General features: G+C 39.0%; 6 protein-coding genes and 1 long non-coding RNA gene across 16 annotated transcripts; 2 read left to right on the top strand and 5 right to left on the bottom strand.

The window, feature by feature from the left end:
• Nucleotides 1–13,664: 13,664 nt before the first annotated feature.
• LOC143861830 (Nucleic acid-binding, OB-fold-like protein) lies at nt 13,665–20,798 on the bottom strand. The gene is made up of 6 exons (XM_077372767.1): nt 20,344–20,798; nt 20,153–20,227; nt 19,768–19,856; nt 19,421–19,505; nt 15,948–16,029; nt 13,665–14,075 (listed from the first exon to the last, which is right to left on the bottom strand). Exons 1-6 carry the CDS (start codon nt 20,530–20,532, stop codon nt 13,984–13,986), a joined length of 612 nt encoding a protein of 203 aa, XP_077228882.1. The 5' UTR covers nt 20,533–20,798; the 3' UTR covers nt 13,665–13,983.
• A 514-nt stretch (nt 20,799–21,312) lies between these two features.
• Nucleotides 21,313–27,198, bottom strand: LOC143862477 (uncharacterized). Its single transcript, XR_013240324.1, has 3 exons — nt 27,167–27,198; nt 22,101–22,205; nt 21,313–21,884 (listed from the first exon to the last, which is right to left on the bottom strand). It is a non-coding gene; the product is annotated as an uncharacterized LOC143862477 (long non-coding RNA).
• A 1,682-nt stretch (nt 27,199–28,880) lies between these two features.
• On the bottom strand, nt 28,881–44,201 carry LOC143860558 (pfkB-like carbohydrate kinase family protein). Of its 4 annotated transcripts, none has more exons than XM_077371251.1 (12): nt 43,956–44,201; nt 43,749–43,838; nt 41,003–41,080; nt 40,783–40,857; nt 40,389–40,441; nt 36,597–36,708; nt 35,298–35,384; nt 34,418–34,544; nt 34,192–34,292; nt 33,433–33,571; nt 31,061–31,113; nt 28,881–29,237 (listed from the first exon to the last, which is right to left on the bottom strand). In XM_077371251.1, the coding sequence occupies exons 1-12, from the start codon at nt 44,022–44,024 to the stop codon at nt 29,154–29,156; spliced, it is 1,068 nt and encodes a 355-aa protein (XP_077227366.1). In that variant the 5' UTR covers nt 44,025–44,201; the 3' UTR covers nt 28,881–29,153. The 4 variants fall into 4 exon arrangements, with proteins under 4 accessions (XP_077227366.1, XP_077227364.1, XP_077227365.1 ...); XM_077371249.1 differs by having other exon boundaries at nt 36,558–36,708; nt 43,956–44,195; XM_077371250.1 differs by having other exon boundaries at nt 35,274–35,384; nt 43,956–44,193.
• A 2,277-nt stretch (nt 44,202–46,478) lies between these two features.
• On the top strand, nt 46,479–48,540 carry LOC143860284 (uncharacterized). Its single transcript, XM_077370855.1, has 2 exons — nt 46,479–47,025; nt 47,896–48,540. Exons 1-2 carry the CDS (start codon nt 46,596–46,598, stop codon nt 48,165–48,167), a joined length of 702 nt encoding a protein of 233 aa, XP_077226970.1. The 5' UTR covers nt 46,479–46,595; the 3' UTR covers nt 48,168–48,540.
• Nucleotides 48,541–48,748: 208 nt separating this feature from the next.
• On the bottom strand, nt 48,749–85,368 carry LOC143860283 (putative triglyceride lipase). Of its 6 annotated transcripts, none has more exons than XM_077370851.1 (18): nt 84,914–85,354; nt 84,768–84,826; nt 83,826–83,907; nt 78,476–78,543; nt 72,254–72,323; nt 69,053–69,134; nt 66,132–66,196; nt 63,384–64,385; nt 63,143–63,205; nt 62,953–62,999; nt 61,292–61,337; nt 61,035–61,114; nt 58,748–58,861; nt 55,876–55,957; nt 53,695–53,820; nt 51,664–51,744; nt 49,922–50,047; nt 48,749–49,082 (listed from the first exon to the last, which is right to left on the bottom strand). In XM_077370851.1, exons 1-18 carry the CDS (start codon nt 85,229–85,231, stop codon nt 49,011–49,013), a joined length of 2,583 nt encoding a protein of 860 aa, XP_077226966.1. In that variant the 5' UTR covers nt 85,232–85,354; the 3' UTR covers nt 48,749–49,010. The 6 variants fall into 6 exon arrangements, 4 of the variants coding, with proteins under 4 accessions (XP_077226966.1, XP_077226969.1, XP_077226967.1 ...); XM_077370854.1 differs by having other exon boundaries at nt 84,768–84,822; nt 84,914–85,041; XM_077370852.1 differs by lacking the exon at nt 51,664–51,744 and having other exon boundaries at nt 84,914–85,360.
• Nucleotides 85,369–86,490: 1,122 nt separating this feature from the next.
• Nucleotides 86,491–95,264, bottom strand: LOC143860476 (receptor-like serine/threonine-protein kinase ALE2). 2 transcript variants are annotated; one of them, XM_077371144.1, is made up of 11 exons: nt 94,793–95,264; nt 91,614–91,697; nt 90,482–90,562; nt 90,291–90,404; nt 90,112–90,219; nt 89,554–89,925; nt 89,209–89,469; nt 88,491–88,880; nt 88,177–88,417; nt 87,368–88,059; nt 86,491–87,085 (listed from the first exon to the last, which is right to left on the bottom strand). In XM_077371144.1, exons 1-10 carry the CDS (start codon nt 94,848–94,850, stop codon nt 87,369–87,371), a joined length of 2,400 nt encoding a protein of 799 aa, XP_077227259.1. In that variant the 5' UTR covers nt 94,851–95,264; the 3' UTR covers nt 86,491–87,085; nt 87,368. The 2 variants fall into 2 exon arrangements, with proteins under 2 accessions (XP_077227259.1, XP_077227258.1); XM_077371143.1 differs by having other exon boundaries at nt 86,491–88,059.
• A 6,400-nt stretch (nt 95,265–101,664) lies between these two features.
• LOC143862081 (protein ELC-like) lies at nt 101,665–103,406 on the top strand. Its single transcript, XM_077373077.1, has one exon. It carries the CDS (start codon nt 101,780–101,782, stop codon nt 102,971–102,973), a length of 1,194 nt encoding a protein of 397 aa, XP_077229192.1. The 5' UTR covers nt 101,665–101,779; the 3' UTR covers nt 102,974–103,406.
• The last annotated feature ends 7,523 nt before the right edge of the window (nt 103,407–110,929 follow it).

Raw genomic sequence — 110,929 nt, 5'->3', positions numbered from 1 at the left:
ACTCTCAAACTACGCTTCTAAAAGAGACACTCATACTTCAGATTTTTTAAGGTTTTTTATATTTTCAAATGTTTTTGATATTTTTAAAGTTTTTAAATGTTTTTGAGTTTCAAATTTCTAATGTTTTTGGATTTTAAAGCTTTTCCAATGCTCTAAACCTTTAAATGTTTTCAATCTTCCAGGGAACACACAAGAACAACCACAAACTAGGGCAAAGCCCTAAATCCAAAGGGGAAACCCCGAACAAGAAACTAACGCCTCAAAGAGACGATCCACAACAAGAAACTGGCGTCTCAAAGAGACAAACCACAACAAGAAAGATAGTGCCCCAAGAACAGAGAAAATAATCTAAGATCCTAAGCAGGGAAGGCTCTATATGACTGAGTTAGTCTCTAATGGAAAAACTCCTAACTAATAACACTAGAGAGGAGGAACAAATGAGTCAGAGACTCTCTAATAACACTACCGAGTCAAAGACTCACTCTAAAAGAGGAGGCCACTCTAACATGAGGCTAGGTAAGCCTCCTAAAGGGGAAACTCTCTACATGAGACAAGGCTTGTCTCCGAGACACAAATGACGTAAAAAAGGAATAAAAGACCCTGTGCATATTTGGCAAAGGTAAAACACCCAGCCGGGCCGGACAGCTACCTAGCCCTAGGGTGCAACAAATGTGCAACCAGATACCCATATAGGATAGAGGTATGAAGCCAAGCCGAGTAGGGTGTTCTCCCAAAACCAAACGACGCACAAAGAGGAGGGTTAGCAAGAGAATGAGACTGGGCAAGTCTCCTATATACAAAGGAGGGGTATGCAACTTGGACTGAGCAAGTCCCCTAAGGATGGGCTTGGGCTAGCGCCTTCATCGCCCTCGCAATGAGAGGGGATTCTAGTATCTAAAGAAATTTAACAGAAATCTATAAGACTGTGTTAGTCTATCAAAGAGAGAAGAAAAGGCTACTAGATGATCACAAATTCCATTCTATTCTTATAAAAATAAATCAAGTGCTAAGCAAAGAAGAATTTTCAATAGCAAAAATACACAATCTATAGCAATCGTAAAATGATAAACAACATTAGTTAGTCCAGACCAGCCGCTGGATAGCCTAATAAAGCAAAAAAAAAAAAAACAATATCAAACACTTCTATGCCCAACCACAAACACCACCCCAATATGGGGATGAAATCAGATGATGCTAAAGTAATCATCTGATATCATAATACACATGATAATATTTCTACAAACCGCCTTAAAATCAAACAGTACTCATGTCGATAACATCGAATAGAGTAGTCATCTGATTTCCTTCTTCAATTAAACCATTTATTCAAATAAAAAAATAAGTATGATAAGCTTCAAGATAACCTCACCTGAACAGTCCATTCATTATTGTCTTCAGAACCTAACTCAATGCTTAAGATAAGAAGAGTATTAGAAATATCAAAAGATTATGATAATTCCAATTAGTAAAAATTTCAGTGCATACAGGGGACATCAACTTGTGCAGATTCAAGTGCAAAAAAAATGGTGAGCCACAAAGCACAAAGATGGGCTCCAAGTAACCTTATCATTGCCCTTTTTTTTTTTATAAGGGGAATGATAAATTTGACCCCCCACTGTTTCATGGACAGCCCCTATCGCGATGAAGCACTCCCCTTATACATTCGAACCATGCCTCTTTCCTGGCTCGCCCTATCTGCCATTTCTCGGCAGATTTCGCCGAAACTTTACGGGGACCTCGGTGGGACCCCAAGCTGCCTCACGGTTTAATTTATGATCTCAACTCACTGATTTGACGAGGTTAAGCACAAAACATGGAGGTGCAGGGCACGGTCAAAATAGGGTGTCTACAGAACCCCACCGTGCCCGTCTTCAGGATGTGTGCGCACCTGAAGAGGCATAAGGACGGCGGCTGGATCTACATTAGCCAGAGGCCTGAAATGAGGATGATCACTGGGATACCTTCTTCCATTCACACATGGAAGAACAGGTTCTTCTATGTAAAGGACACCGTGCCGGGCTCGCACTGGCCGTTCTCATTACAATGGAGAACGCCGGACACTCGCCGCCTTAGTAAGAAACCAGCCCTCGAGGACTATGACCATATGACCTTCGCTCTGATCAAAGAAGAGCTCAAGCGAGGTCAAATACACTGCTCAGAGTTCGAAGAGGAGGCCGAGCTGGTCGCACTCGGGGTCAGTCGTGCGACGCCGGCACGTACGTAGATTTTTTAGGACAACATTTTGTTTTTCTGAAGTGTTCTTCAATTTTCATAGTTCTGACTGCACTCCGTTCTCTTTTGCAGAAATGGTGAAGCAGATGTCCCTTTTGGACAGAATCAAGCAGACCTCTGGCGCGTCCCCAGCGCAGGAGCAGCCCCAAACAAAGGGCAAGAAGAGGAAGGTGCCGGAGTCGACTCTGCCGATGGTCGCACTGGCTAAGCCTCTGAAAAGCAGCCGGGCGACGCATAAGCTTGCCCTATCGAGCCGGGCAGATACCCCGGGTCAGAGCTCCAAGTCCGGAGCGACGACAGGGCCAAAACACGGCGGGGCAGTACTGGGTATTCCGGCCGCCGCATCGGTTGGAGGCGACAACGTCTTCCGCCCGAACTGGGCCGTGCAGAAAACGGACACTGGTCTGGGGGATACCCGGGTGGCCACAGAGTTGATGTACAAGGGCGTCCTCCCACGCGACCGGTTAGAAGTCGAAAAAGAGGTGCCGGAGACCTGCGAAGCGGCAATCAGCTCCGCCCTCTATCAACTCCAGGTCTACTCAAGGGATATGGCTAAGAAGCGATATCTCTTCTCTGAGACGATCACAAGGATCGAGTCTGAAAAGGCCCAGCTCCAGAAGGAGAACGGCGAGCTCACTGAAGCCGTCCAGATCAAAGAAGCCGAACTCAACAGCTTACAGGACGAACTGCAGAGGGTCAAAAACCAGGCCGTGCAGGATCTCCTAAGTTCGGCAGAGAGGGCCGGAAGGAAGGAGAAGGCGGCCGTGGAGAAGGCCGTGAAGGAAACCGAGGAGAGGAAGGAGGCTCAGCACTTCGACTTAGGCCTCCAGGCTTACAGGGCGGGTTTCCTTCTCTGCTCCGAGCAGGTGAAGAGGCTTCACCCCGGCATCTCCTTGGACGGGCTAACCGTTCCGTATGCACCTCCGGAGGAGGAGGGAGATGAGGAGGAAGACGAACCGGACTCCTCCCGGCCTATTGAGGTAGATGCGGAGGTGACTGTGGCCGCCGTCTCCTCTGCGGAGGGCGGCGAGCTTGCAGCCCTCACTCCCACAGAGGTCGTCACCGAGGGGGTGGCCGACGAGGAGGCCTGAGTAGCAGCCTTCTTTCTTTTTGGTGATATGTTTTTTTTTTTGCACAGTTTGTAATGCCCATTCTTTGTAAGCCAGCTCGGCGAAGAGAGCAATTTTGTAATATGAATACTGAATACAAATACACTTCTGTTCAACTGTCTGTACGGCATTCTTATTTTTTGTACGCATTATTTCCGCGCTGCGTCGTTGACCGAGCTGGGAACGAAGTATGCAAACACTTAGATCTCCAAGCCACTAGGATGAGCCGGAGTGCACCACTACTGCTCGTCCTAAGTCTGCGAGAACCGAGCTGGAAGCTTGGTACTCAAACACTTAGAAAATATTTGAAGGTGGTTTCCACTGCGGGCGTCCTCGGCTGGAACTGATCTCCAAGCCACTAGGATGAGCCGGAGTGCACCACTACTGCTCGTCCTAAGTCTGCGAGAACCGAGCTGGAAGCTTGGTACTCAAACACTTAGAAAATATTTGAAGGTGGTTTCCACTGCGGGCGTCCTGGCTGGAACTGATCTCCAAGCCACTAGGATGAGCCGGAGTGCACCACTACTGCTCGTCCTAAGTCTGCGAGAACCGAGCTGGAAGCTTGGTACGCAAACACTTAGAATCTTTGAAGATGGTTTCCACTGCGGGCGTCCTCGGCTGGAACTGATCTCCAAGCCACTAGGATGAGCCGGAGTGCACCACTACTGCTCGTCCTAAGTCTGCGAGAACCGAGCTGGAAGCTTGGTACTCAAACACTTAGAAAATATTTGAAGGTGGTTTCCACTGCGGGCGTCCTGGCTGGAACTGATCTCCAAGCCACTAGGATGAGCCGGAGTGCACCACTACTGCTCGTCCTAAGTCTGCGAGAACCGAGCTGGAAGCTTGGTACTCAAACACTTAGAAAATATTTGAAGGTGGTTTCCACTGCGGGCGTCCTGGCTGGAACTGATCTCCAAGCCACTAGGATGAGCCGGAGTACACCACTACTGCTCGTCCTAAGTCTGCGAGAACCGAGCTGGAAGCTTGGTACTCAAACACTTAGAAAATATTTGAAGGTGGTTTCCACTGCGGGCGTCCTGGCTGGAACTGATCTCCAAGCCACTAGGATGAGCCGGAGTGCACCACTACTGCTCGTCCTAAGTCTGCGAGAACCGAGCTGGAAGCTTGGTACTCAAACACTTAGAAAATATTTGAAGGTGGTTTCCACTGCGGGCGTCCTCGGCTGGAACTGATCTCCAAGCCACTAGGATGAGCCGGAGTGCACCACTACTGCTCGTCCTAAGTCTGCGAGAACCGAGCTGGAAGCTTGGTACTCAAACACTTAGAAAATATTTGAAGGTGGTTTCCACTGCGGGCGTCCTGGCTGGAACTGATCTCCAAGCCACTAGGATGAACCGGAGTGCACCACTACTATATGCTGATGTTTATATAAGTGACTCAAAGAGGGACACTTGTTCGGGAAACTTATTTTATTCATTCCAGAACTTGGATGATTACAGCAGTTCTTTACAAGCCTATGAAGGCAAACAAAATTACTGATAGTAGATCCGAAGATTTCTAGAATTCCAGGCGTGTGGTAGCATCTGTTCGTCAAGGGACTCTAACCGATAGCTTCCTGGGCGGATGACTTCTTTGATTCGGTACGGTCCTTCCCAGGTCGGAGAGAGCTTGCCCACGCTTCTTGGCTGGGAAACGGAGGCCTTCCTCAGGACTAGGTGGCCGGCACGGAATTCTCTTGGTCGGATCTTGACGTCATGATATCTGGATACTTTCTGCTTATAGGCCGCCGACCTGATCTGAGATTCCTCACGGACTTCTTCAAGCAAGTCAAGGTTGGCACGGAGTCCGTCCCCGTTGAGCTGCTCACTGAAATGGACGATCCTTGGGGAGGGGACGCTGATGTCAACCGGGATCACTGCTTCTGTTCCGAAGGAGAGATTGAAGGGTGACTCGCCTGTGGCCGTACGTGGAGTAGTCCGATACGCCCAGAGCACATGATACAGTTCGTCTGCCCAACGCCCGGCCTTGCCATCCAGTCTCTTCTTTATCCCCTGCAAGAGGGTCCTGTTCGTCACCTCTGTTTGCCCATTCGTCTGAGGATGTGCCACAGATGTGAATCTCTGCTCTATGTGCAGGTCAGAACAAAACTTTCGGAAGTTCCTCGAGTCGAACTGCTTGCCATTGTCCGTTATGAGGACCCGGGGGATTCCGAACCTGCACACCACTGATTTCCAGAAGAAGTTCTGTACATTCTGCTCTGTGATCTTGGCCAGAGGCTCTGCTTCTACCCATTTGGTGAAATAATCAATGGTGACAACGACGAACTCACGGCCTCCTGAGGCCGGCGGAAAGGGGCCCAGAATATCCATTCCCCATACTGCGAAGGGAAGAGGACTGATGATCGGGGCCATCGGAACGAGTGGCTGGTGGACGGTCGGAGAGAACTTCTGGCACTTCTCACACTTTTTCACAAGGCTCAGCGCGTCCTTCCTCAATGTAGGCCAGTACAGACCTCTCAGGAGGATTTTAATGGCGAGGGCCTTGCCCCCGAGGTGCTCTCCGCAGATTCCTTCATGGGTTTCCTGCAGGGCTAACAAGGCATCACTGGGGCGAAGACACTTTAGATACGGGAGGGTATACGACCTCTTGTATAGAGTCCCGCCATCCAGTGAAAACCTCGCTGCCCGCTGCGTGACCTTGCGGGCCTCCTTTCTCTCTCCCGGGAGCTCCCCGCTGCGCAGATACCTGATTATCTCATCCATCCAGCACGGCTCATCGTCAATCTGCATCACCACGACGGACTGGGCATCGATACTGGACCTCTTCAGAAACTCCATATGAATTTCTCTGAGGGCGGTGTAACCTGATGCTGCAAGCTTTGATAGCACATCTGCCTTTACATTCTCTGATCGGGGGATTCTGACGACCTCAAAGCTCTTGAAATGAACGGCCAGACTGCGAACCCTTCCCAAGTACTTGATCATTCGCTCTTCACGGGCTTCATATACTCCCTGGATCTGACAGACGACCAGCTGTGAATCGCAGTACGCCCTTAACCTCTGAGCACGGGTCTGCACAGCGAGATTCATCCCGGCTATGAGCGCTTCATATTCTGCTTCATTGTTGGACGCACGGAAGCCAAACCTCAGGGCATAGTTCAGGACGAAGTCCTCTGGTCCAGTGAGAACTAGTCCTGCACCACACCCTGTCTTGTTCGATGACCCGTCCACATAAACTTCCCAGAGCGGCTCTTTGTCAAAAACTAGGTGCGCGATGACGGACTCAGTCCCGGGGGGCGGTGATGCTCTGGAAACGACTCGTGGCTCCGGTGCAGCCAGCTCTGCTTCTGGAGACGGAACTGCTACCAGCCCGGGGTCTGGGTCCGGAACTGTGCACTCGGCTATGAAGTCAGCGAGAATCTGAGCTTTGATCGCCGGCCTGGGTAGATACTTGATATCAAACTCACTGAGCTCCACGGCCCACTTGACAAGTCGGCCCGAAGTGTCTGGTCGGTGGAGGATCTGTCTGAGAGGCTGCCCTGTCAAGACCTTGATCGTGTGCGCCTGGAAGTACGGCCTTAGCTTCCGGGCCGCCATAATGAGGGCGCACACGAGCTTCTCTACTCGCTGATATCTGGTCTCTGCATCGTGGAGGACCTTGCTGACATAGTAGATCGGCTTTTGCTGGTTAGACTCTTCTTTGATCAGTTCTGCTGCAACTGCCAAGGGTCCCGCTGAGAGGTACAGAATCAGCTCTTCTCCTGGCTCCGGCGTGGACAACAAGGGGGCGGAGGATAAGTACTGCTTCAGCTCCTCGAACGCTGCTTGACATTCCGGAGTCCAAGGCGCGGTTTTTATACCTTTGATCGCATTGAAGAACGGGAGGCATCTCTCGGCGGATTTAGAAATAAACCGCCCCAGAGCTGCCACCAGCCCGGTCAGCCGCTGTACTTCTCTGATAGTGTTGGGAGGAGTCAGCTCCATTACTGCCTTGATCTTCTCCGGATTCGCCTCTATTCCTCTCTGGCTTACCATGAAGCCCAGGAATTTGCCTGCTCCGACGCCAAACGTACATTTGGTCGGATTAAGCTTCATGTTGTGTTCCCTCAAGACTTGGAAGGCCTCTTCGAGGTCGGAGACGTGGTTGGAAGCACTTCTGCTCTTCACTAGCATATCATCAACGTAGACCTCCATGTTCCGACCGATCTGATTTCTGAACAGCTTGTTGACGAGACGCTGGTAAGTGGCTCCTGCATTCTTCAGTCCGAAAGGCATCACCCGATAGCAATAAGTCCCCTGGTCGGTAACGAATGATGTCTTCGGGATGTCTGACTCGTACATTCTGATTTGATTGTATCCTGAGAAAGCATCCATGAAACTGAGCAGCTCGTGACCTGCTGTAGCGTCAATGAGCTGGTCTATTTTTGGGAGTGGGTAGCTGTCCTTTGGGCAGGCCTTATTCAGGTCTGTGAAGTCTATACAGGTCCTCCACTTCCCGTTGGACTTTTTCACCATCACCACATTCGCGAGCCAGTCCGGATACTGGATCTCACGGATGAAATCGGCCTTCAAAAGCCTCTCCACCTCTTCTCTGATGGCTCTCCGCCTTTCTGGTGCAAAGTGTCTCCGCTTCTGCTTCACGGGCTTGCAGGTCTAATCGACACCGAGCTCGTGGGTGCTAATCGACGGGTCAATGCCGGGCATGTCTGAAGGAGTCCAGGCAAAGACATCTGCATTGGCTCTGAGGAACTGAGCGAGATCCTGCTGCGCGGCCTCTGGCAGGGCAGAGCCGATCTGGACAACCCTCTGCTCGTCACCGTTGTTCAATTGAATAGAGATGAGGTCCTCTGCGGGCTCGTTGACCGTGACTTGCGCTTCGTCTCTCAGATCGTACAGCTCGATTGGAAGAGACTCAGACGCATTCTTCCCTTTCAGCGCTGCCGCATAGCATTGTCTTGATTGAGGCTGATCCCCTCTGACTTCACCTACGCCTCCTGGCGTAATGAACTTCATCTTCTGATGATAAGCGGAGGGAATAGCTCGGAGGAGGTTCTGGCCAGGGCATCCTAGAATGGCATTATAGGCTGACTTGGCCTTAACCACCAGGAAGGTCACCATGGCAAAGGACTGGCGGGGCGGCTCCCCGATAAGAACTGGAAGCTCAATCTGCCCTTCGACCTTGACAACTTCTCCTGAGAACCCGAACAGATCTGAGTTGGCCGGCTTCAGACGGTCAGCTCCGATCATCATCTGTTCGAAGGCGTGATAGTAGAGGATGTCGGCGGAGCTCCCGTTGTCGACCATGATCTTCTTCATTTCCCAGTTCGCCACTAGCATTGTGACGACCAGGGCATCATCGTGCGGGAGGATCAGACCGTCAAGATCTGCCTCCGAAAAGGATATCTCATTTTCTGGCTCGGCCTTCTTGCTGCAGGCATGGACGGCGTTGACCTGCCGGGCATAGGTCCTGCGGGCCGATGAAGAGGTCCCTCCCGCGGTCGGCCCTCCTGAAATAGTACCAATAACACCATGAGGTTGAGGTTGAGGTTGAGGTACCTGAGGAGGGAGAACGGCCGGGGCAGGAGCCTGGATGCGGTCGCCCAGGGATTGGGCGTCTCGAGGGCTTCTGTCTCTGGGCCTCGGGTTGTCCTGGCGCTCCCTTCTGTTGTCATTATTTTTTAAGTACCTCCCAAGGTACCCTCTGCTTATCAGCTGCTCGATCTCCTCCTTGAGATGAATGCAGGCATTGGTGTCGTGGCCGTGGCTCTTATGGAACCGGCAATACCTGGACATATCCTGCGTGCCCGCCTCTGGTGTCTGCTTCTTCGGCCATCGGATGAAGTCTTCTTTCCGAATGGCTGCCAAAATTTGAGCCCTGGATGCGGTGAGCGGCGTGTAGCGCTCCCTCGTCGGGGGGCTCCTCTCCTTTCGAGGCCGGGGGGAGCTCCTTTCCTTCCGGGACGGGCTGCTCTCCTTCCTCTGGGGTCTGTCGTCCCTACGCTGCTTGGCGGGGTTCTTCTCCTCTGGTCTTCTCTTGCTGACGGAATCCAGGGCAGCGAGAGTTTCCTCGACGGAAATGTACTCTTCCGCCCCGGTCATCAGATCTGCCAAGGACTGCGGATTGCGTCGAGCGACTGCTCTTCTGAAGTCAGTGGACCGGGCTCCGGCCAGAAGAGCATTCGTTGCCGCGGAGGGATCCAGGTTGGGTACCTGCAGGGCCTCCCTGTTGAACCGGCCAACGAACGCTTTTAAGGCCTCACCGTCTTCCTGCCTTAGGGCCATCAGTGAAGCCGTTGTCTTTCGAGGTCTTCTGCTGCTCATGAAATGCCGGGCCAGGTCGTCCCCGAAGTCGTCGAAATTGTCCACAGACTTGGGCTTCAGCCGTGAGTACCAGTCTCTCGCGGCTCCAGTTAATGTGGTGGGGAGTGCCCTGCAAAGGAACCCGTCCGACGCCCCGTGGAGAAGCATCGTGGTCCTGAAGGTCTGCAGATGATCCACGGGATCGGTGGTCCCATCGTACTGCGGGATCTGCGGCATCTTGAAGCCCAAGGGGACTGCCGCACCGAGTACCCTGTCTGTGAAAGGGGGATTGCTACTGAAGATCCTTGAAGCAGGGCGGCCATGATCTCTAGCCAGCTCTTCGATTCTATTATCGATCTTCTGGATCCTCAGTAACATCGGATCATCCCTCTGTTCGGCCAGACGGGCAGGTCTACTCCTTACGGCTGATGGGCTCCTTGCGGATCCGGATTGGCTGAGGGGACTCCTTCGCCGGTGCCGCGATCCCTCTCCGTGCATGGGGTCTCTCTTGCTGCCACGTTTCTGTACGGAGGGAGATCGTGACCGGTGATGCTGACGAGGCTCAGGGCGCACGTTCCTGTCCCGCGAGCGGTGGTCTCTTCTTGTGGAGTGACGAGTTTGGTCCCGGGGTGGAGATGCGCGTTCTCTGCGGGAGCTTTCTCCCCTCTGAACGGGTCGAGAAACCTCGACTGGGTGTTGCTGGAGTGCGGGGGCCGCATTCCTGAACTGCGCAACTACAGCAGTCATTTCTTGAAAAAGGGCCCGCATCTCCCTTGGGGTCGGGGTAGGGTCTGAACGGTCCGAGTGGGGCGAAGTCCGCTCCACTGCCGCCCCGACCTCCACTTGCGAGGCTAGCCGCTCACTTCGTCCTTCACGGGGGGCCGTAGCCCGAGTAGCCCGAGAAGTCGGAGGTGCTCGCTTGCCGGTCTGTCCTACCATTTTTATCTGAGTGAGATTTCGAACAGCTTTTTGTTGCGTAGTCCCACTGATGGCGCCAAATCTGTTAGGCCTAAAATCGGTAACAGGTTATGGTAGGGCTGGGTGGTCCGAGCTAACAAGCCACGACTGAGGGGCTGGTTGAGTCCTGCGCTGCACAAGAGTACAGACAAGAAAGAAGAGGGTCAGAGGACCAACCCGGAGTGATACTCCGGACGGGCGCTTCGACACTCAAGTCAGTATGAGCAGGAGTGCAGAGCAATGTCAGAGCAAAAGCTTAGAGTTTTGGTTCTCAGATTTTCAGGACCCTCACCTTAGTACAAGTGAAGGCTATTTATAGTGATTCTGAGCCACCTGTCTAGGACAGGTGGTAATTCTGAGCCACCTGTCCAAGACAGGTGGTGGGCTCTGTATGGACCAGGTCTCATACCTAAGAAGGGCAGGTGGAGGTCCCTGATTGGTCCAGGTGCCACACCTAGTGGAGACAGGTGTTGGCCTTCCAACGGTCCTTGTGAGGGCCACGTGCCAGCAGCTAATTGGATGCTGAGTTCGGACCCCTCAGTGCTGAGTCCGGATTCCCTCAGGGCTGAGTCCGGATTCCCTCAGTGCTGAGTCCGGACCCCATCATTAACCATAGAAAATAATAGTTCAAGGGAAATGGTACAAGAAGTTGCTCTGCTGATTTTGATAGGCAGCACCAACCCGGGCACCCCCAAATCAACTATCTAAATACTATTTATTTAGATTTCATATCTTGTGTGGCCGTATTGTCCAGTATTTTTCAAAAAGTACTATACCGCCCATCCTGTAAGATGATCCAAACCGTCTATTTGTTGGACCAGAACGTAAGTAGGTTGTCCCCAAAAACCCATTTAGGGTTCCCTCACGAAAAGTTAAACCGTTAAATTTTCAGTCCTTTATTAGCTTGGCCGTTGATTTTTCAGTCCTTCTATTAAACACATGGAGATGAAGACATGACAAGGTGGGCCACCTCATGTTTTTCCTACAAGACCTCCTGTAGGGCCCAAGAACATGTATCACGGGCATGACTATTTATGATGGTAGCTTACTATATTTTAACATCAATCACTCTCACTTGAGAATTTAATATGATGGGTGGCCGTGAAAACACGTGAAGTCTAAAAAAGTGGGTACGGTTTTTGATGATCCAAGCCGTTCATCTGTTTGGGCACAACGTAAATAGGTTGTGCCCCAAAAATCATTTCCATAGGATGATCCTAACCCTCCGATCTGAACTGATCTGGATCATCAAAAATTTTAGACTTCACGTGTTTTCACGGCCACCCATCATATAAATTCTCCACTTTCTAGATAACCTCTGGTTTTGCACACAAAAGCGAAGAAGATTAAAAATCTAGAAACAATAGATGGAAATTGGCTTCTTTTGACATGTGCACCTCCTTTCATCTGTCATCTCCAGCTTTTGAAAATTAAGCCAAGACAATAAATGAAAAGGAGGACTGATATCCTCACAAACATTTTCTCTAGTGGGGTTTTTTTCCCAAAAAAAAGAAAAAGAGTATCCAAATTCGGCCTATTATCATTGGTCCAACCTTGATCCCTTGATTTTAGTAGGATTTAATGCTTTGTCAATTTGGCATGTGAGCAGGACCATGTTAGGTGCCTTGTAATGGCCCACCAGAGGTCCATATTAAACACACATGTCCCGTGTGGGACCTGATGATGGAACTTTAGGATTGAACACTAACGGCACTACGATTCATCTTGTCTCACCACTAAACAACTTGCTGCTATGTGGTAAGCCATAATTTTACAAATGATTGAACGGCTCGGATCATTTTGGGCATGTTTGGCTACCATGATTTTTTCTTTTCTTTTCTTCATGATAAACTAGTTTCTCCGAGTGGTGGAAATGATATCCGCACTATGGAGTTTAATAACATTTACATTTACTTAACTATTTGTTAAAAATTATTACAATTTCAGAAAAGCTATCTGCGAGTAAAAAAAAAAGTGTGTAATTCAAAACAAGTGAGTCCGGATATAACTTTTTCTTACTGTAAAACAAAACTACGAAAATACAACCATTAAAAAAAAACTATGGAAATAAAATTTAATAGAAAAGTAAAATAACAAGCCCTGAAGCAGAATCTGAGTACTGCCGTAGTATGCAAAATGAAAACTAATAGATAGCTAATAATAGATCTAGTCCCAATATCTGCAATGCGGCATTGCCACATGTGTTTTCTTGTAGGGGGGGCATTGATTTGATAAAGCCACCATATAGGTGGACGAGATTCCATGCCAAATAGAGATCCAATTCGCAAGATCAGGGCTTAATAATAATCACTGGTTAAGCTTTCTCAACACCTTACTGTAACGATTTTATAATCCTGGATTCAAAGATCCTAGATTTTTACAAGCTAAACCCTGGATTTTACAACCCTTAAAATGTACAATCCAGGTTTTAGGTTATAAAATCCAAGTTCTACCTTGTAAAATCCAGGATTATAAGATCCACGAATCCAAACAGCCCCTAGAAGATGTCTTCTCCATTATGTTGATTAAGGCCGTACATCACTTAATCATGGTGGAAACAGAGCAACAGACCAGACTTGGGGTACCCCAACCAATGACATATACATTCTGGTGGGGAGTGATCCTCGTCCTTGAGAACTTTGATTGCCATTTTAGGGCACGTTCGTTTGAGATTGTGACAACCGATTGTGAGCCCCAAACCTATTGTTGGATTCAAAATTACATTTAAATTTGAGTCCGATAATTGGTTTAGCACTCACAATCGGTTGTCACAATCTTAAACGAACAGGGCCTTAGCATTTTCTTAATTCTACAATTTATTAACATTTTCTCAATAAACAATATTAGGATTGGCAGTTATTAGCATTTGGGTAGCAGAGTTCGTATTGAAACAAGGGAGAGCGGATAATCAATTGCCGTTTTATTCCCTGTTCGTTTTAGTTTTTGACAAACGATTATGAGTCCTAAAACCAATTATTCGACTCAAAATTAAGCGAGATTTTGAGTCCAATAATTGGTTTTTGGACTAACAATCGGTTGCCAAAATCTAAAACGAAGCATTTATACTCAAATTATTACAATTCATTGAAAAATATTTACCCGAGAATTGAGAAAAATAGTACTAAGCATTTATACTCGGATATAGAACACAAAAAACGAAGTCACTATTTGCTAGGCTTGCATATTCAGGTGATAAAACATTAGCATCTCTCAAGAATATAGATTAACCTTGATTTTTGAAATGCCTGAGTAACTTGAGTTTCCACAACCTCTTGCAGTCCATCCTTCTCTCTTTTTTACTCTTTGAGAGAACAGGGACTCGTTCATTAACCACATGACTATATGTACTAGGGAGAAAGAGGCATGAAAGAAGTATTATCATGTGTGAAAAAATGGTAGCTCTGCATCCCAGAAAACACCATATATCAACCTGCTACCTTAGCAACCTTTCTTTGCTCAACTTGGCCTGTCAATGGGCACTGCATCTCAGTCCAGCTGATGGGAACCATGGTTGCACCTACAACACCATAAAATTAGCTTAACATAGAAATGCTTGCACAGAATGGTTAAACATAAAATCAGCATCCCACATCTGCAATGTCAATATTATCTCTAGCTTGCATACCCCACAGCAAAGAGTTATGTTTGAGATTTGGATTTCACAGCAAAAGGGTGTGCCATTTGGTGGGAAGCGAAGTGGAGCAACAAAATTTAGAGATATAATTGTAGAGTATGGTACCTATGCCAAAGTTAAAGCGGAGAGGATCAAGAGCTTCATCATGAAGTGGACAACAAGGAATTTTAGGGTATAACAATGTAAAACTTGAATCACGACTTCGACAGGCATTTGAAATGGAAACATGTTAGTTTCGAATGGACATTACAGTGAAAATCGTATACGCCTGGCCCCCGTTAGAGGGGAAGATTAGCAAAGCAAGAAAGGCCAAGTACAGGAGAAAGAGAAAGGGGGAGCAGCATCATATTCTCTTCGCTAGAACTTCCGATCGGATAAGCATTCCGAACGGGCTCCACGTTCATTTCGTTGGCAGAAATGATCCAATTCATTCGGGACGGAAACATATGCAAATGATGGACATTTAAGAAGAAACTTCATGAATTAGTCCCGTCAGAAGCATGTGTCTTACGGGTGATTGCGTGCATCTATAGGGATTAGTCCCGTCCTAAAATGGGTGGTGACACCCTATGTCATCAAAAAAAAAAAAAAAAAATCTCAGGAGGTTATAGAATAAGCACAAATACTTGCTCGAAAACCACCACGTAAGTAAAAAAACCAGACATAATGGTTTAACAATGTCTAACAAATAATTACAGAACACATTTCAAATGTCACTAATTTAATATTATATAGAATACATACTCCACATTTCAGATTCAATTCATATAAATATAATTACATGATACATTGGTATAATATACCACTAATAATTCCTTACGGTTTTGGTTTCGGCAGGTGTTTCAATGGGAATGAAAACAGAAACATTTTGATCATTTCATCTCAGTTTCGGTTGAAATTTAAACCATATAGTTAAGTTTCCTATTCAACTAATCATATATGAATTCCTTCAAATCCACTCCTTTATGTGTTTTCTTGGTGCAAATTAATATATTTAGACAGTTTTGGTAACTCTTAGCCATGGATGTCTTTCTGTACATCATAATGTAAATTTTTGTTTCCTCTGTGTCTCAATTAAAGTGGACTATATAAAATGAGTGCCCTCAAATCTGATAGTCCCTTATCTATTGTCATCAGTTGCCATTTTATTACTCAATCAAACGTATCTTGCCCATACGGGCCATCCTTATGTAGTACAGGAGTGGTCCATCTACATTTGTCCACTTTGGAGTACTGTGCATCATCAATATTTCAGTCAGAAACCGTTAACCTGAGCCCCCCCAGCAAATATTGCAATGGAAGGACTTGTATGGTTATAAATGGATGTAATTGGAGTAAATAAGCAAAAAATTAAACAAAGAAGTTGATATTAAATTTCTTAAGCAGCAAACAATTGGAATTGGACAGAATGATAAAAATCTACAGTGAATACCAAGAGTTGATTGAGGGTTAACGATGCCAATAAGGATATGAAAGTAACAAAGAATATAAGCACAATTACACTTGCAGGTAAAATACCAATACTATGATAAAACAAGTACAACTAGCACAAATATAGAAATTATTTTGGCATCCAAAGAACAAAACATATAACAGAGTGTTTAGAGAAACTCAAGACAAGCATTATCTGACTGAAAACAAGTCTTATCAACTAGTATTATAGAATTCTCATAAGGAATAAATGTTCTAGAATGTTTGGAACGGAGTAAAAGAACTTTTGGTCAAAATTCCAAAGTAACAAAGAGAACATCTTACCTGCTATACTTTCAGCAGAGACAACACCCAACTCATTCTTCGCCGTGGAAAGGAAATATGCCCGCGCATCTCCAAGAGAGAGCTTTGTGGTAGAGTTAAATTTAACAATGTTTGTTCTACTAAATTGGTGATGGGAATAATCACTTATCCATAGCAATTTCAAGTTCAAATCAATGTAAATAAGTCAACAGAACTCTACACAAGAATGACAGCCATGTTCTAGCAAAAACAAAGAATAAAATCTACTACCAATCAGATCACTTAAAAATCATAAAGAGTTACTTAAACGCATTAGGCAAATAGGCACACACAAGGCCCCCATGCCTCCCCTGTGGCAATGTTGCCTTGATATTCCAGGTAAAAAATTTCAATTAAAATTTAAAAATCATAATGAATTACTTAAAGGCATTAGGAGAATATGCTCACACAAGTGCCTCGCCTGTGGTGCAATGTAGAGCCATGATATTCCAAGTAAAAATTTTCAATTACATTTATTTTATATCAACACGTTTCAACCATGTGCAATGAAATGAAATGAAATGGGCTACAAGTTGCTAGCTTAGAGAGAATTGATGTTGAAGAAATTCCCATTCATCTATCTTTACTCATGTATATACAAAATGTGAAAACAATAGCAACAAAAATAACGATACTAGCAAAGATAAAAAGAAATAATGAAGACAAGAATAATAAGAGGAATGCTAGACTGAAGGGAGCCCTTGCAAAAATGAGATGAAAGGGTTCCCCCATTGGCTGCATGTCACTCTAAAATGTAAAAGTCAACGAATGTTAATGCATTGGAGTGAAGTGCAGCCAATGGGGCAGTTTGTATTTTATAACTACGTAAAACCTCCAAAAGACATCCTAGAACTTAGCTGTGACCATGGTTTGAAATTTCAGTTTCGGAATGCGTTTCGGACCTCACCGAAAACGAAATTTCAGCAGAAATTTCGAAATTTCGGCCAAAATCCAACGAAATCAATTAAAGTGGCTGAAATTACCAAAATTTCGGTAATTTCGGCCGAAATTTTGGGATATTATTAAATAATGGATAAAATGCAGATTTTTTTGGGATATTCCTTAAATTTCGGACCGAAATCTCAGGAAAACCGAAATTTACCGTTTTGACTTTACCCAATTTTGATTTTGGTCGAAATTTCAAAACCATGGCTGTGACTGACTGACAGTTTGTATTTTATAACTACGTAAAACCTCCAAAAGAAACCACCTGAGTCTCATTGGTTTTCAGCCTAATGGCCTCCCTCATACAACCCGAAACCTTCTAGCTTCTCATCAGGGTTTTAAATTTCGGCTGAAACTGAAACCGAAATATTTCGGCCGAAATTTTGAATTTCCACCAAGACCGTAAAGAAATTCACAATGAATCGTTGTTTTACAGATTTCGCCGAAATTCCGAAAATTTTCGTTTTCACGCTTATTTACAAGATTTCCACTGAAATTTTAATGATGTCCACGGAAATTTAAAGATTTCCACCGAAATTATCGAATTTTTCAACGAAATTTTAGACATTTCCACCGAAATTTTTAACTAGAATTTACATGATTTCGGCCGAAACCAAAATTTAAAACCTTGCTTCTCATGCAAAACCCAGTCCATCTTTAACTGCAGACCCAACCCTTCCTAACAGCCACGATCACCAACATGCTAACAGCCGCAAGCCTCACCTACAGTCCCTTTAAACCTCAAACCAGCTGCATTATAAGCAGCCACCCTCATCCCCTTATTTTTCGTCGACCGAAACCATTCTCAGCCTTGTGCAAACCGCCACCATATAGATTCTTAGCCAGCCCTCTTTTCTTGAAGTTAGCTGCAGGTTATCTTAAATAACTTCCACCCTAAAGCGCTCTAAAACTCTCACATCTTAACTAAAAATATATGTAATTCTCGATTTCCTTTTCTTGTTTCTTAAACCAATTAACAGCCACGATCACCAACATGCTAGCAGCCGCAAGCCTCACCTACAGTCCCTTTAAACCTCGAACCAGCCGCATTATAAGCAGCCACCCTCATCCCCTTATTTTTCGTCGACCAAAACCTTTCTCAGCATTGTGAAAACCACCACCATATAGATTTCTTAGCTAGCCCTCTTTTCTTGAAGTTAGCCGCAGGTTATCTTAAATAACTTCCACCCTAAAGCACTCTAAAACTCTCACATCTTAACCAAAAATCCATGTAATTCTTGATTTTTCTTTTCTTGTTCTTAAACCAATTAACAATTTCTTAAACCAACCTCAATATAAAAGGCAATAATATAGTGGAAGTTAACCATTGAAAAATAATTTACTATTAATAATTACTTAGGCTCAACCTATATTGTGGTGATAATCAACTAATCATTAAAACATGGGACTAATATATTGAGGTAGGTAACTCATATTCAATGATGTCACACATGCATATAAATTTTTTATTCTTATTAGTGAAAATTTTCTAAAGGATTCATTAGCCGACCCCGACTAGTTTGGGACAAAGGCTTAGTTGAGTTGAGTTGAGTTGAGTTATTTGTGAAATCTGGCACTGACACAGCGCCATTTAGAAGGGCTATTAAAAAACTTTAACTCATGTGAGTGCATCCACATAGAAAATGCATTCTATTGGTTCCGAGTAGTGCCCACCAATGAGGCTACTAAAATGTATGAAAGGGACATTAACTTTCAGTATTTGATCAGAGGACGAGATAAAAAAAAAGGAATTTAAGTAACTAGCTAACCAATGCTGCATAAATGAGAATTATAGGAATCTAGTATGAAGTTAGCTAGGTTCCAAAATTCAAATGACAAGTAGGGTAAGGATAGCAACTCTATATGAAGACCTAGGAAGATTGCTTCCCAATCTAAAAGTTACCAAGTCAAATTCTGAATTCCAGTGTCCTAGCTTTGCATTATCTTTCGGATGCCATGAGTAAGTGGGGAACCTACTTTATCGTGTGTGAAACTCACACTTGGAGAAAGAAGTCATCCATCCCATTAGAGACTCTGTGAGTGTTCAAACTTTACTCAGTAGAAGAATGTTCATCTCACTTTATACCCACTTATCTGATAGGCTGTGTTAAATGTTGAACTACTGAAGATGTGATGTATGCATAAATCCTTATAGGGAGAGTTTTTAATCACTGCATTTGCCTATTTGTTTGGAAATGTCTTCTTAATCATAATCATCATATAGTAGCTTGTGAATTTTCTAGCATTCACTTGTAATTATGTGATTCACTTGTAAGATCCTTAGAACTCTGGGCACTCTAGGCTGTAATATATCAGAATAATCAAATCTACCAAACATACGTATTAAAATGAAATTGCAAAAGTACCCATCAAAATACTTCTCAAATCTCAGAAAATAAATTAAGAACTGCCACATCAGTGAGGATTTAATACTGAAAAGAATAACACGACTGCCTACAACACGCTATATTTTCATGGTAACAGAGAGAAATGAAGATGATAGAGGATACAACTACAGCTCTAACGATGTCCCCAGGGTGAAATGACAAATGCATGTCCACTTTATCAATTTCCGTAGCTCGAACATCTTGTTGCCTGTTAAGAATGAGAGACACATGATCAACAACTCATCTTAAACAACAATGTATGTGTTTCCCGTCATCTTTTTGAGCCAGAATAAAACATGCTAGAAACAATGCCACCTATTAGAATCAATGCTTATGTTATTCAGATACGCTTCAACGTAGGTTTCTAACTAGAAAATTACAATGTATCTGGTTAATACAAAACATTCTACACAAATGAATTTTACTTGAGATAAAAAATAATATGATTATTGATATGAAAAATTGCCTACCTAATGATACCAGTAAACTTTTCTCTGACAGATGTGGGTCCCACGCACATTATATCAGCTGAAGCTGATCTAACCGTCACTTTTGTTACCTACAAAAAAGATTAAAATCCCTCCTTCTCTTTCAGTCACTCACACATAGAGGAACCGTTTGGATACAGGGATTTTATAATCCAGGACTGTAAAATACTGGAATTTACAAGCTAGAACTTGAAATTTATAAGCTAAAACCTAAGATTTTATAAGCTAAAACCTGTATGGTACATTTTAAGAATTGTAAAAATCCAGGTTTTAGCTTACAAAATCCATGATTTTACAATCCTGGATTATGAAATTCATGTATCCAAACGTTTCGTTTAAAGGAAAAGAAAGATAAGGGGAAACTTACTCTGGCGATGACAACGGATCCGGGTTCGGGGACAGGGCCGTGGGACTTGTGGCCGATCACTTCCACCGTTGGTCTCTGTGGGCAGGGAAGAAGAGAAATGAGGGAGTAAAAGAAGGAAAACAAAGAACCCTAACCCTAACCCTAGCCCTAGCCCTAGGTTGAAATGGATGAGAAGAGAGATATGTGCTTACCGGATCGGGGGAATTGGGGGGAGGAGGGATGGTATTGCGGCGTCCGGAGAGAGAAGCGTAGATGGTTTGGTTGTGAGGAGAGAGGTAGGCACCTCTGCCGGGTATTATTTGAGAGGCTTTTCCCAACACTTCACCTGGGGTCACGATACCTGACCCCTCGCTTTGCTCGACAATCGACATACCTCCCATTTCCTTTCTTCCTTCTCTCGTTTTTACTTCCACTTCTCTGCCCGTCCAACTTTTGTTGTATTCACTTCGTCTACTCAGTACTCACGCACTTTCCTTGCACCCCTTCATTTTTTTTTATAATGGAACTCCTCTCTTTGAGCGATATGTTTTTAGGGGTGCAACTCGGGTTGGGCGGCCAACCGAACCCGACCCTCGGGCTGCCCCTTCAAGGCTTCAACCCCAACCTGAACCAATCTCAACCCGGGTTGGGAAAAGTTAAACCGAACCCGACCCTGACCCAAACTCAACCCAACCTCACTGTTTTTCTCAGGTTGAACCCAACACGAGTTGCACCATAGTTAGCAAAACTCCATTTTAAACTCCGTTCTTTTTTGTTTTCCTTTTTGCCAACTTTCCAATTTTACCCCCACCATATTTTGTAATTGACAAAATTCTAAACTCATTTTCTTGTGTTCATGTTTTTTTTGTTGGCTACGTTTTTTTTACCAGTACCATATTAAACTCGAATTTTTGCCGTCACGTTTTTTTGGCGAATCACGTTTTGCTAACTATGGTTGCAACCCTAATTTGTAAGGGAGCAACTTCAGCCGAGTTGACCCCGACGGATTCAACCTAATTAGATTAAATTGTCATTTCCACGGATTGGGTTGGGTTAGGGATGGATACAGCCAACTCAATTTAATTTTAGGTTGAATTAGGTCTGAGGCCTTGGAAACCTTACCCACCCACCCCCCCCCCCCCCCCCCCCCCCCCCCCCCCCCCCCGCTTTTTGTTTTTTGCAATTTTGAAAATCTTAGGGTTATAGTTTTTTTTTTTTTCTATTTTTACCCTAGGCCAACCTGACCCGAATAGAAAAATTGGGTTAGGCCCGTGTTAGGGTTCAGAGATTTAGAGATGGGTTAAGTTTGGGTTTAGAAAGTTAAAGGTGGGTTGGCTACAGTTAATCATCCTTGACCCAAGGCTAGATTTGATGTAATGTTAGGGTTGGGCTCAACCCAATCTAACTTGCCCACCTGTTTGGTTGCATGGCATAGACTCGCGTAGTGTTTGCTTGCTTGACAACTTTGTAGAGTTGTGGTAAGGGGTTTCATTACCAATATAGAGACAGAAGAGAGAGACAGAGAGAAAAAGCATCATTTCCAACAGTTCCAAACAAAATTCCACATTTTTTGTGTTGTGGATTATGCTGATGTGGCACCCAAATGCAAAGCGAAATCCCTAAGCCATCCCGGCTGTTGTGCAACCAACACAAACGCTTCAGGTAAGCACAACTACAATAGGGCAGCAACCGCAACAGCATAGAGATCGGAGCCCCTGATTAACCATCTATTTGATAGGCTTTAGCTTTGAATCTACAATCATTAAAAAAATATATAGACAACTGATTAAGGAACCGAGGGTGTGACCAAACTCGGTACCTGTAAATCAAACTTTGCTATGTGCAAAAAAATTACATTTTGGGAATTTTCCCGTTTAAGTCAAACTGAGGGGAGCAGTTGTGGCATAATTAGATGCTAGGACTGGATTATTGGTGGCAGTTTTAATAGGAAATCCAAAACAAGGCCTACCATGCGGATGGTTCAGATCCATCAGAGGGACCCACTGCTCCTCATTGACGCGCCCTATTGAATCATAAGGCTGTTGGCCCACTTATGTGTCATTGATTGGGTGATCTGTGGATTCAAACAGCAACCAAACGTCATTGCGAACACCTTGATCAGATGACCCATCAAGCTTCATGTTCTACATAACTAATGGTCTTGATTATACATGTCCCCATGTGGGACCCAAAATTTGATCATTAGCATTGTAAAGACAAAAAGCAGGTGTGTAGCCTGGACTGTTGCTGTTGCAGGAACAGCAATTTCAGTATAGATCCTTAGATGATCAAGACAGAATGGTGATTTAAAAAATGGGGCCCATCTGATCATAGCTTCTTTTCTTTTTTTTTAAGATGATGATTCAAATGGGCCTGATAAGATAGGGATTGACAAGAAGATCCCACATTGGCCTTTTCTAGTAATGGATTCCTATGGATCACTTCATTTGGGCTACTCTTTGGTAGACAAGAACCTCTAAAAAATATAAAAGCAGCAATACCAATTCATTCTAACTGATGATACAGAGAAGAAGAATATCATTTCTAGGAGGAATGCTAAACTGGAGTACCAATGGAAAAACCCAGCCACAAGGATGCCCCATTGGATTCACATCACCCAACCACATTTTTTTTTTAATAGCACCCAACCACATTTATAACAGCACTGAAAAATGCAAATTGAAGGAGTTATAAATGTGACTGGGTGACGCGGCTCTAATGGGGCACCCCTGCGCATTGTTTGCAATCGCACCCTTCAGTTTAGTATTCCTCAATTTTTAGACATACAACAGATTAAAAAAAATTGTGTATATTCTAAACTAGCTACTAAACAAATTTTGTGTGTTTACAGTAGGGCGCACCAAATTGACAGTCTCGATCAACCGTGAACAATCAATGGGCACGTGCACGTGCATTGAAGGTGTGTTGTCACTTGTACACAAGGTTCCAATTTATGGTATAGTTTACAGATGTACACTATCATTTCTTGTGTGTAAATGATAAGCAGAAATCTGAGAATATAAACCTGAACCAAACAATTATACAGTCAAGATCAATGAGCATGTGCATCTTATGTGAATAGAGATTTATGTTTATAGACAAAGTTCCAGTTTACCGACTATAGAATGATTAATTTCTCGAGTACAAACTGTACTAGAAATATGATACTATCTCCAACTTTCTTATTGATGCGCCTTAAGACTGATTGTTTTAAAGGTAACCTAACTACTGATTTTATTTTTATTTTTTTTGAAAAATAACAACCAATTTTATTTCGAATCAAGAGATTTACAGGGGGGACAAGCAGTCCCCATCATTCATCCCAGGGACTATTACATCGTCCCAAATTGCAGGGGGAAGGTACAATAAAATTAGCGCGGTAAGTGCAGTGTATTATGAATGACAATCCTCGTATCCTCTAACTTAACCCCCTTCCTTCACCAGTGAATCAGCCTCCGAGTTCGCTGATCTACGCATACGTTGTAGTCTGGGGTTAAGCATCTGTGCTAGATACCTAATCGCATCAAGCGTTTGATGGAATTTCCACGGTCCACAGCACCGACTTGAAGTCCATGCTATTGTATTAACCGAGTCACCTTTGATGATTAATGGCCCAAGATTTTTTTTTTCTTTCATACCATTGTAAACCAAATAAAAGTGCTCTCGCCTCAGCTTCATTGGCATCACATACACCAGCTGAACCTGCATTAGTCATGATAGTTCTTCCATCTGTGTCTCTAATAATTTGCCAAAACCCGCTCTACCCAAGTTGCCAAAGGAGCTGCCGTCAAAATTAAGTTTGAACTATCTGGGGCCGGTAATTGAGAAAACCATCCACCTCACTACTGATTTGGACCATCTAGTTGCCCAAAAGCACAGCATTCCCATGGTCTCATTCCTGTCTAACAGCTCCAATCAATAGGAATTTCTCTACTGTGATCTCTATATTTTTTGAAAATATCATTAGCAAAGAGAGTTCAAATCAACCAATTGAGAAAACAGTTAGGAAAATCCGATTGGTGCAATTTCCTTTTTGGACATCTAGATCAATAGACATGTGTAAGGACACTAGGACAGTGGGTTAGGGATATTAATACACTAATTTTCAATCTATAACTTATGTTTACACATGAGATCATACCTCAACCTCAATTTGGGGTTCTTTGGACGGAATCTCTCTGCTGTCCAACTTCCTAAATGGGAACCCTGAGACCCTTCAAGATAGGAAATATAAGAGAGCCTCCTAACTGGAAACTGATCTCCATTGCCTGATCGGAGATTCAGACCTTTGTAAGGTTGTATTTGCATCCAGATCAAGCAATCAAGAACCGCGTTTAAGCAAGATAGAGCTTTACTTAACCTACCTCTCATTGCTGACAGCCATGACTCTCTTCCACAACCATAAGGCCCCTAACCCAACCCAACCCCCCTCTCACACTCTCAATCAATACTACCCTTCGAAGTATCTCAGCATTGCTTCAACACTCTTGCAACAACACCCATATGCCAGCTATCCATGTAAGAAACTATAAAAAGGCCAATTGGATTCATTTCCTTGTCCTTTCAACCCTAGAGCCATTTAGTTAAAACAGCCAACCAACTAAATAAGTTCTCTATCTTCGGCTGGAAGGCCCAAAAGCGACAGACCCTGCATGTGAGATCGACTGCAACCAAAGCTTAAAAACTCACCATATTTCGAGTCAACCCACCCTTACTAAGCCAATCAAACTCTTGTACAACTAACCAAATTTGATCAAAAAAAATTTGTTGGGTAAATCACTAGCCTGTCCAAGTCAACCCACTTTTGGCTTAGGCAAGTCCTTGTCTGAGTTGAGGTTTTAAAATATTGCCGGGAACACTGCCATGCTTCCAGTTTTAGCCAAGTTGGATGAGTATCCTAACATAGATGTAGAGTAGATAAATTCATAAAAGAAAACAAGATAGAAAACAAGAAAAAGTAGGATAAAATATGGATGTGTCAAAGAGACATGCTAAAACAAGCATTAGAAATTGATTGTTAGAGGACATCATCCTCCTTGTTAGTTTTGAACCTTCAATTCATACGGTTGGCCCACTCGTCAATCCATCTTGCAAGTTGGCTCCCTCCCACCCTTGATTTTTTGTGCCATCTCCCACCACCTCTCTTCTCCCCATTCCCCATTATCCAACCTGAAACATAGAGAATAGCTAGGCCCGTCGCCACTTTTAGTCATGTACTTCATCCTTTCTGTCTAAGGCCCAAACCCCAATATTCACTCATTTTTTCAAAGATAACAGTTTATTAATGAACCACAAAAATTACAGCAGTACAAAAGGGACGAGGTGTGCCTCTCAAAAGTATACAGCAAATCAAACCATCCCTATCTTTACAGATCACCCTCTCTATCTCAGTGCGAAACTCGACTATCTCCGATTCTTCCTTCTCCACTTCATCCTTTGCTAGTTTGTCCGCTTGTCATCGGCAGATCTAACGTGCACCAGAGTTTCGGCCAAGTTGTCCGAGCTAAATCTCTGATTTCAGATATAATATCTAGCTTCCATGGATCATTTACTTTATTTGAAGTCCATGCCTAAACGTTTGTCGTGTCTCCCTTCGATGATTAGGGGTCCTTGCTTGTCCTTCATATACAATTTTAGCCCCCAAAGTAAATCTCTAGCTTTAGCTTCATTAGCATCACACGTGCTTGCTGGTCCTTGAAATGTCATCAACAATCTCCCATTTGAGCCTCGTTGAATACAAATATACCTACTCTTTAGAGCTACCATCAAAATTTAAGTTCAGCCAACCTGGAGGTGGAGGATTCCATCTTGGTGCAGCTTTTCTCTTACCTCTTTGTTCACTCACAATTATTTTCCAATTTCTTAAAATATCTCCCATAGGGTAGCTTGCAGCCAGCTTGTCTCCTCCCCAAGAAATAAGATCCATTTTGAATTATAACGATGTTTTTTCCCAACTCCACTCTTTCAATTTGAAGATTCTGTTATTTCTTGGAAGGCAATTATATACCAAATTAGAGCATAAGGTACCAATTTCCACAACATTTGACCCACTTCCCACTTCTCACCAAAAGGTCTGCCTTTCCAAAGTGTGGTAGAAGTGCAAACGAAACAGCTGACAAGTTAGCTAAGGTAGGAGTTGGACGGATAGAAAGTATTATGGGCAGATGGTACCCAATGATGTAAATTTGTAATTTCCTTCACATTTACTAAGTAAAATTATCCTTTTTAACAAAGAAAGAGAATCCTATATCCTTATAGGACAATTTTTTATGAATAGTAATACGTTGGTTTTTTTACGAGATTCAATTACAAGACATTATAAATGTGGACTACTATCAATTCTACTTATTCCCACTCTGAATCCCAATCCTGATACATAAATTCCCCACACAGCCTCGATAGATCAAGCTTAATTTGGATGGCAGCAACAAATTGCATAATAATTACAAAGTGGATTATCAGGTTGCTGGTTTTGGGGGAGTTTTCACTGATCCTAACGGCATGGTGGTTTTGGCATATGCAAGTCCTTGCAGTGATTGCAATAAAGCCATGAAAGGGGTCCTTGTGGCCTGAAATAGGAATTTTTTTTTTTTTTTTTGAGAGAAAAGGCTTGGAACAGGATTAATCTGATCTCCAGATTAAATCCCTCCGAAGTTTGGATCGAAGGTGACTCCCCAACATAATTAGGTGGCTCTCCTTGGAGATTTTGGTTCTTATTAAGCAAGTTGAAGGGTATCATAGCTTATTTACAGTGCCCCTTCTCTCATATTCATCGTGAAGGGAATGGCTGTGGCGATTCCCTTGCTAATGTCAGCACTTGTTGTACATATCTGTAAAGAAGAATTCAATGCATACATACATGCATATCTTATAGAATTCAATGCCCTAGTTTCTCAGCGCTTCAGGTATACCAAAAGGAGCACATGCATTTAAGCCCTAATTCCAAACATTGAAAGAGATAAAAGAAGAATCAATGTCAAACGAAAAAAGAAACATATGTCCGAACCTAATCGTAGCAATTTTGAAAAACCCTACCGGAGAAGGAAGCGATTTGAGAATCAGTTGATATCGGAGTCGTCGAAATCGTCGTCGAAGGAATTGAAGAAATCGGAGTGGGCGGGTTTGTTGTCGAAAATGGTGGCGTCTGTCAATAACTCGAGAGGAACGGCGTCGTCAATGTCCATGCCCACGGTCACGCTGCCATTGTCGTCAACGTAATCCTGGTAGAGATAGGTGGGAGAAGGCCTCATGGTTTATGGCCTTTGCTCAACTCTCACAAGAAAATTTAGGGGAAGAGTAGGGAGGTGAAGGCTGAAGAAAGACTGGGAACTAACAAGAGAAAAAGAGAGAGAGGAAGAGGGAGCTTATCAAAAGGGCCCTGCACCAATACTAGATGGATGTTTCTACTTTCTAGAGAGTATTTTATATGGTGTAAGAGCCCTTACAGTCCCTTATTTTGTCTACAATTACTGTACGGACCACAATATGATGATCTAAACCGTCCGTGTGATGGGGATAGGTTGGGGCTAGGATCATCCTATGGAAATGATTTTATTTAAGTTGTGTTATGTCACATGGACTAGTTGGGATCATCCAATAGTGAGGTCCCTACTGTACTTTTTGAATAATTATAACGGCTTACACCATATAAAATCTCGTAAGTTGCTATGTTATTCGGATTTTTTTTTTTACAATGAAAATCAATCTCCGTCTCCGACGAAAGGAGAGAAGGGTTGAAGTACACGCCCTTATTTATCATCGCATTTTTTGCCAAATCGAAAATTTTCCTTGTTTTTCCCAAAGAAGATTCCTTGTTTTTCCCAAAGAAGATTACAAAGGAACTGTATTAAGTGTATAAATATAAGATGGACACTAAAACAAGGGAGATGATATCCCCCCCCCTCCCCCCGCGGAGGGTGAAAATATCATCGCCCAAAAACAATTGTATCAATACATTGGAAAATAATTTTCTATGTTAACCAAGAGATTTAAGAAAGTCATAGTGCACCCATATGAGTCGGGTCGGGTTTCGGGTTTTTTTTTTTTTTTTTTAACCCGGCCCTACCCAAGATTTATCATCGCCCAAAAACAAGGGAAGTGATAAATCGACTCCCAATGTGTCTTTCTCTCTCCTCTAGGTTAGAGAGAGTAAGAGGAGAGAGATAGACACATGGGGAGTCGATTTATCCATATGGGAAGTGGATTTATCACTATCCAAAAACAATTATATCAATACATTGGAAAATAATTTTCTATGTTATCCAAGAGATTTAAAAAAATGTCATAGTACACCCATATGAGTCGAGTCGGGTTTCGAGTATTTTTTTATTTTTTATTTTTAAACCCAGCCCTACCCAAGATTTAATCGGGTTTTCCAATTTAAAACCCGACCCTACCCAAGACCCATGATTTCTACACCCGACCCATGTTATTTTCGGGTCGGATCAATGCGGGTCGGGTAAAACCCGACCCAAGTTGCGCCCCTAGTCCAAACCATCTTACGCAGTGCTCTCTCATCTTGGTTCTAGTTGGCACGCCCTTACTAGCCATTTTGAGAAAAAAATTTCTATGAAAAATTTTATTTACAGTACTCGGTAAACCCATTTCCCATGTCATGTTTTTTCAAAGTGGAAATTTTCCTTGTTTTTCAAGGAAAACAGCAAATCTCAAACCTACTAGGCCCTGGGATTTATTTTCTATCAAAATATTATTTTCCTTAATTTTTTGAAGTTTTTTGACATTTGGAGAATTTGGTAATTATGATCATGTTGCAAAAGCTCTCTTTACACGCAAAGGTCATACATATTCTTCTTTCTACATAAACTTTCATCAAAGATAGATTATCTTCCTTGTTATTGATTGGAAAAAAGGACTTCCATACTTACAGGAAAAGGTTTACAAATGGCGTCACCTCTTCCAGCCAAGGTTTCATGGCAAGTGCACTATCCAGTGCCTTTGGTGGTAACTGAAAGGAGTGTACAATGGCTTCATAATTCAATGCAACGTGGTTGAAATTGGAGTTCTAATGCAAGAATGGAGCCAAGCGTGGATCAGTTCGCTGCGGTAGACCCATCCGGGCACCTAAAGCCCTACATCCAGCACCTGCCTGCAACCAATTCCAAATGGGTTATTAGCAATTTCATTTTTGCATTCTTTTTACATTATTCTTTTAAAAAAACAATTGATAGCCAATATGGTTTCGAACTTGTGATGTCGTGATTATGATGTATAGCACCTCTTGATCGAGCTAACTTAAGACAATAGTCACAAAGATTTGTTTTGGGAATTTATCAGGAAGGGTATATCATGGGATATTGTAATTTGTTTTTATTAGTTTAGGGTTTATATCGGATAAACTGGAAAAATAAAAATATAATATTTAAGAAAAACATTAAGACACAAAATAATATCATAAATTTATCGTGATATTTTTACTCTTACAAAAATAAAATATGAAGATTTTTTTTCCTGCATGGTAGGAGATTTCATTAAGAGAAAGACCGAGATGGTCAAATACAGAAAAAGAAATAGAAAAAGGCCAAACAACAATGAAGAAAACAAAAAAGAAGAAAATTGAGGCAGCAAAAAGTCCAAAAGCTCCAAATCTTTCCAACTCCACCCCTTTCCTAGCAAGCCCATCGGCCACCCCATTAGCGGAACGACGCACATGCTTGAAAACAATTAATGAGGACCCCGCCCAATTTTGGATCTCGTCAAAGAATCTAACAAATCTCCAAGGATAAGGATGCAGGCAATTGAGCCACCAAATCACATTCAAGGAGTCCTCTTCAACCACCACTTTATCAAAGCTATTTTTACCAATCAACTTTAAGCTCTGATATACTGCCCTAACCTCCGCTTCATTAGCATCCGCTACACTAATGGGACCTGCGAATGCCTAAATCACCTCCCTACTATCATTTCTTAGAACACCCCCCACTCCTGCTGGACCAGGGTTCCCCCAACTAGATCAATCAAAATTAAATTTCTGAAATCCCAGATCTGGGGCTCCCAAACATGAACAATCTTCTGTTGCACCTTCATACTACAACACACACCCTGCCAACCATACCACAAGTCGTAGGCCGACACAATTTGAAGCTAGGAAGTGTTTTTATCCAAGAAATAATCAGTGCAACCACTTTGCAATATAGGAAATGAGATCCCTTCGAAAAACCTTTGAATATTCTAGCATTACGCTCTTTCCATAAAACCCATATGGTAGCTAAGAAAGATACATCCCATAGAATCTTCCCTTTTTTTCTTCCAAGGAACCAAAGACCAGCTAAGAAATATAATATGAAGATATTTTATGATTTTTCAGAATCTCAAGAAATATACGGGATTTTGTTGTTTTATCGAAAATCACAAAATACCACGATATTTTTTAAAATATCAAAGATAATAGTGACAATGCTAAAGACATTCATGTGTTACTGTTATATGCAAACTGGAGATGACTTAGTGATCCAGGTATATAGGCACATCCATACAGTTAGGTACATTCTTCAAAGATTTGTTATTTTGAAATTAGTTTATAGATGAAGAAAGTAGAGAAGAATGTAGATAGTTATTAAAATAAATTAATAGTATTTAGTTAGTATATAGAAGCTCCTAAAAAGGGGAAAGTAAAGCAAGCTTTTACCCTAATAGCCATCTCAAGTGTTTAAAAAAAGCAGTTTCTCTTAAACAGTGAAGTTACTCTGTTACACTGATTTTTACTGGCTAATTTGCAAGCAAATAATTTAATAATTTAAACTGGGACTAAGTCTAAGATAACTCTGACACAGCTGGATTAGCAGGTTTACATGAACATCTTGTCAAATTTAACAATTTTTCCTACTTGGTTTTCTTCTCTAAATTTACCACTTTTCGATGCAGGCACATTTATTCAGGTTTTGGGACCATGCATGAAAAAAGATCTCTTACCACTTGAGCTGCAAACGGTAACATTTTCTCTGGTGACATGCCTGCACAAATAGCTGACAAAAAAATAGAAAAGAAATAAGCATCTAGTATTATCATTACAAGATAATGACATCAATATGAAAGAATGTATCTTGTTGGTTCCTTTGCTGTTGAAGACAAATCTGGGATTTAAAGTACAAGACCTTAATCATAAATGGAAGGATGTGGTAGATGGAGGAACAAGGAGGAATAGGCATGTGCTAGTTGCTCATTTGGAAGATTTGCTGATCAGATCTATCAAACTGAACTTTGATGAGAGTTTGGTTAGCTATGTAGGTTTGAAAGGTTTGAGGGCGTTACAGAGATGACAGTGGAAAGGTTAAGTTAAGCATTCCTGAACCCATGAGGATTCTAGGCTCCAAGGACACCAAAGCTTGCATTTTATTGGAAGGGTTAAGACTCATTTGCAAAAGGTTGAACGGGAAGTTAATGGCAGAAGGGATTTCAACAAACATAATTGCTTGGAAATTAAGTAGTAATTTGGGTTATGGGGATGAGTGTTTATCATTGTTGGGATTTTAAACTTACAGGGTTAATAGATGTGTCGTTCAAGCACATTTAGTGAGGTATGTGATGTAGATGATTCATTTCTAAAGGATACAGTAGAGAGAATGATGAATTGGGGAATCTGTCCCTCTTGACTGTGTATTTTGATATGCTCATATTAGCAAAATCATTGATTATCAATCAGGATGACCAGCTAATGGATACAGACATGTCTCTCTCTCTCTCTCTCTCTCTCTCTCTCTCTCTCTCTCTATATATATATATATATATATATATATATATATATATGAGGAATAAGATTGTACGCTCGACCGTACCTAAAGTTAGGTACGGTAGAGTGCCAAATCACATGGGTCCCCCATTTTTGGTGGGCATCTAAACCATTCATTTGCAAGGCCCCATCATAGATAGGGTGCATACCAAAAATCAGCTCCATAGGATCATCCTAACCCATCCATTTGTGGAGGCCAAAATGGACAGACAGTGTTTGTCCACAAATCTGCCCATTTTGGCCTCCAGTTTTGGAGGGGTTAGGATGATTCAATGGTGCTGATTTTTGGAATGCACCCTATCTATGATGGGGCCTTGCAAATGAATGGTTTAGATGCCCACCAAAAATGGGGGACCCATGTGATTTGGCACTCTACCGTACCTAACTTTAGGTACGGTCGAGCGTACAATCCTTTTCCTCTCTCTATATATATATATATATAATACTAGTAAAAAACCCCGTGCGATGCACGGGCCGACAAAGAATTGTACAGACCACATCATAGGTTGATCCAAACCGTACATGTGATGGAACACAAAATCAATACGTTGTGCCCATAAAATCATTTTCATAGGCTGATCCTAGCTCTCCAATCTATAGAGGTTTCCATAATCTGTTGTTCCTCTTCAGGTGCCCAGAATTCGTAAATATGTAATATCCTCAAAAAATTCATAAGTAGTTTTTTTCGTTATTGTCATAGATCGATACCTCATCTTTGTAGTTTTTCCGTAATTGTCATATCCAGGTATCCGTTTCGGTACTTTTTCCGTAATTTTGCGACTTTCAAGCACTCTTTCTGTAATTTTCCTCCAAAAGTTTAGTACGTACTGATTATTATTGCCTTTGTCCACTTTTTTTATTCAAAAAGCACAAAGGAGGGGGGTAGGATTGAAATTATGTGGCTTTAATGGGTGCCTTTGTTACAAAGCATAAAGGAGGAGGTAGGATTGAAAATATGTGGGTTGAATGGGTGCCTTTGTTACAAAGCATAAAGGAGGGGGTAGGATTGAAAATATGTGGGTTGAATGGGTGCCTTTGTTAAAAAAAGTCAAAAAAGTGATGTGTAATTCTATTAGAATTTTGGGAGAAATTCAAATAATTCTTCTCTTTTCTCTTCTGCTATATAGTATATAGATATATACAGACGACACACACACACACACACAGAGATAGAGACTTTATATGGTGTGCGCGTGTAAAGTCCAATATTTTTTTCAAAAAGTATTGTGGGGCCCACTTCATAGGAGGATCCAAACCATTCATTGTGAAGGAGAGAACAGCTACCTCAGATGAATTAAATGAGTAAGACAAAAACTACTAAAAAGTGAGCCTGTGTGGCTGTTCTCCCCTGCAAAACTGAGCTGTGAAATGGCTTTCCAGGAAATTGCCTAGCAAATCCCCATGAAAATATTTTTTGACTTTTATATGTGTACATATACATGTGTGTATGTACACACACACACACACACACACACACACACACACACACACACACACACACACACCTAAACATATGAATGCATGCATAAAACAACCAAAGGGATGGGTATCCTACCATAAAGAATAGCTCCGATAAATGCATCTCCAGCACCAGTGGTGTCAATAAGCTCATCAGGCGGTATCTTCTCTGCTGTTCCCACAAGCAACATTCCACTCACTGTGCCTATTCCAGCTGCGCTCAGCTGCATCACTGACTGGAAATTAAATAGAAAAAACTCAAATTAATGTCTCCCAGAATCCCGATCCTAGGCTTCAAAATTCATCAAAATCAAATGAAAAAACAAAGAATGGAAAACAACGATCGGCGATAAGATTTGGAACTGGTCAACAAAATCACAGAATGAAAAACAATGATCGGCAATAAGATTTTGGAACTGTTCTTATAACCTGATTCCGTTTAATAGCCTATAAGATGGACTTTAAAGCTGAAGAAATGGATAAAAAATGTGTCCATGAAAAGAACACCAACTAAATCGCTACGCTGCAGTTCCAGGTTCAATCCAAATGCTGGTTAGACTACAGTTTGGGAATAGTTTCAAAACAGAAGAATCAAATTCAGTGTTTGAGTTTTCATTTTGCACAAGATTACATTAAATGGATAAGTTGTTGAACTTAAAAAATAAAAAAAGTTTCAATCTTTCATTCAGAAAAAGGAGAAATATCTATGACATTTTCTCCAATCAAATGAATAGCAAATGTTTACAAATGTTTTGCTCAAATTGGCGGTGCTGTGCTACAATCGTTAGGTCGCTTGTTTTAGCTTAAAATAGTGAATGAAAAAAGATAAATTCAGTTTTCTCAAGCACTGTAGTACCTTGGATGAAATACATGTTGGCAAGACACTGTCATGATCAACACCCTGCTTCAAAGATTCTAGCAAGTTGTCTACATCCGTTTCTTCTGACTCAGGACCTTCTGTTAGAGGTGATTTACCCGATGGTGATTAGAAGAAGTCAGAGGTGATTTAAATCAACAATCCAGAACAAAGATCATCCATTGCTCTCGATCCTTCGAATCCGAAGTCCTCAGTCTGGACTCACCATTTATGCTTCTCTCAAGCATTATGCATCCATCCTCTCCAAGGGTCACAATCACAAATTTGATATTTGGTAATCTCAGAAGCATGTTTACTAGTGCACTTGGAATGGATGAGGCTTCTGTCCATGCCTGCACCAAGAAATTTTAAAATTGTTGAATCTGGATGCGATATGAAGCAGTGTTTAAAAATGCAAATGAGGGTCAAAATGCGACCAAGAAAAATCCTTGTCTACTCAATGCGGACGCAGCCAAGAAAGCGGTTGATGTGGCTGAGTACTTGGTTGACGTGGTCATAACTCTGGAGAGTCAAAGGAGTTTTTATTTGCTCTATAAGGCAAAACACGGAACGTGGCCAAGGGAAAAGGGAGTCGCCTCGGGGGGGAGTCCAGGATGATGTGGGGGACTTTTAATTGCTAACCAATGCCACAAGAAATAATAAGAAGAAATCAATGATGACGCTGACCACCTATGTGGTGACTTCAGAAAAAAAGGAATGATATGAAACAACATCCTCCTGATGGTGAATAGTGCCATGTGAATGCATAGGAAATTGTTCAGCAATTTGAAAAGAGCAACACTCATATACTCCCACAAAATGACAATCCCTCAGTCCCTGAACTGCATAAAAGCAGAGGTTGCACAAATTTCTTGATACAGTATCTAAAATCAACATTCCTAAAGACTAACAATTAGTACTACTCAGATTTCTACAAAAGCATTAATTGATATTTTCCCAAAAGATTTCTACAAGAGTTAGATTACGTTTGGACACTTAATCAACAATTTCCATTTTAAAAGGAGATCAAGTCAAAAAAGTACGACATTTGTCAAAAATTTATGTAAGAAAAAACAATTTGCCTGAGGAAACTTTGCAGAGCATACAACATAATCTGCCAAGTTAAGAAGATCATCCAACCCCTCCCTCTTTCTTTCTGAGTCAAGTAAAATAGGTATTTTCATGCGGGCTGCCTGAAACAAAAGAATTTAAGAGTTGTTAGTAATAGCCATATGCTGAATGCCAATATGGAAAAAGCTGAAAACAATGCAGTAGAATGTATTTTAAATACATAGAGTTGGGTTGGTGCTGTAACCTAAGGGCAGCATTGTTTCACGGGAAATAAATTTCTGTTAAATAGAAAAAACTTTCCTTTCCACCAATTTATACCATAGAAAAAATGTTAGCTGGTTAGTTTGGTTGTATGCTTGAAAAATTGGAAATTATTCAAAAAGAAAATATGAATTCTGCTGTGTCTCGTCCATCTCCAACTTGAGCACTTCCCAATCGAATAGCACTCAGAGATTTTGAAACCCTCCCAATGACACGACCCCGCCTCCTGTAGAAGCAAAGCGTGGCCTCCCAATCGAATAGCACTCAGACACTTTTTGGGTAAAGGCGACACCGAGGAGTCAGAGCGTGGCCTCGACATGACTGTAAGCACTAAGCAGTGAGATGAGCAATTCTTTCTTTATATGCATTTTCACAATTTTGGCCAATACCTACTTTGGGTAATTTTGGGCCAGATCCCCCTACTTCTGAGTTCTGGCTAATTCTTGTTTTTACCATAATTTGTGAGCCATTCAACCATAGACAACTAAATTTCAAGTTATCTTTCCCACAACACATTAATTGGTAGGTTTACTTTTGATAGGTCGTTAATTGGTAGGCTTTTTTATAGGCCATTAATTGGTAGGCTGTCAAAAAGAGCTTTTGTAAGAGTAGAAGATGCTTATTTAGCGAACCAGTTAAAGAGATACAAGAGTTCAATTATAAACTTTTCTGTAGAAGCAAAGCACAGATAAGGTCAACCAATTAATGTGGTCACCCTATAATACAGAGAGAAGTTTCCATGAAAGTAAAGGTTCAAGATTGTTTTCCACGTACAAGATGCAATCATGATTTTGTGATATGTTTCACCACACCCAGATAAAAGTTTTAATTGTTTTCTTTCTTCTTCTTCTTCTTCTTCTTCTTTTAAATGGACCCACGTGGGTGGCTTTATAAAACTTTTAATTGTTCATATCATTTCATTAGATGCAATCTATCATTTTTGCATTGTTTCCAGAATCACGTACACAACCAATCCATCTGAAGCATAATGGAGAAAAATATGTTAAATAGGTTGAAAATCAGGTGGCATTTACCTCTTTTGCAATAACTAAAGCAGTCTCATGGAATCTTACATCAGAATACACAAGCTGTGCTCCATCCAAGGCAGATAACAAGCTTGGTCGGGACAGATCTTCTGGCACCATGGTAGGGTTTCCAGGGGTGTGGATACAAGTACGAGTTTTCCTGGAAATATGACCCAAAATCAATCTACCAAGATTGGTACTTTTAGATAAAATAATGGAACATGGCTAGCAAAACGTGAACTGCTTTGTCCAAGGATGAGTTCCTAAACGTTAAAACCAACAAGGAAGTTCAGTTTCATGTTACCATATCATATGCAAGGTTTTAAATGTCGGTTTCGGTATGCATGTTGGACACCATAGAAATGGAGACATGTCGATTTCAGTCATAGATTTCAGCGAAAAAATCTAATAAAATCGCAAAAGCTTATAAAGATGCATGCAAATGATGGAAATTGGAGATGAAACTTTGAGGTATGCTAGAATAAGCATAAACACACTTAGAAACAATCACATAAGTAAGAAAACCATCCATAATGATTTAAAAAGATAATAAAACATAATTCAATGGATTGTTGCAAATTTCTGGAACATTCTAAATAAACACAAAATGTATAAAACACATACGAATTACATCTAGTCTAAACTGAAAATGTATACAACCACATATACGAATGTTTCAAATAAACACAAAATGTAGGAAAAAAGGTCACTCCATTCATTGCTTTCATAAATAAAGTCCAATATAATGGAGTACAATATGATGATTTAAATTTATAAGATTTTCTAAAAATAAATAAATAAAATGATTATAAAAAAATCTGATACCTTTAATTGGTAGATTGAGCAGGAATAACTCGCATATTAAAAAAATACAAGCTAACATGCATATGATAAGTTTTTTCTCGAAAATATACTTTTTCTATACAAGAACTTTTTAATAAAAATAAACAAAATAATGAAGTTTCGAAATGAAAAAAAGTCCTCAATCGGTATTCAGTAGATCGGAGCTAAATAACTCACATATAATAAAATTAGAAGCTAATATGCATATATGACTAGTGTTTATTAAAAAAATACCTTTTTCCCAATGTTCAAAACCATAATTCCATAAAAAATAAATATCCATGCATTTGCACCATAATTGAAATGAGCAAAACATATAAAATAAGCACTTACTAAGAAAAAGTGAAAACCTAATCATCCCTATGCATTTTAGTCAAAATTTTGACATGTCAAAGTTTTCTAATTTACAAAATAAAGTGGTAGTGTTTAGGTCGACATGACCGAAATGTTACCAAAATCATGGCTTTAAATTTCCCCGAAACGATTGAAATGTTTCCATTTCCATCTTCACCTAAACGAAATCTTAATGAATTCCTTCAAAGTCAATATTTAAATTGAAATTCCCGAAATTCGACCGAAATGGTCGGAACAACAAAATCAATGGACAGAAGTTATGATTTGCATTTCATTTCATTTCATTAATGTAGAGAATGATATTCGGTAGGCAACATCATTGAACTGCGCAAAAAAGTAACCGTATCTTATGCATGGGATGTCAGATCAACAAGGGACCAATAATACCTCGTAACTCTATGTGGTATAGACATAGAGTTGGGGTCTTTGGAGGGGAGACTGGTCATTGTACTTTGCTATACTTCATTACATTGTACTTCATTGACTTTACAATTCCAGACATGTGTGACGACGCATGTCACTAGGTGTTCGACGTGATTAAGCCATTATTAATGCCTTTCTTGCTCATGTGATGATTTCTAAGTATGTATTCGTGCTTATTCTAGCATTTCAAAAGTTTCATCCTTAAATTTCATCATCTGCATTTGTTTTCACATACGTGTCCGTGATTTTACAAGATTTACAAGGAAACTTCCACCAAAACTGAAATGTTTCTGTTTCCGTGATGATCGAAACCGAAACCGAAATTTAAAACCTTGACCGAAATCTATAAATGTTGACCAAAAGATTTTGTTTCTGGTGGGGATGGAAACAAAAACGTGCCGGCCATTTCATGCTGGTTTCAGTTTAGAACCACATTCATAAGTTATAAATAGATCAATTACAAACGACATAAATGCATATTTTTGTGAAAAAAAATGAGGCGGAATGATTAGTCATGGGTTTGTGAAAAAAATGATTAGTCATGGGAGCCATCAATTTGGAATGCATGATTACACAATTTTATAACTACAATCCAAAATCGTCAATGTTAAACTAGTGGCTAAAGGCAACAGGGCATGTCAAACACCAGTTATAAGATAGTCAAACTATAATTATATAGGTTTAATGTTGAAGTCATGCTATTTAAAGGAAGCCGGCGAAGTCGGCAGAGGTAGAGCATTGTCTTCAATTATGAGAAGTTGCATGAAAAGCAAGGTGGCACATAGATCAAACATGAGGTCTCTCTAATATCATTTTTTCCACATGATTTGGCATGGGAGGGAAACCAAGGAAAAGAAATATTGATGGCAGTCAGTGTTTCGCTAGAATAAGACTATTAAATAACCCCTTGAATAGACATATGAAGCATCTTATCGTTTATTTAAACATATAAAGTATCCTATAAGCATGTGTCGATATCACTCGTAACAAACTGACCAAACTATGGAAAGGGACCTCCAAGCTGGAAAAAAATCAAGATCTCCCAAGACCCAAGCAACGAAAGCATTACAAAGCCCTATATAAGTAACATTTGAGATAGATGAAAAAAAAAACATGACATTGGAAGTGAGAGGATACCCGAAAACTTAGACACAATAACTTGAAAAAGATTCAGTCCGCATAAGATGATGACTGTTAGGATGGAGAAATCAGAAGGGAATCGCGGACAATTTCAAGAAGACCACTGCGAGAAACTAACCTTACTTCTCTGATAGTACGAGTGCTTTCCAAAATGGGATGATTTAACTTGAAAGAAGTCATTATTCATCCATACAAAGATAGAGAAGTCCTAGGCTGAAAAAAAAAAGATTCAAAAGATTAAGGGCCTCTTTAGATACCCCTAAAAATTATTTTCAAAAAAATATTCAAAAAATTATCCCATTTGTAATTAAGATCAACCCTAAAATAATCTTATTTGTAAATAGGAACTTAATAGGCAATTTCACAGAAAGACATTTCGCAGCTGGCTTTTGTACATCAGCCACGCATATTGATTTTTTGGTAGATTTTTTTTTTTTTTTTTTGAAAGGTGCATTCCTCCACTGAAACCGACCCCTTCGCACCGTGTCACTTTTTGGTAGATTTTGTCTTATTCATTTACTTTATCTGAGGTGGCTGTTTTCACATGCAGAAACCAGTCGCGAAATGGCTTTCCACAAAATTGCCTAGCAAATCCCTCAAATAAGGAATGACTTCGGTGGTATCCAAGGAGGCCCTAAATTGCTCATAGGCCCTATTTGCAAATAATTTTATATGAAAATAAGGGTCCTAAATAATTTGATACCCAAGTTAGTTAACAGCTTCCAAAGTGGCTTTAATATCCCATTTGCAGATAAGAATAACTTAAAATAATCTTATTTGCAAATAAGGAATGACTTTGGTGAATTGGTGGTATCCAAATAGGCCCTAAATTGCTGATAGGCATAGTGTATGTAAGATAGACTATTTTACATTAGATAATGAAATGTACATTCAAATGCATGATTTATAAGTATCAGAGATTTGTATATTATAAGAAACTTCATGAATAATAATAATACCATCACATAAATCAAAATAGTGCTAAGTTAATGAGTGCCAACCCAAATAATCGCATTTGATAGTTCTAAATAGCCAAAATGTTTTCGGAACTAAAGGATGCATCAGAAAAAAGATCCTCACGTTTGGTCATCAACAATGATATAGGTAAATGGTGAATTTCCCTCCTTCGAGACCTGAAAGTAAGATGGACTGCATCAATTAAAGACATTTGTATAAGATAAAATGGAAATGCTACCTCTCACAGCAAAGAGCTCTTCAGATAAACTGATAAAAGGCTTTAACACATGTCAAGATGAATGACAGATATCAAAGGGCACAACAATCATCTCATACAAATGTATCAACGTTTTAATACTAGGAAAGGCATGGTTTACATTTCTCTTGGCTGCAAACTAAACAGAATTAACAGCAAAGTAATCAAATACTACATGGAGAAAAACTAGGCATTCAAAAGATAGTGTTCCGATAAATACACTGGATCAAAAAGAAAAAAAACAGTATGTCAAAAACTTACCACAATATGAGAAGTATCCACACCATCAGCTTCTAGTTCTGCTAGCAAACTTCTCCCCAGAGCATCATCAGCAACCTGGTATTAAATTCCATGTTAGGGCCTCCAAAGAAGCACTATTTATAGTTCTATCCCAATTTATATCAATTCAGAAAAACAAAGAGTTGTATTGAAAAAAAAAAGTTATACTGAAAAAAGAAAAGGTGGGACTAAAATACAAAACCTTAGAAATCAGCCTCGATGTCAGACCTAAACGAGCAGCGCAAGTTAGAGCATTACCTGCATTTCCACCTCCTTGGACCTGATCACAAAGTCATGTATCAAAACAATAATCAAGTATTAAACAATAAGGTAAAAAACAGAAAAAAGGATAATGATGGTCAATAAAGTAATTCACTCTAACTGTCAATGATGACTATGATGATGAAAATGATGGTGACACATGACAACTGATAATACTTTTTTTTTGGAACAGCTGACAACTGACAATACTAAGAAAAATCAGAAGTTGAAAGCCACTTTGAGACAGCAAACCAGTGATAACACTAAGAATTGAAAGAATAAAATATGCAGAAAAGTAAGAGATGTGTATTGATAAGAAAACTCATGTCGGCGGCCATCTTGAAGGGGTAAACATCCTAATCCTTGATTTCAAAAGTCATAACCCCACGATTTCTTTCTCCAGAATATATCTTCCCTTATGCATAATGTACGTTTTAACTAAGCAACACTATAGAATCTATTGTAGACACCCAATACATATGATTTAACAAAACTTTTTTTTTTTTGAATGGTACGATTTAACAAAACTTCTTTAGAGAACCCTAGCCTATGATATTCTAGATCAATTAAATGTACATACTCCTATTCTAAAAGAAAAATCCCACCGATACTCCTTTATATTCGCTGCATTTCAACCCTATCAAATCAACCTTGCCTCAAAGAATGAAATCTAGGGATTTCCCTCTCAAAATCAGCATTGTCCTCTAGGTTGAAATCTACAAATTTCTCCTCAATGCTGCTCATAAATTCGATTATGGGATCTTTAGAACTTGTGTTACCATGTTGCACAAGAACCTTGGGTACGACACAATTATTTTCAACATGTAGATGCCTTAAAAGGGTTGATAAACCCAAGTCTATCTTCTGCAAGTTGGGCATAATCAACATCTATACTCGGCTTGAGGGGGAGTGTTGATATATTTCACATTATATGAGGACCATCTCATATGTGATATGTCATCATTCCCATGAATAGTGACACATGACTACTGAGGCAAAATATGGAACCCTATTTGTAATGTTTGCCCACATATATAACAAAGACAAGGAATCGTAGGGTTTTTACTTTGAAACCCACGAACCCCTTTCCTTTCCTCTCTTCTCCTCCTTTCCTTCTCTCTTCATCCCTCCTGTCTTGATACATTTACAGGGCTAAAATCAAGAAAGGAGACACCTTGAAGAGAGACACATTCATGTTCATGTTCCTCCTCTTACTGCTCCTGATTCCTCTACTAGCGTTATATCAAAGGAGTTGAGGGATAAGAAGTTAAGTGTATTCCAGGAGATAGAAAACCAAATTGGTTTGATTGAGAACTAATGCAACCTTGTGCACAAAGCCTTGACAAATTCTAGAAATGTGGTGCTCTTTGACCTTTTTGTACCATTGGTAGCTGTTGAATAAATACACATGTGTAAGGGCATATTAGTCATATATAACATGATATATATATATATATATATATATATATATATATATGAGATAAGTGTTCCTACACGGCCGTGTAGATAAGCTTATCTACTCCTCCCTTTAAAAAGTACAGTGGGCCCACACATTGTGGATGATCCAAAGCATTCATTTGATAGGTCTTATCATAGATAGGGTGTGCCCAAAAAATCAGCACCAAAGGGTCATCCTAGCCCTTCGTTTTGTTGGGCCTTGTAGAAACAGAATGGACGCACTGTGTAAGATGCGTAAGGTGCGTCCATTCTGTTTCTACAAGGCCCAACAAAACGAAGGGCTAGGATGACCCTTTGGTGCTGATTTTTTGGGCACACCCTATCTATGATAAGACCTATCAAATGAATGCTTTGGATCATCCACAATGAGTGGGCCCACTGTACTTTTTAAGGGAGGAGTAGATAAGCTTATCTACACGGCCGTGTAGGAACACTTATCTCTATATATATATATATATATTAGTCGTGCGTGAGGGAGAGAACTAATTTTTCTCTCCCACACGCACACTTACTCTCTTTCGACTGTTTCTCTCTCTCACCCTCTTTCTCTTCTGCATCTCTCTCCCTTCCCACCAAAGTTAATATACCATGTAACTTTACAGTAGCAATCCACAGCCTCATGTTATAGATTGAAGGAGATGAAATAGATCTTTTGCTCCTCAAGAATTTGGTTGGAAGATTCAGAAATCTATACCCATTTCAAGAGGGCAATCCTCCTTTCCCTTAATTTCAAAATCCACGCCCCACCTCAACTTCCCTTTCTCCAGAAGTCTATACCCATTTCAAGAGGGCAATCCTCCTTTCCCTTAATTTCAAAATCCACGCCCCACCTCAACTTCCCTTTCTCCAGAAGTCTATACCCATTTCAAGAGGGCAATCCTCCTTTCCCTTAATTTCAAAATCCACACCCCACCTCAACTTCCCTTTCTCCAGAAGTCTATACCCATTTCAAGAGGGCAATCCTCCTTTCCCTTAATTTCAAAATCCACACCCCACCTAAAGTTCCCTTTCTCTTTATACATACCTTTCATTTTTTTCTCACAATGAATGCTCTATCTATATAAACACTACCAAATCTACTCTAGATTTACCAAAACTACTTAATAGAGAAAACCCTAACTAAAAATATAAAGAATTTTATTCTGCAAGAATAAGATAAGAAAATCCAATCTACAAATTTACATTATCGTGAGCCCATGGCGTACGTTAGTCAAATCCCATTTACTTACCATCAAATTGGTGCTTCGGATCTTAGCATCCGGTTTCGGAAATGCAGACACCGTAGCCAAGTAATCCAGCCCCAGCCCGCCACATCCTAACTGCTAACATTTAACAAAAAAAAATCATTAAAAATTGTATGCGCAAGGTAACAAAATCCCCCGGCGCAAGTTAGAGAAAGCCGTAAATGGGAAAAAAAGAAGAGAAATGAAACGTACGACGACTCGATTCTCCGGCAGAGGAGGTAAGACTCCGGCAGCCGACGATGAAGAGGCCGACGGCAACATCTCCGGCCTGAAATTTCGGAAGAGAGAAAAAAAAAATGCCCAAAATAGTTGTGGCCTGTGGGCAAGATGTATTATTCCTTTTATCCAATGCCCTGAGAAATAGAGATATACACCTCTGTATGGTGTAAATATTTGTAGAATTAAAAGATGGGGATTTTCGATGGGAATAGTGAAGTTGGAAGTGAAGGAGAGTGTTCAGTGTCGTTGAGTTCGTGGCCCAAAATTTTCTCCGTACGATGGGATGATCCTAACCCATCAATTTGTGGAGTCGTAGATGTAGGAAAAAATAGGCTGCTGATATTGGCACTACGTTGTTTGGATAATTTGATAATTGCACTAAATCACCTTGTCCTTTTGTTTTTGGATTGGCTTTTGAGAATGTCTTGGGAATTGTAATAACTTTTGACAGCTGGTTAAATAATAAAAGACAACATGAGGTAGGTCAATTATCAAAACATGGCAGTGCTAATATCACTTCCCAATAATATAGTGGGGCCATCTTATTTGAATGATGTAAACCATTCATTTGTTGGTCCCACGAACTTATTTGAATTGTCTAAACCATTCAATTCATTTGTTGGTTATCACTATAGATAAGTTGTGCCCAAAAATCTTCTCCACTGTATATAGGTCATGTAGATAATCACTACCATTCATCTTGTGAGCTATCAAGAGACCTTCCAACTTGTAAGGTTGCCATAACTGAAATCCCATCTGCTCGATTGTGTCTCCGTTTGGTTGCTGGGTTTTTTTCTTTTCCTGGGATCTATGTGGGTAAAGGTAAGAGACAAAAGAAGGGACAAGCATTAATTAGAGAAAGATATTATGACGAGTGGAGAGAGAGGGTAGAGAGAGAAAGAGAGACCAACATTTTCAAGACAAGATTTTGCTGATGTCAGCAAGAAAAAGCTGATGTGACCACTAAATATTCTCCCACATAAATCTAGGAAAAAAAAACCCAACAACCAAACGGAGAACATGGTGGCCCACCAGATCATCAGTTCAATGGACAAAAATTATTGTTGGGTTGGGCAAAGCATAAGGGGGCCATTGTGAAATCAGGTCAGGATTTATTTTATCCTTAGATATGCTTGCTATCCTATGTTTGTAAATCCACATTGAAGATGATGAATGAAGAAAACATTGATTCACTCATGGGATGAAGGATAAGGAGAGGGCTTGGAGACGATTCTAATAACCAATCAATATGGGCTATAGTGGCAAAGGGTTTTGTCCTCCTGTCAATGGGCTATTTTGTGAGTTTCATTGTGTAATCATACTAAGTGTGGGAAGGAACAATGAGCTTTCATATGAGTCTCTTATCTAAGATCTTACAATCCAACTATTATAAATAAAACACACAATCTCTATGGTATTAACGTACAATGTTCATTTCGAGAACTGCTGCAGTTAGTAGGGCATAATATTCAAGATGAACTTAGTGAAGCTTACCCAATTCCTCCAACAGTTTATCCAAGAATTTCTATCCACATTAAAACTGGCCCACTAACATTTCTCCACTTTTAAATACAAGGCTTTGTACTCAGTATTACACACCTAAAGCACCAGGATTGATGGAACCCATTAGGTTAGGCCCTTATGTGAGCCCACTACACACCCATTGTAAATGACCCACACTCAAATAGGTCCAATCATCACCATACGTGCATATTGAGGAGCTTGCAGACCAAAGATGCATACTAGAAACAATGAATATCAAGACCTGCTTGCTAAACAAAAGGCTCGTAATAAAGGACATAAGAGACCCAGTTGGAAATACAAACAATAGGGGTGGAAATGCTGGAAAAGATGGAGGAAATGCTGCATAAAGGGGTGGAAATATCATTGGACTCTCATGAATGGCCTGTGAAGCATGTTGGTTTACCATTTTGGAAGAAATGAGAACAAACTTTCGTCTTTTCAACGACAAATATACAAGGCTTCGCCGTGATTTGTGCTTGATATTCAAAAGATATTAATGAATTCGGTGAAGGATGTAGACCTTGAAGGACCCACATACAGAATTTTCTGTTCTTACTATTTCAGGGAGTAACTTTGACTTCCTTCAATGTTGAAATACAGAGAACAATTTCCAATCCATAACTTGTTTATAAACATATTTACAAATTCCCTTTTCTTAAGTTTTATATGAGGTGCTTTCTTTAATGCCTTTCCTGATTTGATTATAACTTGGAAATACTATTTAAGAATTTAATTCTGCATCATTGTAATCAAATTGTTTTCTTACTATTAATCGCAAACCCCTAGTCACATTGGTGATTTTTAAAGCCAGAGAAGGGGGGGGCTTTCATCTTCTTGAGTTTAGAACTCCGTACATCTTTCATTTCACTTGAGGCAGTCACTTCACTTCACGGGGTCTCTTTCACGCCAGCATTTATTACAATTGAACTTATTGAAGTAGCTGAGTCAGCCCAATACTTGAATGCTGTCCGGCAAAATGCACACCCACGAGGCTCCCTCTGCAACCAATTCAATTTATGTCCTCTCTCTCTCTCTCTCTCTCTCTCTCTCTCTCAATTGCAAACCAAGAACAAGCTCCCTTGGGAGAAAATGGGAAGTGTTCTAAGCAAACGTAATGCTAACACAAATGAGAATTCTAGAGGTCTAAGAGAGAGGATCAGGTTCTTGGAAGAGGAAGTTTCACAAATGAGGTGCAAGGAGGAGGGCGAGAGAAGAGGCCATGAGCAACAGGCAAGCGTGTTAGTGGCTAAGGAAGCTGAATGGAAGAGCGAGAGGAAGAGATGGAAGGACGAGGTGGGGAGGTTGAGGAACAATTTGCAGGACAACCACCGACTAGAAGAGAAGCCCATGGTGACAATGGGTAAAGGTGATAAAGAATGGGAGCTAATGGGAGCCAATTTTGTATTGGAGCAGATGATGGAGGAGCAGGCTCTCAGGGAAGAGGCTATCCAGAAGTGGAAAGGGCTTTACCTCGCCATTAAGGGCCAGCTGGTCGATCTCATAAACAGGACACATCAAGGTAAGGCACAGTGTTTTTACATTGTTTCAGGCCCAACTCATGGCTGGAGGAGTTGGGCATCATTCATTACTTAATTACTAAATTCTTGGATAAGTTACAGATTAGGGGGGGACATAATTCCTTGGATAAGCTGCTCTGAGTATTGGTTTTGCTGGTTGGACAATTCATCTTGTCCGATGTTTAGCAATTTTGTGCTGATAATATTTTTATCCAGGAGCAAAGGTAGAACTGGACAAAGAATAGGGAGTCTATGTCTATCCAGGAATAAAATAAATCCTGGTTTGCTATCCCCATAGTGAATGGTTACCTGGGCCTTGGAAGGGTCAAATGGGCCATTAAATACTAGATGGCTTGGACTGCTGATCATATCTTAAGCATAGATTGAGCAAAATGGAGGGTCTAGATGACCATTAATTGTGGTAATTGGATGATTCTATCCCTTCATTTTCTGACCACCAATTGGATCATCTGATGGGAGGGGATTTTGATGCATGCATCCACTTGGGTCCCTCCTGTACTTCTCCCTGCTCATATGTTTCAATATGCACATGCATCATATAAGAACCTTTACATGCCATAGCATTTACTAATGTTTTTCATAAATGATAGTCCTTAGTTTTGATGATGGCGCTCACTTCATTACCACAATTCTCTAGCTGTATTGATGGTAAAAGTCTCTTAACTCCAAATTAAGAGTCCAGAATTAAGAAAGGAGTGTCATTAATAAATAAAGGGGGTGCAGATATCAGATCGCTCTGATTATATTCATATCATCATCAATTTCATTGCCAAAAAACCTACATAACGATATTGCCACTAAGATCAAAGATTTTGTGGAGTGATTAAGTGGACATGGTCTTTTTTCTGCAGGGGATAGATTATGGTGGGGGCCAGAGGATGAGGTTAATATGGAAGGGCTACAAAGGGAGCTGAAGTCCAGGGAAGAGACGGTGGAAGCATTGAAAGAACAGCTATTAGCCATGGTGGAGGAGGGAGGCAAAAGGGAAAGGGAGGTGGACATACTGAGACAGAGCCTAAGAATTATGATCAGCAACAAAAGTCCCCACATTGGGAAAAATCTCCCTCAAAACTTCAAATTCAATCGGCTACAATCCACAAAAGTAAACAGAAATAGAGCCTGAAATAGAGCACTTCATCGCCTATAGATTGTATTGAAGATGTTTCGAGTGTGTCACAGAAATGAAAGTAATTTAAATTTGAAATGTCACGAATTTGATCATGATGGGGCGTTAACAAAAAAATTTACTAGTAAGGGTGCTGTTGGATTGCCAGAATCAGGAATAGGAATCGGTATACCCATTTCGACTCTGCTGGAATCAGAATCCTACTTTTTGGGCAAGGACAGACGGCGCCATAAAATTCCCCACTATCCGTTCCGCCCCAGTTTCAATTCTATCCTCTATTCTGTTCATTTATTTGATCCGAATGCTGGAATTGGGCAGAATTGGACGCTGATTCCGATCCCTAATTCATTTTGGTCAATAATATTACACAAATTTGCTTCATTTTGGCCAATTTCTACTTATCAGGAATGTTAAAAATCAACAGGAGCACTAGCAGAAACATAAATGGGCAACAGAATAACATCTTATTTACAGAAGTTGAGCAGATCTACAAGATCAGAGTTTAAGTGTATTAAACTTCAAAAAATGCCGTTTGTCCATAAGAACTCAATCCACAAGTCTGCGATATTGAACTAAACTGAAAGAAATTCTACCAGTGCAAAAAGCCAGGTGATTTTGATAACCAATATATATACATAATCCATGTTGAAGCACATTTGATGGGTATACAAGATTGAAATTGTCCAGACTACATGGACTTTCTCAGTGACTATAAATTAAACTTACATCATTTTACATGAAGAAATTATAGAAGAGATGACTTGATGCAGTCTATACAGATTGAAATGAGAAAGACATTTCTCCATCAAAAGATTGATTGAGGAGATGAAGTAGACAAGCTTAGGTGATCAATGAGTTGCCTTCTTCATTGGAATTTGAACTGCCAACAGTTCTGTAATTCGATCTCGCACTCTGCAGAAGACGAGAGATTCTTAAGTTGATGAAATTTGCTATCAAGGAAATAAGATAAAACATAAGTACCATGTCCGTGCACTTGTTTACACAGCAATAAGGCAAAATACCTATTCACATTTATATTTTGGTATTTTTTTTATATCTCATACATGTATTTGTAGTACATCTAGCCCTCCCCAGACCTCGCAATGGCGGGAGCCTCGTCCACTGGGCCTCCCTTTTTATACATGTATTCGTAGTATATAATAAACTATCCGGATCATCCTGACATAGTTATCGGAATCTCTCTAATTGGGTTGGAAGCTCACTTTGGAAGCAGAAATCAAGCTTGAGGGACAAAAGCGCCTAAAATATGAAGATTGCTTTTATGTTTCTGAACAAGCATGAGAGCATATTTGAACACAAATAAGTTTAAAAGCCACCTCACACACAAAGGTTTCTTCAAGAAGCCACCTTAAAAGGGATTCATGCACACAACCTAGAAGCCTATTGCAGCCAATTTCTAAACAAGCATGAGAGCATCACATTGAAGATGTTTCGATTGTATTCACTTGGAATGCTTTGCTAATAATGTGATGCTAAATTTCTACATATGCTAAAGTTGCCTGTATGGTGTGTAATACAATTTCGTGTTCTAAAATTCTTTCTTTTGCCCAATCTTTTGTTGCTTAGCATATCACTAAATTTAGCTATAAGAGAATGCTCAAATAAAGGTTTACCATTAGGTATGAAGTACAGAACATCTAATCTGTAGTTAACAATCATACCTGAGGTTAACCATGAACTCAAGCAACTCAAAGGGATGATTTTGGATAAAAAGGTAAGAGAAGGCACACCTCTAAAAGTGTGATATAATAGAAGTCTTCCATATGCTGCATAAGTGCACTCCCATCTCTGATCGAACGGAAGAGATTTATCTCAGTCAGCAATATCTTTTCAACGAGTTCCCTCTCTCCTTTCATCTGAAGAAAAAATACACATAAAAATGGGGTTAGAAATTACAATCCTTTACTTTTCATGCCTTCTAAAAACATTTCAGTTGCGTCCGACAAAAATATGAACACATCAAAGTTAGAAATTATAATCTTTTACTTTTTCATGCCTTCTAAAAACATTTCAGTTGCCTCCAAAAATATGAACATATCAAAGTATATAAAACTGTTACTGTTCAGCAGAACACACAGCATTTTGGTTTGTGAGAAATAAGAAATATATATGATGCTATTTGTGCACACATCTCCAGACCATCAAAATATTGTCTTCCATTATCAGTCATTGAGGGGGGCCTGTTTTACTGAATTTTCCAATCAATTACCTATATATATATATATATATATAAACAGCTGTCAAAAGTTATTACAGTTTCTAAAAAACTCTCAGAAGCCAATGAAAACAGAAAAGAAAAGCTGAGTTTGTGCCATTATTAAACCATGGCAGTGCCAATATCAGTAGCATGTCTGTGTGTTTTTGTGTTGGGGGGGCTGGGTGTTTGGGGTGGGGATGATATTTCCACCTCCTATTCTAGCCTAGCCATTCCACCCCTACCTATTGACATAATATTGCATTTTACATAATTTTTAAAAGACCATAAACACCCTTACGTTCTCTATTTTCTTGTCCAAAATTATAGAGAGAGAGAGAGAGGAGCAGATGGTCGAGGATAACTCATTCGCTTTTTGTTTACACTTCATTTTTCTGTTTTTCTCTGGTTTTTACCTCTCCTTTGGTCTCCAAACACAGGAAAAAGTTGCCCTTTTCCGTTCCCACTCTGATAGACCCAAAATTTTCCCCTCTTTTCAACTTGTGATCTGATCTATGCCCTCCATTCCAACTTCTTTCAGATCTCTTCTCTGATATAGATTTTAACTTTTTAGATCTCCAATTAGAAGATAAATAGGGTTCTTCCTTTTTACACCTTTTTTTACCTCCTTTTCCTTATATCTGTTGCACTGATGTGATGTTGCTGCCAGATCCTAGTGAATTGAATTTGCAGAAGATTAGTGAAGTAATTGACATCCTTCATCATGGATTGGAGAAAGATGGCGACCTACCCATTCTACTCAAGATCATAGCTTGCAAGCATACAGGTTGGTGATTGAAGCTTACAAGTGGCCAAGCATTATCCCTACACATCTACTCTTGAACATGTAAGAGGCCTGAAATGGTGATGCTTGCGGAGGACCCACAAAGTTAGGCCATTGATCGGTACAGGATCTAGGAGCCTATTTTTGTGGGTAAGCTTCACGTGGAATTTGAGGGTAACTGTGAAGCCAGGCTTAAGACCAATGGTCTCTTTGAAGACAGACATGAGTCTCTCTCTCTCCTCTTCTTTAACTTGCTCCTTTCTCCCCTCTTTCTTCCATCATTTATTTGTGCAAGAAAATTAAGAACACAAATGGCATTATGGTCTTTCAAACTAACTGTTTGAAATATATAATGAAAATGAGAAGTGGTCAAAATGCTAAAATTGGGGGTGGAATATAATCTTCCAAACAATGATATAATGCAATACAATGAGTCTGTATGCATGATATTAAGGCTAAACCAACAAGCAGGGTTTTTGTTTTGAAAAGCATACAAACTCGTTGACGAGAACATCAGGTGTGTACTCCCCAATGACATCACCTTGGTACCCGTCTTCTACAAGATCCATGTTAGCCTGTGACAACATGTTTGTTAAATATAAAGAACATGTATAACAAATAACCAAAGTTCATTGTAGTTGACATGCATTACATGAATTAATGCTTTAGCAATTTTAAATAAAGAAACTATTAGCATAATCGAAATTTGTTTTATAACATTTAGGCATGAAACCATTTATAGAAACTGAGAATAAACGCAATTGATAATCAAAACTTAGTTTTCAGGTTGGCAATGGATAAAAAATATTTTCTTTTTGTTTGTTCATCAATCAACCACTTTAGGACAGAAGAGTAAGAAGTTTCTATTTGCATGCAATGGGAGTTCCACTTGATCACTTGTTCTCTACAAACATATTAATTTGAAATTAGGCCAACTGTCTTACGAATCCAACCAAAACATAATCAGTTGGGAAATTTTGTTTTTGAGAGGATTCATAATTAGAACTTATTAGAGGGTTCATACTCAACATCGAATGCAGAGATTGTGTTGATGGCATGAGGAGAAGGCCATAACTTCAAGTCCAGAGTTAATAATAGTGCCCAAATTTAAAGAGAAAATTTTTCTGCATTTTGCCAAAGAAAGTCTTCTTGGTATGAAAAAGATGTTCGGGTACATTTATAGTTCCCTTCCTCCATTGACACAAAAATTATGCCGAGTTGAGGCAAGTAATGCGTTGGTAATTCACAGATAGTAATTTCAGTTGAGTAGCATATTAGTGATTCACTAGTATGCTTACCTACCATGAGTAATAATGCATGAATATATTAATTCGCATGGATTTGCTTCTCAAAACAAGGAAATTCTTCTATCACGTAAATGTAAAGCACCTAATGTTCACACATCCTCATACACATCTATTTCGATAAAGCAGACAACATATTGAATGAAAATCTATTTAGTATAACAGATAATATATAATGGCATAGCTGTACACAGCAACACCCCACTAAGGTGGCAATATAATACAAATGGATCCCGCACTTTTTTCACCATAACACACCTGTGGCAGTACCAACTCGGCAACTCCGGGAATTTTCGGTTTTGTCATCAATAAAAGGCGTACCAATTTTTATTATAGGACTACAAGTAGGTCACAGAATTGAGTATCACATCAGTAACTTCAAACTTAGGCCTTTTAAAATGGAGAAATATTGTTCCAGCAGAAAACTAGACAGAAATGCACCTAAAGTGGGCCACAGAATCAAGTTGGTTGCTCCTCAATAAAAATTAGTAATTAACCTCAGGGCTATGCAGACTAAAAATGCATATACATCGAGTGAAAGAAGCAGCAGAAAAAGGGGATCAAGTGTTACATTGAGCTGGAGAGAGAGCTCCAGCAATTGGAGGGAGTCAATCCAGGAGTTCTAAAAGCAGTTGTTTCAGAACCAGGTTCATTAGTTGAGCACATTTAATCTAATCTTCTACAATGTAAAGAATAAAGAACAGATTTAAAAAGACATTCTTTCTTGGTGTGGTTTTAGTGCTGGATTGGGTTTTTTTAATAAAATCAGAGTTAGAAACTTAGACCTACTTGTAGCAACTATGTAGTCTTTTGTGCTGGCTTAGAGAGAATAACTTCAGTTGGAACTTACATCTCTATTACCATAACCCAATTTGCTGTATCAGTTCCAATCTGAATAGCAATCGAAGGAGTTTTAACACTATTATGTGCTACATTTTCATTTTTGCCGTTCATAACATGGTTTTTGCCGCCAATTTGATAACTGAAAGGGTTAAGAGTAATGGAACTTGGTAGAAATGCAACTCACAATGACAAATAAGAACTTTCTCATACTTGGTTAGAATAGACAACACTTATTTTGGAACAAATATTTGTAAATAGCATCCAGATTATTCATGGACCATTATTCTGGTCATTCAAGATAAAGAGCAATGCCAATAACAATTACTATGACAGTTAAAAAGGCACTAATACTTATGGATCTTGAAACCAATCACCCACCAAAGCATCCCTTAAATCTCCAGTTGTAAGATAAACAGGTTGAGCAACATGACAATAGCCCATCAGCCGCGGCACTGTTGGAATAATATCTCTGTGATTAACGATTCTCCAGCTATCTTTAACTTTCTGCAAATTTTGGCTGTGAGCAAATAAGTAGAGTTCCACAACCCAAAGTGACATAAATCATGTGCTAGTAATAGGCAATTGATATTATCAACAGAAGCAACAACTCACAGTGACATTAATCACGTGTTAATAGAATACACAACCAATAGTTAACATTGTTCCAAAATCAATATCACGATATGTGTAAATTGATCCATATCCTACTAATCTTTAGTCAGATGAAGAATACAAATTACGAATGGAGTGAATCGATGGATCCAAAGCGAATCAATGTTTACAATAACTGATGTAAATAATCTAAATTTCTCCCAAAATTTTGTTACAGATTAGTTGTAAATCATAAAAACAAGTATGATTCATTAAATATGCATGGTTTAAGTGATTTGATGAGATTTCATGGTTATGTTTTCACATTTTTTTTATTTATTAATTTTAATTTATTTTTCTAAATTCAAATTGCTCGTTTCCTATTTTTTTTCTCTATGTTTTGTTTTTTCTTCGTTGTTTTATGCTTCGACAAGGGTTTGAGGCTAGGTCCATTAATTCATACTTCTATGGCAAGTTTTCTTTTTTTTTTTCTTTTTTTCTTTATTTGAACCCTGATTACTAAGCTCTTGATTACTTAAACACTCTGCCTAGTCTAAGTATGGGTCTCTAATAAAGTGGGAAGTAGTCCTAAGAACTGACACTTGCAAGACAACAGCCAGTTTGAATAGCTAAATAGGAGAACTTGAATTTATAATTTTGTGACGATATGAGTTTTCTTCATGAAAATTTTCTAAAGGATTCATTAGCCGACCCCAACTAGTTAGGGAAAAAGGCTTAGATGAGTTGAGTTGAGTTGAATTGATGAGTTTTCTGTGCACATTGAAACTAGTTCATGAAAGGATGAAATGTCTGAAGTTACTAGACTAGTTGTTGTGCAATGACATCTGTTAAGTTACCAACTTCTCCAATCGCTTAAGCTGTTGGAGAAAGGTGTTATTTATCTTTTATACTTTAACACTCCCCCGCACGTGTGGCCCACTTGGCAAACATATGGCACATGTGGTCCCACTTTGGGCCGACCATCGCACGTGGATTTTTACTATCCGGGAGGTTTGAACTCGAGACCTTTGGCTCTGATACCATGTTAACTTACCAACTTCTCCAATCACTTATTTGGAGAAAGGCGTTATTTATCTTTTATACTTTAACAACATCATAGTTACTGCATTGGGCTACCTCGATCTTGGCTTGATATACCTTCAATAAACCAATATTATATTTTGATAATTATCATTTAGGGAAAAAATTGGTAATCGAAGAATTAATTAACACGAGCATGTGAAAAGAGGAGATCAAGTTTCCCATATGAAAAAATGGATAACTGTATGTCAATATAAGCTTCAGAAGTAAGCTTAACAATGACAAAAGTAGTATCACAACTTGATGCGGATTAGAAGAAACTCTGAAGGAACATCTCTTGGATGTCTTTTGTCATATTTTGTAATGGGGATATATATTACGGGGTGATAGTTTGATTTTTTTCCTATTTTGGTATAAGGGATATATTATGTTAGTCGTCATTTTTGAGATGTTTTGATCAATGAAGATTAGGCCCTGTTCGTTTGAGAACGTGCCTACAGATTGTGAGGCCCAAACCTATTATTGGACTAAAAATTAAACGTAATTTTGAGTCCAATAACCGATCTGTCTTACAATCGGTTGTCACAATCTCAAACGAACAGGGCCTAAGAGAGTGACATTCTACAGTTTTTAATTTGAAGCTACGGAATAAAAAGACACATCACAAGTCATATTCCTGTTGATCCCATTTCACATGCAGTTGGATCACAACATCTTTTAAATATGTCAAGGACAATAGGAGATTCAGTTTGGCATCCATATAATTGAGGTTGATTTCATTTGGAGGAAAAGGCTAAGGCTTTTGTCATTTACATATAAAGGTTAAAAAGCTTCTGTATCTCTTTTGAAGTTCATATATAGAATATTGCTTAGAGCATTTTCATGCTATATAATATTACTCGAAACATGAATACAACTGCCAATTACCTCATTGTAGACTTCTGCAAATCTTTTATTCCCAACTCTAGGAGAACCAAAGTTATACATGGTAATGGAAATTGCACCACACCTATACACAAACCATAAAAGAGGATCTCAAAGTTGTACCCAAGAAAAATACCACTATGTACAAAAGCACCACAATGAATGAATGGATTTTTATGAGATTTACAATACAACAATAAATGGAACAAGATTAGTTCATAAGCTCTTGTTTAGGATATATGCTAAAATAGTAGTGGATTTAGAACAGCATTGTCCTTATTTTGGAAAAAAAATATCCGCTCTAGGCCTATAGTTTAGTACTTTAGTCACTTCCGACATTATCATCAACGAATGAATCATAAACATGTTATGATGTTAGTATGCTAAAAATGGGCATTATTATCAAGGATGCAAAAGAAAACAATCTTTTCATACAAAAAGATAAGGGGAAAAGGCAACTTAAATTTCCATTTGTTCTTTAAAAGTGTCACACACAATGCCTTGACAATATTAAAATCTTCGAGAAAAAGAAACCTTCAAGGAAGCATAACATTATTAGGATTAAATTGATGTATTTCAACTTATGATTGAGGTTAAAGATATGGTGGATCGGCATGTGCGAAAATCATAGCATCCCAATGCCATTAAAACCTATGAAAGAAGAGTTAAATCTGGAATTGATCGTGACCCAGGTTTGGAGGAAGAACATGAGCCAAAGAATGGTGGAAATGCCCAGATCTGACATAAATGAGGTCCACTTCATTATGTATGAGCTTTGACACAAATGGGGCCCACTCCACTCCCACGCATATATAAAAATTTATTTTTATGCTGCTGTTATGTTTTTTTCCCAGAAAAGTCTTTTGTTAGGAAGTTTGAATTAGTTGGACTGTTAGCTTTAAAAAATGTTTCGTGGGTTTTCTCTATTTTAAGTTTTTATTTCTGTTAGAAAGTATAATTCAGTTAGGACTCAAGCTGGGGTGTCTATATGGTGATATATGCTTGCAGGGTTTTTAGAGAGTTTGGAGGTGAAAATAAGAGAAGAAGTTTGGGTTTATTTTCTGCGCAGAATTTTCTTCACTTTTTGTTCTTGAACAGATCACGGCTTTGTTCACGGAATTTTCCACACTTTATGTACAGCAAATACCTACAGATCTGTCTCTGGAGTTCACTTGCAGGAAATTCCAAACTTTGAGAGCCTTGCTACTAAAGACTACTACAAGGTTTTCATCAGATCTGAGCTACGGTTGTAATCACCAGCTTTCGACTTATCTGCAACAATTTTTCATCTTCTTGGATTCGTCATCTACCTAATGGTGAATGCCGTGATTTTACTGCAGCAAATTACTTCTTAATTGATTTAAGATTTGGATTATTTGTTGATATCTGTAACCAAGAGCTACCCATCGACTCTTGGAATTTTATTTCTGTAATAAATTGCATCACAAATGGTTGGGTGGAAGGTTCATCATTGCAGAGATGAAGAGAATTTCCTTATAAGATAAAGGCTAAACCCCCTCTCCGCCCTTAAATCAAAAGGCAAGTTTGGAAACAACCCCAAAGGTACTCCACAAGTTGGATCAATACCACATATGTGAACCACTGCCCTTATATATATCTGGTTAAATAAAAAGGCAAGTTTTGAGGCAAACCCAAAGGTACTCCACAAATTGGACCAATATAACATATGTGAACAGCTACCCTCATATACATGCTGTCCAGCTATAAATCTTGAACCATTGAAAGATTCATCTTATACATCAATATAAACTACCTTATAACCTTTTTGCTCTTATCAAGAAGCTATTTGGATTACTATGTAAGTTGTTTAATTTGTAAATACGACAGAGACCATGCATATAAATAATGGACTTTCAAAATTGAAGTGTCCCTTTGCTTTTCCTTTGTTTAATACACATGTGGAGATCCATTTTCTCTTCGATCGAAAGCATTGAAGAATTTGCCAACTTCTATTCTAGGTTTCAATGTTAAAGCTATAAGATTATCCCCACTATAACTCACTTAAAACCAATTTCCAGTTAATAAGACATAATATTCAAAACCAGATCAATTTTTTTTTGAAAATTGACAATATATTCATCTACTTAGATCATTACAAGCAGAAGGAACCAGGAGTCCCCCTGTGTACAGAATATTCTAGAAACAGATCAAATTCAGCCTTAATTTTTATTTTTTTCCACCTTTTTTGTTGAAACGATTCAGCGTTAGTGTTCTATTTTACTTAATTTCAAGGAATCAATATTCACCTTCTATAACATATTTATACAAGTAGAATACCCTTATTTTTGCAGCTTAATATTAGGTCAATTCAAGAATTAATCCATTTGTACGTAGGCATCTTTTGGCTAAGCCCGAATGTACCTTTGTTCTTAATGGATTTCAGAGCATTTTCAAGATACTCATAGTTAGATTTGGATGTTGAGCATAGTTAGATTTGGATGCTGAGCATATGACTGAGTCTTAGCTCTTATTAGGTGACTCACGGACCAAAAAAAATACCATACAAGATTTTTCTGAAGGTACTTTGCAAAAAAAAATTTCTAATCTTAGCCTTCATTGTTACTCTAATGACCCTTTACTAAAGACTCTAAAGTCTAGACTCTAGACTTCTAAAAACTGAAACTGAAACATAAAACAATCAAAACTCTAATTGTCGTCACTAATTCCATCAACATTAGACTATTTTGGATGCACAGAACTATAAAATCTTGTAAAATATGAAGAGATAGCATATGTATGTCTCGAAGAGATCTTCTGAATGAAATATAGATTGCTCAATATAAACAAATATTGATTTGTAACAAAAAAGATATAAATATAAAATCACATTTTGTAAGACATACATAAAACTCACTTTGCCATCTGACTCGAACAAAGCTCGAGAGCAAGAAGGGTAGCTAATGCACCACCTAAACTATGTCCGGTCACATAAACATGCCACTTAGTCATAGTTTCCACATGATCCTCTCTGCAATATTAACATATTTAGATTATGCACGGAATAGAAAGAAATAACAAATAGCTAGACACTGATAATAAAATAGAAAAAAAAAATTCTGGAGGAAGTGCACTAATAGCAATGAGCTTTACGGCTATAAGCTTACAACCAGAAGTAAATAAGTGTACATATTCATGCTGCATAAATTATGTTGTGTTCTAATTGCTAGAGACCCGATAAGGATTAATGACTTCTTGATAGAATAAATATGCATGTATGTATATATGCATATGTTTATGTATAATATAAAGGGATCCGTGGATTGAATATCAAATGAAAAATGACAGAGATATGTAGAAAAGAATAATCTTGTAAAATGACAGATGTATGTAGATAAGAATAACTTTCTAATTGAGTCTTTTAACAACTGTCAAAAGATAAATTAGTTTCTTGCCTTATTTCTTGCTTAGTATGCTACATGTTTATATCACTTAGGGCATTTAAATCTTTTCGTATGACATCACAAATAAAAGAGGGGATGCTTCACGAAGGGATATACATCTAAATTTAACAATTTCTTTCCCCTCTTCCTTTCTTCTTTCTTTCTTCCGGTCACTATCTCTCACTCAAGTTTTCTACTCTACGCAGCTTTGAAAATGTTAATATTTCTCAGGTTGAGGAGGATATGATGACATGGGATGCCGATGCCTTATGGTGTGTTTTCAGTCAAATCCTTTTATGGGATGTTGACAAAGGAAGACACATCAGAAATGAATTGGGAGAAAGTTTAGAGGGCTCTGTATCTCCCTAGAAACCAGGGTTTACGCTTGATTGTGATCTTAAGTAGGACTAACATTTTTGCACCCTTGATAGCCTAAAGAGGAGGCATTTCAAGCTTGCAAACAGGTGTACTCTGCAAATAGGAAGCGAAGGCAGTTGATCATGCTTTCATTTGCTACAAGTAAGCAGAATTTGTCCAAGGTATTTAAAACATATAACATTATGTGAGTTCTCCCAAAATCCTTAGGGGCTCTCATTTATGGGTAGAGATGCCGAGATTTTGGAGACAAAGACAGTATTTTGCAGTTGTGAGGAGCATATGGTTTGATTGGCAGTACTCGACACAATTTCTTCAAAAAACTGGAAGAACATTTTAATGGAAAGATTAGCAAATGGAAAAGAAGTGGGCAAATGTATTCCACCTTCGCCAAACACCGTTAAGCTGAACTTTGATGGATGCACTTTAGGAAATCTGGGTCCTATGGGTACTGGTGGGGTATTCAGAGTAAGAGGCAAGTCATCTCTTCTCCGGGTTTGATAGGCATCATAAACTTGAAAGAGGCCGATGTTCGAGCATTGATCAGAGGGATCCATAGATTCAAAAGGGACATAGAGAGGAAAGTTGTGGGTAGAAGGGGATTAAGAAAAGGAGATTGGGAGGGCAGTGAAGTGCAGAATTTTGACAGGCCGTGGAGAGTGGCGAACTTCATCAATGAGATTGTTGACATGATTAGAGAGAGGGAGATTGTAATTTCATATGTCGAGTGGCTAACGAGTTGGCCAATAGTCTAATAAAGATGGGAGCTTGGGAGGGCACTGCAGAATTTTGACAGGCCGTGGAGAGTGGCGAACTTCATCAATGAGATTGTTGACATGATTAGAGGGAGGGAGACGGTAATTTCATATATCGAGTGGTTAACGAGTTGGCCAATAGTCTAATAAAGATGGGAGCTGGTAGAGATTATTTGTACATGGGGCAACCTCTGTCCCAATTGCAAATTTGTACATTGCTTCATTTGCTTAACATAATTTATTGATTTCGTAAAAATAATAATAATATTACAAAAACACATCCTCTAGTATATATAATAGCACATCGGGTTATTCATAAGATTTTCACAAATAAACTACTAAAGGGGGTCAAGAGACAATTCAAATAACACATTCAAACTATTCAACGGCTAGATAATTTGATTTCCATCATCACAAATAAGTGTTCCAAGGCATTCAGAGACAAAAAATTATGTTGTATATAAGTAAAAGATCAAAAATATTGCAAGCCAAATATAACAGCAGATATAAACTTTTTGAAGGAGGTCACAGAGATAGGTATTATGAATATATGACTAATTATTAATACATACTACTTCTCATTCAATGTCAATAACAAATGAAAATAAATTTCTGAAGAGGCATTACTTACACAAAACCTATTGAGACTTTAATGAGAGACATGATCCTATTCCTGACTGAATCATATGCGCTCAAAAAACCGCTGTGAACCTGGCAAAAGGAAAACATGCTACGAAATCCTTTTGATGGAACATTTCGCCTTACGCTTAAGTTTTTTTTTTTTTTTTTTGGGTTGAATGGTTAGGCTTTACGCTTAAGGAATTCATCATATCCTGTAAAATAGGCACAATATAGTTTATTAATCTTAAATCCATGTGTTGACCATACCTGTATTTCTTCCTTAAAGTCACCACCTAGCCTCTCAGGATTTAACCTATTAACATTAATCATAATAAAAAAAAATAAGAAACTTGCATGCAAATTATTGGAATGATAACCAAGTGGAAATTCTCATTAATACGCAGTTGAAGAAATAACCAATTGGCACTCCTCACTTAATACTTTTGTGAGAGGTTGTCATAGCATTTTGGGTATTGCAAGTCATTAAAGAAATTTTTTTTTTAAAAAGCACAATTAAAAATAAGGTTTGAGTGCCATTATCAAAACAAAGGAGTGCAGATATCGTTTCCCTAATTAATTCAATATTGCTATTGCCACACAATTTGATAGTTATAAACCACAAACAAAGTGAAATTCGAACAAGTGATCAAGTTTCTGCAAATTTAGTGACGGACGTCAATTCCCGTATTCTAACTTTTCAGTATCCTAAGTTCGTAACACATGACACATGCATTTACACAATCTTTGTCATGCACTTATCAGTTATCACATATTTTTGGAGTATAGAAGATTTCTTGTACCCTAATCATTTCCAAACCTCAACAATGCACCTGTACTCAGGTAACATAAGCTTATTCATGTAGAGAAAAAATCAGGGAACAAGGGGCTCAACAAAATGTGAGATCGATGCAAAGCTTTGTTTTACAAGCTATAGAGACGCAAAATATAAGAGAAAACAGGCAAGCAATTCGTACAAAAAGCAACAGATTTGTACTAGAGAGAAAACAACACCAAATTTATCAAATCATATCATAATGGCCAAGTGCAAGCTCAAAGTCCAGCAAAACCACCAAACAGTATAATTAGCATAGCAAAATCCTGTTAATGCATATATATTCCTAGTCAACCCTAAAACCAACTACAGATCCCAACCAGTGATTTCCTATGGAATAACATGTAATAAAGCTTTCCTAAAGCCTAAAATCTCTAATGGAAGCAACAACAGGAAACTCCATCACAAGTTTTCCAAACTTGGTATAGAAATCAGATTCCAAGGCCGAAGTAAAACACCCCTAAAACTAGATTAAAATCTCAAAAAATTTCAGTCAAGTAACTCTTTCATCTTACTGTTGGCGTCTAAACCCCTTGCCAATGTCATGGTGATGCCACCAGTGCAGTTAAGTTGAAGCCCTAGTTTAACCTTTTTCTTTTGAATTTCCCTGCAAGCAATGTCTAAAATTAATCGGACAAGAACTCGCCAGGTTGATGTGGCAAATTTTTTTATTAACTTGCCAAAACTGAGTCACTTAGGCAATTCAATTGTTGGATAGTGTTTGTAAGTGGGTTTGTGAAGATCCGAACGCACATGAGCTGCATCAAAAATTAAGCATGGTCATCCAACAATTGTGATATTCGAATGCAATCGGTGCTATTCTTTAACCAACCCCCCCCCCCCGGCAACTCAAATTTTCAGTCACTTGGTGTTTTCTGGAGTTTAAGGTCTTTATTTTTTTATTTTGAATGGCTTACTAAGTAAAGAAAATTGAACATTCTAAGACCATTATTCTTAAAAAGAATATTAATACCAAGAAGAATTAAGGGAAAAAGGAGTAATATTTCTAACACAAAAGCACAGTCAGTATAATGCCAATTATACATGAATAATCAACGGAGCAACTTGGGAGGCCAATTATCTGATAAGAATATACCCAGCAGGAGCTAGCATCAAATCAGTTCGCAAATCCTTCCATCTTACCTGACCAAGAAATCAACAAATTTAGCACATGCAAGCTACATAATGAGTGGTAGAAAAACCATTTGTTTAGCAGAAAGAAATTACTATCATTGCCACTAAAATCCAACACAACATCTGCAAGTATATTAGCAAAACCAACATACTTGTTCAGTTCCTCTGAAAGCAACAACTAATTTTTTCCGCAAAAAATCACGCCAAATTGCTACCTGCAGATCTTTGAGTTTAGCAATTCACAAGATAAGAAACTTATTCCATGAGAGAAGATGCGATATCTTGAATTGTATGATCCAAACTACCATATTTCAAATTTACAATCTCATGGATTATAGAAGAAAGCAATAATTCACTATGCTACATTAACGGATGATTAAGAAAATAAATTGCCTGCGTATCAGTGGATGCATTATCGAGGAAACATATCTTTTCAAACTCAGATTTAATGAAACTTTTATGGCCCAATGAAGTAGCAAGCATAGCCCAAGCCTCCATAGCACTCTCTGCAGTTGAGAACAATGCCTTCATCTCCTCCGCTCGTCTTTCATCCAACACTGATCCCTCTTCAGTGATATTTTCCTTCCCATTTGTGGAGTATCCTGTAACACCATCAGCCTCCGCGGTAGAAGCATCTTTTCCGCTCTCTTGCTTTTCTTGTTGAGAAAATGCGGCAGTCAGGACCATTAATGCTCCAAAGATACTATCTGTCTGCCTCAACACATCCCATGAGGCCTTCTTAATATCTGATAGTGAAGACTGAATCCCCTTTGTAGTAGATGGTAAGGCACTTGTACCATTGTCGCCATCAATACTTTTGGGAGTTGCAAGCCCAGATTCAACATACTCTGCCTCTGCGATCCTCCTTGACTGTAAGCCCATTTTCTTCAGAAAGTCAAATCCATCCAATCTTATTTTTTCAGGTATGGAAAAACCGAGGTTCTGGGCCACAGTTTGATTGATAACATCAGCGAAGGTTTTCCAAAAATATTCACCTGATTCTGTGGATTCATTACCTCTAGCATTGGCCACATCATTAAGATCCAGTAATTTGTTCTCATTCTTGCAACTCAAATTATCATCAGAGCCTTTTTGACTTGTCTCTTCCAGAAAAGACTGAATTGAAAGTTCATCAACAGGATTTAAAGATTTCACTGCACTCTCTTCACCCTGATTATCACCACTAGAAATCCGATCCCTTTGAAGGTATGTAAAATTGAATGATCTAAACTGCCCAAATGCAGACTGCACAAATTGACGAGCTTGTACATTCTCAGCGCCGAGGGCCACTTTTAAAGCAGAACCAAAACTGCTTTTCATAAGATAATCTGACATGAAAGGAATCCTCCACCATTGTTTCTCTTCATCAATTTCATCAAAGCTTTTATACATGACCTGATAAACCTCACCATTAGATACAATGAAGACTGTTTCGAGCAAAGAAAATAAAACTGGATCATAGCTTTCCAAAGTATTAAATTTTCAAAGGTAAGTGCAACAGTAAGGATCTGCAAAAGTTGTTGATGAACAGAAGTCCTTAGAAGCATGAAAATGAATTAAAAGGATCAAGCCTAGTAATAAATTAGCAAAAGTAACTCTTTCCGAGGAATTCAAAGACATGATTGTTAACTTACCAACTTCTCCAAAAGCTTAAGCTGTTGGAGAAAGGTGTTATTTATCTTTCACACTTAACACTCCCCCGCACATGTGGCCTACTTGGCAAACACATGGCACATGTGGTCCCACTTTGGGCCGACCATCGCATGTGGATTTTTGCTATCCATAAGGTTTGAACTCGAGACCTTGGCTCTGATACCATGTTAACTTACCAACTTCTCCAAAAGCTTAAGCTGTTGGAGAAAGGCGTTATTTATCTTTTTTACTTTAACACTTTCCCGCACGTGTGGCCCACTTGGCAAACACGTGGCACATGTGGTCCCACTCTGGGCCGACCATCGCATGTAGATTATTGCTATCCGGGAGGTTTGAACTCGAGACCTTTACCATGTTAACTTACCAACTTCTCCAAAAGCTTAAGCTGTTGGAGAAAGGCGTTATTTATCTTTTATACTTTAACAATAATAATATCAAAAGGATAATCAAACAGTTTTAGAAGACATGCCAGTGGCTCAGTGGAAAGTCATCATCAATGCAAACTTCTTTGAGAAAGTAATATGGAGATATAGTTCATATTCCTTTTGATCAATATGGTGAATCTGATTGGAAACAGCCTAAATTACTTATCTCTGATAAAGTAATCCATAACGTTTGCTGATGCAATCAGTGACCTGAAAATAGTAAAAAATTACTATACTTCCTCCGATCAATATCATAGATCCAGAGATTTTGTGGCACGATCTATGATGTGCTCATGGTAATAAAGATAGTGGAGGAAAAAAAAAACAAAAAAGTTTAAGAAAACTTACTAATTTAGGAGTGTTAAAGTATAAAAGATAAATCACGCCTTTCTCCAACAGCTTAAGCTTTTAGAGAAGTTGGTTAGTTAACATGGTATCAGGCCAAAGGTCTCGAGTTCAAACCTCCCGGATAGCAAAAATCCACATGCGATGGTCCGCCCAAAGTGGGACCAGATGTGCCACGTGTTTGCCAAGTGGGCCACACGTGCGGGGGAGTGTTAAAGTGTAAAAGATAAATAACGCCTTTCTCCAACAGCTTAAGCTTTTAGAGAAGTTGGTTAGTTAACAAGGAGTAATTGCAACAGAGATCCTTGGTCTGATGCCAATCCATGTCTATCATGTTCTCATGGGTTTGACTCAAAATTTGCTAAGTACATAGCTATCAAATAAATCATATCAATCCTATGGGGATTTATCCCAAAATATTTTGAACATGATTGACTCCAAATTATTCAAATAGACTTTTACTCATGGCAAGGGTATTCTAGGAAGACGGAATATTTTATTTTGATGGATGGATACGGAAATCATGGGGAAATGGTGATAAGTCAGCCTCACCGTCCACAACTAACCAGGTTATAGTCAAAGGTGTTTATGGAAGTAAAATTTTGACCAGGGGATCCTCTCATTAAGAGAAAAAATAAAGTACTTCCCTTTTCCCCCGAGGCATTTTGGTCATAGTTCTTAACACAAATTTTCTGATAACAATGGGAGGAAAAATTACCTCTAACTGTATCTTTCCACCACCTCCCATACCTTCCAATTCCACCATCACTTCATGCAAGTTTCCTGTAATATAAATATCATTCTAATACGAAAAAATTAGTTTCCTTTGTACCCAAAGTAGCGTGCTCCACAAAAGTAAATATACATCACTGAAATGCATCAATCTTAAAGGTTACAAATCATATCCTAAACATACTCCTTTCTCTATGTTATGCATTTCCACAGGTCCTTAATTATTATGTTGGCAACAACTGTAACATCATATTTGTAGATGAAAGTAACAAAAGATGTATGAAGCAGTGCAGGATAATAATTTCCATTTTCAGAAATAATCTCTCTCTCTCTCTCTCTCTCTCTCTCTCTCTCTATATATATATATATATATATATATATATATATATATATATTTCTCATACTTTAAATAAAAGTTCCCATTTCTCTACAAGAGTAACAGAGAGAGTCAGGAGCCTGCAACCATTATGTTTAAAAAATAATAAAGTAATGAAAGTAGGCCAAACTTTACCTCCGTCGGTCATTTCAGGCAAAGAGGGGTTTGGAAAAGATGAAAAGGGGGGTGAAAATATCATTTCCCATAACACTATTGTTTTCATTATATTATTGGTTTTGTTAATTGATCACCCTCTTAAATTAGAAATTAGAAAACCATCATTTGTCTTATCTAATGTGCTTTTGCAATTTTGCACTTAGGCTCTGTTTCTTTCAACTTCCACTTAAAATGGGAGTACTACATTAAAAGAAACAGAGCCTTAGGAAAATTGGAATGGTGACATTTAAGATAAGAGTGGCAATACCAATGCCCTTACTAATAATATCTATTATTTTTATTTTTATTTTTTTGAACGGCAACAAAATCTATTGTATTAATTCTCAACTCAACAAAGCCTTTGTCCCAAACTAGTTGGGGTAGGCAAAATGAATCCTTTAGAAAAAAAATTCATGAAGAAGGTAAGAGGAATCTACCCGGCTCTAATCCTGGTTCTAGTTGGGTTCTTCTACGTGGATCATTTTCTTCCATTCTATCCTATCCAAGGTCATGTTCTCTGTTATGTTCCTAACTATCAAGTCTTTCCTCAATGTTTCTACCCAAGTTGTTTTCGGTCTACCCCTACCTCTTTTTACTCCATCAATTTGGCACGAGTCGCCTCTTCTCACCGGAGCATCCAAAGGCCTACTTTGGATATTTCCAAACCATCTTAAGCAGTGCTCTCTCATCTTCTCCTCAATTGGAGCCACCCCCACCTTTTTACGAATGTCTTCATTTTTTATTCTATCTAGCCTTGTGTGGCCGCACATCCATCTAAGCATTCGCATCTCCGCTACACTCATTTTATGCACATGTTGCTTCTTGGTAGCCCAACATTTTGAGCTGTACAGCATGGCTGGCCTCACAGTTGTCTTATAAAACTTTCCCTTCAAACTCGGTAGGGATTTTACGGTCGCATAGAACTCATGAGGCAAGCTTCCACTTCAACTAACCTGCTCTTATTCTATGGTTAACATCATCTTCAATCTCTCCTTCCTTGTGTAGAATTGAACCAAGATGGCGAAAGATATCCCTCTTAGGTACCTCCTGTCCAGTCATATTTACTACATCCTCGTCCCGCCTCCTTACATTACTAAAGTTGCATTCCATATATTCTGTCTTAGTCCTACTCAGTCTAAAACCTTTAGATTCCAAAGTAGTTCTCCATAACTCTAATTTAGCATTTACTCCTGCTTTGGTTTCGTCGATTAATACTACGTCATCTGCAAATAACATACACCACGGCACCTCATCCTGGATACCCTCCGTAAGCTCATCCATAACTAGCGTAAAAAGATAAGGGCTTAGAGCCGATCCTTGGTGCAGTCCTATTGTAATTGGAAACTCACTAGACGTGCCATCCGTGGTTCTGACACTAGTAACTGCGCATCGTACATATCCTTAATCACATCAACATATTTAGTAGGCACTTTTTTCCTTTCAAGGACCCACCACAACACACCTGGGAACCCTATCATACGCTTTCTCCAAATCAATGAAAACCATATGAAGATTCTTTTTATTTTCTCTAAATCTCTCCATTAATCGCCTAATCAAGAAGATAGCTTCCATAGTCGATCGATCGGGCATGAAGCCAAAATGATTCTCTGACACCTTAGTCTCTTTTCTTAGTCTATGCTCAATTACCCTCTCCCAAAGCTTCTTGGTGTGACTCATTACCTTAATTCCTTGGTAATTGGTGCAACTCTGAATATCCCCTTTATTCTTATAAGTAGGTACTAATGTACTCTTCCTCCACTCATCAGGCATCTTCTTAATGATAAAAAATATTATTATCATTATTAGGAAAATCGTATTCACAGTCCCGTGTGTCGATAATGCACTCCTCATTTTATTACACTTTTTCTATTAGCTATTGATAGTGTTTTGGGAATAGTAACAATTGTTCACAGCTATTTAGAGAAGTGTAACATGAAGAGAGGTGTCATAATTAAAACAAAGAGTGGATATCTTTCTTTATTATTAATAAGCATTTGCTACTTTGCTAGGAACCATCGCAGATAGGCATTTCACGGCTGGCTGTTGCATGTGAGAGCAGCCACCTCAGATGAAATAAATGGATAAGACAAAATATGCTGAAAAGTGAGCCTGTGTGGCTGATCTCATACGCATCAGCCAGCCGCAAAATGCCTTTCTGCAAAAATCCCTAGCAAATCCCTAATTATTATTATTATTATTATTAGAGAATTGCGAGCGTCCATCGCAAAAGGCATTTCGCGGCTGGTCTGACATGTGACAGACTAGCTGCAAAATGCCTTTTGCGATGGACCCTAGCAAATCCATTATTATTATTATTATTATTTGAACAGGTGAAAGTTATATATCGCTATAGCAGAAAGAGGTAACACTCTCACCATCACATAAAAATTCTAGGTTAATGCCGGCATTTCCCATGCGCTTATGTGGAGTTACAAGGTTTGCATCCCAAGCTGCAACCTAATGTTTGAAGACCACGAATTAGAAAATAAGGATCACAATTACTCATGAATCATGGTATGACTCACATACTCAACTCCTAAAAAATCTATTTCAGTATAACTCATTGGCATTATACGATATATTAGAGAACATAGAATATTACTTACAAAGCATAGAAAATTAAGCAGTAGGAAACAGAATATACAAAGATAAAGAGAAACTAGAGCTCAAACAGCTTACAGAAGAGAACTCAACATAAAATTGTTCAACATAAAATGTAATCTGTCCTGGTCTATGTAGTTGACATGTATACTTGTGCAGGTGTCAGACATGAAAATGAGATAACAGACTTACACAACCCAAGAGACCTAATGCACTCCCACATCTATAGAGATATATAAAAGTATATGAGAACATGTACTAAAAGATATACATATCCATGGATATAAATATAAGAGACCTAATGCAATCCAACATCTATAGAGATATATAAATGTACATAAGAATATGTAGTAAAAGATGAACATATTCACAAATATAAATATAGAATTAATGCGGGTGCTTAAGAAGGAAGAAGAAGAAATAAGAACACAACAACACAACTAAGAGAAGAAGAAGAAGAAGAAAATGGGAGCAATGCTCAACCCAATTGATATATTATCAAGAACATAAGTTTATCAAAATCCAAAATACTTCTACAAATGGTTTATATCCCTTTAAATGAAAGACTCTAAGAGAAAATTCATTCAAGCTTCTCCACTGACTCGCTTAGGGATTTACATATCATAAATTGCTTTGGAACTCACAAAACTTGACTAGTTTGGGAACCCACATACACAATCTACTAAAATTGTCATAACTTTCTAACCACTAGTCTGATTTACGAGTTCTAATACACGTTGGAAAGAGCACAAAACTATCTACAACTTCTTAGTTTACCACTTTTCAAGATTCTTCCATCTAGAAGTCCAAAAGTCAGGTTCAAAATCTGGGTGCTGCATTATAATTAATGGCAGGAATGCAGCTTGGACACTCCACCCAAGCCACCCAGACGTGACATAGCTGTCATGTTGGCACTGCATCAAGAATACATATAAAAATAGAAATTCATAGTATTTTTTCTTTTTACAAACAGACAGAGAACGTCTATTACAAAGGAAAAAGAAGCAAATTACACGGAGCAGAGATTTCCCCAAGGACATGCTAGAAAAGTCATATGCATCGTATAGTAAAAGTCAAATATGTTCTCTAAGTGATTCCCATTTCAAAATGGCTGACTCAGGAATCAACAAGTTAACTTTCTAAAAAATGAAGCATCTTTGTTAGATAGTTGCTGCTAGATTGTTAACTTACCAACTTCTCCAGAAGCTTAAGCTATTGGAGAAAGGTGTTATTTATCATTTATACTTTAACACTCCCCCGCACGTGTGGCCCACTTGGCAAACACGTGGCACATGTGGTCCCACTTTGGGCCGACCATCGCATGTGGATTTTTGCTATCCGGGAGGTTTGAACTCGAGACCTTTGGCTTTGATACATTGTTAACTTACCAACTTGTCCAGAAGCTTAAGCTATTGGAGAAAGGTGTTATTTATCATTTATACTTTAACATAGATGATTTAAATACACAAAGCAGTAAATAAAGATCAAATATTTAAAAAATCCACATATCACTGATACAGGGATCGAAATCACCACCGGACTTGTGTCTATTTTCAACGAAAAAGTCCACTACAATAAGAGACTTCAACATTTCAATATAATTATTGCCTCTTAGCCTTCACAATGACAATGCAAAACTATGCTTTAGTCCATTCACGCAATAAAGTCCATGGTGGTCTCTTGCCATGTTGGTATACAGCCTATGCTGCTTGAGTTATAGCTTAGGTTATTTGTTAAGTAATGAAATATTATAACTAATCGACCAAGAAACCCATTCCTAAATTTCTGAACGTATGTAAGCAGAAGCTGGAAAGGAAGCAGAAAGGAGAAAATTCCAGAAATTTAGGAAGTGGAGGCACAAAGAAAGCAGTTATAAAAAGGGTGATGATATATTTGCACCCTCTGTAGGATGATTTGCACCCCTTATAACGTGATTTGACGTCAAAAAGTGTTAAAGTCTGACGCAATTCACATTATAAGCGGTGCAAATCATCCTACAGGGGGTGCGAATTTATCATCTCCCTATACAAAATACATTAAGGTAATTCAAAATTTGTATTTATGTCTTGTGAAACATAGAAATTAGTGCTATAGAAACTTAGATAACCCAGAAACGAAAAATGTAAAAAAGAAAAAACAACTAAAGATTGGAGCTACAGACGTGTGTTGTTGTGCACATTAAGAAATACTAGAGATAAAGTTGTGAATAAGTTTGATATCACAATGGACTATTTTAAGTCGCTGCTCATGCTGGATCTGGTTGGGCTTCACCATGATGACCACAGGCTAGAAGTTTGCCTAACTCAGTAATCGAATAAAAATGTGGGTCAGGACTAAGCCTTTAAAGATAAGGTCTTAAAGCGTCCATTATTAGCATGTATGTTTTTTTCCCTAAACAAATAAGTAGAGAGAAAAAATGACCAATGAAAAAATAGAGAAACAAAAAAGGAAAGCTTACATTCGCAACCTATAATAATTTTGTTAATTAAAATTACCATTTTACCTATCTATATGTATATTATAACAATGACAGGGTCCTATCAAAATTTATTGAAGTGTTACTTCAATAAATAGCAGATCAAAGTTTAGATTTTAACTTCATCATAAATAATGAATTTATAGAGATAAATCAGGTAACCTCAGTAGATTAAAAAAACTAAGTAAATTTGCAACTCGATCAAGAAGGTAGGATCAAAGTTTAAATTTTAACTTCATAAAATAATGATTTTATAGAGATAAATCACGTGACCACAAAAGATTCAAAACTTCAGTTAATTTGCAACTCGATCAAGAAGGTAGATTCAAAACTTGTGTAAATTTGTAACTGCATCAAGAAGGTGGTAACTTATAGAAAACCAAAATATGAATCCAAAAGACTTTCTTTTTAAAGTTTGCCGAATCCGGAATCCGACATTCATACCCATACTAATACAACATTGGTAAAAACCCAAATTTTGTTGAGGAAGGATTTAGACCTGAAGGTTTTTTGTGGGATTCTTCTTGAAATTAAAAGTGAAGTCCTCATTCCATGTTGGCTCTTTTGTCCTGCAAGCATCCAGTTGTTCATAATCAAAAGCAGCTGGAAAACCGACAGGTCCTCCAAACTAGGCAAGAAAATTAGTTGCTCACTACTAAGTTCACCACCTTTTCCCAAAACATAAACTTTCTTGTATAGTGAGATAAATCAAACATACAGATAATTTTCAATTTGTTAAAACTACTGAACATGATCCATGCAAACAATCAAAATATGTTAATCATAAGTTATGGCCGGAAACGGTTCTATAGAAAACTGTAATTACCTTGGTTCACCCATTGCAGTAGCTTAAATATAAGATATTGGGAAAACTAGTACCTCCCAAATATAAAATGCCAGTTAAATAAAATTCCAAAATTTCCCCTTTTCACCGCACCTTCATCTCAAACATTAATGATATAATAACCCCATTAATGGAACAGATGAACTCGCTAGGCAAGAGTGACACCATGCTTTTCCTGTTTATACCATTTTACGAACTTAAAATTTAGTAATGAGCACCTAAAAATTCAAGAAGACGGATTGGATAGTAGGTGTTGAGGCCCAAGCATAGGGTTCTCCGTCACAGTTTGTGTACATATGGATCGAGTCAAACTCATAGAAAGAAGTAAAAATCACATTGTATTCATTTTTGTTTTATGATAAATGCAAAAGCTTAAGTACAACAAGGGGTTGAGCCTCTAGCTCATTGGTAAAAGGATTTGTTCCTCAACCAAGAGGTCGAGGGTCCAATCTCAGTTTACCTATCAAAAAAAAAACAAAGCTTAAGTACAACCTAAGGTTTCAAAATTATCAGTCCGACGACTGATAGGATTAGCCATGGGATTACCATGCAACCCACAACAGCGGTTGGAACCCCTTCATTAGAAGCTAGACCACCTCCCAAAGGGTTTGCGCCCAGCTATCACCATAATTTGCATTAGGCTGACTAGACCATGTTAATACGCCTTGTAGATAAACAGCCCACCTCTCAGCCTTGAAGGTTTACTGGACCCCTGCCATAGCCTAAGAGGATTTTTGGTTAACATAGAAAAAGCCTAGGAAGGCTATCACAGCTAGGTTGTGGCTCTAAGAGCTTGTTGATGCCACACTGCCCACAAGGATTTGCACCAACCCAAGCTACACCAAGGGTTCTGTAAGGCCGGGTACAGATTACAACTTCGTAGACACCCTTTATTGTTGTTCACGTGTTCATAGAAAATGGCTGCCAATACGAGTTTTGGAACACATGAAACGGGCTAAATGATTTTTCTTTTGGTTGGTAAGCAGGGGTTTGGAAGGACAGCTACAAGTTTTTTTTTTCAAACTGTTCCGGACCCTTCAGATCAGCATGGGTTTTAGTTACCGAAATCTTTCTTCATATATATCTCTCTCAATTCAATGATACTTTGACAAATCAACAAAATTGAAAAAAAAAAAAAGACAAAATAAATAAAAACGAACCATATTTCCTATTAAAAGATGTGGTCAAAACTATTATATAAAGAACCTGATAATCTACTCAAGCAACATTAAGTAATTATGAAGCCTTTCCTTCTAAACCAAACCTGCCGAAATGATCACCTATCTGAAAACCATCGGTCTAGAAATCAACACTTCTTTATGTTGTTGGCTCTCAAATCCAACACGAGAAGTTATGGATATTGTACCAGAAAATTGCACAAAAGCTACGGGGGGAGATGAACACTAAAGGAGAAATTGAGCTTTTGTACATTTTTTTTGTTAATCCCAGAATTTATTTAATTGAGCATTTGTAGATTTTAGTGAGACAGTAACTGGAGGCTTTCTTCTAATCACGAGTATAGATAATTACTTTACATACAATTCTTGCATCTACAGATGTATAAAGTTCACAAAAAAGGTATTTAGCAGGTTATGCAGTTCATAAGCTTGTCCATGTTATATTCAGGATTCATGTTGTACCCCATTGTTGATAATAGGATTATGCCTACCATATTAACCCACTATAATCCTTGAATCATATGATATTTAAGAAGTTTATGCATCAACCGTCAGGTTTTTTGTTGGTAACAAACAAAAATACAACTTGTCGAGTGTTCTCAGAGACTTTAGGTCCAGACTGTACTTTCTTATTGTTCTTGGTATGCTATTATTCTATACTGCATCTCTTGATAGTGATGCCTAATTAATTTGGCCGTCTTGGGTTTCTCAAAATTCACATTCCTCGGATTTACAGACGGACTTGAAAAAATCTCATTTAGTTCACATCTGATTGATCAAACGATGTCAGAAACCCAAAAGCTCACAGATAAGCCCTTCCTAGAACCAAACAAGTAGTTTACACTATACAGTGGGCATGTAGTCCCATATGACTAACTCAAAACAGGTTACTGCAAAATATGCTAACGAGACTACCAGTACATTACTGCTACATTAAGAAGATTACAAGGATAAAAGGGTTTGGATCTGGTGCTCGTCAAGGGGCCTTCACTATAAAGTTTTTCTACCACCAAAGTGTACCTTGTCCTTCATCCTCGCACTTGGCTTGAGTATGGTGCATTCCAGCTCCCCCAAAGTCTGTGTGTTTGGGTGGTCTGCCTTCCAAGACAGAATCCTGACGATCGATCATCTGTGACACCGTAAGATGCTGAGTGCGGATCATTGCGCTCTTTGCGTGGAGGATGGGGAATCGTTGGATCACATTTTCATTAATTGAAGACTAGAATGTGAGGTCTGGGGTCGCATTCTTCAGAGATTCAGAATTGCATGGGTCTTTCCCCAGTGATGTCTGACCTTTTGGATTGTTGGTTTTTGCCCCTTGGCCGAGGAAGGCGAGGAACTTGTGGGAGGCATGGTTTTAAATTTTCATTAAAACTAACACAAAATGACCGAAATGTTTCCATTTCCATCCTCATCAAAACGATATCGAAACCAAAACTCTAAGTACATTAGTGGTATATTATATCAATACGTGTTACGTAATTATATTTATATGAATTGCATATGAAATGTGGTATATGTACAATGTATACATATTTATATAAATTACATGTGAAATGTTGCATGCACTGAAATATCAGACATGTGCGACAGCGCATGTCACTTGCCCACTAGGTGTTCGATGTCAGTAAACTATTATGGATGGTTATGATGCTTATGTGATGGTTTCTAAACGTGCGTTTGTATTTATTCTAGCATTTCCTGAAGTTTCATCTTAAAATTCTATTATTTGCATATGTTTCCACACGTTTTCGTGATTTTACAGGATTTCCACCGAAATTTCCAACCAAAACCAAAACGTTTCCATTTCCTTGGCATCTGAAATCAAAACCGAAACAGAAATTGGAAACCTTGGTGGCGGACAGTGCTGCTAGCAGGGAGAGGAAAGGAAGGAGGTCTTGTCAAAAGATCTTGTCAAAAGATCGATCTACCTTGCTTTCATTCCTTCCTTTGGGAGGAAAGGAATGAATGGTTTTTTCAATGTCTTGTCAAAAGATCGATCTACCTTCCGTGCTTCAGGTTCATTTTGTATTCCGACATCAGCTGGAGTTGGAGAGAGATTTGCTTCAGCAGGGAGAGGAAGGAGGTCCCTTCTCCTCATTGGTCTTGTCCTGGCCCTAGGTTGCTGAAACTTAACTTTGACAGCTCGAGTCTGGGGAACCCAGGGCCATAGGGAGTTGGTGGGCTTCGGGATGAGAGGGGCCATACCAGGTGGGCTTTCTCTGGCCCAATTGAAATTATGAGCTCTAAAAAATAAGAGTTTAGGGCAGTCTTACAGGGTATCAGGATTTTAAACTCTTATGTCCTTGGCAACCTAATAATGGAGAGAGATTTGTTGAATGTTATCATGAGGATGGATGGTAGCCATTCTTTGCCCTAGAGATTTGCGCACATGATTGACGAGATTCAAGATAGAGTGACGGGTTTCCCATTGTGCTTCCAGCATGTCAGCAGATCGACCAATTCCGACGCGCATCGTTTAGCTTGGGTGGGAGTTGGGAGGGAGTCATTGGAGATTTTTTATCTTCCTCCGTGAGACCTTTAGCTTCTTGGGAGTTCTATCGTACATTTTATCTTCTTGTTTTCTTATTGTAATCACCATATTTTGTCCTTCTCGGTCGCGGGTTTTCCCTTTTTTCTTCTTTTAATATAATCCTTCGCCATTCAAAAAAAATAAAAAACTACCAGTACATTTCCATCCCTATGAATATGGAAGGAATAGAAATACTCAAAGTTAAACATCATAATTCCATGTCTCTAAAGTGAGAGAGAAATATTAAGGGCGGGCAGACTCCCTCAGCCATTGAATTGCAAACTTGAAAGTATGGATTTAAATTTCGGTTAAAACATTTCAATTTCGGCTGCTACCGGAAAGAAATCTACTTGGATTCGGAAAAATAACAAATTCTGCCCGGAATTTCAGGATTTCATTCATGATTCGGTTGAAACATGTGAAACATGTAACTTTTCAGAAAAAAAAGTGTGTGGAAATCACATTTCGACAAAAACCCTGACAAAAATTAACTCCACTCATGGAAAAAAGAAGAACAACGAGATTCCTTTAAGATATTTCTAAAAACAACAAAAAAGAAAAACGAAAAACCAGAGGTGAAGAATCTTACCTAGATTAAGGCGTGATTTCATACCAATACGTTTCCGTTATTTTACAAGATTTTGGCATAAATATTCGGTTTCGCTGATGAAAGAAACCGAAACCGAAACCAAAATTTAAAACCTTGCTTGCAAGTAAATCACCTTCGACATAGAGTGATCTACTAACACTTCTATTCAATGTCACGTTGCAAAAAAATCAGCCTAGATCGAATGGGCTTGACCAGATAGACTACTGAGAAGCAAAAGTAAAGTACCCTCCTTAATCATAATTACTCCACCAAATCCAGCACAGTGCTCTTCACCAGTTGAACAATTAAAGAATCTTTCTGCCGCCACCAATATTTAGTTTCAATATTTAGCCAGCCTGATAGTAGAGTATGGTTGGTTTGCAGATGGGAGATGCAAGAATAGTGGAGATTTCTTCATCCCACATGCTCCTGTTTGGTTGTGCTATAACACTAGAAATGGGGAACCCACTCACCTCTGTTTTCACTCTTATTCCTATCCACAAATCAAACAGTGCCACGAAGATTCATGGAAAACACCCACTTAAATCTTTGTTCCCTGATACCATAACATAAATTTTCTTGAGATCCTTTAGTGCTTCGTTTGGTTGCACAAAAGCTCGGCAGTCGTCGGAATTTGGCTTGGATTTGGCATGCCATTCCATGTTTGGTTGCCAAAATAGCATTGGACTCCCTTGGATGTCTCCCATGTAATAATTACTTGTGTGATGATGTGGATTCTTTGTTCCTTCTAAAAGCAAATCCTTCCAAAACTAAAGAATTTTGGTTGAATTTTCTAGGGAATGATGCTCTCTCTTTCTCTCTCTTCCCTCTTTCTTTCATCTATCCCTATATTAGTAATGACACCCCTACTTATTCTCCTACTTTCCGAGGATATGCCGTGCAACCAAACACTGCTTCACTATTCTCCAAGGTAATTCTAGACAAATCAAAATTCTAGTCTCCTCCTGTTTGACTTCTTTTGACTTCATATTCCACTACTTTCCGAGCCACCCCGAGCAACCAAACGGAGCGAAGATAAAAAATCATATGGATCCAAAAATCTCTGATCAAAGACTACCAACTGATCAAACTTTTAAAAACAATATAGTGTCTATATGCAATTTCCATTGAGACAAGACCTAGATAACAACATAAGCTGGGTGTTAGCATGATTTGATTATATGAAGTCCGAGCGGAACTGAGCGTAATCACAGTGCCACCCTTTGATATTTCATCCAAGAACAGCCGATTTTATAAGAGGCTGTATTTGGATCAAACATCAAGGGTGGCACCTTTGTCGTACACCCATTATATGCAACTAGGCGTGTACACCATATAATTTCATTGTGAAATATTCAGCCCAAATAAAGATTAATTTCTGAGGAAGTAACATTTACGCCATGTCATCACAATAGGTGTTACTAGAAGTCTGATGTGAATTAATAATGTCAACCATCAAAAATGGAAAAGAACATATCTCACAAAGAATGTCATTCTCTTTCAACCAACTTCGCCGTTCAAAAGAGATATTCAAACACAATATTAACTTACGCTATTCAAAAACAATATTAACTTACGCCCATTTGACCTTGCTTTTTGCAACCTGACCATCCAATTGTATTACCACATAAGGATCACTTGTTCCCTGAAAATTTGATTCAAGTTTTAACAAAAATCCTGTTAAGACACTAAAACACTAGAGGAACTGCAGAGTTGTACAAATGCATGTGAAAAATGTTGGTCTTATAATTCATAAAGGACAACCTTCAGGTGTTCCATCAATTAACAAGACCCCAAGCACCAATATTCAGAAAGAGAATATTGGGAAACATGGTGCAAAACTGAACAAACTATTTGGTCAAACCTATGCCAATTTTGTGTATTATCTTAATTTCAAAAATATTGGCATTGCTACAGAAACATGAGATACGGATAAATAAGCTACAAAGTTTTCAAAGGACAGCACTAGCTAATATAAAGAAAATAATGACCAAACAATGATAAAATAAGAAAATGATGTACAAGGACCAAAATGTCTTCCACTTTTAAAAAAAAAGACCAAAATGTCTGTGTACACCCATGGAGATATGGTGGCGGCGGAAGGGGATTCGATCAATGTAATACGATGGTTGAATGGCTCTAAAGTGCGCCCGTGGAGATTTAAGCAGTTGTTTGACAAAATTCACGATGTGATGGCCAATTCGAAAGTTTCTTTTCACCATGTCAGAAGATCTGCAAATGAGGCGGTGGATCGGCTAGCTAGAGAGTGGGTTAGCTTGGAGAATTTGAAGCAATATGATTTCCTCCTATCTTGAAGCCTTTATTTTTTGTTCATTGGATTTTATCTGTTGATTGTAATTTTTATGTTTTCCCCTTCTTTCTTCTTCTTGTATTTGACCATCTCGGTCTCTTTTAATGCAAGTTTCCACCATTCAAAAAAAGGGACCAAAGTGGCTTTTAACATTGTCCGACTACCAATTAGCATTCACACACAAAGTAGGGAATGAATTTCAATTCATTTGTGAACAAATAGGGAAGTTGATCCTCAGTCACAACAAAATGTGCTTGAGTTACCACTTTGTTGACCATTTCTTTTGCCACCTGACAACATTTATTTTTATCGGTAAGCTGGGGTTAGGCGGACCCCTACCAATATATTAAATTAAAGAAAGGTGATACAATAGAAGAACAACTAGCCAATCCTTAGAACATTGTCTATGAAAGGGAGCAGAACAACCAGGGTCATGGTCCCTTGAAATCAAACTCAAAACAAGCAAGAGAAAAGAGAAAAGAAAACGCACGAGCTGGTTTTGGAGGGGCTTGGGAGGCACATGATCTCTAGAGCCGGTCCCCATAGTCATGTGAATTTAAGCCCCTAATGATCTAGGAGGTCTATCATCTTCTAGTTAAACTTCCTTACTCTCTAGCTCTTCCTCAACTTATGAACCTTTGGGGGTTCTGTTTTCCTATGATGGAGGAGTTCTGTTTTCTTTTGTTGGGGTGTTCTTCTTCATCAACTTCTTGTTCCGACTCTTCTTTGGAGGAGTACTCTGTCTCAGTCCCTATCCGTTCATCATCATCAGTGCCCTCCCCATGGTTTATTGTTGAGAAGCTGTTCTTCGGTTGAAGTATGGATTCCTGAGAACTTACACTATTCTGCGTTTCCCTGATCTCAATTGATATCGCTTCCTTTTGTGGAAGCTCCTTCTGGATTCCTGTAGAATCTGTCTTATCATTTGATGACTCATTGTAGTTGGATTTATCAACTTCCAAGTCTCCTTCCTTTGAGACCGTTGGATGGTTTTTGGCCTTGCTTACCTCTGGAGATTTTTGAACAGGCCTCCAGCCACCTGACAACCTATCACAATGTTTTTTGTACATTCATGAACCCCTTATGTTAGAGATAACGGGAACTTCATTCTTATGATAACCGTAGGGGACTATGATCATATGAGGTAGACCTGTCTAGAGTGATTCCAAAACATGGAAGTGTCGGGTTTTGCCCTAGCCACTCATAGTGACGTTCTAATAGATTTGGATATAAGGCCGAAGCCGCTGCACCTGCATCCCCATCTACCAGTAATTCTCAAAACATCATTTGCCTAAACCCATAATAATAGTCAGTCGGAGAGTTTCCCTAGCCACGCTAATGGGTATATCACATGGCTGAAGCTTCTGCACCTGCATGCCCGTCAACCCCTACTACTCAAACTCTAGTTGCTTAGGCACTAGATCAAGCCCATGCAGCTAATGGTTTTTTCAGCTAACAAGAACCATTTAATGGCTTTTCGTACCTGAGTATTTGAGGCAGGTGGTTCAAATCACATGACCAGTAATTTGCATCCTTCATTTAGGCCCCAGAGTATTGATGTTCTTACTGTTGATGGTTCCCCCAGGAAGGTTGAAAGGACGGGTGAAGAGTATTACTTTTAATGAGGAAGAACCCATTACTCTCTCCAATATCTCCGTATCCCTAGTCTTGCAAGAAAACTTATTGAGTGGACTCTTGACGTGCTCCAATCAACCCTTTCTTATATCGAAGACTAAACCAAGTCAAAAAGTAGCATGACTTGGTAGTCAATAGTTTAGAAAAACCCACGACTCAACCGGTGTTTTGGCATGATCCAGTGGAATGCACAGGTCAAAGAAAACGGACCAAGTTATGGCTTATTTAGTTCTTAAAATAATAACCAAGCTCAAGCTAATGGTCCGAGTTGGCTTGGGACTCGAGCGAATCAATCAATTAGAAACCCCACCCAAGTAGACAAGAGGTTTTATCAAGGGTTTCTGAAGGACAGTTGGCATTCATATTGAATTATCTGTTTAGGGCTTCTTCGTAACAGACGTGCCAAAATTTGTTGGTAGGGGATTTTACAAGAATTGATGGACTCCAGCAATGACATTTGACAACAAGGAAGCTCCACTGTCGGCAAGAAAACAGGAAAGGACTAACACTGGCGTACCCATGCTTCTGATTCTAGAAAACCCAATCAGGGTCATCTAAACCAATGGAATCCATTGAAGATCCAGTGCAGCTCAAGACACGTATGTCTGCCCAAATTTTTGTTCTCCCTACTCTCTTTTTTCTTTGAAAAATAAGAATAATTTTATTAAATAAAACAGCCACCTTGACTCCCTATTCATTATCACGATGAATTTTAGTCAAAGAAGCATAGTGCTTTAGTTTTCACGTAAGCTTCCATTTCCACGAAATCATCATGAGCTGAAGCCTCTACTCAACAATGTTGGATGGTATAAAAGAACAACTTAAAGCATTAAAATAGAATTAAGGATGGGATTTAGTACCTTTGCCTCTTGGTAAGCAAGTTATTGGCAGTAAGTGGGTTTACAGAAGTAAAGGTGAAACTAGACGAGGCTTTTGATAGTTAATAGATATAAAGCCCGCACTGATTATCGCAGTTGCTATAGTAAAGCACTGAATTCTCTACCAAATGAATGTGCACACACTTTTCTATGGGACTTGCAAGATAAGGTATTTATGAAACCTATTCTCTGATATCATGTGGATGAATCTCCCATAGTATACAAATTGATGAAAGTGGTGTATGGAATCAAACAAGCACCTCAAGCTTGGTCTGAATAGTTCAGGATGGTTTTGTTTGCAGCAAATATTAACCAAAATTCATCAAAATACTCGAATCATTTGTGATTCTTCTTGTTTATGTAGGTGACGTTAGGGGTGCAACTCGGGTCGGGTTGGATCGGGTTGAGGCCAACCCAAGCCGAACCCAAGATAGCATTGCCTCAACCCTAACCCGAGCCTCGGGTTCAGGATGGTCAACCCTAACCCAACACTAACCCAACCCATCTGACCTGAAATCAGGTCGGGTTGAGTCAGGTTGAGTTCGGGTTCACCTAGGGACAAACAGAAAAATACAAGAAAAAAACATAACCCAAATAAAATCATGATAAACTAGAGGACGGGGTGGCGTTTGAGTCGGGTCGGGTTGCCAAGGCCTCAACCCTAACCCATCCCGAAATTAAATCAGGTTGGCTTTTCCCAACCCTAACCCGAGCCAAAATCGGGTTGAACCTGTCACGTTCGGGTTGAGCCTGACCCAAGGTGCACCCCTAGATGATATTGTAATCACAGGTGATGAAGATACTCTTATATCTCTTGAAGATACTCTTAAATATCTTCCCAAGGTTGAGTTCCAAAGAAAATTCAAATGGAAAGATTTTTGCAAGCTGAGATATTTTCTTGAAACTCTCTCTCCAATGCAGCATCTCTCTCCAACCATAACTCACATTTACCGGGTAGTGAACTGTATGGTTGACACCTTAGGCCAACGAGGGGTGTTTTACTCAAGATAACAGGCAGTACTACAAATGGAGGGATCTTCTCAGAGTAGCGAGAGCAACAAGCATATGTAATAGATTGGTCGTGCCCAATCTGACGACGATAGTTTTTCCTTACTCATATTTTTGTCTAGTATTGTTTAGATTAGTTTTAAGTCCCGTGTAGATGGGTTTCTCAAAACCAGTGCATCGCTCTTTTAACTATTAATAAAATTTCCGGGTCCGGCCCGGGGCCTTGGTGCAAAATTCCGGGTCAAAAATATATATATTTTCTTGAAACTGAGATTACTACCAACTTCATATAACTTTGAATCTCACTTTCTATGATATCCTCTCACTTTAAAAATTAAGATATCCTCTGCCACTTCTCTATTTGACAAAAACACTAGTGCATTCATAATAACTTTGAATCTCACTTTCTATGAACACAGTAAACATACTGAGGTGGGCCTCCAGCCATGTCATTTTGGCCAACAAACTAACATTTGTTGTCTCCTAGTATCGATTTGAGGTTGTTAAAAGTTTCATATGTCATGTATGTGGATAGAACCTAAAGGGTGTGTGTATTGTACCGTGCAGCATAGCGTATGACACACTAATTATTGCTCTGGCCTCTCATGTTACCCGTATACAGAGCATTCAAATAAAGCCAAATTGTATTAAGATGACTGCAAATAAAAAAAAGTCCTATCAAGCAACCAATATCTAAACAGCATGGTACTTGAATATGCCAACCGTAGCATTCACATAAACCCAAACTGTACCGAGCTGGGTGGACATAAAAGAACAAAATAATAAGTCCTTTCAAGCAACCAATATCTTTAAAGAAAGTCACCATGAGCACATTGATGACAAACAATTGGGCAACAAAAACATGCATGATAAGTGCCTTTCACATGCACTTCCATATGCATCTTTTCAACAAATCACACCAAATGCATTGCACTCGGTCATTTGAAAAACTGCAACTGTTCAGTTGAACATGAACATAAAAAGTTTCTCACCAAAAGGATTAGACATGCAATCCATATTAAAAAACAAGATGATAATTCTAGAATAACCAAATAGGGTTCTTAGTGTCAAAATAGGGTGACAAAGAAACCATACCCATGGATCCATAGCAGGAAAATCAAAACCTTTTTTCAACTTAACAAACAGCTGTCCATCATATATCTCACGTAGAAACAATCTGCACAAATAAGTAAAACATATGAAATTTCAGATTTGTTATCACACTAATCAATGGTATGTCCAGCTAGCATAAGTCAATGCATGGGAACCATTTACTTCCTATAGTGGGGGAAATTCAATACCAATATGTATGTCATGCTAACGATGACATACGTCATTAAAGTGGGGCAGCTATATATCCAATTATAATTACACGAGGTATGCCACAACAGCGAAGACAAGGAGCTAGTTGACTTGCTCTTGAAGTGCCTATAACTACGACACATCACAAATGACATTATGAGAGTTAATACGTACACTTCATAACTTGGGGTTTGCATACCTTTTTCTTTTTTTCTTATTTTTTGAAAAGTATAACAAGAAAACAACCAGAACATGTGATTTTATGACAAGACTCTCAAGGTTCATGAGAGTCTAGACTACATGAGAGTCTAAGGTAATAGCTCTCGTCTTGTCTCCTGTCAAGACAAGTGAATCATCAATTAATGTGACGGGTTCTGGTCGCATGACAAGTGAATCTTCTGTATTTACCTTGTTCAATAAGTCTATTCCTAACTCTTCCGTCACATTAATTGATGATTCTTTAGAAAACAACAATTTGAATCTGTCAACTCCATTATGAACCATTTAGTTTTCTTATGTGCAATGCGTGAAGCACAACACATCAACACACAATTAATCAGTTACAGAACAATAACAAATCAACTCGATTGCGAACCATTTAATTTGCATCCACACAATGCCCAAAATTATATAATAAAACATGTTTTTCTTTGATTTTCCACAAAGATCAACCACATGTTATAAAGATAGTGAAAGAGAAGTTAAATAACAAAAAAAAAAAAGGCATGCACCCACTCAGAGAGAAACACTGTCTGGCATTCAGCTGCGTCAATTTCGCGCCTTCCTACATCTTCCTAGAACAAAATCAAAACAAGAAAAAAATTAAACAAAACACAATCGAATTTCGAAAAATAACCGAATAAAATGCGCTCAGATCTAACCGGCGGGGTAGAATATGCTTCAAAGGCGAATCCGGCAAGCACAACCGCAAGATTAAGATCGAACGGAGGTCGATCGCTCTCGTCCACGACGGTTACCTGTTCGCTTTCTGAATTCCCCTGGCAAGAGCAACAGAACGAGTAATACTCGTTCGTTCGATAGACTGTTCGCAAAACCCTAGCTTTCTTTGAGAACTCAATAAGAAAGGCGTTGGTATTCAAAGTGAAATGAAGTTTTTGAAGGCGGAGGTGCGTAACTGGAGAATTGGAATGAAAGTAAAGGGAACTAGTAGGGTTTTGATTGCTGCACAAAGTAGCCATTGACGGGCAAACAGAGTTTTCCAAAAAGTGCTGCAACTTTTCTCTCGGATCGTTGCCTTGTTTGTATACGGGAAGAGAGGGAGAAAAGAGAGGCCAGTTGGAGAAGTTAAAAAGAGGAGATAACAAAGCGGATTTTAGACGCCAGCTGGACACACACCCCGTCTTTTGATGGTCCGAACGTGGACACGAGTATGGGTCCGACAACGAGAGCAGCAATTTTTTGCGGAAAGTGTTCTGCTTCAGCGTGTTTGGTACTTGGGCTACGCGGAGAATATTTTCCTGTAGGCTCTATTTGGTTAGATGAGATTTTAGTGGAAGTAGTAGTTAACAAGGAGGTGACAAGGGTGTGATATGTGTAGACTTGTCTAGAGAAGATTAGAGGGAGTTTTGGGGAATTTTGGTAGTGTGTTTGGTTAGATGTCAAAGCATGTGGGAGAATGGAGGAGTGTCATTAACAAAATAAATAGTAAAAGAGAGAAAAAGAGAGAAAAAAGTAATTATTACACATGGCATTTCATATTCTACTCTTCTCCCCTCTAAAATTTACCAAAAACAAGGTTTGGCATTGGAAAAGTAGGGAAGGGGACAATCCCGCCACATAGACGCCACCTAAGCAAAAAGCTAATAATGATGTCTCTTCCATGTCTAGTAGTCCAATGGGATTTGAGCTAAAAAATGACAACCAAACAACATTTGGTATTTCATATTCCTAGAAATGCTCAGCCGTCTTCCCTACTTTTTGCAACCAAACAGAGCCGTAAGCTTTTCCCTGAATTAGGTAAAACTTTCTCATCAAAAGCCTTGAGCAAAAAAATTATGATATAAATGTGCTGTTTAGTCTTCTTGAAAAGTTTTCTTAAGAATCTTCTTTTTTTTTAATTTACAAAAGGGGAGTGATAAATCGACTCCCCATGTGTCTCTCTCTCCTCTAGGTTAGAGAGAGAAAGAGGAGAGAGATAGAGACATGGGGAGTCGATTTATCACTGCCCTTTACAAAAAGCAATAATACGGGACTGTTTAGGCAGAGGGAAAACGATATCTGGAAATTTCCCTGATGTAAGCGTTCTGTACTTTGATGATTTTCATGAAATTTTTTGGAAGAGAATTTCCTCAGGTTTTATTTCAGGAGGAACGCAATTGTATGCAGCCATAGGGTCATGCTAGCTATAGGCATTGCATCCAGCCGAACACTACGCTACACTTTTTTAAGTTAGTGTTCCACAGATAAATTTTGTTAAGATGTAAAATCAAACAGGAAATTTAAAGAACTGACTTTCAGAGTCCTTTCTATTCTGCCATCCTCTCAATGATGCATTTTGTATGACAGAAAGTCATCTTATCTTTTTGACAAACAATAAAACATATCCCTACTTTGCTACACTTGACAATATTAGGAGCATTGTTCGGGACAACCTTGAGACAAGATTGTCTCCTTAGTTTTCCATTTTAAAATACATAAAAAATAGAAGAAACATCTGCATGTTTGCAGAAGAGTAATCTTTCAATGCTTGATTCTCACCAAATAACTGTGCTGAGTCTCTATCAACCACACAGGTCATCTTACTCATTTGCCGCATCCATTTCTCGAACTAGTATAACCCCTCTCAAGAACAATGCTGGAAAGAGGGTTTCTTATAGAACACGGCATTCTGAGATCAGTTCCAGAGATCTTTACTGCATCATACCATAGCTAATCAGCATATACAAAACTTCAGATTCCCATTTGCATGTTCAGTCTTTTTCGGTAGGAAGAGCTAGAAGTCTAGAACAGAACATGTTGTCTCAATGTTGAGATCCCACAATTGATCTGAAGCACTATTCCTTAGCCCAACTCAGCATCCATACTATCGATTGCTTTCAGAAAACAAAGAGAACCAGTAATTGGAAGACAACTATCCTTGTATTCAAAAACAAACTCCAAGAAAAAAAACTCAGAAAGTACACCAGAGTATACAAATTACAAATCCAACGTTAAGCAATGAATCAAGCTTTCCAAAATTAGAAGCCACGTGCCCTCCATTTTACAGCACAACAGGGAAATTAACAGCAATGCACTAGTACAAAACATTAAGCACATCAGATATGACTTTTTCGAAACTGTACAATTGAAAAACAATGGACAGATAAGGCTCTGACCTCAAACCCAGGATCCATCAACCCCAATGCGTCTTGAGAGAAACCCATGTTCACTCATACTCCCTCTCAATCTGTAAAAGCCTGGCTTTTTGCGTGTGGTCCTTAGGGGACCAGATCGGTTGAGACTCAAGGGCCCCCTTCCCACAGCTAAGGTTGGGGTGGAAAATGGACGGTTTGTTTCTTCAAGAGGACCCGAACTGTAGTCCATTGTTATGAAGGAAGAAGCATACCCATATGTCAAACGTGGGGTACCCTCATTCCACCAACTGCAGTCAGGGCCGAGATCGCCCTTGAAGTCACAGTCAGGACCAGATGATGACTCTTTCTGACTGTAAGAATCCCTGCAAGTCTCATCAACATCGTTATATACGAGCTTGAGTGCCTGCACAACTTCACCCATGAATGGCCTCTGTGACACCTCTGGATGAACACACATTGAAGCAATTGCTGCCACCCTTGCCATATTGTCAAAGTTGTACTTTCCACCCAAGGAAGAATCCACCAACTGTTCCAGGCCTTCTTTGCTAGTCATTAGCGGGCGGGCCCACGTCACAAGGTTCTCTTGTCCCTGAGGCTGAGACATGTCTACGGGCTTCCTTCCTGATAGAAGCTCTAGTAATACGACCCCATAGCTGTATACATCGCTCTTCACAAGTAGATGCCCTGTCATTGCATATTCAGGAGCAACATACCTACAAACCCACAGTTTGTCCATCTATTAAAAGAAAGCAGAAGGCATTTTGCTTCCTTATGTCAAGGCAAGGAAAGTTTAAAAAGTTATGAAGGTAAAAGAGGAATTGAATATATACCCAAAAGTGCCCATGACCCGGGTAGAAATGTGCCGACTACCTTCTGTCGCCTCCCTTGCCAAACCAAAATCTGAAACCTTGGGAGTAAAGTCATCTTCTAATAGAATATTGCTGGCCTTAAAATCACGGTGTATGACGCGAGGGTTGGAATCCTCATGAAGATATGCTAACCCTCTTGCTGCACCTAGGGCAATTTTCATCCGAGTATCCCAGTCAAGATGCCCCCTTCTTTTGTCGGGACCTGAACCACCAAACCAGTATAAACACAAGAATCCATGATAAAGTACATTTGCAGTAGGCAACTGAGAATATACCATGCAAGTGGGACTCCACACTTCCATTGTGAACAACCTCATATACCAAGCAGCGCGTGTGTTCTTCAATGCATATACCAATAAGTTTCACAAGGTTGCGATGATGCAATCGGCTGAGCATCTCAACTTCTGCAATGAACTCCCGATCTCCACTCTGGTGCTCCCTTGTAAGTAACTTAACTGCTACTTGGGACCCATCTTCCATGGTCCCATGGTAAACACGTCCAAAACCACCTTCACCCAAAATTTTCTTAGAACTGAACTTATCCGTGGCCTTTTCAATCTCAGCTAGAGAAAATGTCTTAACTGAGGGCATGCAAGTAGCCATGGTGGAAACAAGAGAGACTGACGACGAGCTAACTGCACTACTTGATGAAATGGATCTGATGCCTGCAATATGTGCATCATTCAATCATGAGGATCAGATCTATACAACTTTGACTATTAATGATCTCAAAAATAATCCAGATATTGTCATAAAAATTGGTTTCAGCCATCAATCGCCTGCTTTAAACAATGTAACTTTATAGTTATCGAGAAGGATTAACAATAACATGTAAAGAAATCTAGCATGTCCTAACAGTTTCAACGCCTTTGGTATATTTTATCAAGAGGGGCTGGCAAACAAGTAAAAAAAACTATACTGTGTTCTTCATAGAAATTTCAACGAGTTCTGTGCCAGTAACGAAACACTCAAATAAACTTATAGTTATCTTACCGGATTTTTTAGCAATTGATGACGTAAGTGTAGGGCCAACATAAGGAGATGATCTTCCAAAGTTCATGCATTTTAATAGGATACAAAGAGCTCCAATGCACATCAAGAAGAGTATGACAGATGATAAAGCAATAATAGCAATGATTCTAGCATTCGTCTTCTGAGCCTTGCCTCGAACATTTGCCCCAAAAGGATATGGGTGTCCACCAGGACCCGTTCCAATAGGGCGCATGGACCCAGATGGCGGTGAGGAAGGGAGCCCTGATAACAACATATGTAAGCACTAATACCACAAACACATACAACAGAAAGTGCACAAATAGAAGAGTTGCCACAAGTTATTACCTGGATAACTGACAGATATCACTTCATAATCACCAAAAAGGGTCACATTAATTAGTACCTTCCTCTGCCAAAACCTCTGGTAAGTAAGAAAAGCAGTTGTATTATCAAACTTCTCGCCCAGTGGCACCAAGTACATATTCACTTTCGTTTTTCCTTGATCTTGACTATCAGAACTCGCACCCATTATCTTCACTTGACTTTGTTTCAGATAAGTGCCTGTTGCAACCTCAATTTCTAGGTCCGGAACTAAAGGGAAGAATGAAATCAGAGCAATGCCAAGATCAAGTTCAACTTGCATAGGGAGTACACAACCACAAGGTGAACCAATCGGGGTTGATGTAAGCGGATCAGAACAAGTGATTTGATCACAACCTTCCAAAAATTCCAAAATCATAACCAATGAGCTACAGAACTAGTTTATTTATTACCACAAAAAGAAGCTGATAACATTGCAGTGAAAGATATTTTAAGCATCCTCAGAATAATCATAGAGCATACACAATTTCCACAGTGTAGATATACATATGCAAACTAAAGAACTTCAATTCTGCAACTCACTGAAGTTCAAGCCTTGAACCCGTGGTGGGGTAAATGTCGCTGGTGAAACAGCACGAGGTCTCCTCCGATGATGTTTTGACCGAGCACGGCTAGTCTTGGGAGCAAAACCTGAAAAAAGAAAGCGACTTAATAACTGAAAAGATTTGATGGGCACAAAGCAAAGGTCCAGAATCAAATACCATGATATTTTGGAGAAACAGCAGGTGCAGGTGCAGGTGCTAAAGAAGCCCGAGTTGTCCATATTTCAGCTGGTTTTGATTGAGTATGCATCGGACTTCTTGGCACTGGCCTTGCTGCAAAAACGTAGTTTAACAACCTTAGACATTATCTACAAGGAGAGTAAATAAATTTATAAGAGTTCATACAACACCTTCAGTAGGTGGCATGGTTGCCCGTGGATGTCTAGAATGGTGACCTTGCAAGAACCAAGGACCAGAGTTATAACCTCTTCCTGTAACAAATTTACCCGCAGGCTAAGCCACATGATTTATACCAAAAGTGGCTAAACTGGAAGAATAATGGATGTAATTTCCACATGTACAAGACATAACCTATATTTACAGGAATAACGGTATCGTCACTCACCTTCTTTGGTCCTTTTTCACATTTCTTCATTTAGAACTTGTTTATTGGCTCGTATAACTCATCATGATGAGTTGTACGAAACAATAAAGAAGAATCAAATAAAGAGATGGGCGGAAAGGATAAAAAAAAGTGGATAGCAATACCATCTCCCTATTTATATCATAACATATATGGCCACATAAAATAGTTTTAACTTTGAAGACAATGAATAATCTGGATCGAATAAAAGGATGCCTCCATGACATCATTCAAAAAAAAAGAAGGATGCCTCCATGATGATTGCCTCAGTATGGGAAGCGAACGTCACTACTAAACAAAAAGTGGTTCCCGCAAAAAGGAAGTATTAAAGCCGCCATGATGATTGCTTCAGTATGGGAAGCGAACGTCACTAGTAAACAAAAAGTGGTTCCCGGAAAAAGGAGGTATTAAAGATTTTTTTTTTTTAATGAAGACATTGTTGAACAACCTTCTGTTTTTTACCGGTGACAAATTATTTCCTTTTTTAAGTCTGAAGGGGAAAATGAACTAGGACCCACTAGCCAATGGACACCCAAAGGCAACGTGTCACCAAAAACAAATTCTGCTCTCTATGCCATAGTCAAGTATGCTATCTGCAACTAGGTTTGCCTCAGCAAGCAGATAGAATGTTGAATATATGAAGGTGACGTAATCAATCAGAAGCAGTTGAAGATTATTTTGAAGATGGAGAAAAAAAATTCGTAGGTAAGCTGGTATTGACCCCCCGACATCTAGGTTGAAGAACAAAGCCTTGACCATTGAGCTAGAGGCTCAATCCCTTGGGAAGATAAAATTTACCTCAATATTCACATACAACCTACGTCATCAATTTAAATAATCAACAAATAGGTCTCAACAGTCTTTCCTTTGCCCAGCAACCATATAAAAAGCATTCTTACCATGATCCAATGAAAATTTCCTCTGAGACAATGGTTGCTTTGGAAGCATGGAAGGAGATAGGTTTATATGCAGCAGCGGATATCCTGCAAGAGAAAGAGTTAAAAGTTTGATAAATAGAACCAAAAGCCACGATGGTCTAGGATGAGTAATATAAATTTTAGAAAATTTATCAACTTTTTGGCCCTACCAAAGTGTTAAATCTGATGCAGGTACTGGCATGTGACTTTCAAGTGTTAACCTAAATTACTGGCAACTAATTCACTGATACAAGAAGAAAATAATGATACCCAAGCTTTCTTTCCTAGATTCCTTGATTCTTTTTTTCTCCAGTTAAATGGTAATTTTTTTTAATGGTTCCAGTTAAATTCCAACTTTTCAGCTTATATTGTGATTCCACGTGTTTCTGTCCCCAGATGCGATCATTCAGAGAGAGAATTTTGCGATGTCTAGATAAAGAAGAAGATCAACACGCCATTTGTGAGCTCCACTCGGGGCTTTGTGGAGGCCATGTCAACAGCCCGATGCTTGCTAAAAAGATCATTCGACAAGGATCTTACTGGCCAACCATGGATTAAGATTCTCATAAGTTCGTTAGTGGATCAATGAAGTGTCAAATTCACGCCGATCTAATTTATGCTCCGTCATCATCACTCTACCCTATGTCGTCTCTCATTGTTTTCATAGGGTAGATGTTTTTCTCTTTTTTCCTTTTGTATTCTGAGGACCATCTCGGTTCCGTTTTATCAATATATTCCGCCATTTCAAAAAAAAAAAAGTTTTCATAGGGGAGAATAAGAAGAATTTTCATTAGCTGGAAAAGAGGGGTTTAAGCCCTACTATAAATACAAAATGCAATGAAATCAAAAAACACTTATATGTCTGCATATATAAATCAAGAATATAGCAATTAACAGAAAGACCCCCTATTCTGTATAATGACCTTATGCAAATAAACATACAATACTTCACACTCCCCATCAAACTTGAACAAATGAGAGGTCAAGGAGAGAGTACAAAATAATGATTACTGGTTTTGGGAATTTCGAGCAGCCCCTACTCCTACTACTATAACGCTAAAGTTGCTTGCAGGATCTCGTTCGGAAGCCACTCTCTACAGGACTTCCCCTTGTTTAACGAAAGCACCCCCCACCCCCACCCCCCAACCCACCCCCAACACCACCAAAAAATAATAATAATAATAATAATAATGCGTAGTTAATCACAGTGGGTATCATTCTTAAAGTGTCAGAGAGGATCGAGAAACCACCGCCCACAAAGATCAACAATGCACGGGCAGTCTCAGTTCGCAGTCCAAGGCATCAACTTCATCAAGAGCATGAGCGGGTGATCTCTACCTCTTCCTCTACCTTAGGCGGGAGCACGACCTGCTCCCCGATCCCATGGTGCTCTTTGTTTACCATTAGCACCCTGGGCCTCGGAGAGTATTATGCACCTCTAAGCATGCGAATGAGTTGAATGCCTCCAACCACACACGAGATATTAAACTGCAGAGAATGCAAAGTGAGTTGCTACCTGTCTTAGGTAAAAATATGAGCTTGTTTGCGCTCAAATACTTAGTAAGAGGGAGGTTCCGTCACTGGTGGAGGTGTATGCCCGTCTCCAATGTATTTTATTGAGTAATGATGGTTTTACTACATGGGATAGATTTTCCCTTGCAGCCTCAGGTCGATCTGGACGTGAACCTCATGGTGGTCATAGTGGTAGAGGTTGTGGTGGCAGGGGCAAAGATTCAGGAGGTCGTGGACCTCAAAATTGTACTCATTATGGTTATGGGGGGCGCCTTGCAGATACTTGTTGGGGTTTGTGTGGTGAACTCGTGTGGGCTAATCATGGTTCTTATATTAATGATAGTGGTGAGGCACGTATTTTTATAGTTCCTCAACATAAGCCTGATGTGATTACCATCTCTAGGGATGAGTTTGCTAATCGGATGAAGGCACAACAGTCCACTTCTTCCTCCAACTCTACTGCTACACTTGTTCAATCAGTTATAGCTTATATTGCGTCTAAGGCTCCTTGGGTCATTGATTCTTGAGCCTCAGATCATATGACTGATAATTCATGCATGTTCTCTTCTCTTGAACATTCTATTTATTCTCAACATGCTACTCTTGGTAATGGCATTAGTTCTAGAGTGTCAAGATTAGGTATTGCTTATTCTAATTCAACACCTTTTTTGTTTTTTGTGTTATATGTTTCCTAAATTTTCTTTTAATTTGATGTCTATTAGTAAACTCACAAAGTATTTAAAGTATTTTTTATATTTTATCCTTCCTTTTGTATCTTTTAGAATCTCACAATGAAGAAGAAGATTGGTGGAGGGCCTGAATTTGGAGGGCTCTACTATGTGGATGGTGCGACCTGGAAGGCTGGAACAGTACACTTTAGGGTTCTCTCTCTCTCTCTCTCTCTCTCTCTCTCTCCAGCTTGTATTTGATCTAGGAGGGTAATTTGATGATGGATGGAGATACAGAAGGTTTGTTCGTAGGCTCATCTACTTGATAATTACCAGCCCAGATATCACATTTGCAGTTAGTGCGGCAAGTCAGTTTGTGCAAACTCCATACATCCCATTAGCAAACCTATACAAGGATAGGTTTGCTAATTGGAACAGCCACATGGAGTTTCTGCAGACTCCACGTTTCTCCATGGGGCTTGTTATCCCCATGGAAAACAGCCACATTGAGAATGATTTAAGGGCCATAATCTTACAATTGCGGATTTTATCCCAAATCACCCAGCGGAAACAAAAGATTTTTTTTCTTTCTTTTTATTTATAAGGGGTTATTAGTTATAAATCCAGCAGAGATACACAGAACCTCATGAGTAAATTTTTTCTCGAGTAAACTTTTTCTTAGGATTTTTTTTCCCCTAATTTAGAGGGAAATTATATATTTTACCCTGTAAATAAATCTTGAACTGCTGTTGTTTAAGTTACAATTTTTCATGTGTAATAAAAAAATAAAAAGGCATGAAATTTTGGAAAAGTTCTCTTTTTCCAGTAAACTCTTGCTATCCAAACAAGGCCTAAATTCATAACAATGGCAGAAGCAAATGCTATTAATTTTACACAAACTAAATTCAACATTCAAGAATTACAATAACAGGGAAAAAACAAAAAGAAGAAGAACCCTAAATAGTATAGTAAAGAACATACCGTAAGCGGAAGAAATAGACCTAAGCAGAGAAAAAACAAGCAGAAACCCCAGCAGCATCTTATTTCACCAGCATCAGCTCGTAAAAACCATTGTCAGAAACAGAAACAAAGCTCAAATAGAACTACCATGGCGATAAATTTCTCATTCCTTTCCGTCTCGGCCCCGAGAACACTCATGGCTGCGAGAAAGACGGAGTATCGCCAGGAGAACAAGCGGTCATGAAACCCTAATTCTGAGACAGCAATGTAGGTGGGAGAAAGGAGGGGCATCGACAGAGGTTTGAGGATCCATGAAATGGGGGGGATTTGAGAGGGGTTTTTTAGGTTTTTGAGAGAGAGAGGCACAGATCTTGAGAAAAGATCTAGAGTAAGAAAAGACTAACAACGACTCCCAACAGCCGAGGACAGAGGGATTGGAGAAATGAAGTTCTCTTACATGTCTTGCTTTACTGTCTGTTTTTTGCCATTTTTCTTTTGGGGAAGGGAGTAATATATTTATGCCCAGCTTACCTACCAAAAAAGGTGGTATATTTATGCTCCTATTTTTTCCTGGGCCAGCCCCATCTAGTGTATTTATGAGTATTAGTTTGCGCTACAGTGGGATGGCTCGGGGAAGAAAAAGGAAGTGATATATCATTTCCATTTTGTTTTTATTTACTTTTTTATTGCCGGTAAGATTCCTACTTGTCGTGAACATATCCCTCAAGTTCATTTAATTTAGGATATTGATGTTGGTAGTATCATGTTTTGATAATTGACTAACTCTTCTTGTCTTTTGTTATTTACACAACGATAATTTATATGATGGGTGGCCGTGAAAACACGTGAAGTCTAATAAAAGTAGGTACAGCCCACTTTTTTTTATGATCCAAACTATTCATCCGTATAGGCACAATGTAAATAGGTTGTGCCCCAAAAATCATTTCCATAGGCTGATCCTAACCCTCCGATCTGTAGAAGATTCCATAAATGATTTTTGGAAATCTCCATTTTCAGATCAATTCAGATCGGAGGGTTAGGATCATCCTATGGAAATGATTTTTGGGGCACAACCTATTTACGTTGTGCCCGAACAGATGAACGGTTTGAATAATAAAAATAAGGGGGCCGTACCTACTTTTTTTAGACTTCACGTGTTTTCACGGCCACTCATCATATAAATTCTCTTTAAACAACTATTAGAGATTACTACAATCCCCAAAACCTGTTGGAAGCCCATTAAAATAGAAAAGACAAACTGAGTTTGTGCAATTATTAAAACATGGTAGTGCAAATATCAGTGACCTTAATTTATGAAAAATGATATATTCACCCCTTTTTTACTTGTGACAGCCAACTCCAGTACAAAAGAACAGTCATTAATACACTAGAGGAGCTGTCGCAAGTAAAGAACTCTCTTTTGGAAATGCTTAGTGTACCGCCTGTTCGATCTAAACCGTCCACTTGATAGGTTACAAAATCATGCCAATCACTTTATCCAAAGATCCTACCATGTTTATTTTTCGTTGTGATGATCATAACATACATGCAGCGTAGGCTATTAGAGAATCAAAGAAGGCCAATCAGATGGACGTTATGGATCAGCCAAAGGTGGGTCCCACTATTTAATAGTCGTAAAATCGTAATATTTTGTATCAGTAGTGGCACCCTTCCAATATAGATACATCGGCTGATATATCGTGAATGTTCAATAATATTCGGGAACATTTATGATATATCGGCCGACACGACTTACTTTTACTCGACGACTTCCACCCGCCTCGTCTGACCGAAAGAAGAAAGGGGACACATTTTCAATGGTACGCGTCGGATCCCTACTTCATTTCACGAGCTAGGTTTGCCGACAGAGATAAGAAGTTTTTCTACCTCTGTTTTTCCTCCTTTTTGGGGGGTCCATTGCTTTTTCATCTCTTGCTTCTCTTCTTCTTTTTGAAGGCTCTGAATTACCCAAATTCGTGAATTTTTCAGAAGGATTCTCGTGACTTCTGAACTTCTTTGACGTAAAAATGGAAGTAGAATTTGTTTTACGTTCATTTTTCCAACGTAAAACAATTTTTACGTCCAAATAAACAGAGCCAGAAAAGGAAAATGTAAGTTTTTATATTGTATTTTGAATATTGGCATTGGAATTTTTTTAAAGTATAGTGGGGGAGAACCTTGTTCGAAGCTCCAAACTATTCATTTAGTTTATTTAAGATAAGAGTGAGAGAAACGGGCCCAGACAGTGACGTGTCAAACAATATCCCACTTTCCACGTATGAGTCTAACCAGACAGTGTAGTTAGTGTTTGATAGATGTGGTTCGTGGCTAGGCAATTTAACTCAACTCTACGTTTCTAGTTATGCCCCACTTTTCAATTTAAGAAATCCATTCTTTGGTTCTAGAAGGAGTGCGATTTAAAACGACATAAGAACTAAGAGGCCAAGAGACCCCTCATATACGGGAGACATGGCCGTGTGTAGTGTGGGCCCTTTTGTGGAATGTGGACGGTCCAACAAACAAGCAATTAAATAAGGCAGAGGGTATAGCTATGGTAGCTCAACAAGAAGTGAAACTTGAGGAACAGAAGCTTGAGGAGTCATTTTTCCAATCGTCAGAGCGAAATGGAGGAGGTAAGAGTGGTGGAAGGTTAAGGCAGGCGTAGGCCGCCCGCCACCAAAAAAAAACTATAAATTTAAAAAAATTTAAAAATTGTTAGGTGTCACCTATGTCATGGAAATATGACCCTGATCGTTGATATGACCAGAAGAAAAAACTCTATAGATCGGAGGGTTAGGATTGTGGAGGTTCCACGCAAAAGCAAAGATCCTATAGCGGAAAAGTGGTTTGATGTGGATGAGCTTATAAGAGTTTGGGCACCCTCCTCTTAACGGCTAGATTTTAGGGGTGAGTTCTACCCGGATCCCTATAAGGATCATCCTATTTTAGATGATTTGCAAGGTGCAACCTGTTTACGTTGTGGCCCAACAAATGAACGGTTTGGATCATTGTATGGAGTGGAACCCACTGTATCTTTTGAAAAATAGAGGACTTTTTATGCTCACACACCATATAAAATTTCCTTTCTAAGTACAGCCCATTTAATTTCATTGGCCTGACCTTGACTGGATGATCTTAGCCCCATTATTCATCAGTTCTCACTCGAGATTCCATGAAGAATAGTTGAACGATTGATTTCTGCTTGCATTTGTCCAACGAATGCGATGTGCATCCGGCATGAAATTGGTTTCTTATGGGCATGGTTTTAAATTTCGGTTTCATTTATAATTTGAGTCTCGACTGAAGCCGAAATTTTGGTAATTAAAAAAATTATTATTTAATTATTTACCAAATTTTGGCCAAAATTACCGAAATTTCAGAACAATTCTATTTTTTTTTAAAGAAAAAACGGTTTCTACACACAAGTGTAGATAAGTTATCTACACACTAGCTTAAAATACAGCGGAGGGCATATTGTTTGGGTGATCCAAACCATTCATTTGATTGACCCTCACATAGATAGTCCACAAAAAATCAGCTCCATAGGATCATCCCAACCCTATGATTTGTGGAGATAAAATGGACGTATATAAACCTTCACAAATCTGTCCATTTTTTGCCTCCACGGTTCGAAGGGTTAGGGTGATCCTATGGAGCTGATTTTTTGTGGATACCCTATCTATGTGAGAGCCAATCAAATGAATGGTTTGGATTACCCAAACAATGTGGGCCTCCACTGTATTTTAAGCTAGTGTGTAGATAACTTATCTACACTTGTGTGTAGAAACCATTTTCTCTTTTTTTTTTTAAATCAAATTCGTGAAATTTTGGCCGAAATTTCAAACCAAATTTCGAAATTTCGGCCAAAATTTGAAAACCCAAAATTTCGGATTTCGTCAAATTTCATTATTGTCTCAATCGAAATCCGATATTTCGGATTTCAGCCGAAATTTAAAACCATGCTCATGGGTAATGGATCGCAAGATGAACTTTTGTGTAGAGAGCTTTGGTTTTCCATTGAAGATCCTCTTCAATTAATAAAGTTTGATTTGTAGAAAATAAGGATCAAAGCATAAGCAAAAACCCATATACACCAACCACAAGAAGTATAAACCATACAGCAACTTCTCTCTTCTCTATTCACGTTTTGGTCTCACCCCTATTCATAGACAAATATAAACAATCCTAATAGGACTCAATTCCATCATAACCGTAACACCCCCACAATCACCTGTTCTAACTCAAACTCCACTAACCAATCTAGGGGTGCAACTTGGGTCGGGTCGGGTTGGGTTGAGTTTTCGCTAAAAAATGAATAGGAATCAACCCGAACCAAGCCTGAATTTGAGGTAAAAGCTCAACCCGAATTCCAAAAAATCGACCCGAGTTGCACCCTAACCACTCACATAACAACCAGATGTTAACCACCACAGACTAGGACCCTTTTTAAAACAACAACTAAAATCCCTAGTTTATCCACAACGCCCGCGTTGCCCGCACCGGCACATCTCCTCCGGTGCCGTGGAGAGTCGGCGATGACTCAACATGATTCAAATTAATTATGGTCTCTGATAGGTCGGGCATTCATTGCAGGAGTTTCTTTTTTCTAAACTTATTCACTTTTTTATTTGGTTATTATTTATGCTTTCACAATGATCATTTAATACACGATAATTAATTTCAGTCTGATAATAAATTTGTAAGTAGTTCTTCCTCTAGCCCAATTATACGCTTCATTGAAGAAATGATAAATGAGGTTTTACAATGTGGACCCAATGCAATCATTGGGGACCCAATGACACCCTTAGTGCTGGGTTCTGCAAGGGCACCCTTCAATTTAGGCACTGTTTGTTTTAGATTGTGACAAAATTTGAGTACTCACAATCGGTTGTCGCGATGTAACAACGAGGGACGAAACACTCATCTCATTCCATATGCCTTTGGTGGTCATTGGACAAGACAAAAATGTCCATGAAATCTCGCCCCGGGGCCACTACAGCTCTTGCTCGGTGACAAGATTGCCGTGTTAAAAAAATTCTCACGAGTAGGCACAATACTAGGGGTGCAACTCGGGTCAAGTTGGGTCGGGTTGAGGCCAACGCGAACCTGACCCGTACGCTCCAACCTGACAAGGTTAAACCCGACCCGACCTGACATGAGGAACCCATTTTTCCTACCCAACCCCAACCCGACCTAACATGAGATTTCAAGCTTAGTATAAAAAAAAATGATTGAAAATGTCGGGTCTCACTCAGGTCGGGTTGCCCAAGCCCTCAACTCGAACCCAACCCGAACTCAACCTAGGTTGGGAAAACTCAACCCGACCCTGACCCCGACCCGAACTCAACCTGACCTGTCTTTTTCCCGACCTGAGTTGCACCCGTACTTGCCAATACCATGCCAAAGAAGAGGTCAGCTGACCAAAGGTTGTCAAAGATGTTTTGCCTCTTTTCCTGAAAATTGACTCCCGCACTACGGGTATTTAAGTTGGTTTGGTGAGGTACTGGAATTGACATTCTTTTCCCATTCCTAGGTGAAGGGACTTGAAGAATTAAATTTAATTAAAAAAATCATAAAAAACCATTCCAATCAAGACAAAATTAGATACCATTCCACCTCTTAGGGCCGGAAACAGATTCCAACATATACTCCCCCTGCGTTAATTTCATCATGGTGCCATTTTTGCCTCTTATTCGGTTTATTTATTTTTTAATCAAATGTTGGAATAGAGCATAATCGAAATAGGATGCTGATTCAAATGAAGGATTCCAGAAATCCAAATAGGGGTGCAACTTTTGTCAGTTTCAATCCGAACTCGACCATCATCCTCTAATTTTATCATGATTTTTTAATATCTTAACGCCATGTTTTTTGTTTTTTGTTTTTTTCTCCTGGCTAACCGGAACCCAACCGGACAATTTGGAAAACAAATGGGACAGACAGATTGGGTTAGGGTTGAGATATTTAGAGGCAGGTTGGGTTAGGGTTGACTATCTCAACCTGAAGCTTGAGGTGGGCCGATTTAGGATTAGGGTTTGCTTCAACCCGACCCAACTCCAACCCGGCCCCAGTGGCAACCCTAGATCCAAATGCACCGTAAGGTGGTACGGGGGGTTAATTTTTTTATTTTGTTTTCAGAGAACAAAATATGAGCATGCAAGAGCATTATACTTTCAATGACCTAAGTCATTTGTTTGTTTTTCCTCACCGTACATAAAATCTTACACCAAAAAATCTTAGCCAACGAAAGATCCTAGCCATCCATACTGCACACGTGAAATGGATGGCCCAAGAAACCAAAAATCAACACTTTCCAAGTAATCCGATCCATAGAGGGATTACCCATTGTGGAAACCTCTATAGATCAGTAGGGTTGGGATCATCCTATGCAACTGATTTTAGGGTCATCTTATGGAGTGGGCCATACAATACTTTATGAACAAATCTGGAAGTCCCAACACACTTTTTCAGATGATGCTGTTCGATCAAATATCAAGGGCCATACCTTTGTCGTACCACAAATAAGAGTTTGGATGCCCATCCATCATATAATTTTCCTGAGATTTTATATGGTGTGATGCGTTGTGGCCCAACAAATGGACGGTTTGGATCATCCTATATAGAGTTATGTAGTCGACCGTTCAGTACTGGATCATACGGCTACACACCATATATAAACTCATTGTGAGCTCAACTAGATGAACGGTTGTGATCATCAAATAGCCGGACCCCACTTAAATTTCTCAGGAAGAAAACGCGCGGATACAATACGTGACCTCTTTTCTCTCAAAACGTTCCATTTGCCGATCACAACATCCACGTGTACGGTGATCAAACGAAACCGCGTTCTAATTTTCTCGAAGTCTCCTCCTGTAGTCCTCTCCTCTACGAAATCACGCAGATCCATACAAACCTTCCCCAGTATAAAAACCCCCCCAAACCATCAAACCCAACCCCCGAAGGAATCAAAGCTCAAGACTCATCATCCTCATCTTCCCCTCTCCCACCATGATATCCCCTACACAGAGCGCCCAACATACCCTCCAATTCCTCTCCAACGTCCTATCCCAACGCGGCCCTTCCGCCCTACCCTACTCCGAGGATGTCAAATGGCACATCCGCCAACACCTCGTAGCCGTCCTCGACGCCTACACCAGCCTCCGTGTTCAGGCCATGACCTTCACCCACAACGATGGTCGTACCGTGAATCTCCTCCAAGCGGAGGGCACCGTCCCTATGAACTACCAAGGGGTGACCTACAATATCCCTGTAGTAATTTGGCTCATGGAAACTTACCCTCGCCACCCCCCTTGTGTCTACGTGGTCCCCACTCGCGACATGATCATAAAACGCTCCCACTCCTTTGTTAACCCTTCTGGCCTCGTCTCAATCCCTTATCTACACAGTTGGGTTTTTCCCTCTTCTAATCTCGTCGATCTCGTTCGAAATCTCTCTCAGTTTTTCTCCCGCGATCCTCCTCTCTACACCAAACAGCCTCGTCCAAACCCTAACCCTAACTCCAACCCTAACCCTAACCTTCATTCGTCTTCTTCCTTGCCGTCTGCTTTTGTTCGTCCTTCGATCCCGTCTAGGGTTTACTCGCCGTCTCCGTACGGGAACCGATTCCCGGCCTCGCCGCAGCGTCCGGAAGATCCGGCGGAGGTTTTCCGGCGGAACGCGATTCATAAGCTTCAGGAGAAGCTCCATGGGGATATTGCGGGGTTAAGGAAGAGCCGTGAGGCGGAGATGGATGGGGTTTTTAATGCGCAGGGGGTTTTGAGGCAGAGGGAGGAACAGTTGAATCAGGGTTTGAGGGAGATGGTGAATGAGAAAGAGGGTTTGGAGCAGCAATTACAGATTGTGTTGATGAATGCGGATGTTTTAGAGGCGTGGGTGAGGGAAAACGAGGGGTGGATTATGAAAAAAGGGAATTTTGAAATTGATGATGTTTTTGAGCCTTCTGATGCTCTGTCTAAGCAGATGCTTGATTGTACTTCGGCGGATTTGGCGATTGAGGACGTGATTTATTCACTGGATAGTGCTGCTCAAGAAGGGTCTATCCCTTTCGATATGTATTTGAAGAATATTAGGTTGCTCTCTCGCGAGCAGTTCTTTCATCGGGCAATGGCGGCGAAGGTTAGGGCTGCACAGATGCAGGCTCAGGTATCGAATATGGCGGCAAGGGCACATTATGTTGTGTGAAAAAAAAACTACATCTCGAGTGCTGCTCGGAGTTTGAATTGTTTACAAAACCTTAACACAGATTCTGTTTTTGTATTATATACAATTGGCTGTGATATATATCTTTATGGGCCCGAATAATCGAGGAAGTGGTGGTTTCTTTGACGTATTTTTGGGTTATAGGAGAGCATTTCAGTAATCGTGGGGAAGTTCTGATGTAGAAAATTTTCCATTGTTAGCATTTCTTCGAGACTTGCCGTATTAAGGTCAGTCACTCATACATTCGATATCTGTTTCTTCTTTTATATGCCGTAGCATTTGTGTTTATCTTGGGGTTTGTATTGGGAAGAAGTGAAGCTAAATTCTGTTAGGCTTCAAATAATTGACAGATGGGAGTTTATTCTTTATGCCTAACTCTATATTACGAATGCCACGTGATATGATGCTTTTTATATTTTTTGTCTCAAGGTGTTAGAAAATATGTTTGGTATTACATGAATATTGTTTTATTGGTGCAATGATTCTAAATTCATATCAGAATCTGAAGCTCAAGCAAGAGTGGCTAATTGTTCTATGTTTGTTCCTTGGTGATTAAAGGGCTGAAATACTACTATAGTTATTGAAGATGATTCCACTCCCCGAATCAGATTTGCTAAGATCCCTAGTGTGGCGGTCTGTTGATATTTTGCATTCCCCCTTTTGTAAACTATGGATCAAACATTGACACCTGTAAGATTCACATCCATGTTGCTGGTTACATATTTTGTAATGCCATTTCTTTTTCTTTTTTCTAAAATAAAAGTTTTTGATCTTTTGAACTCATCTTTTCAACCACAGGAAATGGGTAACTTGGTAGTTAGCACTCTGTAGAGTGCTGTTACATGTGTTCAAGTGTTCAACCTCGAATGGGATGTTCTATGACATATCAACCTTTATTAGCATCTGGGAACAAACATCCACCGAGGCTTGATATTGGAAACCTTCTTAGGTTCATAATATGTCGTGAACCATTTCTATTTTTTTAAAATAGCGATTGATGATTTTTTCTCTTCAGATGCTAATGAAGATTGATATTAAATCATAAAATATCACATCATAGGTTATACACGGACAACAACACTCAAACAGAAGTCAACTACCAAATTATCCATTTCCGGCGGATGAAATGATGAGTTCAATAGATCATCAATCGCTACAACTCAACTCAACTAAGCCTCTGTCCCAAACTAGTTGGGGTCGGCTAATGAATCCTTTTAGAAAATTTACAAGAAGAAGGTGAAAGGATCTACCCGGCTCAAATTGCCTAGTGTCACTAAAACATATGGAAACATATTACTGCAAACCCGGGGGTGTGCGGGATATTTTGGACAACCTTAGAAGCTTAATAGGTTAGTCTTCACATAAAATAGCACAACAAGTTCCAATTTTAGATTAAGTGTTTGAAAATTTAATTAATTCATCTTTAGGGTTTTACTTCGGAGTTAGTCTTTAAAGAATTTTCATCAATGATCTTAAAACAGAGTTAAAACAGGTGACTGGTAACCCTCTTCCATTTTTCTGAAATTTTGGTTCGAAATCGCATGAAAGAAATCGCCCACTTTCTTTTATACTATTTTCTCTCGCATCTCCTTCGGAGGAGCACTTGTTTTCTTTGTTCATACCCGTTAAAATGAGGTTTTCCATCTACAGTAGAGATTTTCTCTCTTTTCTTCCTCTTGTTGATTTTGATTTTGTATGCGAAGAGAAGATGTCGAGAGAGCGAGGTAAGTAAGATACAAGCCATCGAACTGAACCTTCATTTCGATTTAGTCAATCGATCTAGAGAACTTAGCAGATCGAGGTAAGTCATTCTCACATCTGTTTTGTCCTGAAAACCTTGAAAACCATATCTCAGATCTGTTCTCTTCATGAAAATATCTTCTGATGTTTGATTTTTTTATTGTGGTTGTTTTTAATAGATCTAGAAGACTAGCATTTGATTATTTTTTTTGGGATTATTAGATGATATTTGCAGAAATGTTTCTATGTTTTTGTTGTTGATTTTTTTTTAATATTTTGATTCCTAAATCGCAACGATATATCGTAGGCCATTCCTAGCAAACCTGATTTTTTTTAAAGATAAATTAGTTTATATAAGTTGTGTGAGGGTAGGGGTTTTACCTGCCCTTATTTTTCATTGAATAAATAGAGACAGACACTATATAATTCATTGCATCAGCTACTCATACATATAATTCGGGTGACCATCATGGTGAGTTTAATCAAAATCAATAGATTTACTTAATTAATCTTCAATCCCAAAATCAAGCTGATTATACGTCTTGTGAGCTACTCGCCAATTTTAATCCCAACAAAAACTAAGGTTCCACTTAACGGTTAATGAAAATATCATGGTAATTATTTAAGTAATGCCCTTTTGAAGATTACTATAGTTACACCATGAAAGAACTGTTTTGACATGAACAAACTGCATTTGCTGCATGTCTTTGTTGACATGGAGATTCAACCTCGTAAAATTGTTCCTACAAACTCTGCTAGCTTCTAATCTTAGGAAGATGATTGTTGATCCTGAGGTTAATATAAATCAGTCCGAGTAGAGGGTGAGAAGTGGCTAAGGAAAAAGTTAAATCAGATTTTGGGCTGAGTTTAATGTTTCCTTGTTTTTCAGGCTTATCATCTCCTCACCCAGTTCCTCTCATATCTATCAATATTGGGTAACCTAGAGTCAATTGTATTCTTCTTTCTTGATTACCATTTTGCTTTGAGTATTAGATATAGTGTTTTGTTGGCCTTACTGGGCTAATTGATGTAAATGAAAAAGTTGCAGTATTTTTTAGTATATCCCAATGTTTGCTTATATGTTCTGCCAAATAATGTAATGGAATGGTCAAATCAAAGCAGGTACATCAACCAAGTTTGATAAGGATTTAGAGCATGTAATGGCAACTAACAAAATAGATGTGGATGTCAGCTCTGATGAAGGTGAAACTAATGAAAATATACGAACTCTTGTTAAAAGGGTACTATTTGAATCTAATAAATATTCTAGTTTTGAACCATATGTTGGGTTCTAAGTAGAATCCTATGAAACCACAAGGAAATTTTACGAAGAATATGCTCCATCTAAGGGTTTTAGCATTCACGCTAGTTTCAAATTTCGTTTGAAGCGTGATGGAAGCATTATTGCTTTGGATTTTGTATGCACCAAAAAAGGTTTACAAAAGAGAAAGACATAAGTGGTAAAGCGAATACGAACACATACAAGGGAAGGATGTCAAGCAATGATTAAGTTCAGACTCAGAGATTTGTGTAAGTAGATAGTTACAGAAGGTGTTACAGAATATAATCATAAGTTGATGATCATGAGCAAAAATCACCAGCTTTAATCACATTAACTTATGAGAAATACTGTAAAAAAGTGTGTTTGTTGATTTAGATCAGGAAAAAATATCTCCTCAAATTATGTCCGTGTTAAGACATCAGTATAGAGGACCTTCCAACGTTTCTTTTACTTTGCAAGACAACAAAAATTTAATTCGAATATTTTGGAGGAACTCTTAGGAAAGATGCTCAAAATGTGCTCAAATACTTTAAGCGTATGCGATGTCAGAATCCGTGTTTTGATGAAATACAAGTTGATGAAGATTATCGTAAGACAAATTTTTTTGGGGCCAATGCTAGGTCAATGATGATTTATAATTATTTTGGTGATGTAGTGACATTTGACACCACATATAGAACTAATCGATATGGGTTGTCATTTGTGTCGATGGTTTGGGTGAACAATCATTAATAGTCTATTATATTTGGTTGCGCAATATTATTGGATGAAACCGAAGAATCTTTTATTTGGTTATTTAATGCATGGCTTGAAGGTATGTTTAGACACTATCCGGTTGCAATAATTACTGATGAAGATGCAGCCATTGGAGTAGCAATTATGATGGTATTTCCAAATACATGTCACCGTTTATGGAAATGGCACATATTTAGAAAGATACAAGAGAAGTTAGGTCATGTGCCGCGTCTTTATAAAGATTTCTCAAATGATTTCTTTAAATGCATTAATCAAACTGAGTCAAATTCTGCATTTGAATAATCGTGATGGGCATTTATTGATAAATATGAAGAGGATCTATGGCTTAAATCATTATGTGATATTTGTGAAAAATGGGTTCACGTATACCTGCAAGACACTTTCTTCCCAAATATGACAGTCTATTATATTTGGATGCTTATTATTATTGGATGAAATCGAAGAATTCTTTATTTGGTTATTTAATACATGGCTTGAAGCTATGTCTAGACGCCATCCAGTTGCAATAATTACGGATCAAGATGTAGCCATTGGAGCTACCATTACGACGATATTTTCAAATACAAGTCACTGTTTATGCAAATGGCACATATTTAGAAAGATACCAGAGAAGTTAGGTTATGTGGCACGTCATCATAAAGATTTCTCAAATGATTTTTTAAATGCATTAATCAAATTAAGTCAATTTCTACATTTGAATCATCGTGGTGTGCATTTATTGATAAGTGAACTTACGGATGATCGATGGCTTAAATCATTATATGATATTTGTGAAAAATTGGATCAGGTATACTTATAAAACAATTTCTTTCCAAATATGACCACCACACAAAGAAGTGAAACCTTAAACTCTTTTTTAACGAATATGTGAATACATATACTTCATTGGAAGTATTTGTTAATCAATGTGCATTAGTCATAAATAATCGATATGAAAAGGAGCTCGAAGAGGATTTCAAGACGTGGTATATAAAACCAATTATGAAAACTAAGCTTTTATAGAAAATCAAGCAACTGAAATAGATACAAAAAATGTTCTTTGAAGTTCAAGAGCAATTATTTCAAAGTCTACTTTAAAACATAGAAATGATTAGGAGGATGGGTCGATTACTACTTATAATGTGCTAGAAATTAGAATAAATGAGGGTTTACATCGTTACTTTTAGTAGTTCAAAAGTAACAGCAAGTTGTAACTGCCAGATGTTTGAGTATGTAGGTATTCTCTGTAAAAATATATTAAGAGCATTCCTAATAAAAAGTATTCTCTGTAAAAATATATTAATAACATTCTTAATGAGAAATATTCTGCATTTACCCTATCATTATATGTTGAAACAGTGTACTAGAAATGTCACAAGTAGACTTGCATCAAGTGATTATAGTCTTAAGTGGCTCCTTTAGCCGCATAATTAATGGCTTTACGACATAGATCATTGTATTGCACTGTTTGAGATTCTTGCAAATTTCCGTGCACATTGAGACTATTATCACTTGATGTAAGTCTACCTGTAACATTTATAGTTCACCGTTTTAATATATAATAATCGGTAAGTGCATAATATTTCTCATTAGGAATGCTCTTAATATATATCTACAGAGAATACCTGCATACTCAAACATCTGGCAATATCAACTTGCTGTCACTTCTGAACTATTAAATGTAACTGTGTAAACTCTCATTTATTCCAATTTCTGCCACATTATAAGTAGTAATCGGCTCATCCTCTTAGTCATATCTATGCTTTGAAGTAGACTTTGAAATAATTGCTCTTGAAATTGTACGAACATTTTCTTGTATATATTTTAGCTGCTTGATTTTCTATAGGCAACTCAATTTTCATGATTGGTTTTGAGTACCATGTTTTGAAATCTTCTTCGAGCTCATTTTCACATCGATTATTTATGGCTTTCTTGCACTTGTAACAAATACTTCCAATGAGGTATGTGTATTCATGTATCCGTAAAAAAAAAGAGTTCATGGTTTCACTTATCTGTGTGGTAGTCATATTTGCAACGAAAGTGTCTTATAAGTATACATGAATCCATTTTTTACGAATGTTATATAATAAGCCGTTGATCCTCCATAATTTCGTATTTATCAATAAATACCTACTACGATGATTCAAATATGGAAGTCGACTCAATTTGATTAATGTATTTAAAAAAATCATTTTAGAAACGTTTATATTGGCCTGCCACATGATCTAATTTCATTGGATTCTTTCTAAATATTTGCCACTTGCATAAACGGTGACGTTTATTTTGAAATATTGCTCCAATGATTGCATCTTGATCGGTAATCATTGCAATCAGATGGCGTCCAAACATAGCTTCAAGCAATGTATTAAATAACCAAATAAAGGATTCTTTGGTTTCACCCAATACTAATGCACACCTAAATATACACATTGCATGATTGTTAACCTTAACAATCGACGCAAATGGCATTCTTTATCGATTAGTTCTATATGTGGTGTCAAATATCACTACATCACCAAAATAATTGTAGGCCATCATTGGCCTAGCATCAGCCCCAAAAAATTGTCATACGATAATTTTCAACTTGTATTGCATAAAAAAATCACGAATTACGACATTGCATACGCTTAAAGTATTCGAGCTCATTTTGAGCATCTTTCCTGAGAGTTCATTTGAAATCTTTGAATTCAAATTTTGCAGCGTTGTAAAGTATAAAAGAAACGTCGGTAGATGACTGATGTGTTAACACATACATAATTTGAGTAGGAGGTATTTATTGATCTAAATCAACAATCACATTTTTTACATTATCAGTCATATGCATATGTGATCGAAGCTGGTGAACTTTGCTTGGGGTCATCAACTTATGATCAAGGTTTTAAATTTCGACCGAAATTCGAAAATTTGGACCAAAATTTCGGGTTTCGGTCGATAACGAAATCAAAATTGGGTAAAGTTGAAACGTTACTTTATTTCGACTGAAATTTGAGTAGAATTTTCGTTTTCCTGAAATTTCCGTCCGAAATTGAAATTTAAGGGATTGCATCCAAAAATCTGGATTTTTTTATAATTGTTTTATATTATCCCAAAATTTCAGCTGAAATTACCGAAATTTCGATCAAAATATATTGGGAGAAAAAATAGCCGTTTATGGATTTCGTTTAATTTCGCCCGAAATTTCGGTTTCGGTGTGGACCGAAACGCATTCCGAAACCGAAATTTAAAACCTTGCTTATGATTATGTTCTGTAGCCACTTACATAATTATCCACTTCCACAAATCTCTTTTTCTGAATTTAATCATTGCTTGACATCTTTTCCTTGTATGCGTTTATATTCGCTTGTGCTTATGTCTCTCTTTTCTAAAAGCTTATTAGGCGCGTTCAAAATCCTACACAGTAATGTTTCCATCATACTTTGAATGACGTTTCAAACTAGCACTAATGATAAAGCCCTTTGATCGAACATATTCAATGTAAAATTTCCTTGTGGCTTCCTCATATTCTACTTCCAACCCACCAATATATATTTCAAAACTTGAAGATCCGTAAGATTCAAATTGTACCTTTTTTACCGCAATTCGTATATTTTCTTTCGTTTCACCTTCACCGGAGTGGAGCTGACATCTACATCTCTTTTGTCAGTTGATGTCATATATTTTAAATCCATATCAAACTTGGTGTATGTACTACTTTGATTTGACAATTTCGTTTTATTATTTTGAACATGTAAGCATTACCATAACATTTAATATACTAATAAATAATGCAACTTTTTCATTAACATGCATCAATCAGCCAAATGAGGCCATCAAAACTTGATATCCAATACTCAAAAGGAAAAGGGTAATTAAGAAAGAAGAGTACGACCAAGTCTAGCTTTCCCGATGTTGATAGATTTGTGAGGGACTGAGTGAGGAATTGGTAAGAGAAGCCTGGAAAATAAGGAAATATAAAACTCAGCCCAAAATCTTATTGGCTTTTTCCTTAGATTTTATCCACTTCCCATCCTCTACTTAGACTGATCTATGTTCACCTCTAGATCATCAATCATTTTCCTAGGACGTGAGCTTTGCGGAGTTTGTAGGAACAATTGTACGAGATTGGATCTTCATATCAACAAAGACCTAAAATCTAATTGACTTTTTCCTTGGTTTTTAGCCACTTCTGACCATCTACTTAG

This window comes from Tasmannia lanceolata, unplaced genomic scaffold (genome assembly GCF_043159265.1).
Source record: "Tasmannia lanceolata isolate RefF3 unplaced genomic scaffold, GAP_Taslan_0.1 ptg000037l, whole genome shotgun sequence".
Taxonomy (NCBI): domain Eukaryota; kingdom Viridiplantae; phylum Streptophyta; class Magnoliopsida; order Canellales; family Winteraceae; genus Tasmannia; species Tasmannia lanceolata.
This window is presented reverse-complemented; position numbering and strand designations above follow the sequence as displayed.

Bases quoted from the DNA above. Each gene is read 5' to 3' on its own strand.
- LOC143862081 (XM_077373077.1), top strand. From the start codon at position 101,780: ATGATATCCCCTACACAGAGCGCCCAACATACCCTCCAATTCCTCTCC.
- LOC143861830 (XM_077372767.1), bottom strand. From the start codon at position 20,532: ATGGGAGGTATGTCGATTGTCGAGCAAAGCGAGGGGTCAGGTATCGTG. The intron at 20,228-20,343 runs GTAAGCACATAT...CCCTGCCCACAG, and splicing joins CCCCCAATTCCCCCGATCCG to AGACCAACGGTGGAAGTGAT. The intron at 19,857-20,152 runs GTAAGTTTCCCC...TCTTTTTTGTAG, and splicing joins GATCCGTTGTCATCGCCAGA to GTAACAAAAGTGACGGTTAG.
- LOC143860283 (XM_077370851.1), bottom strand. From the start codon at position 85,231: ATGGCTACTTTGTGCAGCAATCAAAACCCTACTAGTTCCCTTTACTTT. The intron at 55,958-58,747 runs GTGAGTTTTATG...GTTTGTGTATAG, and splicing joins TGTTCGAGTCAGATGGCAAA to GTGTGGTGCAATTTCCATTA. The intron at 51,745-53,694 runs GTGGGTGATTGG...ATGTTGTCACAG, and splicing joins GAGATTTAAGGGATGCTTTG to GCTAACATGGATCTTGTAGA.
- LOC143860558 (XM_077371248.1), bottom strand. From the start codon at position 44,024: ATGTTGCCGTCGGCCTCTTCATCGTCGGCTGCCGGAGTCTTACCTCCT. The intron at 36,709-40,388 runs GTGAGGATCTTT...TCATATTTCCAG, and splicing joins ATCATTGTTGATGACCAAAC to GAAAACTCGTACTTGTATCC. The intron at 33,572-34,191 runs GTACTACAGTGC...TTTAATTTCCAG, and splicing joins CAACATGTATTTCATCCAAG to TCAGTGATGCAGCTGAGCGC.
- LOC143860284 (XM_077370855.1), top strand. From the start codon at position 46,596: ATGGGAAGTGTTCTAAGCAAACGTAATGCTAACACAAATGAGAATTCT. The intron at 47,026-47,895 runs GTAAGGCACAGT...TTTTTTCTGCAG, and splicing joins CATAAACAGGACACATCAAG to GGGATAGATTATGGTGGGGG.
- LOC143860476 (XM_077371143.1), bottom strand. From the start codon at position 94,850: ATGCTGCTGGGGTTTCTGCTTGTTTTTTCTCTGCTTAGGTCTATTTCT. The intron at 90,563-91,613 runs GTAAGAATGCTT...AATTTGTTACAG, and splicing joins GAAATTTTCATTGGATCATG to GAAGAGGTTATAACTCTGGT. The intron at 90,405-90,481 runs GTGTTGTATGAA...ACGTTTTTGCAG, and splicing joins AACCATGCCACCTACTGAAG to CAAGGCCAGTGCCAAGAAGT.